Source organism: Seriola dumerili, unplaced genomic scaffold, assembly GCF_002260705.1.
Source record: "Seriola dumerili isolate Sdu_G_001 unplaced genomic scaffold, Sdu_1.0 BDQW01000025.1, whole genome shotgun sequence".
Taxonomy (NCBI): Eukaryota; Metazoa; Chordata; class Actinopteri; order Carangiformes; family Carangidae; genus Seriola; species Seriola dumerili.
In genome coordinates, this window is record NW_019174280.1 from 7880591 (window position 1) to 8022333 (window position 141743).

Genomic DNA, 141743 nt, shown 5'->3' on the forward strand with positions numbered 1-141743 from the left:
GAAAAGGAAGAAAAGTACTTAGTGGCAAAATCAGTTTCATGTAGCTCAGCTCTTATTTTCCAGTAGAAAATCTTGACTCAACATCTGTGTTATGACTGATGCTCACACTAGAGAGACTCAGGATCTAGGCTGTAATTGGCCAAGACTTTGTTTTCCTCCATTAACCCGAGGATATGAAAGGATGACTGGTTGAACTGGTGTTCTTTCAGCCAGCCAAGGCCCCTGTTATTGCACAAGTGCTGGATCTCTGCCATGTTACACAACTCAGAGAATAGGTGAACCCAGAGGAACAGGGTTAACCTGGCTGGAGCCAGTGCAGTCCACTGACTGTGACTCCATGGGAAGAAGTTAAGGATCAGTCTCTTTTATTTACTGTCTCCGGACCACTGGATTTAAGATGGATAAGGTCTTCAGTGATGACATCTTCAGCTAAGACAGTGATGATTTTTTCTTTCCCAAATGATGTTACATGTCCGGATAGCCTGTTGACCCCTTCTGGGAGGGAGTGTGTGCAATTGCAAGGCACTCGGACCCGCCTATGCTGATCCCAGCATGTGTTTCCTGTATGGAAATGCTTAGAGTAGTGCAGTGGGCTTACAGTAAGTGTGTGTGTGTGTGTGTCTGAGCAAGTACAAGCGAGACAGAAAGGAAGGGAGAGACAGAACGAGCGAGGGCATATCCAAGGGGATCAAACCTAAACCACAGGATATTTCTGACCTTGAGGGCGAGCGGGTAGAGCAGGGAGGCGGGAGGGGGGATGAAGGGAAGGAACAAAGAGATGGAGGGAGAAAAAGAGAGGAGGGAGGAAGAGAAAGAGAGGAGCGGAGTCTTTGGAGGGCAGCTGGAAATCCTCCAGAATCCTCTGCTCAAACCAACCATAAAATTCCAACTGAAGCCACAAAACCAGTATGAGGACTGACGAGGTTGCCTTCTGCCCACAGTGGGTGTGTGTGTGTGTGTGTGTGTCTGGGTTTGTGTGTGTCTGTGGTGTGCACACATTTACTTCTGTGTGCGTGCGTGTGTGTGTGTGCCATATGTGATTAAAGGGTCCGAGCAGAGGAGGCCAGGAGGCAGACGAGTGATGCAATCCACGGAAGCGAAGGAGAGGACACGAGGGCGGCAGGAAGGAAGGGAGGGAAGAGAGGAAGGAGGAATTGTTGCTTCTGGGGATCCAGCTCTCCAGGAATGTGCTGATGGTCATGTCCCACGCAGTCGGGGAGAGTGTTGCATTGTGGGAAACTCTGCGGAGGTGACACCACCTGTTTTAGTGTGCTACAGATTGCAAACGGATGTTAAAGTCACACATTATAAAAGGGATAGACTTTGTGAGTCACTATTGTTAATTTTCAAAGGAACAACAATGGTGCAAACTGGTCTCTCTCACTGCAGGCTAGAGGCCCGAATCCACCCTCACACAGCAGCAGAGATCTATTTTGGTGCAAGCTACTCAATGTCCATAAGCACCCACACAAGCTCAGTGGGTAAGGTGATTGGTAAGTCCGGACAAATAGTCTATTTATGAGCATCGCAAGAGTGGGTGGTTGTCCTTGAGCTGGTTTGTCTGCCGTCTGAAGTGCAAAGTGCTGTATACAGTTACAATAGATAGAACATTCACAAGGACGAGTGAAGGTGGAGAGGGGGTGGGGGAGGGAGGGTGAGTGTGAGAGAGCACTGGGAATAGAGATGGTGAGTCAGAGGCCATTTGGAAAGTAATTTCATCTCTGAATGCTGTATATCTTTTCATCAATGAAAGGAAAGTATTTTCCGAACCAGGCAGGCAAAAGAAGAAAAACATCTCTGTTTGGTGAAATGGAGCCTATTCGAGGACAGATACCATTCACAGGTTATTCTTGCACTGTATTTATTTCATGTAGGTGAAGCTGATTGTCACAATACACTGCAGTGGAAGAAGTTCAGAACAAGACTAACAGTCTACAGCCATGCTGCTAACACTCTGTGTACTGTGTTCACCATTTTAGCTTTGCATGTTAGCAAACTAACATTTGCTAATTATCATTAAACATAAAGCAAAACTGAGGCTGTCATTCATTTTGAAAGTACTTGGTCATAAACCAAAGTTTTGCTAATTTTAATTTTGACTAGATGATGGCACAAGATGAAAAGTCTCCCAAGTCATTAGGATTCTGGGCTCTATGAATATCTGCACTAAATTTTATGACAATCCATCCCATAGTTTTTTAATATTTCAGTCTGAACAAAAGTGGTGGACAGACAGAGTGGTGGGACCCCCAGATCCCTGGAGCCACGCCATTAAGATTTTGACCTTTGTTGCCAGCTTATATTTGGTCATGTGTGAGGCCGTGTCCTTTGGTTTAAAAAAAAATGTGTGTTCTCATCAGTCTTAGCCAAGAAGAAGCACATTTCCACTTTATGGCCCGAAGAGTCTTCCGCAATTTTTGTGAATCATTGGTTTCATATGTCCTTATGTTACTTTGCGGTTTTAGGGGTTCCAGCGATATTCTGGATAGGCTGAATGCGGTGTGGCATCCAGCCAGTGAAAAAGGAAGAGAGAAGGGGGGGAAGGGGAAGGGAGTGAGGTTGACGTGTTAGAAGAGACTACCACAGACAGGTCTGGACTGCTGTGTGTATCCTGGCAAAGCAACCTTGGCCTTGACAGGCCTAACCAAACATGTACAATATTTGACTCCTGCCCAATTTCTTCCTTACATAAATATGGGTGGAGTTTCATGTCCATTTACTAAAACAACCACAACCACTCTCCAGATCTGTATAAAATCCATAAAATGTATCCCACTGTAGAAATAGGAACATGCCATTGATTAAAAAAAAAAGTATTGATGTCTGTTGGAATATAAATCTAAGAGGATTAAAAAAAAAAAGTTAATGAAACATGTTTCCTGTTAACCGAGTTCACTGACTGGAGGGGAGGAGAAAGACACCACAGAGTACTGAGTTGGACTGGTTTTTGATTGGTCTGGCATCAGATGTGTGGTTATATGGGCAAGCACAAAGAGAATACTGCGGTTATTCTTGGACCACCAGTGTCCGCACTTCCATGTAATGTTCTGGTGTTTACCATCACTGGTTCAGTTCATCTGCTGGGATTATGAGTCAGCTCTGTTAAAGTGCTGCGAAGAGGTCCTGCAAGGACACTGACTGACTAACTTACCCTCACTGCATCCAAATTAAAGTGTTTGCACGATCCAGTACACAAACCGAGCCAGGTCATAACCATCACCACCAAACTCCTGAATTCTACTGTGTTTGCTCTGTAGCTTCAAATTCAAATCGGCCTTGGCTTTGAGATTTGCTCTTTCTCTCACACAGTGCACATTTTGTAATGTTGTTTGTACACTGTGGAACGTCAGCACTGATATTTTCGGTTCTGTGGAGGAGTCTACCCATAGCAGAGCAAACACGACCCATCATCAGCATAATGTTTTGTTTGCTGAGCCCATCACCTTCCAGCAAGAATTTGCGCCTCATTCTTTCCGCTGACAACGTGATGATGAATCTCTGGGAATTTAATTTGTTATTATACAGCCTGGTGATGCAGCTGGCAATTAAGCATGCCATGGACTGGCAACATCTGAACCCTTGACTATAGCTACATCACATACAGTTTCTGTCTCCCCCGCTCACCTTTAAAAACCACAAAATGCCCTGAAGTAATGTGAAAAGTCAACCAGTATCACTACTCAGAGTAGATTAAAATGGCATGTTTCTGAAATGACTGTTTGACCTTTTGTTGTTTCATTGATATAGAATATGTTCATCCCCTTGATTACACGTCAACCAGTGATGACATGTAGAAAGCTCAAGTCTGCTTCTCTGTCATATCTTCAATCTGACAAAACATCCTGTAAAAACATCACAAACCACAAACACTAAACTGTCTGAGGTTTAATATTTACTAGTGACATTACCCTGTGTCTGAACCAGCTGAACTTTTTAAACATATTATATTATTCTGTGCATGAAAAATGAAAATGTTGACCAACCAATCATAACTGCAATGACTGCCTAATATGAAGCTGTTATTTTATCATTTTACTAGAGGAGTTTCTATGAAGAGCTGACATTTCTGTAACTGGCAGAGTCCTGTGTGAAAAATGAAGTGAAAAATATGTCTGCACTACTGAGCCCAAAGTGAAAAATCTTCCTCTTCCTCTAATCTCAGTCATGTCAGAAGTTGTACTAATGGAAACTAAAAATTAATTTGTATGACTTGTCTCATTAATTTGCGCATAGTAATTTAGTATTGCATGAAACTCTAGGCTGATTTACCATACTTAACACCATATTAATATCTATGCAAATACTTTTGATTCCCATGAGCATACAGTTTCAGATTATTACAATTGCAGAGAATATTGTTAAATTGTCTTTAATATAAAGATGAACTGAATCAAAAAGGTCCAGTTGTAATAAAAGGGTAATCTATAAAACATGGTGGTGAGTGTGTGTGTATGGTAGAAGAGTAATGTAAACCTAAAGACAGGCGAACACAGTGTTCCAGGTCAAGGCTGAAGTCTGTACAGCTTTGGTCCAAAGAGCAGCATGAGTCACCGGAACAGAGGAGATTGCTAGCTTGCAAAATTCATTAAGACAAATGTAAGGTATATGGATTTCCTCTGGAAGAAAAAAAAAATCCCTTGGCAGCTGCAGGCCAACACCCCAGTGAATCCTCAAGTAGCTTTCCATGCACCTTTGGAATGACAGCATGCTTTTTGAAACTCTATGGATGATTTATGCTGGCCTGAATGTAAATGAATAACTTTAAGTCTTTCAGCATGTTGGATTATTTTATATTGGTTTTGGAACCATTCTCATACAACTACAACAGACTATTACTATTATATACAATGGGTAAAAGAACAACTATTTTAAACCAGACAGTTTAACACCCAATGAGTATGGCCAATGAAACTATCTGCTACAATGAGACTAATCAGTATGAAAACTGATAATGAATGCAAATTTGGCTGTTTAAGGTGCAGGTTAAACTGCTTTTTAATCCAAAAACTAGCAGCTATATCATGTAATGTCCCTTTGGTCGTTCTGTACAATTGCGCCCCCGTGCGGGTACAAGACAGTAATGCATTAATATATATACAGCCTGGGCTACTACTGCTCAGGATTACGGTAACATCACCACTTCAATAACGTTACAAGTGCAACGACTGTTAAAATAACCCCGAAATGCACAGTATCCTGGAGATAATTAAGCCCAAGTCAAACAATTGTAAATTGTTTTATAGTACAGAGGGCTAGCTAGCCAAATTAGCTTTAAAGTCTGGAAAGCCTCAAATGTAACGTTTAACAACATCAGAGGCGCTATTTGTCAGGAGATAACGTTATGCGCTTACAGTCAATAAACCCACTATAATGATCCAGGAACAGTAGTTGCACTCGGCTATTCAAACTTTAGACAAGGCCATGAATGAAGAACTGATCCGAAATCAGCCACCTCGGCACCGGATGTCGGTTAAGCGCCGTTTTCGGGAGCGACTCGTCGAGGAAATATCTTCCGCCGTAGAGAACATTTGTGGAGGGCTGCCATTTTAGCGACCTTACGGTAAGAAAACTTGCTTCGTGTTGTTGTGTAGTTAGCTGGTTGCTAAGCGTGCAACTCAGTCACTGTGTGCAGTGCGCTGTAGGTCGATTTTATGTAAAACACATGTCCGTCCAGTTTGTTTTGTGTTGACAGTTCATGTTAGCTAACCTAGCTTGTTTACCATTGTGACTGTGATTCTGCAGTTAGCAGTTACTAATCCTAGCATTGGACTTTACAAAGATAAAAGCACAAAAATATCATATGTAGTCTGTTGCCCTGACAATTAGGCTTTAGATACTGAGGTTTGAGGTATTTCTGACCCACCTTAAGTCAGAGAGGTTGTTTTAACAGACTCACCGAGCATTTAGCTAAATATTAGCTGCTTTTTGCCTTTGAGCAAGTGAATTCACTAGTCTAAAATTAGCCACAGTAATGATGATACATGAGAGGCACGAAGTGGAGCTGCTCTCAAATATAATCTTACTGTAGCTACGTGGACCCCCGAGAATGCACATGCATGTGTATGTTCACAAACTGAATGAAACTCCTCGAGTTTAAGCGTTACTCACCACACTCCGTTTCTGTTTCTGTAGGCAGCACAAATGAATTATGGGTGTCAACGTGGTCCAGCTCACCTCTAAATCTCACCATGAAAACATCCTGGCCTCTCTGCATCAGATGAGGCTGCAAGGACAGTTTAGTGATGTTACAGTCCAGGTAGACTACCAGGGAGACGTGCAGGAGTTTCAGGCCCACCAGGTGGTGCTTGCAGCCTCCAGTGGCTACTTCAAGAAGATCCTTCTCTCTCAGGACGCAGCCCGAGACAAATTATCACTCTCAAATATGCACTCCAACAACTTCTCCAAGTTTTTGGAATTTGTGTACACTGGTAAAGTTGAAGTTGCCAGAGATAAGATTGGTGATGTTCAAGCAGCGGCACAGTTGTTGGACTGTGAGGATCTTGCAGAGGTTTGTGGTGAGGCCATGAGTGCGGGAATTCTACAAAACCCAGCAAAGAAATCGTCTGCATCAAAGGTTGTAGATAAAGATGACTCACAAGGTGACAAGAAAGAAAAAAGGGCCAATGGGAAAAAACAGCCTGAAAGCTTATTTCATAAGCGGCAGCTCTCCCCACGGAGCCCTGTGAAAGAAGTTATATCAAAAAGAGTAAAGATAAAGGACACAATAAAGGATGAAAAAGGAGGACAGGTAAAGCAGAGGTTGGCTGGCCGTAAAGCCCTTCAGAGAAATACTAAAAAAGAGGCTTTTAACAGTGAAAACCAAGTTACCACTGAAGACACAGAGGAGAATGAGGACAGGACTGAAGGTGATGCTCAGCCAGAGAAACAACCAGAGAAAGAAGCTGAGACTTCGGGAATGATAATCTCTGATGTGGATGGCTGGGAATGTGAGGACGATGTGCAGAGTAATGATCCTGAAGACCCTCTGCTGTTATCTGTGGGGGTGGAGGAGGATGAGGAGGAGGAGGAGGAGGAAGAGGGACAGTCCAAGGAGATGTCAAAAAGACCATCCAAAGCCCAGTTCCAGTGTAACAAGTGCCAACGGACCTTCCACTACGAGAGAAGCTACTTGAAGCACATCAGGTAGGACATAATAGTTCTTCTGGGTTTAATTTATTGATTGATACTACAGCTCCCAATAGTGTACAGACTGAATCTTTCAGCCAAGCAACCACCATATGACAGGACTTGTTCCAGGGGAACATTTTCAGTAGTGAGGTTAGCACCCAGCTGTTGGGAAAACTCACAAGCTCATTATCAAACATGATATTTTATTTGTTGATATTATATTGTGCTACCCTGTGTTGTTGACTCAGTGTTGAATGTGTGGACTGTTTTGATGTCACACTGGTGATTACAGTTTTATGGGAAATGTGAGTCATCTAGTGAGCGTTTGGTCTTTCCCCGGAGCTCCCTAGTCACTCTTCCAATGGCTTTAAGTGCTTTATTATGTGCCTGGGAGGAGAACCTCTGTTGACCTCAGCTGTTCCTGTGTAATTGTTTACTTACTTTTTTAATTTCTGTATTAGTGCGCAACACTATGCCGAACACAATTTTTTTTATCCATTGTGAACATGGTGGCACCTACATTAACTGTATCCTTTTCCTGATGTCACGATTTATTTAAATAACAAGACAAGATGGAGAAAGTGATCTGATAGTTGTGTATCTGTGGTAATAATGTGGTTGAATTATCTTGTGCACCAGTTCTCCCAGTGACAACAGCACTGTGCTACCACAGCTCTACCATGTTAACTGGAGTATTTTTTTAAGACTTCCCCTCTACTGTTGCAGCTATGTCTGATGGTCATCAGTGCATTTCATTGATACCTTTTAAACGACATTTGTCCTCTGATATTTCTGTAATCTGTTACTGCTCTCTTGGCCAGCACATACCATGGAATGAAAGCCGATGTTATCTATCGCTGTGAGACCTGCCTGCAGACCTTTGCTAACCGCAGCAACTTGAAAATCCATGAAAAGCATGTCCACAGTAATGAGAGGCTTTTTGCATGTGACTCCTGCACAAAGACCTTCAAACGAAAGAAGGATGTTGTCCGCCATCAAAGACAGGTGAAGATTAATTAAATTCCATACACTTTCTATATTTGATAGTCATATACTGTGTTATTTCCATGATAAAATATATGCATTGTGATATATCTATGCAATAACGATTCACATGTTTTTCCCCTGATTTGAGCATTCCTGTCTTACACCCCTGTTGCTTCTCAGGTACATGAACGTAACAATCTGCGTCATGTCTGCTCTGACTGTGGAAAGACACTCAGCTCCAAAACTGCTCTGTTGTTGCATGGGAGGACACACACAGGCACAAAGCCCTTTGAGTGCACTGACTGTCAGGCCAGGTTTACCCAGAACTCTGCACTCAAGATGCACCGCAGGTACTGAACTCACAGATGAGGACTGAAGCTTAGAATTGGGGTGGGAGTTGTGTAGATGCTTGAGGGGCGAGCGTTTAACCAGAGGGTCACAGCTTCTAATTTTGTTGAGCAAGTAGTTCTCACCTCTCTCTGACAAACTTTAGCATCCTTCAGCTTTACAGTTACAGAATGTATCAGCCTGTCATGTATATACAAATACTACATTGAATCACACAGAAACTCCAGTCAAATTTTTCCTGTTGTCCCTGATGGTCCAATCATCAGTTGTAGACATACATACTTCTAGCTAGGAAAAGCTGGAAACCAGAGAGTTAATCATGGTTGTGAACTTTCATTTATATATACTAATAACATATGTATATGTATGAAATAGTTGAAGGTTAAACTCGTCTGTTTCCCTATGTGTAGGACTCACACGGGAGAGAAGCCATTTGCATGTGATGAGTGTGAGTCCCGGTTCACTCAGAAGCACATGCTGGCCTATCATAAGAGATCACACACGGGTAAGACTGATATAATATCAAGACCACTTGTATTTCTGCATTTCCATCTTTAGTTTTCGAGGAGATTTTGACACAGTGCCCACTAATTTCTGCTTTAGCTAAGAATATATTTTTAAGTAGGCCTTGAAGATTGTAGCCACAAAGCTATCTACACCTACCAGACCACATGTGAAAACATGGTTCTTTTGTGGTTTTTCCTCTTGGTAGGAGAAAAGCCTTTCATGTGTGAGGCATGTGGGAAAAGCTTTGCATCTAAAGAATACCTAAGGCACCATTCGAACATCCACACTGGGTCCAAGCCATACAAGTGTGAACAGTGTGGTCGAGGCTTTGCTCAGAGGAATTCTCTTCACCAGCATTTAAAAATACATACAGGTAATTGTAATAATCATTTAACTTATTTGTTTTTGGTCTTTTGAGGACATAATGCACTTTTACAGCTGAAAATAACAACAAAATTAATTTTGTTCGTTGTTTTTTTCATCGTCACTGTCCTTATGTTTACACTCTGACATTGATGTGACTTTTTAATTTTTCTTGTCTATGCTTGTTCCCTCTTGAATGATTGTTAGGTGAGCGTCCGTACAGCTGTAAAGACTGTGAAAAACAGTTCACCCAGCTCAACGCCCTCCAGAGGCACCAGCGTATTCACACAGGAGAGAAACCCTACATGTGTGGCCTTTGTAACCGCACCTTTACAGACAAGTCCACCCTTCGCAGGCACACTATGGTAAACAGCGCTTATCTCACTGTAGTCGTACTATGTGAAAGTGTATTTTCAAATGTGAGTGTGTGGGTACAGTGTTGATAAAACCGAGTGTCCATATTTAAAAAAGGAAGGATTATTAATGGTATTAAGGCTTTTGCACAATGCATACCAATGCATGCTTATCATCTGATATGTTGTTGCTGTTTAAAGTGCTTTGTCCCATCAGACTGCTATGAAAATAACACGAGTTCTGTTAACATTCAGATTCATGACTCAGATGCTCCCTGGAAGAACTACCTGGTGGTGCTGGAGGGAAATGTGGAGGACAAGAAACCCAGAAGTCCTACTAAGGGAAAGACAGAAAAAGCAGGAGCAGGGGAGAAAAAGAGTTCAGCGAGAAAAAGTGGTGGTACTGCTGGTGCTGCCGGTAAAACCAACAATGACTCCACTGTGGTTTCAGCTGAGCCAGTCACTCTCCCATCTGAGTGGACCAGTCATGGAGCCATTGCTCTGGTCAGTCACGGTGCCCTCGGCGGGATCACTGTCATCCACACTGAAGTGCCACCTGGGACACAGATCCAGCCCATTATGACCACTGACAGCACAGGGGCCAGTGTCATTTCCTTAGATGGTTCCACCATCCCTGTCCCCTTCTCTATACCTGTGTCTATGGCTCATCCTAGCCCCTTGTCCTCTGAAACCTCCTCCACCGTTTTGTCTGTACCTTCAGTTCTCTCAGTTCCTGTTTCTGAAAGCGCATTGGCGTCAGTCTCGGAGATCCAAACTGTTTCAGCGTCATCTGTCCTGGAAGCTGCTGTTTCACAGACCATTTTGGCTCCGGTTTCAGACACTAAGACCACTTCTGAGATGGATATATTACACCCTAATATTCAGACTGTGATTGTCACTGACAAAGCTTGTGGAAAAGAACAAACAGCAGCTGTCCAAAGTGATGGACAGCAAAGGACAGCAGATAACTCTTTAGGTGAACCTAAAGATCAAGAAGCTTTGTAGAAAATGCATCTAAATATTTCCAGCCCCTCACTTAATGATATTTGTTGTATATACTTTGGAATTAGCAATGTCTGAATTTGTGTTCTGACTGCAGTGTTTCATCATAATCATAATCTAAAATCCAGTGTTTCATTAACAGTCACTTGGATGTGATGTTCAGTGTTTATCACACCCTTTGGGAAACTCAAGGTATGCATTAAGAATCACAAGTTTTAGTCACAAGCTTATGAGATATAACTAAGGCGTAATCAAGATTATTATAATTAATGATTGAAATAATATTGTACATGTCTCATAATGTACAGTGTGGAATGCGGCATAAATCATATTGAATACAAATGAAATTAAGTTGATTGTTAGTTCATTACATATAATGGCAAACATCACATCAGGTTCAGTACATTTTAGCCCTCATGTTAATATCAGACACCTGTTCACCATACATCATGTACTGCAGGAGTTACAACCTGGATGATTGTGGAGGATCATGGTCTGGGAACCTTGTCAGAAGTCCTTGGCAGCTGCAGAACAGCACTCCAGTGAATCCTCAAGTAGCTTTCCATACACCTTTTGGAATGACAACACGCTTTTCACAACTCTTTTGATTTATTTTGGTCTGAATGTAAATGAATTATCTTAAATCCTTCAAAATTCTGGCACTTTACTCTCTTTGGAACAGTTTCCATATAACTACAGCTGTGTTTCAAAGTATTTGTTATGTTCAGCAGACACTCCATATTATCCCGGAGGATTTCTGAGTCTGCCTCCACTTACAGAACTTCTGGAAAGAAAATAACCTCTATAAAGTTTTTAAGTTTTAACCCAATTAAATGTAATTAGACTGAAACTAATTGGTATCTTCTTTCCAAATGTAGATTTGTTTTATTTATTGTACCCAATCGAAACAGTATTATTAATGTGGATGCTTGCAAAGAAGGTATACAAATAACATTTTGATCCGTCACTAATGACATGGGCAGGAGAAAGGAAATGCGCACTAAACAAGATGTAGACGTTGTATAAGAACAGGACACAATCATGTCAAACCTAGGTCACATTGTTCTCTGTCACAGGTCATTGATTAAATTGATTTCTGTAATCTATTGCCCCAGCAAACTTCACCCATCAAATCAAACAGCATAAGGTTACAGTCAGACAGGGCAGTAGATTAAAGTAATAGATCAATAAAAGTATACGAGTTTAATTATATATAAATCCAAGCACAGTATTAGCAACATGCATTTTATTTAGTGGGCTTATAAATACAACTCACAAAATACAGACTGTAATACATTTATATTATTGTCTGTTTGTGATTTATACATTATTCTACTGATCCTATTGGGCCTTCTTTAGTATAGGTTTTTGAACTGCTGGTGCAAGAACCTGTACTTTGGTTATAGTATTGAACCAAAGCTATTTTGCAAAATAGTTGTAGCTTACTGAAATGTCATTTCAGTGCTGTATTATCAAGATGACCACATCAGTGTGTAGTGATTGGCACTAATCAGACTAACTACAAAGTGTGCTTTATAGATTTTGTTGGTAAAGAAAATCTTGAGTTGTTGCACGTGTGGACATGACAGGACAGCAGAAGACGATCATTATTAAAGAGGTGAAGGTCTCAGGCCTCAGCTCAAACCACTGTGTAGAAAATGCTTTTCAGTATTACTTTTTCTGTGGGCAAGTCATTTGATATAGTGTCACACCTCATCAAGGTGTCTCACATCTTGTACCTGGTGTCTGATTGTATTAGTCACGTACAATTCCTGAGTGTGTTTTAAGGTCAAAGAGAAACATAGAAACTATTCATTGTCGACCTTGAGAATTTAAATACAGATTGAAGCTTACAGCACACAATTCTAATTCATAATTAAAGACAAGGTCAGGGCAGTGTGGGATATAATACCTTTATTATTGTCCATTCGCACAAGCATACAGATCATATCCAATCCCCATTGTCATTCCATCTGGAAGAAGCTGGATACGCAGGGCGACTGACCCTTTTGTAAAAACTTTGGTCTGGCTCACTAGTGAATGTAACACAACACTAACCTGTACACAATGACATGCTTAGCAACTGGCCAGTTGGAAGGTGCACTGCAGTAGTAAACCTTCACTGTAGTGTAGTTCACAACACAACACGGCACGGAATGAATGACTAATGATGCACATTATCCCAAAATTACTGCCCTGGGAATAAAGGAGAAAGGGTTTCCATGTCAGTTCTTTTCACGCCAAAATACAGCTCACATAGGCAACCTATAAACTGCAGCTTACACATTCAAACATTAAAAGTGTTCTTACGTCAAAAAATCCTAAAGTCATAATAAATAAACTGAAATGTAATAAAATCATGAACATGTATCACAAAAAAATCATCAGGTTGTGATTAGGTACAAATGTTTAACAGTCTACACTTGGTGCATATCACAGCCCTTCATCAAGAAGAGTCTCTCCCCATGAGTGATAAAAAGGAAACCAAAATCTTTTTTATGGTAATGAGTTGTAAGAACAATCATGAAATTGATTTAATCCTTCTCTTCTATTTCAACACAACATAAATTAAGATAATAGTACATTCTTTAAATCCACACACATCATGATAATCTTATGTACAACAAACTGAAACATTTAAATAATTGAAATATATAATAAACTAGATTAAAAAAAAACAAGCTGCATCGGACTAGGAAACAATACTTGTACAAAACATGCAGTGCTTGTCATCAATACTAACATTAGTTTCAATACAATATACCGCTCTGAAATCCCCCAGGACAGATTTCAGCAGAAAAAGGTATGCAGCAATCCTCTAGGAAGAGGTGAGGGCGAGAGGATTTACATTCTGACTAGATTCAGATATGCTTGTAAGGAAAGCAAAGATAGTACTCTGACAGTATAGCAGTGAGCAGTGGAATATTCAAAATCGCCAGACACTCCTCTCCAGATACTATACACAATGAGGCGAGTGTCTGTCTGTTTGTGTGCCTGTGTGTGTGAGAAAGCATGCGTGATGGATTTGTCCCTCCATGCTGCATTTTGTACCCAGTGGTTCTTTCATTTCAGATCCCCTTCATCACCCTGGATGGTCTTTTTGATGCGCAGCAGGAGGGTTGTGTGCCACTGGTCCAAACGTGAGATGGAGTCAAACTCCTTTACCTGAACAGGGCGGAAATGGGACATAGAGATAAGCTTTATTTTTCCCAAATCAGGATTACAATTACAGTGTTCTGCTCAGTTTGCTAAATTTATTATATAACTTAATATACAATTCACTTAGGTTTGAATTCTACCACTGGCATTGCATATGTATGAACTAACACACTGTTACAATTGTGATGAATTTTCTACATTTCAGATGAGGACTCTTCCCTCTCTGACTTTGAGTTAACTTTGAAAAATGTTTTAGGAGCTCAGCTCAGCAACAGTGATTCACCACATCAGTCTGTACAAGTTCCACATAAACACACAGTCCTGGGAGACTGAATTGATTCCTGAGATCCAGCTTTCAACTTTCCTGAACACACAAGGGATCCAACAAAACTACAATAGCTGAAGCAGTGCGAGTTCTGTGCTCACCAAAGGCCTTATTTTAAAACTTGACAACTTTCATAGAGTGTATGAGACTTACTGCCTCTGTGAAAGCCTCGCTGTTCTGTTCCTCGTGTGCCTCAAGAAGTTTCTGTTAAGACAAAAGAAAATGTAGGTTACGCAAAGAAAGTGAACAGATTAATAGGGAAAAGTAAACCATCCTCAGTGTTCTTAGCATCGAGTTACCTTCAACAACTTGCATTCTCTGGAGTCTGAAAAAGCCGGGAACATCTCCTCATATTTTTCAACAGCAATCTGTAGAGACACAGCGTGTTAAAATTCTACCACAACTCCCCTTCCCAAATCCTGAACCACAAAGGTATAAACTTGCCTTAGCATTGAGCTCGTCGACAATGAAATGACACAGGGAGGCTTTGAAGAAATACTCTTTGGCGCTGTATTTCAGCAGTGGGTTGTCCATCGTGTTGGCTCCAACCTAGATGCATTCAAATCATACAAAATGTAGTAGATATGTCAGCATTACAAACTCAGTGGTGATGGAGAAAAGTGCAAGGTAGACACACAAATCCCGAGTAGTACCCACCTGCTCGTAGATCTCGATAGCCTTCTGGTACTGCTCCAACTGAGCACAGTAAGCTCCCACTTTCAGGAGACACTTATTGGCAGAACTAAAGAAAAGTTTCAAAAAGACAAAGGTAACGACATAATCACTCATGTTAATGAGGGCAATTCATGAAGGTATCTCAGTTCCAGGGTTCTGGTTTTGCACTGCCCGCTTGCATACGCCTGTTAATGTCACTGACAGCTGTGCTTTCTCAGCTATGGCAAATCAAAATGTGGCAGAAGGCTTCTGTGAACAACAGCTGTGAGCAGGCTGCTATAGATGCTATCCAGCAAGCAACAAGAACCTTTTAGCTTCTCTTTGACCTATTTACTTGTTAAAATTACTTACATGAAAAAAGTGTATTAGAAATTCTAAACTTAAAATGAAATTGTTATTCTCTACAACATTTCAGTCTTCATGACTTTTATCATGATATAAAATCAGTGTGCTACACCTAAAAATGTACTGCACAGAAATTCTTCATATCACCAATGAACTATTTAGGGTGATAACTACTACAGTAAATAGCTTTATAAGTCAACAGTGTTTGACATCAACAGAACTCCCTCACAGCTTATACTGATACTTAGAGCATCACTGTATGTAGTCTTTAATCTTTACAGTAGGGGTTAGGGTGCACACATAACTTTGAAATTGCTATATGCTTTCACACATGACAGCACCAATTCTTAAATAGAAAAACAGAGATAACATAGGTAATATACTATATACTATCCTGATAAAAGAAACAGTGAGAACAGTACCTGTTTGATTCTTCTCCTTTGTAGTAGTCTGCTGCTTGTTCATAATGTGCAATAGCCTTTACAAAAGAAAAAACAGCAAACACTGTCATCTTAAGTGTTCTCCAAAAAAATATTACTTATAATGGTCATATGAGTAATTATTAGTGGTATTATCTGGCTATGTAACCTCTGACAATGTGATGTTACCTTTTCGATATCCACAAGTTCAGCCTCGAAGATCTCTGCGATACTGATGTGGTGTTTGGCTGCGATGGTGAATCTTCCCTGGGGGAGGAGGAGGAGAAGGAGAGGAGAAATCATTACTAACTGGATCTATCTCAAGTCAATGAAAGTGTTTTGTTATGTTCTCAGTGCAGAGAGGTGAGGTCAAGTGGTGGCCTGTGGCTTCATGTCTGTAAGGTTTTAGCTTCTGAAATTAATCTTCACTAAAAGAAAAAAACATGTAGGCAATTTGCTCAATCAAGGTTGTGTTATACCTGTTAAATAAAAAAAAAGGGGTGCACTATCAGTATGTTGATATCTGCCCAAAAATAAAATGTGGGAGTGGAGGAAAAGCAGAGACATCCTCCTACATCAATGTGTATGAGGATTTTCTGCTATCCAGCTCTGTTAAGTCAAAGGCCAGATTTACTGTTGTGGATGAGAACACAGATGGAGACTTTCTATAGGCATCTTACCATGTCTGTGTATATATCGATGGCAGCATTTAAACACTTGATTGCCTCTTTTGGCAGCATTAAAAGAAGAGGAGGGAACAATTAGACATCAGTTAGAAATGGTTAGTTTTGTTAATACCTTGAACCTTGAACAGCACCTAATTCAAGATTAGTCAACAAGGGTTGTTCCAGCAACAGGGTGAAAGGAGGTAAAAAAAACAAAAAAAAACAACCTACGTATAACACTTGTATGTTGCTTTTAGTCAGGCGTTAGATACAAATGATAAAACAAAACCACAAGCAAGACCCTCCTCTTCTGTCTGCACACCAAACACCTCAGCCGTCTACCCTCCCCCAAAACCAATGGCTACATCTGCGCTTAGAATATTAAATGAGGCCACAGAGAGAACAAAGAGCCCTATAAATCAACTAACAGTAAATGCCGAGCAATTAAAGAGCAATAACTCCTACGTGATCAATTGCTTGAAATATGAACAGCAAAGCAACTAAGGCAGATTGTAAAAGTGAAATCCACCTCACAGTTAAGCCTTGTGGCCAGAGAGTGTTAAACTCTCCTGATTTCCTGTCAACAATCTGAGGATTTAGTGTGGGGATTCAATGTGTTTTAGTCATTTAGAGAAACACTCACTCTACAATGACTCATCTCAGGAGATTTGATTAATTTCCTGTCAGAGTGACAGAATATAGCCTCACTCCCCCCTGCTGGGTGTGGAAATGCTCTAGCTAGTCAACTTCACTACAAAACAGTATTCATGAAAACACTGAATGACAAGTGTTTTAATCAGGCATGGCTAACATATATATTTTCAATACATTACTGCGATAGTTTTCTTGCATCCAACTGTACAGTCGATGTTTCATTAACAGTATGAGGGTCAGAATTAGATTAGAGTTATTATGGGTTAAATAGGGTAAGAGGTGGATTGAAGTCAGTCTGTCATCTCTTACCATTGGGGTCAGACTTCTTGTAAGCATTCCCTGCATCGATGAAACTGGTGGCACAGTCATGTTTGTTCTGCAGCTGCATATGGAGACGTGCAGCCTTGCAAAATGCATTTCCAGCAGCTGCAGATAGAGGAAAAGAGAACAGAAAATTTCATGCATCCCGACTGTATACTTTGCATCACACCCATTTCTAGGTGCTGCACTTTGCAGTTATAGAGCCAAAAGACAGCAATTCTACAGCTTGGCAAGTGTGTTGAAATTGATAAGTTAAATATCTTAAGCAGAAAACAGCCAGTCGCACCACTCCAGTTTTTGACCATCTTGAACATGTTGGCTGCTCTGCAGTACATCTCACATGCCTCTTCCACTTTGTGATGTCCTCTACAAACCAAAGGAAAAAGAAAGCAGTTGTAATCAAACTGAATATAGTACAAATGATTATATAAGCTATGGCATACTAAGGTTAAACAAAAACAAATCAGTCTGGTCTAGATATGGTCAAATAAATGACCCCTAAATGGCATCATAGGATGATGCACTGTACAGAGTGTCAGTCTGCTGCATTTCTCAGGGAGTTGCAATGCTAAGATTGGTGAACTGGCTTAAATAAATCCCTCTACAGAGACACTATAGATCTCCATCCCTTCATGACAAGAAGTGGACCCCTGGGAGCTCCCTGTAGTTGTAATAATATTCTGGCCATTCAATCACGGAAGGATTACATCACTGCTTGGTCAGCCACAGATTTAACAGTATAAGGCTGCCAAGAATTATCACGCACACAAACTGCAGAGTAGTAACATCTGGGGGTCACCTCGGACAGAGTTGCACTGGACAATAACTGCTGACTTTTTGTATTTTGGGCACATGAAAACAAAGCTTTCTTTGCCTTGTCTCTATTATATGGAAAAATATTCAGATATAGGAGAGCATGTATTAATTGGATATACATAACAATTTTAAGGAGCTCCCCAAGGTCACTGGTAGATATAAAGCTCTCAATAGAAATCAGTGTCTGCAATATGTCCAATGACACATTTTTTTCAAGAATGAATGCATAATAAATAATTGGTAAAACTACTAGCCAACTGTTTGTCTATGTCTACAGTAATGTTGTTATTACCAGTCAGATAAGGCAAGTCTTGAATGAGTTGCCTTTTTGATGGTTTTGCCTGTTTTGGCAAATGTGAACTCTCAATCTGCTAAAAACCCCTCAGCATGATTCAGATCGCAGCATTTGCCATTGTGGAGGTTTGCCCTGTCTTTATCCCATCATCAGAAACCTTTGCTCTGGGTGTTTTGAGGATTAACTCTGGTGTTAATGAGTGCACTGATGAAAGTAACAATTAGTAATGAATCGTACTTTAAACACTGCTGTGTGTGTTGAGAGCACATTCACAGTCACTGCCTCAGGATTATGACGTCAGGTCAGATGACAATGTGTTTGGTTCATTCAGAGGAGGGTGTTTTTAGACTAGAATATGTAAATAAATTCTTGGAGCTAAAATGAAATCGAACCATGAAGGGATCAAAAATCAGACAATAAACCCAGAAAATACACCATATATTTATATATAGCCTACTATATGTGATCTGACATAATGCGGAGACTGAGTGAAATTAAAGAAAAGGCTGCAAATACAGTCAAAGTAGATATTTTAACCTTGTAAATTAGCTCAATACAGACTGCTGCGTAGACTCCAGGCCAAGACTGGGTGCAGGAGAGAGTCGTGATCTGCTGGCATGTTTACAATGATAACAGCTAACTTAGCTAACTGATTTGCAGGAATTATTGCAATGAATGTCACGTGTCGTCTCCATCTGGTTCAATATAAAACGAAACTGCAATGTTCTTCTACAATGTGTTGTCAGTTAACATTTGAAAACCTAACTGGATGCATGTCTGTATAGCAATAGGCTACGTGCCAACTTTGCTGCTGTAACTTAACGCTTGCTAGCTGTCTGTTCTTTGGTGCAGTGCTGTCTTACCCTCCAAACATCCCTCCCAAAAAAGAGCCAGAGGACTTGACTTTTTTGTCAGCGTCGGCCATTAGCTGAATCGCTTCCTTCTCTTTCCCAGAGTTGTCCATTTCTTTGCTGTATTTGGAAAAAAACGTTAAGTGAGGCAGAAAATACCAGCAAAGGATTCCGCTGTGTACAGTGAGGATTACAGTCGATGGGTTTATTTAGCGTAGGCGTGCACAGGCTAGTAGCTTAGGCGAGTGCCGTGGCATCGCGGGAGTTGGAGTGCCCTACGTGACAAAAACAGGTGCCCTCAAGTCAAAAGAAACTACAACTCCCGGAGATACATGAATCTATTTTTATATCCTGTGTTACGTAATATTTGATGGCAAATAGCTAAAATATATTTAACGTTCAGTTTATTTTTTCCTTAAATTTGACGCAGTATCAAGTCACATTTTATTTTTTCTTCGCCGTAAAGATGAAATTGGATATATTATCGTCCGAAAAACCTTAAAGTAGCAACACAGTCAGTGTATGCTGCTCCTCTGTACAGCAGAGGGCGCCCAAACATTACAACTGACTCGACATCCTTTTGCTGGAGTCCCTGTGGCCAAACTGTTTCCCTTCATAAATAAGTATTAATTTTGCGAGTTTTTGGGTCAGCACAAGATGTAAATACATTTCCACTTAAAGTTTTCATGTCACACTGTAATTATGCAGACGTTGATGTACGGTTGATTTGTACGGTGGCCCTGAGACATTTGACTTGTTAGTCAAATGTTAGCAGGGGAAGCACAGGTGATAGTAATAAGGTTAATTACAGGCAATTTGTACTTTGTGTGTTTTCATTTTTATTCTACACCACTAGATTTCAGAGGAAAATGTACTTTTCACAACGTTATATCCATTTTACAGTTACATTTTATGTACAAGTCATTATTTTATAAAATATGATGTGTATTGAAGAGTACATTTCTCAGCAGTACATAAAGCAGATAAAATAAGTTCCACCTCAGCTTGTTACAATTGTAAACTTAGAGTGGCAAGAAATAATAAGTGAACCCTTTGGAATTACCTCCATTTATGTATAAATTTGTCCTAAAAATATGTCCAGATCTTCATCCAAGTTGCAATTATGAACCAACTTCATCTATTTTCTAACTAATTACACACAAATCATTGTATTGTTCTTGTCTACGTCGAAAACATCATTCAAACGTTCACCGTGTAGGCTGGAAAAAGAACCCCTTGGGTTAATGGCATCAACAAAAGCTGACTGGAGTCAGGAGTTATCAAACCTGGAGTCCAATCAATTAAACCAGATTGGAGGTGTGGGATAGAGCTACTTTGACTTGTAAAAAACACTCAAACATTTTGAATTTTGAATTCCCAAGAAACTTTTGGTAATTTGAAACATGCTTTGCACAAGAGAGATCTCAGAAGACCTGTGATCAAGAATTGTTGATTTGGATAAAGCTGGAAGGGTTGCAAAGTCATCTCAGAGAGTTTAGATATTCATCAGTACTACTCGACACTACCACTACTCTCTCTAGACATCACCAGACATCCTAAGAATGCTCCAAAATTCCCCCTGATCATTGTGCAGGTCTGACCAGCAGCAGCTGGAAGAGCTTGTTTGAAGTTATTGCTGCCAAAGGTGAATGTTTCATGGGTGTGTTCAATAGAGACACAGAAGATTATAATTGCTTGTGATATTGGCTTAGGGACACTACACTTGTGACTCAGATGAGGATCAGATTACATTTTATTGGTGAGGATGTTGGCTTAGAAACCTGCATCCTCAACCAAAGAGCTCTCCTTGTCATTTAAAAATCTAGTTAGTGGTGAAGGGTGTAAACTCTTTAATCATTTCAGCATTCCTAAACAATAGCCCAGGTAGTTGCATGAAAAGACTGATCATTGGTACATCAGTTGTAAGGTTCACTCTGATAACCACTGCCTGAGACAATCATCCTGAGATAAGAAAGAAACCTTATATCATTAGTCGTGCCAACCATCACTGAGTGTGCTTGCGTTATCTGATCAATCATTAACTATTGTATAGTGCCATGCCAGCAGCGTTCTATGGGTGTAGGCTATGTTGAGTAAAACTAAATGTAAACAAAACTAGAATCACAACACCACAGTTGTTTGCCTCCACCAACCAATCCAGTTGCAGTTTAAATGCACGTTTATAGTTACAGCCAAAAACATGATTTGTGCAGTCAGTGATCTTCGACTTTTGCCCACCAAAATCTAATCAATTCATCTTTGATCCAAGTAAACGTTTGTGCCCAATGTGAAGTAATTCCCTCTGGGCGTTCATGAGATGATGCGTTCACAAGGCCAAAAACATGTTTTGTGAGGTCACAGCGGCCTTTGACCTTTGACAACAAAATCCAAATCAGTTCACCCTTGAATCCGAGTGAACGATGCTGCAAAATTTGAAGAAGTTCCCTCAAGGTGTTACTGAGATATCAGAACTCAAGTGACATGAAAAAGAAAAGAGTCAAAGAGAAAATGAACAAATATAGATATTGATTTTATTTACATTATCATTTACACTCTTCTGCTCTGAAGTGGCAGTTAGTATTACACACTAGATTCTTTTATTCTCTCTGGTACTTCATTCATATACATATACAGACTATGCATGACTCCATCATGAGTTTGAAGAGACTGTGCAATAAGACAGATATACAGACAGTATACTATAAATGGATTTGTTTTGCTCTGTTCAAAATGCAGCATCACCATTCCAACACATTTTTATACTCAAATGATAAAATATATCAAGCATAATTTGTCCCAAAAAATAATCTGCCATGCAATAAGAAGCATTGGGTTGTGAGGTGAATAAGATTTATAGGTAGTATAGAAGTATTTGTTCATTCTGTACAGACATCCGCACTCAAGTCTCTTCTAATAGACGATGAGTGAGGTATTGGTGATTTTGAAACAAAAAAGCAAGAAACATACAATTTCCCCCTTTAAGGCTGTGGTATGTGTACACTGTCATAAACAAAACATTCTGCTTTTCCTCAAATCAAGTTGATAAAAAGAACAAAGGATACAGTACATCCAGTATGCATGCAGTATTTAAATAACAGCAATAGCTATAAATCCCTAAAAGTCAATAAGCAGGTGTTTGAAGGCGTAGAAAGGAGGAGCAAGTACTTTCAATCCATTCAAGAGTAGATTAATCAGCCATGTAGGCTTCTTCTAAGTGCTGTAGTCTATCCACCAAGAGGTGAGCATTCATTAATGGCAACACACACAGTCATCCAAATGCACATCTTCTTGTACTGAGTGTAGTATGCAAACCAGACCCAGCAATGGATGTGCCAGATACACTCCCAAATTATTTCCCATACCTGAAATAGCAATCAGTAGCTACTACTCCTTAACACTTAAGGTAATGGCTACACGCACAGAAAAGACATAAGAGCAGAAACAGAAAAACAGCATAATCCTACATCATCATCAACATTTTGACATACAATTTGCCGACATGTTACACCTTTACACCTGTAAAATATATGCAGAAAATTTTAGCACTTCGACTATCAACAGATGAAACATTTTGGCTAAATAAATATCCACTGTGAAATTCCACTTTTATGAAGACCTTTGTGCATACTGTTTTGATCCCAAAACTGGTCGATGAAAAAAACATGTGCATCACCTTAATGTTTAGGCAAACCATCCACCTATTTTATCAGAAAACATATATAACAAACATTTTGTGAAGATACATGACAGCAGACAAAATCTGTCACTGAGTGGAGTGGAGATAATTTAAGAGGTTTTATTATTGTGAGCAAAATTTTAAAATACATACACAAACCTGATCTTTTATCTTTGAGCAAGTACACCTTGGTCCTCTAAAGTGTGTGTGAGCAGTGAGGTCTATTGAAAGGTAGTTTAGGTGTACTTATGAGGAGCTGAGGCCAGAATCGGACTCAGCACTGCCAGCACGGGCCTTGGAGGCAATGCAGGGAGCCATGGAGCAGGGAATGGAGTAGCAGGAACAGGTGGAGCTCTTTAGGGTCTCCTCTGTAATAACCTCCTGCAGGGAGTGTTGCTCCTCTACTTGGAAGATATTTGGCTGCTCTCCTTGGTCCTCGCAGATGCTAAAGGAAAGGGATCAGACATCCATCAGTTAGATGAGTGGACAGTAGTTGGTGTAAACTGGTGCCTCACAAGTTTCTTTGACTACTGTCCGTCATTCAAAAACCAAAGTGACAGCAGAGTTTTCCTGACCCAAAAACATGTTGCTAACAAAAGTTAAAGAACTATGAAGTCACGCAGATGAGCAGTATGGCTTGGTGACAGGGTTGAAATATATACATCACAACAATAGTGAGAGTATTTTTCCACTATCTACTGCGATAACTGCACAGTGTAATATGTTCCACTGTCACATCAGACAAAACTCTTCATATTTCACTCACTCTGTCACATTAAATTACAGTTTGCTGGGAATGAATCATTTAAGGAACATTTAGTAAAGCAATAACAGGTTAGGATATGATGGTGTGATTATACTATCATGATACAATCCACTTTAAATTGTGGATTGCTTGTAGTGCTTGAATTATCACCAAGCACTACTGAGTAGTCCTGTGGAACAAAGTCTATTGTTATCTTTATTATTAATATTATAAAGTTAGTACTAACAATAAGATCATATAATATAATTGAAGTTTATGGATTCATTTTTATTTTCTAAATTTAAAAATTTCATCTGCTATAAGTGGAAAAAGAATAGTAAAATGTGGCAAGATGCAAAAATACAAAGACTACTAGTCTAGTCCAGTTCTGCTCCCAACTAACTAGTAGAGGGGTAATGTGACCATACAGAAGCTCCACACTTTTTTCATGCACCTATGTTAATGAAAACTGTTTTTTGCATTCACTTTGACTGGGGGGATGATTGCACTGGTTTACATTTTTATGAGAAAGAGCCTTTTCTAATTGTTTTACTCAGTTAAGAGGATTTTGGATGCCACCTGCACATTCAGGGCATCTCACCTTTTACCTGCTTGGCATGCACCACATTTTGTGAAGCAATGCCCAAGGGCATGACTCGCCAAATATGATGATCAGTGGGTTAGCAAGATTACTTTGTTCTGCACGCTAGGTTTTCAGTTATATGTGGGTGGCTCACCTATACAGGCGATTAAAGCAGATTAAATACTAGGCACGGCCAACGTCCTCAGCAGTCAAGTATGGAAAACAAAAACATCATTCTTTCCCCATATGGACAATGACTGACATTGTTCTCATAAGCTTAAACAACAGTATATGATATTATATAAGTGTTACAGAAATTTTGGTCCCCGAGTGAGCCACTCCTCTGAGGCTGTGTGTTCTCCATTATGAGCTCTATCAATAAAATATTTTACAGTAGGTTACTGTTTTTACAGGTGTATTGGTTAAGGTTTGGATGCCGGCCAAACATAACAATAACAGTTGAACTTTTGCACACGTTCAAAGTAACATATGTCTTGGTAGGTGAACTCAGGAATTACCATCTTGTGGCTGTATGCCTCCGTCAACCAGTCAAAGTGCAGTTTATATCGATGTCTGTCCAGACTCATAATATATGTAGTGATGACTTTGAAGGAACTTAAAAGGTATTAAGTGTATTTTTTGATTTGTGATATAGGGATATATCAATAAAGTTGACTTGTCTTTGTTGAAGCTTTGTTGTACTGTATTAGTGTGGAAGTTCATTGACAGAAACACAAAAAAGTGTCAAATTTCAGAACCAATTCTGATTGAGCACAAAGTTGTAGCCAAAACAATAGACAATGCTTCAAATATGGATGTTGCTGCAAAGAAGCTACAAATTTAAAAATATCGATGCTTCACACTCATCTACAACCCGGCAGCACAGAAGATCTATCGAGGTTGGTACCTAAGATTAGTGTCACCAATTCAGTTTTCAACCAAGTATGAAATATGGTCACAATCTCCCCTTCTGTTCCTGAGTTACAGTGTTGAATAATGTCCAGAAATGTTTTTGCAGTACATTATAATGTGAAAGTGAAGTTGACTTTGGATTTTTTGGATATAAAATGTCATCACTTCATCATTTTATCCTATTAGACCTTTGTGTGAAATTTTGTCATAATTGTGTCCAAGTCCTTCAGCTATGGCCAAAAATGTGTTTTGTGAGGGCAGTGTAAGGGGATAAAAAGTCCCATAGTATAAGTTACTCTCTTATAGTGAACCTGCTCAAAGGAGGAAGGTCACAGTCACCCTTGTGAGCCCAGTTATCCAAAGTGGCAAATGTAAGATTTTTGTCAAGCAAGATATTTTGATTGTGTTCAACAAATTTCATAACACAATCTGCTAAGACGGAGCAGTGCAACTCATTTTCAAGGCTACAAGAAGCATCCAGCGCAATCACCCCTTTTGTAAAGAAACCAAATGGCAGTACAAGCAGATCATCCACAAACTTAATAGGTGCAAATAACAGAAAATATACTTGTGAAAAATATGCTGTGATATCTGACAAAGTTACTGAGAGGTGAATCGCTATACATGTGAGGCTTAAATGCAGATCTCTTGGATCAAGGTTATTTGAGACAAATGCAAATACATATTTTTTGGTTCACACACAAGGCCAGTACGTCAAGGAACACTGTCATGCACTAAACAAGCCATTCACTCTTGTTGCCTCTTTTGCTTTCTATATCATGTTGAGTATTGACGGGTGTAAGGAGGCTTCAGAAATGATAAACATGGCAGTTGACCAATCAAACAACTGTGTTTAGTACTATCCAAGTTTTAAGAAAATCCAAAAAGCTAAAACAACAATAATCACTGAAACATCAAGTGCTATACTATTAAAGTGTCGGACATATAGTGCTGTGCAAAAAGTTTTAGGCACTTTTGATGTTTAGATTCTTATCCATCCCACAATCCCATCGGAGAGACGTCTGACTGACAAATTCATCCCGCTGCATGACAACAACCTCAAACATCCAACTCACGTCCTAAAGAACCATCATCAGCAACAAGGAGAAACAAGGAGTCCTGCAACACTGAGCTGATCGCAACATCATGGACTCAGTCTGGTATTACATAAACGGACGAAAACACTGAAACAGCCTAAATCCACAGAACTGTGGCAAGTTCTCCAAGATGCTTGGAACAACGTACATGCCAAGTACCTTGAAAAACTATCCACAAGTGTACTGAGGAGAACTGGTGCTGTTTTAAAGGCAAAGGGTCAAAACAAATATTGATTTGATTTAGGTTATTTCTGTTTACTGCATTTTAAATAGTGTTAATATTAATTTTTAAACTATTCATGGCATTGTTTTTGAAAACATCCTCACTTTACTTTTAGTGCCTAAAGTTTTTGCACAGCACTGTATGAGAAGTCAACCGTCTTGCATCATTGTCAAGGAACACGATTTTGTTCCTTCTGCATTTTATGAGGAATATATGAACTTTCAGGCAGTATTTGAGGGGAGAACCAAAACCAGCCAAGGGTTGTAGAGTGAGTAAATTAACAAAACACAGACAGGAACCAGAGAAACATTACGGGAATCAGAAGAACTTGAGTCAAAATATGGCACCAAGCATTCACAAATTCTGTAAAACAAGAGGCAAAGTTATAACAACAACGTGGAGAGGTCAAATGTTTTGATTTGAGATGTTAAATAAAGTTACATCTGGAATCTTCAGGGAGTATTGAGTTGTAAGATAAGAGTTCAAAGCCTATAGTCTGCTTTCTGCAGGGTTCTGTAAAAGTCTGGGTCAACGTCCAAACATTAATATAGAGTAAAGGTCGTGGTAGGGTGAAACACAGAACTGAAACAGCTGAGCAAACACTCTCTGCTGACCACGCAGCTTTGCTAAGATCAGAGAAATCAGTTTCACTTTGACAGAGACCCAATCTTTATGTAACAGCATTGGCACGTTGTGTACTAATGTCGCACTCACACACAAAATGTTCAATGAATAATCCAACCATTTTCATCAGCAACTGTGGCAGGTGCCAAGTGATTATGGTGTCTGCCAGTGCTTGATTATGTAACCCTGACTCCTGAAACACTGCAGATGGGGGGAAAAAAAAGGCCTTGTAATCATACAGTGGAATAACAAGGAAGAGCACTGTGAATGCAGTAATCAAAATTATGAAACTGAATGTCCTGATCAATAACTCAATTGTGGCTTCAGGCTGAAAACAGACCAATGGCGCAGGGTGTACAGAACAGGATGTTATGTAACAGGGGACGATTGTAGCTCGGAACACAATTATGAGAGCATTTTTCAAAACAGAAATATCAGGAAAGTGCAGTAACTGAATGTTTGATTGTGCAAAGAAAATGTGTTTGTGGATATACAGTACAGAGTTGGTTTTGCTTGGGTCTGTGTGTTTCTAGTTTACCCGACAAGCATTGAGGTCTTGAGGCGCTACGAGGCAGCCACGGATAAGCATGTCACATTTCAACCTACCTATCATAGATGAGCCCATCAATTCCCTGCTCTCTCAGCGTCCTCCGGGTCTCGTGGTCGTTGTTGTCATCTCCCCAGCTGAACACCACCAGGCCTTTAGACTGGGCATCCCCAATGTAGGTGAGGTTCTTAAGCAGCTCCTCCGTGTGAGCGCTGATCCCCTGAAGGAGCAGCCGAGGAAGTCCAGTTAGAAAAAAAAAAAAAAAAAGCCTTGTTTAATCTTGTTAAATTCATCCTAAAATAAAAGTCACTTCTTCTCTTCTCACTCTCACGTTGGCTTAAACATTGGTAAAGTCTTAATGTCTTCATAATACATAAGTAAGACAATTCAGCTACAAATGTGCCTTCAACAAAAAAAAAGTGATGTGAGATTATGTTGCCTAAGCTGTCTGGAGACATTTTTGACCTTAGTAAAACCACTTCGGATGTCTAAGAGACAGCTGACACAGCGCTATGCAAGCTGACTTGTTTGTTATGTAGACTGTGTTTTTGACTGACGTGAGGCTGGTGGGTATGAAATGCTTATATAGACGCTATACAACATCTGGAAAATTCAGTCAATACATTATGAAAAACATTTATCTTTCTGCTACAACTGCTCACCAGAATATTCTCACTCTGGGCGAAACTTATGGCGATCTGTGTGGTCTGGCAGCGGATGTCCATTAGTTCAGGATACTTTTCTGAAATTCCCTGAGTAAGGAAGAGGATGGGGTACTTGTTCTGCTTGTGACGCACCCTGAGAGAAACATGAAAAGATGTCACAATCACCATCTACGTAGGAGAGAACCTATTAATAACTAAAACATGGAGACAAAGCATCTGTTTACTGGTAACTTGGCTTTTCTTCAAAATTGATTTGTAAAGAACAAGAATCTTTTAAACACTGTCACATTCTGAGATGGGTAATAGTTTCAAAAATATAAATTGACAGAAACTGAACTGCTACTACAAAAAGTAATCTTTTGTGTTGTGCTTTTTCTGGTAATGAGTCCAGTTACATTCAGAAGACATTCTGTAAATTGTTTGTCTGAAATATCTTAATGTCTGAGAAAGAAATTGAGCTAGGCATGCTAATCAACATTAGCATACTATTAAATTAACATTTATTTAAAATAAAATGTGTGCAAATCAATAACTTCATTACCATGTAACATTATTGTGTTTCTGAATAGAATGCTATTTCCAGTCTGATCAAATCTGGCCATACTTTATCCTCAGTTGTCAATTGTGCTTACATGGTGCAGATATCTGGGTCGAAGCAGGAGAAGACGATGCGTCTTTTGCCGCCTTTTTGCAGAACACAAGACAGGATGATGTCAAGGAAGGTATTCATGTTGAAGTAGGATGATAAGTTGCCATCCCATGACCCGTCCTGTCAATACAAAGCATTTATCAATTCAGTTTATTATGAAAACACAAGACATGAATTCACAATGAACTCATTCAATCAAAGTAACTGTTGCAATACTCTGTCATTCACCTTCATCTGGCAGATCCACTTGAGCTCAATGTTGAAACCCACATGCTCAGGAATAGCCTGAAAGATCTGTAAGAGATATGAAATATGTTTTTTTTAATGTAGGTAATAACTGATAAGTTATTGACAAATAATTTGTTATTTAACAGACAGCAACAGAACCATTGGCAGAGAGTGCCATTCAATATAGGTGATGGGAGTTCCCTAGTTTTACTGTTCATCTACTTGTGAGGCTAAGGGGAACAGCTTATAATGATTAGACAAGATATTTAATAATGATGATCACCAAGAAGTAATCTACCTGCGAGAGTGATGGGAATGGCTGATGCTCATCAATTTCGTCTTCATCGTCCAGCAAATCTGAATAAAAAACAGAAGAGATGACTGCTCATGATTGTGGCACACACACAACTCCTGGCCTAATTCTACATTCACAGCCACTTTGCTGTGACGTAAGACGAGGGCATACAGGTCTTCAGAACAACAAACACCACCAGTAGGTACATACCTTTGTTATCATTTTCTTTCATTGCAGTAACATGGGCCAGCTGTGCAACAAAACATAACAAAATAAATCATACATGATCTTGTCATTACGTAAAACAAATGGTTACATGATGCCACATGCTCTGACTTGCCCACAGTCCTGTTTTAAATGTCTGTTTCCCTTGTTGTTGTTTTTAGCAGAAGGGAGTGGTAGGAGAGGGAGTGGTGGTTCAGATTTGTTCACTGTTCATTTTGTTTCATGTCAAGGGTTTATTGCAACTTGGGTCTTATTTGCACAGTTTCATTCCAGGTTTTTACCTTCAGAAGCTGCAGCTGATCAAATGTCAAGTCTTTGACTGGCACCTCAATGAGCTCCAGTGAAGTCTTGTCATTTTTCTGTCAAGGAGATAAAAAGAATTACATTCATTGTTTTTTAGTAAAGACATACATTTGTTCATGCTTACCACTTTCTTAAACGTATAGTGATCCAGTGATAATTAGTTAATGGAAAGTAAAAATACCAACAGAGAAAAATAACTTGAAGTCACTTTCATATTTCCATCATCAAGAACAACAGGCCTTAAATTTACCTTCTTGGTGGATATGCAGCATGTCAGATCATGGTATACAATAGGAACAGCATCCTTGGAGAGGTGAACATCAAACTCCACATAAGCTGCACCCTACATGTACACAATTGACATATAATTAAATGTTATTAAATTAATAAAAAAGGCAGAAGTAATGTTGAAGGTAAATAATTGCTCATGAACTAATCACGTGAAAACTTACATGCTTGGCAGCACTTTTGAATGAGGCTACTGTGTTCTCCCTGATTCTGTGGTGCCTGTAAAATACAAATTAGAAGACAATTTTGTTGAAAGGGAACAGAAGCGGAACATGCACCCTATTGGCACACACTGTTGTGCTAATGACCACTCTATCCTAGCCAACTCAAACACTTATTATGACTCACTTGGCTGCATGTGTGCTGCCTGCTCCTCTGTGGCCCACATCCAGAGTGCTCCTTTTCTTCCAGTACTTGGTGAACGAGGAGCTCATGTCACACTGCAGTCCCTGGATGGGCCGAATCACCAGGTAATCCACTGGAACAGGGTGAACAAATGAAAAGAAAAAACAGTTTCAGTTTCGCACCCTCTTTTTTGCATACAGACAAATCATTGTCGGCCAGTGTGGGACTCTTTTGTAAAAAAAAATCTTACCTCTAACTTTCCCAATGGTCTGTCTGAAATTTCGACCCATTATTGGAAGTGTGGCCACTCCGATGTCTTTGCCACTCTCCAAAAAAGAGGAGGAGAGGAGGCAAGCTGTGCCCACATGTCCGGGATGAGCATCTCCCTGGACCACATGCTCACCCAGATCCTCCTGTAAACAAATATATTAGATTTGTACAATTTTGATCACATAAAACCACATAAATCTAATTGTGATGCCTGATTTGTTCTTCCTTTTACACTTGTATTTGTAAGTCAAGAATACAAACTTGTATCTTTTTAACAAATTGGTTTACTGGTGTATCAGAGGCCATGAGTTATTACCTCAAAGAACTCAAAGGTGAGCTCTAGGTTGTCTGGGTCCATGGTGTGGATACTGTACTCAGTCCACTGGGAGGGCTCCAGTGCATTCCCACACTCAGGCTGTGAGTGACGCGATTTATAGCCATTGGCACTGATCATACTGATGTCCAGAGTGGAGGTCATCTTGGGCCAAGACGAAGGACTGATTGCCTCGTCCTCTTCATCTTCCTCCTCCTCAATGCCCTCCAATGTCAGCTTGATCCTGGATAGATAGGTAAAATAAAAAGTGAATCAAAATATTATAGTCATATTGAAAGCCACATGCATTTCTAAAAGAAAATGCATCAAAACATAAATAAGTAGTTAAATCAAATTACATCGTACTTTCAGCTTTTCTTACTATAATTGTTGTATGTATGTATCACTCTTTGGTAACAGGCAGGTCGGGTAATAGTAGCACTGTAATGATCCATCTCAAGTTGCTTTGAAGTAGAACTTTCTCTGGCTGGTGTTGAAATCGACCTTGGTGTCAGCCCTACCTGAACCGAGACTTCTTGAATTTCTTCTTCGTGATGGACACCGGAGACGTCTTAGAATAGTGCAGACGTAGGCGAATCTCTGTCTGGCATGTGAGCCACCCAGAGTCAACACAATTCACCCCATCTATAAAAAAAAAAAGAAAAAAAAGGGAGGACACAGACAGGATGCTTTTGTATTTGATGACAATGTATATATGAATGCCGACCAGAGAACAGGTTGCAGTGACAAAGCAGGGAGGACACAATTGTTTGCTCTGTTGTAATAGACGACCTCAAAACCTCTGCTGTACAAAACAGATGAAGTGACTACAATGTGGTCTGAAGGGATTTCAGTTATCTTGAAGGATTAAGCACATCAGTAAACCATTTAGCGCCACAGTGCTTCTATCTTACTTTTACACAGTGTAGACCTATACAAGGTGAATAACACTGAGAGTTCCCTTGTGACAGTTGTTGTGTTTGTAGTTTGGTGGTGGCTGGTTGCTTTTTCAGTCAAACTTACTGTGAATTCCAAATTGCCCATCATCAATATTCTGGTGTGATGCTGCAATGAAGGAAAAAGGAATTAGAAACAGCATAGAGGAATCTTAACAGTACAAAAATTGAGGTCAGATCAAACCAGTGCATTTCCAGTGTTTTCCCCATTTTGAACACTAGAAACCAGATGCCAAATTTAAGCCTCCAATGGTTTGTTCTGAATTTGATTTGCCTCAAACTCAAGAGTTCACTCATCACTACACTACTCTGAGTATGAGCTTGTCATCGGGGTTAATTTAGCAGGATGTTTATGAAAATCAAACAGAACACTCCAGGATTGAAAACAAAAATTTATTTAAAACAAATTCTCATTTTAGTGAGAGAGGCATTTTATTAATATTTGCTACAAGAAAGAAAGAAAAAGAAACAAGGATCGGGTGACAGGTTGTGGTCAAAAAGGACATGAAGCAGGGTACAGCAATGGCTGCAACTATTCTTCCTATCAAGCTCATTTTGAATGAGCTTTGTCTGTGTTCTGCCAACACAATGGGGTTTTAACTAGAGAGCTCTACTATATCAGGTCATGACATCTACTGTGATGCAGTGTTTCCTCTATGGCTATAGATTATTCCAGCAAGTGTTGTCCCTGTTCTTTGCCAAAACATAAACACACTGCCACAAAAGCAAGCGTATCCAGAGACTACCAGTAAATTACAGACAGTGTTTGTTGAAGAAACGCTGCAGTCAGGTGGCAGTATCTTAATTTAAATATACATTTTGCCCAAAACAAAAAAATCCATAGTCAGATTCAACTATCCCTGAAATAATAACCTTCTTCTTCAGAGAGATGAGCAAGAAGTGACCCTGATGAGCATTTTTATATATAATGCTAGGGCAGGGAATGGGAAGTCTACAGGGGTTTGAGTATGACACACTTTTCCAAACCCAACCACAATGTGCACCGTTTTTCATTGTTCTATACCTGTGGGGCTCATCGTGCGGGGCTGGTGATGGGTCTCCCACATATTGACTATCACTTGACAGGGACCACCTGCACTCTGCAATTCCAATGTTTGGCACAATGTTAGGGTTTTCAAATAGGATACATTGAACTACTTTTCAGTCTGGTCTCAAAGATATCTGTGGACCAGAGAGTGAGAAAGGAATTAGAGCTAGTATAGTCACCAATCCCCAGCTAGGGCAGTCAGCCACCAACGATTGTAGCCTGAAAAGTGAATTAGTTAGTGAAGAAAAAAGAACTTTTCATTAGTTCATCGAACATTTCTTTAGTTACACATCAAGCTGCTCTCTTTATCTGTAATAAAACCATCATTAACTATAGCAATGAAATGTTTGTAGCCTTTTGAGCTCTGCCATTTAATTAAATCATTACAGAGTTGAACGCAATATTCCACTGAGACAAAATAATCCAACACTGCTCAGGTCTGCAATTCTGAAAAACAGGGTCCATGAGTTAAAGAAAGGTTTACATTGCTGTTACAGGCATGGGGAGGAGCTTCATTTTGTCAAATTTCTAAAATGGCATTTCTAACATTTCTAACATTTAACTGTTGTGCAACAATAACATGTTTCAGGTCACAAGGAGGTGAGGCACCTCACAAACAACACTGCACAACGACAAGAGGAAGTCAAGTCACAGCAGGACCATAGTCTCACACAATGTGAGCTCCACCCTTGGGATACAAAATAATAAACACATAAATACTAAGAGAGAGGTAGACAACGGGACACATTTTTCCAGGGAAATGGCTGACTCATTTTCTTTCTCTTTCTTTTCAGGGAAACTTGATCCCTGATATGTTTGTGTACATATATACGGGCCTATCAGCAACTTGGACATGGCTCACATGCTTAGATTAGAGAAGCTAGCTGATAGTTTGCCTGCGGTCGGTAATTCCACAAGACTAACCTAAGGTTGTTTCTAAAGGGCATAAAGACAGATGCAGGGAAAGTGATTTTTCATTGTGTAAGTGATCCTCTGACACACGCTTTCAAAGTCAGTGCAATAACAAAAAAACAAAGATACCCTGTTTCTCCCCTTCCTGTTGATGAGCTGTAAAAGGAAAGGTATCAATTGACAGAAAACAAAAACTTATAATCATCACATCACATCAGAAACATGCAACAATACCTTGACATTTACTTTGAATTTACTTTGGCCTTGAATTCAACAGTTATTATCTTTTTAACAAGTAATATCCAATACCTCTTTCAAAAGGTTATCTTGGCCAACTGTAAAAAAAAAAAAATCTGTGATTTATAAAGCTATACCACTATACAGACAGGAGACTCTGCTCACCTTTGACTCCAGAAAGAAGCCTTTGAAGTAGCGGTACTTGGAAACAATTCCTTTAGGTACAGTGATTGTTGCAATCCAGGTATTTCTGTTAGGGAATCAACAGACACATCAATATTAAGAAGTGCAAAAATGATAAGGAAATCAGACCACTACTTGCATGTAACCTAGTAGAGAAAACAATATACTGTCATATTTTAAAATCATGTTGTTAACAAGTCAGGCATTACATATAAATGTTAACCTACCCATCATTACCACTTGGATGTAATGTCACAGCTTTTTGATGGCTCCAGCAACCCAGGGCTTCACAGCTACCAACGACAGCAATCACCTCACCTAGAAATGTTCAAACTGACCTGTAACCTCATGTAAATTCAGCTAAAAAAATACAAATATGCCTTACATTTATAACCACCTCTACAATGTTCTGATATAAACATGGTTAAGATGTCTTCTTTGACAAGGAAATACTGACATGGACCACAAATCGTCTTCCATGTTACAACCTAGTGTCTAATAAGTGTGTGTGTAAACTTGGTAGAAACAGATTTTCACAATCATAACATGACAGGAACGTAACTCAACTGCTACTGCAACTGCAAACAATGATTTGAGTCGTTGTTATGGCAATACAAAAACACTTTACAACTAGACATCTAAAATAGTTCTAACGAGGGTCGACCCCTTTAACTTGAGCTGTGTCTTCAGTCAAGTTTAGCAGTCATACCTGGGGATGTTTCACTTCTGACAGCCAGAGTCACCTGAGTGGTCTCCATAGTTGATACGGGCATAAAGATTGGAGGCAGAAACAAGCTGAAAGACATTAACGGATTTTAAATAAACTGTTTTATTCAATTACCGGATAATCAGTGACAATTTCAGCGATGTACAGAAGGAAGGTATAGTCCTGTCTGTGCCATGATAAGTTCTACTTAAGTTACACTTCTACTAGCTAACGTTCTGTAAATAGCAACACTTTCAATACTTTCAAAACATCTGGGGCGGAGAAAGGTATAACATAAGCAAGAACTACAAATAAGATAACTACTTTCTTACTTTTGGCAGCTATGTGTCGGCTCTTGGCAGCCTCGAAGATGGAAAATTCACAGTGAAATCATTTGTCTATCCCGATGAGAGTCATCGATCTGAACGAAAGCAAACATGCTCCGCACCGTAAGCCATTGCTGCCCAGCTTGTCAAAAGCGAAGATATTAGCTTGAACTTAACTGAAAAATATCACGAGCACAAAAATAACGCCTGGAGTAACGCAGTAAATACAATACTGCAAAATCCCCAACGAAAAGGATATAATCCGACTACTGTACTCTATCTACCATCGCGGGGACAGATAAGCCAAAACAAAGGCTGAACCTGAAAAGCAAACATTATGCTGCCCGATCGTCAAGCCAACCAATACGAAATAATGTTACGGTATATATATATCCGGTACATTTCAAAGTAAAATGCTCACAGTCCAACAGGCTCCGATATAGTAAATCAGTCAAAGAAAAATCGTTCATATGATTTATACGAATTGCTATAACTTAATGTAAAATTCTAAAAGAGGACTTAAATGTTTCTCCAAAAATATAACTGTAGGGTACACTCCACTCAAAAATTGTCCTACTAAAATGGCTTGCTTGCTTTTAAATGATAAAAGTATTTCCTTAATTATCCAATATAAAGTTGACAGTGGACATTGGGTTGACAGCCCAAAAGATTATCTATGATATCAACAAAGTGATACATTAACTGGTAATAATTTTAGGAATTTGGAGGAATTCACATTCTCTGATTACACGTATTAGACGTGTGGGTTTTAAAGACTTTGTCTCTTTTGAGGCAATACATAGATCAGAGATTGCCTATATCAGAGAGTAATGCTGGGAGATACAACTCACATAAAGCATTAATGAATAAATAGATGTGATTTTTCAGACTTTCAGCTTTTCTTGATCACACATTCCTTAGGTAGGTTAAACTGCACTGGGGGCATGGTGTCAGAAACTTTAAATACCTTTATAACGCTAAAATACAACACTTCCAGGTGTAATTTCAAGTACAGTACTATCGTTACAGACATCTATGACTTTTATTTTGAAGATTTCATTTCCATACTTTGTGTTGTGTTCTATCTTCCGCTAGCTACTTGACGAAGCTGGTTCATTCCGCCCTGCTCTGGATTTCTAGCCTGTCAGCTATGCTGCATTGAAGTACCTTCGGAAACTCCGCCATATACGAGCTGAGCGTACATGTTCAACCCCAAAAAGCGATAAACAAACGGGAGAGTCGTACCCTCTGAAACATCGTACTCATCTTCCAGATGTTAGAGAAACGGATGAAGTTTTGGCGAATTTGTTAGCCACAAACAACGGACGTGATATATTTTCTTTTCCAACTTGTTACTCTACTAAATCATTAATCTTTGCGAATTTCTTGAGTAAAATTGAAGTTATAATTTTAAGTACTTTAGTTACTGGATCAATTTTGTATTATTTACGGACAAATCCGGTCGGAAATTATAAGACAATTACAAGATCATTACGAAATAACAAGTAGACTTTCATCGTGCTACCTTCGGTGTAGAAGTTTACCTGGTATCTACAATGCCGCATCATGGAGTTGTTTATGTTAGCCACCGAAAATACACGGATAAACTTAGCGGTAGAAAACGTTACGTTAAAGAAAATTACATTGCGTGTCAACAAGGTAATAGCAAGTGTGAACATACCGTTCGCAGAAATCGATAAACTGGCACATTTTTGTTGATAATATGACTTGTTTTTGAAGATGTGGCAGGGGGGGGGGGGGGGGGGGGGGGGGGGGGGGGGGGGGGGGGGGGTACACACTGACGTCATGTATACTGCAATCTTAGACTGTTGACCTAAACATATCCATATCCAAAACACACAAAACAGAGTCCTGTCTAGAAAAACTTTTCTACGAAAGCGTTCACTTGCATAACTGAAACGTGATGCCGTGCCTCAGGCGAGTCAAGGGCAAATGATCATTTTTCACTGGCTGCTGGGACAGACAGGGATCAGGTGGCAAGTGGCCTTTTGGCTTAAATATCTTCTCAGGCTCACATGGCCTAAAGGCTTTAAATACCATTAACTCTTTCACTATCACCACCCCTACTCTAAAATCCAACCTAGAGCGCTAAAATTGAACATTCAGGTTTTATCAACAGAAACATAGACAAAGAGCAGTTGATTAATATTATCACTACTGGAACTACTTCATTCAAAGGACATGGTTAATTTATGAACAGCATTGACCCAGGGACCGATGCATGTAATGAACTGTGCATCAGAATGGCTGTCATTTCTTCTACATTCTCCAGCTGTCCACAACTATGGTCACTGAACTGCCCCACTGCAGATGGATATCGAGTACCTTGATCAAAATTACTTAAGCACTGGGTGTTACCATATGCTATTGAGGCATATATCTGGTCAACCAACTGTCTCTCTGTTGTCAGCCATGTTACACTGGACACTGTCAGGCTGTCTATGAGGAGTGACTGGCCCAAACAACATCTGACCTTCAATAATGAACCTGGACCCTCAAACACAAACTGCTACAAACTTGTGAACCTCCAAACTGTCACCTACATAACAGTGTTTAGTGTGTGGAGGCCCTGCAGTTGATGTCACTGTCTGTAAAATCTCCTGTAGTGTCAGCAGATTATAAATTCTTCCTCGGTCCTCTGGCATATCACTGTTTTAATACTGACTGTTGATGTTGCTTGTTTCTTGTGAAAATATCCACAATTAATATCCACAATAAGCTGGAATCTAACAGTGTTTACAACAACAGCTTAAATGATGAGTTTCACATGTCAGAAAGAGAAAGCTGGACAAACAGAAGCAACGACATGTAAATGAATGATTATATTCATCACTCTTAAACTACTGGGGCTGTAGCACCAGTGGGAACAGCTGGAACAGCCTGACAGTCAGATGATGATGGCCCTCTGCCTGAACATCTAAATAATATAAAATGATCAAAATAAGAATTCATCACAGAACCATGACTACCCAAAGAGAATTTAAACTCTGCCAGGGGCTGCAGGGTGCCTCTGCCAACAAAGAACATACAACATACATTAGGCGTTTTCGACCAGTAGTCTGCAGCCCCCTGGTGGTCCATGAAGGCATCGCAGATGGCCCCTGACTGAGCATTCAATATTGCTGTTTCACTCTGGGAATCACTATTTAAATTCACATAAGACTTTTCCATGTATTGATTATTGTTTGTTAATAATCAAATTAATGCAAACATATAAAATTTCGAAAATCCAAGGCGCCTTTCAGGATTAAAATGGTGCCCATCCAGTCTGTCACTGGTAGCCTGTGTTTAATTACTAATGTTGGAATGCATATAATGTGCAGATTTGTACTACTAGCCTACTTGACTTGGCCTTGTGAATGCAATATCTCAGGAACTCCACAAGGCAATCGCTTCAAATGTGGCACAAATGTCTACTTGGACCCAAAAATGAACTGATTGGATTTTTGTGGGTAAAGGTCAAAGTTCAAGGTCATGGTGATCACACCTTCTTATGAATGCAATGTATCAGGAGCGATCAGAGGAGTTTTATTACATCTGGCACAAATATTCATTTGGTCTCAATGATGAACTGATTAGAATTTGGTGGTCAAAGGTCAAAGGTCAAGGTCGCTGTGACCTCACAAAACACGTTTTTGGTGTTAAACACAACTTCATATGCTATTTATACAAATCAGTGGATATTGCCAGGGATGTACATTAGTGTTATAACTCTTAATTAAAAATTATTTTAACATAATTATAAAAGAAGGAAATATTTGATTCAAAACTATATCCATTGATGTGTTTCGGTTTTTATAATGACTCCAGAACAGAGTACGAACATACTTCCATAATAATACACTAAAACCTGAAAGATATTTACACTAAATTCAGGAACTGGAACTTTCAAATCTTGAGTTTTGTTCTTCCATCTGTGAGTTATGTAGCTGCTAGCTAGTAAGTTGTCTAACAATTCTGGGCTCTGTCTGTCTGCGATTACAGGAGTGATATCATGATCATGACCATGTCATGCAATATATACTGTATATGTGCAATCCATAGCAACCAGAGAATCCAGACACCAGCATTGTATTTGTTTATTTATTTTATTCACATTATTCAAAAACTAAGGAAAACATCTTCTGCAATAATTTCACTCTGTATTTGTTCACAAAGCAACAATTCAATGGCTTTTGTCAGCTGGTTTAAAGAGATGGCAGCTAAATGAAAATCTAAAGGCAAAAAACAGTGGAAATATTTGGTTTGCTAACAAAGTTTTTTCAGACACACTTATGTATATTGCACATGGAGTAGTCTATAATTTCCAACCTTCTGAGCTAATTTCTAAACTGCATGCAACCAAAGCCTCCAGCTGCAGGATGTGTCTTTGTCCACCCTTATCTCTCAGTTCTTACCCCAGCAGCCACATCCACATTCATGCCTCCAGTGTCATTTCTCCCCCAAGCCCCTTCTTCTGTCTCCTGTTCAACAGTTCCCAGCACTGCTCCTCTCTCAATTGCTGTTGTGTTTCATTCCTCCCAGACCCAGACTGCATCCTCTGCCCCATCAACCATTCTTGCCCCATACATAAAAACTTTGTAACTCTGTTAGGATAATGTTGTGCACTGTTGTGCCCCCACACTGTTGTGAGGGGGCAGTTCAGAACAGCATTCACAGGACACAGCAGTACAAGGGCAGTATACTGTTCTAATTCAGAGACTTTCCTTCTGTTTCTGATTTCATTAGAATAAATTGAATCTGTGAATCTGTTGATCAAAGTTTGAGTCTGTCAGCAGGATTTACTGACTGGATGTGTCAATAAAGTTTTTTTTTTAAGTTTTAAAGTCAAGGAAGTTGTTCAGAGCTGCAGGAGAAAAAACATAAACCTGATCTGATCATATAACTGAGGCCATTTTCCTCCTGAAACTGTCAGCAGTTTATTATTTACAAGGCAAGACTGTCTGATTTGTGGTTTAAAAGCAGATGGAGAGATTTGATTTCAGCTGGTAATTTGTTGGGTTGGACAGCAGGTGATGCTGCTGCACCAGAGACCAGTAATCACAACACTACCCTCTGTCACTTGCAAACAAAAAAACTTACACCTCTACACACAACGGGACACTGTTGACCTTAAAGACCTCTTAGATAAAAATTGTACAAAACAAGTGTTTTCGTTTCTGACATTTTATCATCTGCATATTGTTGAAGACAAGTAGTTTGAAGAATACTGAGGAGTTGATGGCTTATATGAAAAAAAGTTAAATCTTCAGTTTCACAGTAATAAAATACAAATGAATGTATGAAGAAAATTGACACACAGTACATATGTAAACACGATTATTTCTAGCAATACCTTGTTAAGATGTCACAAAATAATATAACACAAAACATTTTTTAAGTTTAAAAAGAAGTTTTCTTCTCAGAGATGTGTGAAGTCAGCACATAAATATGAACATGTTTATCGCTGACATAAAAAGCTGCAGGATGTGAAGGTTTTGAGTTTCTTCTTATTGAACGGAGGCAGTGAAGTTTCCTGTTCATGTTCCAGTGTCTTTCTCTACCTCAACTGATATAGAAACATTATGAATATATAGAAATAAAGGCAAATTCTTTTAAATTACCCCATGTAACCTTTGTCTTTACACAAACCTAACAGTCCTCATTTTTTCATCACTTGAGCGTAGAGATCTTCTGGGCTGTCAGCAGTGTGTTTGGAGCTGTTTGCTGTCTCGGACACTTTGACCTGTGCATACACCGTATCCTGCTGCTGTCCACTGTCCTGCAGGGAGTCAGAGGACGGTGCAGGTCTCAGCTTGGAGAAGTCGATCTCTCCATAATGGATGTTTTCTTCTTCTGTTTTACTGGCTGACTCTTCAATAACAAGCTCTTCACTTGTTTGACTCTATAAGAAATAAACCAAACAAGAAATGTGAGGTAAACCTTATTACAAAATCACAGACCCATCACAAATGAATTGAGGGGGGATTTGTGGACTAAAACTACATCACAGCACAGAAACTGCTCTGATCAGTTAAATAACACGGACAATGAGAACAGTTGGAAAACATTCAACACATGTAAATCTTTATTGTACAGGGATGTTAAATATTTTCCCACCTGAGTCTGTCGTGTTGACTTTAAACGCCTGGAAGACATAAGAGGCTGTTAGATGAATCATAATGAGTTTTAGGTTAAATATACAATGTGCCAGTAAAGTGTCAAGACTGAAGGGAGAAGAGATATTTTTGGATGTGCAACTAAATTGTAAATGTCAGTCAATCAGTAAGTGTCACTGAGTCAAGTCATCTGCTTTGACTTGTAATACTTACCAAACACAGACTATCAAGCAGATGAGAAAGATGACCCCAATGACTCCTCCAAGAACTGGTTCCCATTGCAGACCTTCTCCTGATAGAAAAACAAGCCATTACTGAAGTTCAACAAATAAAAAAGTAAGGCATATAACAACGGTGAAGAAGGGAATGAGAAAACAGCAGATAAGATTTCCATTAGTGGATTCAGTAAAGTAGCTGTACTGACTGCCTTTACCTTTAATAAGCAGACGGATCTCTAATGAGCTGTGATTACCAACATCATTGGTGGCCACACAGTAATAAACTGCTCCATATGTGGCCCTGAAACTGTAAAAGTGTCCTTCAGATACATTCATGGGTCCATCTGTGCTCTGCTTGAACCAGGTGAAGCGTCTGATGGGAGGCTTGGCTCTGCTGGAGCAGGTCAGGTTCACCCAGCTACCCGCTGGCACCAAACCTGATGGACTGATGGATGCTGAGGTGTCCTTGGGGGCATCTGGGGGAAATGTGACAAAGATGTGAGGGAGAGGAAGAGCATCACACCCTACTACATGAAATCTTTGGGGTGAAAAAGTGACATATCATGAATCCTTGTGTGCTGACAGGTTCCAATAAGAAAACAAACTGGTTGGCTTACATAAAACACTGAGGGTAATTTTATGCTTTGCTGTCTTGAAATGTCTTCCTTCATTCACAGGATAGCTGGCAGAACAGGTGATGTTGTATCCGTCATGTTTTTCTGACAGAGTGATGGTCTGCCTGATTTTAGTTGTTACGGTTCGATCAGTGTTTTCCTCTTTTTTGTTGCGGGGGTCTTGTTGGAGGTCCCAGGTGAGTTTCGGAGGGGAGCGTGGACAGGGAGTTAAAGCTGAGCAGGTTATATTGACAGACTCCCCCTCCCTCAGATCGCCTGTGATTTCAATTTTGGGGCTCAGAGCAGAATCTGTACATACAAGAATACAGTACATGACAGTTTGTGTCAGCGCTCAACATCTGCATATTTGACCCTTTTTATTGTAAAACTTACAAAAATTCAAAATTTCATAGAAGTGGAAAAACTTCATCCTGGACATTAAAACTTCTCAGATTCATGCGGAAGTTTATAAATTTTCATCCGATAATAAATGTGAAGGACTAAAAAAAAAAAAGTCACTGTGTGAGACCTCACTTTTTCAAGTCTGCTGATGATGTGATAAGGAAATATTTCTCTACCCAGAGGTAGCATGGTGTTCCTAATAAAGTGTTCAGTGAGTGTATCTCAACAGTTTCAGTCAGGACATTCAAAATTAGATGTGATGTGATTGCAAATGTTACTATTGTTTGCTGTCTAGGCCAAAGCTTCATCAATGATATTGGAAACAAATTAATAAAAAATGTTCTATTTTAAAACTTACCGTTAACATTTATTTGAAGAGAATGGCAAACAGCTGTTGCCACGAATGACCCTATCTCAATCCTGAAGAAGAATCTGTCTGTGTAAAATGTGGTCAAATTGGAAAATATAGTGGTGCAGTTTTTCTCTCTCAGGTTTCCAGTAATATTCACTGGATAGGTGTGAGCTGCGCTGCTACTGTTGAAGATCACATTTTCTGGAAAAGTGGCAAATCTGGAGTCCCTTTTAATCCACACTCCACCGATAGAGTGTGTGGTTTTCAATTCCTCTTCTGATTTAACTCCAAAGTTACATGGGATTTGCAAACAAGATCCGGTCAGTGCCTCCATCTTCTCTGGCGTAGTAATGAAAAAGACTGGCTCATCACAAGGGGCCAGATCACCTGTAAATTCAGTCTCATGATTAACAACATAGGAAAAATCTGCATGAAGAGAAAGTTCAGTGTTATGTGTCATGCTGGACTCTCTCCTATACTGTTAACACATTCCATATACAATATATTTCTTTTATATTTCTGTTATTTTTTGCTTTGTTTCTGAATGAAGTTGAGATTGTAAACTGTCACCAAGTAACTGAACAAACAACTCACCTGAAATGAAGAGGACACTCAGTAAAACGTTGATGGTCACCGTGTTCACAGACAGAAACTTGTTCTCTCGATTTGCAAACATGATAAAACTGTTACTTTTCATTTTTTAAACCATATCACTTGTTTTAAAAAAGTATTCATAGCCTTTTAAAGCAACTTCCTTATTTCAGATCCACACCAGAAACTTGTCTCATACACGCAGTGGATTACCACATCTGCAGAGCTTAGAAATAAAGGACAGATGTCAGTGCAGAAAACGAAGAATTGCAAAAATGAAAATTTGAATTTAAGAAGCTAAGAAGTATAATTTTTCCTTACCAAACGTGTCCACGGATACAAAATGAGAAAAATCAAGTGTTTTGATTTTAGAGTAAAATGAAGCAATTTGTGAATTTTAGCAGAACTGCACTGACCACATAACCTAGCTGTTTTAAAATTAAAGAAAGAGAACTTGCTGTGGAAGTGAAGTCATTTTACTGTGATGTTGCAAAATCTGCTCAGCATCACATGACCCCATGACCAACATACTGGTGCAATACTGGCCTGCCCTCGCTGCTTATATCCTGCAAGTAGAGACATGAGATACTATATTTTAAAATCTTTAGCAGTAGTTGTCAGATATCTGGAACAATGTCCCAACTAATGTTTCCGGAAATGTCACCACTATGTGAAGCATGTGGCTCAACGGAAGCCACCTTATTACAGTTATACCCCGTGTCCCAGTTTGCAGAACTTTTGGAGATATCCAGATTATTTTCAAAGGTATTGAGGGTGGAGATAAAACCTGACCCAGTGTTAATCACTTTAGGAATATCGGAAAGACTTAGAAGACAGCAAGTAACTCAACCTCTTTTCTTATAGACTTTGCACTGCTAAGAGGCTCATTCTTCTATTTTGGAAGGAGGAAGTTGCTACAGTTAAACTATGGCTAACTGAGTTGACAGGAATTTGAGTCACAAATGAAAGGCTAAAATACCTCAAATCCTGAGCAACACTAGAGGCAATATTATAGATGATAGTCCTGGGTGGGTTGAGGGGGGGGGTTACTCTGTTCTTGTTCTGTTGTTCATTCTGTACAGGTGTTGAGAGGACGAAGTTATTTGTTGATGGCTGATAAACAGTCCTCTTCAAGGACGTTGTATTGACTCAAAGATTCTATCAGCTCATCACAGGCCTGTATCCTTAATCTTATGAAGAACGTGTTCCATAATCCAAAATAATAATGACATATTTGAACAGGTGAAAGTATTCACTTTATACAGCTCACACATGTAATGTTTTGCTGACGTGTGCTGTAAATGTCACATTACATCAACAGCCATCTGCACTGTTACACAGCTGTATGCAGATACATGATAACACAAATGATAGAATAAGTAATAAAATGCTTTTCTCCTCCACACTTTCTGCTGTGTGAAAAGCTTCTTCACCACAAGTCTAAAGTTCAAATCTTAACCCTTCGTTTTTCGTCTCTTTAAAAACATTTTTATTCACTTCAACACATTTCATGTGTATCCACTGGAAACACCAGTATCTACAGCAAAGTAATTACAAGGTCTAAGCATCTTTTTGATATCTTAAAAACAAAGGAAAAATTAGGCACCATGAATCAGTCCAACATGCAATAAATTACTAAAGAAGATGTTTTTATGTTTACATTTTAGGCTGGAGAAAAAACTCTGACACACTAAAAAATACAAACTAACATTATGAAATGAAGCTATAATAGACAACAGAGGATGTGTTGCTCCATTTATAGTGAACATGGCAGCTTCCTCTTCTCCTTGTGTCTCATTGTGACAGACCAGTCACTGTTCACAGTATTCTGCGATGTCCTGTGGAAATGAAACAAGAAGTGAAGTTACTGCAGCTGAAAGTTCAAGTGGCTTTTACAAAAATATCTGCAACACTTAGTTAACTTGTGTTTCACTGGGTACAGGGTGACACCCACCACCAAACCACCAACAACTACTAAAAATAGACACTTAAAGATCAAGTTTGTACTGCTATCTCTGAACCTGAGACCCGTGGTTGACTTGATACAGTCCCGTAACCTTAACCATCACAACTAAATGCCTAACCTAAACCCCTTCTCTAACCTGAACCTAATTGTAACCTGAACCAAGTCCTGAACCTGAACCCTGAAACAGCCCTTCGAAAGTGTCCAAAATGAACCCAAAATGCCCTCACTTTATCTAAAGACAGAGAGTAACATCATTTGCTGTAAAGGAGCAGCACTGACCAGGTGATCCAGGTACATGCGAACAGGGAGGAAACACTGTTGTCGAGGTGTGCAGTTAGTTCAGACTCAGTTCAGTTAGTTCAGGCAGTGTGACTGTTAATATGACATTATTATTATTTTACTGTCAATGTCTCTGAGTCAGTTTTCTCTCTGTGGACTGTGTGTGTGTGTGTGTGTGTGTGTGTGTGTGTGTGTGTGTGTGTGTGTGTGTGTGTGTGTGTGTGTAACTCAGCAATAAGACATGTGACGTGTAACAAAATTAAAGCATTTTCGTTCCTTTTCTTTTGTTTTTATGTAGCTAATGAAAGTAATCACCACATAGTCAAAATTCTCTTTCTTTAGTCTGACATTGTCTCTTGTCCTTCAGCAGGAAGTGGTCTGCAGGAGGTTTTAGAAGAATATAAGACATGGAGCTACAGTACACTGAACTCTACATCACAGAGGCACACTGTGAGGAGATTATTACCCAACATGAGGTGGCACAGCTTGAGACAGCTTCCAAGATGGAGACCCTCCAGGGCACTCTAATGGTGTGCTATGACATCTTTAAAGCCTTACCTGACCAACAAAGACGCATCAGAGTCATTCTGACGAATGGCGTCGGACAAACCTCAGCGCAGAAGTTCACTCTGGATTCAGCAGGGGGCTTGGAAAACCAAGATATCAGTCTGCTGATTCTGCTTTTGTTCAGGGAGCTGGACTTGATCAGAGATGAGCAGTACAGTCATCTCATGCTGCTCCATGTTTTTCCATCCAGCATTACAGAAGGTCACAGCGTGGGCAGCTCGCTTTCGGTAAAGTTTTGTTCATCCTTGACGGCCTGGATGAAAGCAGACATTCACCAGATTTCAACAGCAGGAAGGTTGTGTCTGATGTCAGAAGGCATCAGTCGACGTGCTGTTGACAAAACCTCATCCAGGGGAATCTGCTTCCCTTTGCTCTTGTCTGGATAACTTCCCGACCCGCAGCAGACAATCAGATCCCTCCAACATGTGTTGACAGGGTGACAGAAGTATGAGGCTTCACTGATGCCCAGGAGGAGGAGTACTTCAGGAGTGACAAAGAGCTGTGCAGCAGAATCACCTCACGCATCAAGACATCCAGCAGCCTCCACTTCATGTGTCAAATCCCAGTCTTCTGCTGGATCACATGTTGACTACAGACCAGAGAGGAGAGTTGTCCTAGACCCTGTCTGATGTATACTCACACTTCCTGCTGGTCCAGACAAAGAGGAAGAAGCACAAATATGAGGAAGGACATGTGACGGGTCCACACGGAGCTGACAGACACTGACAGGATAAATTCTTCTGCAGATGGGGAGGCCGGCGTTTGAACCTATGGAGAAGGGAAACATTGTGTTCTACCAAGACGACCTTGAGCAGCATGGTCTTGATGTCACAGAGGCCTCAGTTTACACCGGAGTTTATACAGAGATCTGCTTCATTCATCTGAGCATTCAAGTTTCTGGCTGCTGTCTACATGTTCTACTGTTACAAAAAGAGGAAGACAAAGGCCTTCTCTGGATGTCTTCCTTAGGGGAGCCATGGCCTCTCTCTGGAGCCCAACCACAGGCTCTTAGGAGGCCCGCTGGGCCAGACAGAGAACAGTCAAGAAATCATTCAGAGAGCTATCAGCAACCTGAAAGAGGTGAACAGTGATGATATCTCTCCTGACAGAAGAATCAACATCTTCCACTGTCTGATGGAGAAGATGGACCACTCAGTTCATCAGGAGATCCAAGAATCCCTGAAGTCAGAGAACAGATCAGAGAAGAAACTCGCTGTGATCCACTTCTCAGCTCTGGCCTACATGTTAAAGATGTCAGAGGAGGTTCTGGATGAGTTGAACCTGTACAGGTACAGAACATCAGTGGAGGGACAACACAGGCTGATTCCAGCTGTGAGGAACCGTAGAAAGGCTTGGTGGATTCCGACATGATCAATAACATTATCAATCAGTGTTTGCGTTTGAAATATACACACGATCAACTTATTCTCATTATTCTTAGTTTTACATTGCACATTTTTTTGTGTTTTTCTTTCTTAACCCTCTGGGGTCTGTTTATTCCCTGGGGAATACAATGAGCATGTTTTATTTATAGTAACATAACTTTATTCATATGTATATCATTGTAGCTCATTTATGTCTCTAGACCATAATACATTTTCCAAACGGTGAATTATTAATATCTTCAGTGATTTGAGGACATACAAGCACAAAAATTAGTCGTGATAGAATCACTTTACATATTAAAAGAGGTCATTGTAGTTTTATTTCTTATATTTTTCTGCTGTGTTCGTGTGTGTAAGTAGTGAAACAATAATTTTTATAACCCTGAACTGTACCATAATGATATTTTGAGTGTTACCACTAAACATTTATACATTTTTATAGGCACTTGTGTCATTTTTCAAGTATTTTTAGGTTGTTGTCAGCTTTAGACTAAAAATAACAAAAATGAGAACACAAACTTGAAAAAAGAAAAAAACATCACGATATCACGTGGGTGAGGACAGATTAATGTGATATGTTAGCAGGTTAAAGGTGCTAAACAAACATAATAATGAATGCAAAGAAAGTCAAGGTCAACCTGCACTCCAGAGGGTTAATCTGTTTTTAATATTTATCCATTCAATTTCTGCCGCATATCCAGAGTCAGGTCGTGGTGCAGCAGGTTAAGTAAGGTAGTCTAGACTAGTGTCTAGCTCCAGACATATTTTTGTCCTAAACCCACACAAGAGATCCGAGATTCTCTTTTTTTCTGTCTGATCCCAAATTGAGTCTGGCGCAGTTATTGCAAGCTGTAGCACTGACTTTGTGTAACCCTGCCAAAGAGTTGTTGTTACCATGGTCACAGCTTGTCAGTTTACAGCCAAAACAGCACGTGTGGGCCCCTTGTAAATGTCCGTGAAAAGGCCAACCGTCCGTGAAAAGGAAACCGACCCGAATCTGAACATCATATCTGTACTTTTTGCCTGAACCCAGCCGGACCCGTCAGGCCTGAATTGTGTATAAGGGGGCCAAGACTAAAGCAGGCACTGAAAAACATGGCGGACACTGCAGCAGATCCAGTGAGTGGCTGCGGGTTAAAAGAAAGGTCAGATAAGCAGAGACAGGTAAGTGCAGAACTTGTGGTGTGAACTCGTGATGGTTAAACAGAAGTGAATGGGTTGTTGCTTGCTGAAGAGGTTAGGCTAGGCTTGTTTGGTGCGTTACCCAGATTAGTTGAATATTATTTGGCTTGTATGGTGGCTAAGTTCTACAATATATCTAGGGGTGCGTTGAGGCACATCATCAGTGACTCTCCAGACATAATAAGGTGTTTCAGGTCTTTGATTATCCTTACCTCAGGTGACGCAGCCGGGGTAGGGGTGTCTGATCCAAAGGCTTCCCGAAGCCTTTTCAGTAGCGTCAAGGTGCTTTGCTAGTTAGCGAAGCGTGCTAGGTGGCTTAAAGTGCTGTTTGTTGGTTGGTATGTGTTGCTCCGGCAGACTGCTGTATAAGTAACTACACACGGACCTACACAGCCAAAACCATTGCATCTTGTGGGACAATAGTGTATGAAGGGTTTACTCTGTTACTATATATATATATATATATATATATATATATCTTATATCAGACAATCTATGATATTTTACATTTAGTGTGACTCCAGTACTGCTTGACCTTACACGTTCTGACTCAAGCAGGACATGGGTGGGTGAACTTTTTGGTGCTTGTGCTGCAGACAAGCTAAATAGCCCAGTTATTTTTCACCTGTTTCTTGCACTGTTGCAGTGCAGAGATATCTGAATCTCTATATATATATATATCTTATATCAGACAATCTATGATATTTTACATTTAGTGTGACTCCAGTACTGCTTGACCTTACACGTTCTGACTCAAGCAGGACATGGGTGGGTGAACTTTTTGGTGCTTGTGCTGCAGACAAGCTAAATAGCCCAGTTATTTTTCACCTGTTTCTTGCACTGTTGCAGTGCAGAGATATCTGAATCTCGCAGGAAAAATAAGTATTTTCTTTGCCAAATCATGATACGAGCATATTAATACTTTTAGTGGAAATTTCACTTCTTGGTTTCATTATCAGAGTCCATTTAAACCTCTGTAAACACTAGGGTGAATAAAAAATACATTTTTGTTAATTTAGGGGAAAAAAAAGGGTTTGTGAGATAACTTCACAGCATATTTGTAAATGATACCATGAAAAAAAAAAACTTTTTGAATTTTAGAATTACACTAAAACTCAAGATCAAAGGTTAGTCTATAGCCCCCTCCAGTGTTGAAATGAAAATAATACATTTTGCCTCAGAGAGGCAAGGAGGAAAGCTGTTGCAGCAAATACACCATCAGGACTAAAGCTTCCTTACAAGTTCAACCTCTCATTTCTGACATGCAACTGGCCTATAATCAGGGCTTACAGAATCTCTCTTGTTTTGGATGAAGGTAGACAGTGGAGAGTACTAATGAGTACAACAAGAAAGATGAGAGTTTTCATTATGGGATGAGCTGTTCCTTAAAGTATGCTGTCTTCATTTATTTTCTGGTTTTGTTAATGAACACCTTTGGGAGCCCCCTGTGATGAGGCAGGAGCAGGTCTCAGGATGGGAGAAAATTATCAATATGACCTGGGAAAATGCTTAAAACCTCTGTTCTGGGTGTGTTGAGAATGAAAAGTTTGGAGAGCTAACTTGCTGCCAGAGGGCATGTATGGACCTAGATTTCTCTGATGTCTGTTACAGTTGATCAGTGCAGAGAAGTGGCGTGAGATGGCGAGAAAGAGAGGGAGAGAGAGAGGTGCTGTATGTGAGGACTTGATGTCAGAGTGAAGGAAACAGAGAGAAATCATGATGAGTGAAGAGAGACTGCAGCATTATGAATATTTCAGACTATGTCTCAGCACCCAGCTGTGCTCTCATTGCAGACTACTTTTATCAGTTACAGCCTGCTACGCTCATTCATTTACATGTGTGTTTTCCTGTTTACACGTTCCTGTCATTGTAGTAGATTAATTATGGAGTAAAGTGTTTGAGGCTGGAGCTTTACCAGAATTATAGTTGATTCTACAACGGGTGGCCAAACAAAATGAAAATTGTACCACTGGAATAAATCATAGTTGCACTAAATTATTATCAGTGCTACTGATCCAGTGCCTAAGACCATAATTTAGCTTTTTTATTTTTGCATATTTGATAAAGCACACTGATCTGACTTCAATTGCAAATGGTACGAGAAGTACTTAAGCTAACTATAGGCTGGAAATCTACATCCACATTTTCTCATCACTGACAAAGCACTGGCGAGGGAGGTAATAGCCTTAATGTTAGCACATGGTTGGGTTGGAAGTTAGGCCAGTGACACATCAATCAGTCTTGCATCCAAACAATTAATCAGACTTTAAATATAGTTTCTTAGTTGGCGCTTTTTAAGAATGGTTAACACAGAATTACATTATTACTATCAGGAAAAATGAGGACTATGAAACACTGGACTCACTCAAACACTGCCAGTTTCTCCTCTGTGTGGTAATTCATTTTGTATTTCTGAACACTGAGGTATCATATATTATATTAAAAAAAAAAAAAAAAATATATATACACATACGTATTGTATGTATGTATATATATATATATGTGTGTGTGTGTATATATATAAATATATATATATATATATATATATCTGCCACTGAGCTCAGGAAATGAACAGATTAGATTATATGGCTTAACCTGACTCATACTATAATAATTAATAAGCTAAGTTGGTACTGTGGATTGCATTACACAGCTTCCTGCTGTTACCACAACATTGTACTGAATAGCAACATATCAGTATTCTCAGAATGTACTCTTAAAGTTCAGCGTAGAGTTAAAGTCTGCAGCATCTCTTGTGATGCTTAAATACATTTCTAAGAGCAGCAAAACAGCAGTTAATATTCTAGCTTGCAAGGCAGGGAACAAATGTGAAGGCACTACAGTGCATATCCATTCAGAATGCAGTTTTCAAATAAAAATCTGTCATATGAATCAACAGGGGTACAGTAAATTATAAGTTTGAATATATTTACTTTTGTATGTGTGCCTTCATTGGATATTTTTATTTACCCTGTTTGTGGTTGAATGAATAAATCAACAGGAGTGTGTAGAGCACATTTGCCTGCATTATGGTCCCGTCTACTGGTCATGAATACGCAATATCTCTCCCTCTGTCTCTGTCATTTTTTCTGTTTGTCTCTCACCCTGTTCTCCGTAACTCTATTTGCAATAATATTTGTCAGAAAGATAAACTTGGCAGTTGAAAGCGTTCAACAGCTTACAATAGATCTCATGGAGTGCCTGAAAGCATGGAGGACAGATGACATAATGTAGAGTTCAAAAAGAAAATAAAGGCAGTTTTCGGACAGAATAAAAAAAAAAAGTGTTGCTGGTAATATGAAGCCATCCCTGATGAGCAGGGAAATGCTGAGTTATCATGATCATTTTCTATTGAAATGCAGATTACTGGCACAGCGTTACATAAAACCCTAGTGTGAATTATTGTGCAAAATCCTTTTCCACCACCTTACAGAATTTGATATTCTGTAATATGTTCTCAGTGAGGCACAAAAAAAGACCTCCACAGACAAGGTGAGATTTTTAGAGTGCAACTTACGCTCGGTACCCCGTACTATTGTATCATCCTGAAATAACATTAGAGTGTGCAGCCAGCCGTTGACTAGTGGTCGGAATGGGCTCCGGGGAAAAGTGATGGCTTCACAGATCAAAGCATTATACCACCATATCCCACCTGCCTGTCAAAGGTGGTTAGACAGCGGAAATGAATACAGAGAGAAAGAAATGAAGGCAAAGAGAAAGATTTGGGAGATGTGTTATCTCTTGTTTGCTTTTGCAAAGGGAAACACAGTAACAGCTAGAGGAATGCTGCTGTGGGTTTTCACGCAGCAGTCTGGATGTGTGTGGAGATAGGGCTGTGTGATAATAAATTTACCCACAGGCTAAATTTAATTTCCTTTGAAAGAGGAGAATGAAGAGTGCATTATTCCAGTTCTGTCTCTCGTGTGTGATCGGCCATGAGTTATTGGAAGAGTTCTGAGTAATGGAAGAACACAGTGGCACTTTGATTGTTGTTGATTATTGGTGTTGACAGAATGTGAGAGCCACAGTTCACACTCGGGTATTTTTATTTCTCTTTCAGTGTGGATTCCACATTATATTTAACACTTTGATTGCAGTTTTTCTACCTCTATTGTAGGACAGAAAACATAAATCAACTTACTGTAATTTTAGAGAGACAGAGTTTCGCTATTCAGCTTGTGCTGTTATTCACGACATCTGATAAAAAAAAAAGTGCCCCAATAGAATATTATTTATTTAGAAAAAAAGCCTCCAGCGATGTAGTATAGAGTGTACAATATTTCTGTGTCCCTAGAATTATTAAAAAAAAACAAAAAAAAAACAGCAATGCGACACAAAAAAGTATCAAGTATTTTATTATTTTATTAAACCAACGCTAGTTCAGACCTTTCACAATGGATTCCCTCATTCCCCTGGCTCTGTGACATGTTGCTGTCAGATTTGTGCTGAGATGTGTGGCCCTTCCATGGGCAGAAAGGGATGTAGCGAGCCCAAGAGCGGGATGAGAGGAAAGAGGTTATGCCAAAGGGGGGGTCATATACCTCCTCCGTTTCCAAGGTATTAGAGTCTTCAGGATCCATTTTGTTCCAGGTTAAGAGGCCACGCTCACGTTTAGTCCCTGAAAGGCATCAGAAACAATGTTAGAAGAGTACACCACATTTTCTTTGCAGTAATACAGTTTACATTCGCAGAACAGAACACACAGAAAATCTGTGATTTAAATAATGATTAGATATTAGCAGAGAAACAATACAACAGCAAATAATATGCTTGCCTAGAAGCTACATGGAACTGCAATAAGTCTGCCATGTGCATGCAGTGCAATTTGATTCATTAGCAAACTTTCACTTCAGCTTACCAGGAGCTGTGTTATCAAGAAGGCAGCCAAAGAACCCTCCAATAAACATATGAGTGGTAAGCAATACATGCAACACTTGGTCCACCTCTTTCACACCTGAGTCACACACAGAGGACGAGAGAGAATGTGATCAGTTCAAAACATCTTGAGTTTGATGTGCCTCACTTCCTGCTCTATTCAAGTGAAAAGACTGAATGCTAGTCCAGTTCAGTTTTTTCAAAATGACAGAATAATTTCATGTCAGTTAATAGTAGTCGAGGTGAAATCTGTTAAAAAGTAATGAAATATTCCTGTTGATTATACCTGTGTCTATGAAATTAGGATTCTTCCCGATCCAGTTTGGAATGGCAATTGCAGAAAACATGGAAAAACCAAAAACAAAGATGTTTCTGGAGGAATTCATGTCTGTGGACTGTAAAATGGGATGTGTCAGTAAAACACCACGATAAGCAAAATAGTATTTGAAATAATAGTAAAAAAAAAAAAAAAAAAAAAGTCATGCTGTTGTTTACCTGTAGATTAGCAATTCCAGCAGCGGTTATGACTCCAAACATGACCAGAAACATCCCTCCAATCACAGGGGTGGGGATGGTTGTGAAAATAGCTCCAAATTTACCCAGCATCCCCAAAAAAATCATGAAAACTCCACTTAGGAGAATCACAGTTCGACTACCCACCTGTTGTCACACAAATGCCAAGCTTTAGATCGAGATGATGTAATTAAAAACTATTTTTGATCTTGGTATGTTTGCTTATTCTTAATGGTAAACTTGGAATATTGTTTTATGGACCATACCTTGGTAATGCCAAGGGCTGCCACGTTCTCACTAAATGAGGTTGTGCCATTGCCTGTGCCAAAAGCCCCTGCCAACAAAGAGCCAAGTCCTTCAATGCCAATGCCGCGGCTGATGGCGTGCTTGGGGGGAGGAGGTGCCCCCGACAGCCTGGCACATGCGTGGTAGTCGCCCACAGACTCCGCAATGGAGCATATTATTCCAGCCATAATGCCAATTACACCTGCCAGGCTCACAGTTGGCGTCCCCCACTGACCTGAATGAGGAGTCAAACTGGTGATTATTGAAGAGTCAACAAAAACATCTGTCAGCAGTGATGTTTTTCTTCTTGTGAACTTACCAGGATATGGTAATGTGAACCAGGAAGCATCAGTCACCGCATTCCCCATCACATCAGTGCGGCCCAGGTGGCCATACTGAGCTGGATCGGATGGTAGGACATCAGAGATGGTGAGGAGGTAGCAGATTAACCATGAGACTGCAACGCCCAGCAGAATCTTATCAATATATAAAAGATTAGTCTCAGTTTTTTCAGGTAACTATATAAAATGCAACAAAAATGGTTTAAATAATAATGTTGGCATCAATAAAGTATTGTAGTGTAAACCAGTGCAAGTCATTTGCTTTCACTGCTATCACAGTATATGAGTGTATCACAAGAAGTGATGACTTTCCAAAGGACATACAGGCATTATCTGGAAGATAAGGAACTTTGAGGAATGCAGTCCCTTGATTTTGCTGTATGCAGGAAGAGGGACTGGTATGAGACGAAGGTACTGGGAGAACAGGATGATCAGCATTGTTGTCCTGCAGGTATGAGAAGAACTCTTATTGGCATGATGGTGTGCAAATTAGAGACTGATCTCATACTTGAAACTGGCCAGTGGTGACACTATCTCCATTGCAGGAAGGTCAGGCTTGTCATATCTAAATTTCAAAAGGGCTATAGACTTCAGCATTACCAGGCAGAATTTAATTTGTAACGTAATCTTGGACTGTGACCTCCAAAGAAAGACAGTCAGTGCTAAATCTGCAGCCAAATACTTCCTGTTCACTCAGTAAAAACATTTATTTTCCTACTGGGCAAAGAAGCATTCAACATGACAGCAAGTGGTTACATACATAGCAGCGATCCCCCAGTGGCTGCCAGCCTTGGCTCCAGCTGCATCGTACAGTGACAGGCCTATGAGAGATACTGTGGGGGCAATGGTTAACGGTCCAATGAAGCGCATGAGAAAGCCGATTAGGCCAGAGAAACCGAGCAGGATCTGGAGGAGAGAGGCCACCATGATTGAGCCCTGCAGCTGTGGACAGGAACATAATAACAGAGACCATTAGCATTAGCACACTCTCTCTTTGGCTGAGTGATAGACAACAAAGAAAAATAACAACAAACATGATTGGTTACTTCCTAAAGCAGAAACCATAAGAGTTCACTGAATTAATCATGAGCTCTACAGAAGTCTTTGTGGACTTGATTTTATCTAAAGCTGTGAAGGCAACGTGTTTGTGTTGGCTCACTGCTCTCAGGCGCGTCTGCCACTCTTCTATGTAGACAGGTGAGGAGGTGTTGACAATGCTGGCGTTCTGAGTCCAAGCTGGGCACTTCCATTCTGGCGTGGACAACATGGCCATGGTCGGTGTCACTAAGGCAAATGTACTCCCCTGTAGAATGGGAAGCCTACAGAGTATGACATAAACAGAAATAATTATCTGTCTGTCAAATGAATTCATGAGAAATAAGTCAATCAAAAAAGCATTTAAAGGAATGTTAGTTAACTGTTTGGCTCGTATCTGATGGACATTTTTGTTTTGATTTGCCTTGAATCTGTTTTTGTAATTAGACAAGATTGTGTGTCCAACAACCTGCACAATAATGGGTGTGAGACTTTGTTCTACTAAGAAACAAGGCTAGCAGTCAACATCCACACTAGAAGCTCTGGTAGAAGTGCTTTGAACAAAATGCTGATACTAAAAATGTTGAGTCAGCATGCTAACGTGCTCATAATGACAGTGCTAAGATGCTGATATTTAGCAGATATAAGTTAATCATCTTAGTTTAGCATGCTAACATTTGCTAATTACCACTGTGGCTGGTGGGAATATTAGTTGTTTTGCAGGTACTTGGTTAAAATAAAATATAAAAAAAAGTAGAATTACATTTTAAACAGTATCCAAAGAAAAATATGTTTATTTTACTAAATATTATAAAAGGGTTTTGAAGTTCACCAACTTAACTGCATGATTGAATTTTTAGGTTTAGAGCAATTCCCAAACAAGCTATCAGACACACTGCTCTGTACAACACCTTATGGCTAACATGTTAGCAAACATTTGCTTATTTACACATCTGACAGACAGAGAGCAAGATCAGCGTTAATTTGGACACATGGTTATTTCTGTCAGATGAATGTTCACTCTCTTTTCAGGTCTGTTTTGGTCTCTGCCTCTGAGAAAAAATTTGTGGGTCTCCAGCTGCTAGTTGGCACTGAGCAGGTTGTTTTCCCCAAAAACTGCTGCATACTGCTGCTGTAAAACAGACTGATGAGACTGATGAGACTGAACTATACAGCAAATGTGACATTAAACCAAAATATTGAGCTAAAAGAAACTAAAGAGCCAACTGCGAACTGCAGAGTAACAATTGTCTGTGGGTCTGTCACTGTGAACAAACCCATTAAGATTAAATGCAGTCATTTAATTCATGGTGAATACAAACATAGTGTAAGGTTGTTTCCATAAAATGGTGTAATTAAACTGTAAAAGTAAAAATGTGTTCCAATTTGGATCAAAAGGAATGTATTTATTGTATGTAAGCAGAGTTCATTTCAACAATGTTGATAATATTTCCTTACAGGATGGTGAAATAAACTAGCAGTATTCCTCTGACCTGATACCGAAGGTGACCTGCAACACGGTGGACAAACCGCAGACGAAGAACATGCTGTTAATGAGGCGACTCTGGGTCAGACTGTCATGCTGCAGACACAACCCCTCTGAGAGAATGAGAGGGACGGCGATGATCCCACCAAATGCTGTCAGGTAATGCTGCAGAGGGAAGGAGCAGTAATGAAAATGATGAACTGACGGTACTGATGACACCACTACAAATACTGCCAACACATGTTAAGAATAGCGGTCTAGAGCCTACTACAGTATTGTCTTCCTTCTCTGGACTGACACAAGGCAAAGAAGGGATTGCATCTAGATTTCACTGGCCAATTTCAGCGTGGGTTAAACAATGACAACATCCAGGAAATCCACAAGACATTAGAGAGAGATCATGTCACAAGTTCAAAATGAATCTGAATGCTAAAGTGGTGGGGTTACACCAACCTGAAAGGCCAGGATAATACAAAGGTACCAGGGGGGAACATCAGTCACGGAATAGACTGGTTTATTTCTGTCGTCCTCTGCTACACGGCTGCTCCCACGTGTCTTACCCGCCGTTTCTCCGGGTTGATCATTGACTTGTTCACCCATCTGCCGCGCCATGCAAATCCAGAAACAGACATAAATAAATAGATAACAGCAGCTCTCCCAGAGACATGCCATATATGCCATAATGACTATTTTTTATGACTGGTACACATATGTTTATTACTGAATTATTAGAAACATTTTGGATTGTACTGAAACAGAGACATCTCAGGTAGATAGACAGGTGGATGTTTCTCTAATGGTTGCAAATGTGGAAAGCACTAAAGCAAAAAGTAAAGTGGAAAAGCTTTTACAAATCTGTTCCAAATGTATAAGAATAACATTTTGTGATGTGTGTGCCCTCTGCATGGACTGTGTGAGTTGCTCAAATTTTCCAAACTTTGAACTTAAATTACTCCCAACTTGTCCAAACCCTCCACCACAGTGAAATAGGATTAATCAGAACTTAGTGTAGTGCAACCCTTACTATAGATCAAAATCAAAATGCTTACAGGTGCCTGGTGATTCTGACAGAGTTGAGAAAGACTACTTAAAGATTCCTGCATTCAGTCATTGTAGTTAAATCATTGTACTTACATCAAATGCAAGAGTGTTGAGCTCGCCCCTTTCCTTCCCTGAAGCCATTGTGACTACAGTAGAAAATAAAAACTTGGTGCTGGATTCTTGAGGCTGACTTCTTCTAAAAAGAGATAAATTGAAAAATAGGGTGAAGTCATCCCTACTTGAGTAGCATTTCAGTTTTTGCAGCGGGTATTATGTGTTCACCATAGGACAAAGTTTATCCAACTAATCATTTACAAATCTATGTTAATTATTACTTCGTGTATAGTGTATTTAACAAAGTGGAATTCTTACTCGGGAGGGACGCACAATTTACCCGAGGCACAATCTCATTATATATTTATATTATCTATTTTATGATCACTGACAATTTGTCATAGGGGAACTGATTAATTTAACACACCTAAAGCACAAGAGAGAGATTATATTTCAATGAAACACATAGTCAAGTGAAGTTAAGCATTACTTATACAATAATGGATGAATGGATGGATTGATAAATAAATAGGTGGACGGCTGGATTGATGTTTTTCTTTAATGGGTTGAACAAAAGTGTTATATGCAAGAACAGGCTGCCTACTTCATTCATTCACTCAATTCATGTTGAGGAACAAAACTGAACTTAATTAAGTACTTGGAAAGAACGCTGACAACTTGAGCTTGATGTTTTGTTTCATCATGGTGAGCATTTACCTCAAACTGTCACAATCAGCTGACGGGACTAAATTGGGAAGATAGTCAGATAAAGAGATTTAGGCCTTCAAAGAGAGGATGTTTCCATCACTTAGAGGGGGAAGAGAATCCGCAGAGTCGATATGATCTCTCTGTGCGACGCTGATAAATGTGTCAAGGCAGGTGCAGCGGAGCATCTTGGGAAATTATTGTGTAACAACACGCTCCATGTCTCCAGTTTTATTCACTGAATCCCAACACTGAGAGGACAGCAACACGGTCAGCTGTCCGCGCTCCCCCTCATCACTTGTCTTTGGTGTGGTGCTGGACGTCATGTCATAGCAACCGGGAGTCATTTGCAGCCCAAGGCTAATGTCTGCAAAATCCTTCGAGAGGATGTGCACAATATCTCCTCTATCCTCACTGAGACGAATTAATGACACAAGTAGAGTATCACAGGATAAGACCACATCAAACTGACACATCACTTATCTGCCAGAAAGTAGAGAGGAACTGATTAAAACAGGGCAGGCAGGGACGATCAACAGCAGCACAGCACTTTACACTTTGAGATATTCTTTGTTTTTGTAATAACGTTAACATGTGCTGTTTAAGTGGAGTTGGGCTCAGCACTTAGGGAGTCATTTATTTCCTAAAGGACACCACTTGCAGAACCACAAACTTTGATGTCATTGGCTGCGATCTAGCGCATCATTAACTCCCTGTGACATTTTTTTTCTAGATAATGTCGCTTTATCAGTTTATGACTTATTGACAGACAGCTTAATTTTTCATGTTTTGAGATTGGAGAGGCAATTCAGCCAATTTGTGGGCAGATGTTGCAAAAAGTTTTTACTCAGCTTTCAGCTCATTAAAACATCGAACCGTACTCCTTAATTTGTTATGTTGTGTGTGTTTAGGGGAAGAATCATCTATTAGGTCATTGCTCCAGCTCATGCAAACTGTACATGGGGGAAAAGAAAAATACTGCCACAAGGGACACAGTGCGTATAAAACATACTGTGTCCCTGTTTCTTCCCAGTGATTCTTCCCTCAGGAAATGTCACACATCGACAGCAGCGCTGCACCAAACAAACACACATCATTATGATATTTCATTATTCAAAGTATGACAGCCGTGGTGATGCAGCCATTTCACATTTGTACTTCAGTTGACAGTAGTGTGACTAAGAATCATGTTGCAAATGTGCAAGTAAATTTTACACAATAGCGCAGGCTATGTCTGACACAGTCTGACAGGGAAAGGTAGGCTGCAGAGATGTAAACACAGGGGTTAAAAGCTGCAGAGAACATTCAGTCAGCAGATGTCACAGCACATAAAGTATTTGTTCATGTGACAACAAGCCATTGTCTCTCAGTAGCACCTGAGGGAACAAGTAGTGGAACACTTCAGATCCTCTTGGAAGCTCTTTGTGGCAGCACAAGGCACAGTGGCAGCACCATATACCGTAATCTATTTACCTTTTCGTTCTTGTGTGACATATTTCGCACAGTATATTTCATAACTTGCTGAAAGCATATCAGGATAATATAAACTGCTGACTGTAAAGGAGTAGGTCAAATGTTAAAATGCATATGAGTAAACTTATGGCTCTGAGAAATGCTTATCTACTTAGCAGTTACTCTTATCTTATCATGTTGTTGTCTAATCATAGACATCATGTTATTTTAGATGCATGCGAGCGTATTACATCAAATATGCATGTTTCTTTCCCCAACTCTTTCAGCTGAATAAAATCAGATTAGAGGCTGAATGGCTAATACTCGTGTCCAACAGAAAGCACAGACCTTTTCAAAGCAAACAAGTGCCAGCACCAATCCATTCAAATGTGAGTCAGGGTGAGGAAAAAAAAAAAAAAAAACATCTTTGTTCCCAAACTGGCATTGATCTTGACACCAGTGTGAGCGTCCTTGCAGAGAGGCAGACAGTGCTATTGATTCAAACAAGAAACTTACTCTGTAGATTTACATTACAAAAAGCAAAATACTCCTTTGAATGAAAATGAAAAGTTTTTCGGCCTATTTTTTTATGCTGATACTTGTCCTGATTTTAGTTATTCATTTAAATGTTATTGCTTTCCCTTTTCATACATTTTATATCTCTCCCCTTGTGTCCAAGTGAGAAGCACTTTGTGACTTTGTTAGATATAAATGCAAAAGTATGCAGCACTTTTAAATATGTACAGCCGAGAAGTCACCTTTTTGAGCTTTTGTTTGAGGTCAGTATAAAAAAACAGCTTTACACTTAGTGACAACCTTTAAACCCTTGACCCTGAGGGAGAATTTAGACAAAATAATCAAATTCTCTCCTGCTGCTGTCTCAGTCCTGACTCCATACCACTTGATGTTCTCAACCTTGTGAACAGTGTTTAACATCACTGTCAATTTAACCACAGAGCTGAAGGTCACAGCAGGAAAAAATACTTCAAGGCAGCATCAATAATCTTTAATATCATGTCAATATTAGACTTAGATAATTAAGATATGACATCAGCCTGTCTGTTGTATCCTAGGGGGGCAGTGATAAAGCTATAAATCATTCGTCTTTTGCAACCAATGCATATACATTTTTGCATGTTTTCTTCAAAAAACTACAACAAAAACAACATCACTTATAGTATATTGAAATATCTTTACAATCCTACTCGTCAGCCTAAGAAGATGAAGTTGTTCTTGCAGGTATTTTGTGAGTGAATTGCAGTCCTAATTATGCAACACAAGATATTCCCCGGTGTGGAAACGGAGGGCCAAACAAACTGAGACCACTGAAATGATTACCTGTAAATTGCAGTTCTCCAGCAGACTGTGTCTTGGTTGCATTTACTCCGCAGCAATTAGTGGGGAAAATCAATGACATGGAAAGTCTGTGGTAATTTGTGATTTAAGGGAGCTCTTTAAAAAGAATGTCTCAAACTAAAACAGACACTGCACAAACCAGCCATGAAAATGTGCATTTTGATTTATTGAAAAGCTAACTGGTTTTTAATATAGTTTGATTTTTTAAAAATGTAATTTCTGCTTTTGTTTACCGTGACTATGAAGAACAAACAGACTAAGTAACTGAAGTCTTCTCTCTAGTGAGCTCTTTCATGTGACATATTGAAGTCATATTGTAGTAGTGCTGCTAAGACAGCTGCAGTAAGTCAGCAACAAAAGGATTACTGAAGCATTGAAGAAATGAAGCAAGGGAGGAATGACAGAAAGACTTGAATGTTCCTTTAAATGTGCTTTATAGTAAAAAAAAAAAAAAAAAAAAAAAAAAGGGTTCTCTCAGAGGATACGTCTTTAGCTTTGTGGTTTGAGGAGATTTCTCAAGGCGCAAAGGAGTCTACATGCAATCAGCAATCAATATGCAGACCAGGGAGATCGCACAGACCACACAAGACAGTTCAACAGAAAATGATTTAAGTTTTCTAATTCCCTTTTTCAGCTTGGCCTCACATGTTAATGAACTGTTTGATGGCCCCTGTGGAAAGTTGATATTGATCTCTCTTCTTCATAATTGTGCCTCTGCCCTCTGATTGAGTTGTGTAATAGGGCTAGTTTGCATTAACACATCAAAATCAATACCCATGATGAAAACCCAGGAGAGAAAAAGCATATGCAGCAACACTGGGCCATTAAATTTTCATTCACTGCAGAGGTTCGGTACAAAAGGTCTGTAAACATCCTCAGATGTGCGGCCGCCAATCTTTTGTTATGTTTAGGGTGATTAAATATGAATGATGAGCTGAAACAATGCAAGCAACAATGTTTTAGATAAGAGAAGCTTTGTGTCTAAAAATCATTACTGTGAACATGAGATTTATACTATACTACCAAACTAGTTTTAAATATTTTAGTAGTTATAGAAACATTACTTCTCCCAGATTAAGACAAAGTGACAGAGCCTTATTTAAAAATGATTACCATAGATGCATCATAGTACTACATATTTCCTCAATTAGCTTCCTACTTCTGTGCAAACAATCATGTCCTACATGAACACATCATTTTCTGCCAAACTCTCCCCAAGTTTTAGCTGTTTTTCACATCAGAGATCTCTGTGTTATTGTTTTTGTCCTTACCGTTCTCACTGGTTTAGAGTGGGTGGGGCTCAGTTGAGCAAAAGAGAGGAACAGTGGCAATAAAAATTGTGTGATCCCTTTGGATTGACCTGGTTTTCTGCATCAGTTGGTCATAAAATCTGATCTGAAGTGAAGTAATATCACACAGTTGTAGTCTTTTGTGTCTTTATTGAATACAGCCATTAAACATTCAACGTGCTGGTGGGACCATTGGATTTAATAACAAGTCGAACCTGCCTTGGCACCAATAACCTCAAACAAGCTCTCCTAGTAGCTGCTTATCAGAGCTGCTTCCTATAGAACTGCTTCAGCTCAGTCATATTCTTAGGATGTCTGGTGTGAACGGCTCTCTGAGGTCATTTCATAGCATCTCTACTAGATTAAGGTCTAGAGAAAGAAAAAAGAGAGAAAGCTTCCGCCTCAAGTGGCTCAAAGAGAATGTGCCAGTTCCAACAAGTGCGGAAAATTTGTGACCAGGAAGAGAAGTCTGACTCCAAATAGAAGGAAATGGTGTCACGCTGTCAGGAAAGAGAGATCTAAAAACACAGCCCTACAGAAGGCAAACACTAGAGCCAAACACCTGGACAGACAAACTTTACTATGAAGAAATGCTCCTAAACTATTTAATATACCAGTCCATAGATAATCAGATGTAAATAAAGTTGTCCTCCTATGAGGGGGGTGGAGGTGGATTTAAAGGCTAAACAGCCATCTTCAACCCAAGGGGTCCTATATTGTAACCACTCTAACCACAACACAAATGTAATACAGACCAAGACATTTATGGATTTTACGTCCCAGAAGGCGAGCGCCATTAATCATCTAATTAACTGGAAAACCTTGTCATCTATAAGCTAGAATGTCCCGGCTGAGTTTTCCACATTGGATGAACAAAGAAAAATCTGTTTGCAGGACAGGCCAGGTGCCAGACAAAGGAAACTTGACCAATAGGATGTTTTTTTTGTGTCTACAAATTACAGGCTACTAAACACAGAGGCCTAAATGAGGACCTAGATTTTTACTGCTTGTTTCTGCTTTGGTTCATGTCAGTTTTAAGTAACTCTAACCCACACCTACAATCTTATTTCATTGATTGGACTCAAGGTTTGATCATTCCTGACTCTTAGCTTTTATTGATGCCATTAACCCGAGGGCTTTTTCCAGCCCACACTGTGAATGCTTTAATGACGTGTTCAGTATGGACAAGAACAATACACAGATTTCTCTCTTATTAGGTAAAATAGACTGTCTTTGTTCATAATGAAGATCTAGCCATATTTGAATAGAAATGAATACAAGTGCAGATCATTCCAAAGGGTTCACTTACTCTTTCTTACCACTGTTTTTCCATGGCGCAAATCAAGAGTTCAGATACTTTTGAATCAAAATGTGATGTTCTGACCAAACACCCACAAAGATCTTATGAAGCAGTTTAAATCACTAAGTAACTAGAAATACTTTAGATGTAAAACCCTGTTTTCAGAGGATTTAATAGAGGGCGGAATCGCAAAAAGCAGAAAAACAGGGATTTATTCTTTTTCACTGCGCACCTAATAAGCCTTTATAAGAATAAAATGTGCAACCAGCTTTATCTTCAATATGTAATTTACAGTCATAGAAAGAAAAGAAGAAACTTGCCTGTATGAGTGGACAGTAAATCACCTTTAGCTCAATTTCAAGTTTGAGTTATTTCAATGTATTATACTTGTTTAATATGAGACATTCTCTGCTTGCATTGACAGACCTTTAATGTATGGTTATGGTACTATACTAAAGCGGCTTCATTGTAGCTCGTTGTATACAAAAACAAGTATATTACAACGACAGTGAAGGCTTCTATAAATAACAGCTGAAACACAAGTGAAAATAGTGTCAGTTCTCAGTCATACTTCAAGAGAAGATTTCCCAGAAACCAAAGCGTTCTTAGCCAAAATCATCATTGATGTCACATTGCAGATGTATAATGATGGTTTTGCATGATACGAAGACAACACTTTTCATGAATATCTTAACAAATTAATAAAGTAAATCTTAATAGGCAAATAGATAAATAAATAAAAGAAAACATAGAATTACGACTATGCTGCACAGAGATTGATAAAGGTGTTAAACCACACCCCTTTGAATATTTGTATGTTTCCTTCAGTCAGAGCCACAACCGAGTGATCAGCACTCAAACTCTTCCCTGGGCTTGGGATTGAGATATATTTGATCACTGTGCTGACCAGTGTTGACATTGCATCATCCATAACACTGTGACTTTCATTTGCAATTTTCAGTAAACCACATTAAAAATCAGCTGGTCCTGCAGAATTGGAAGTGCTGCTGGTGTTACATCCTTCAGCAGATGAGCCCCGGGCGTTCTGGCTGGATGTATGGGTTTTGACATCCTCCATGACTCAGACATGGGCTGTCAAAATGTCACGCAAGTGTGGAATTGATTTTATTCCGCATATGAAGGCATCACAGAAGTAGAGGAAATTGAGTAAAATCATCATTTAATCATAATCATGACCCTTAACCAAAACATGCATCTTCTCATCTTTTACTGGAAACATGTCATGTATTTCCACTGCACTATTGCCACACCCATAAGAGGTGTAGTTTTGAAGTAGCTAGGAGTGCAGTAAGTACCGCAACACACTCTCCTCTGCAGCTAGTGCAACCGGCTTAATGGTCATTATTCTTCTGAGAACAATATACTTTTAGAGCTGTCAAAATATTCATAAAGATGGGCCTGCTCTGCCCCATTCATAATTTATTTACATTGACCCTTGCTCAGTTGTACTCATCATCCTTTCCTCCCCAAAGACCTCATTAGGTTCTTCACCTTTCTTCATTTAACTGAAATGAAGCAATTTTACTAAAACAAAGCCAGATGTCATAAAAAGAAATACTCATGGGTGACGGCAGAATAACTCAAGTGTGCAGTTCCTCAAGTATGGACATTCAGTGTTATTTTTCATGGGTCACTTCAGGTTCTGTTTCGGATATTTGATTGTGGAGTCGCATCCTATTTTATTTCAAAACAGAAAGAAGTGATGGGAGCTAAAGGATTCATAAAGGAACTCTTAAGCATTACATATTATGATTAACCTTCACCTGTGTGTCGGGTAATTAGGACAATTCAAATCCTGTATTACACAATAAATAAGAGCTGAATGCTCTTTACAGGCCTTTTCAGTCTTGCACAGGCCTTTTGGGTCCTATTGAGTGCTGTATTGAGAAATCACCCTGCTGCTATAATAGTGATGCTAATAGCATTACAGTTTGGGATACAGAGTCTGGCAACACAGACAGATTATGTAAAAGATACCAATACAATCCCTCTGTCATTCTGTTTGATGAATGAATAAACAGCCAAGCAGCTTTGTAATGACACCTGCATTATACATCTGGAGCCACACTTCATATCATATTCTTTGCAGTATATCCTCCTTTATTTTTCACCATTACTTGAGCTGCGTTATGTCTGAGTCTCCGTCAGTGTTTATTGACTGGCCGACAGCTATGAATAGCAAGAGAAGGAAACTGCCTCAGGGTCCAAGACCTCCAAGTTATGTGTCAGCTACTTTTTGCTAACCACTAACTTCTGCTAACTTTTTCTCAGAGAGTAGCTGTGACATAGAGCAAAGACCCTGGGCTGGATTCAAACCCAAGCCACTGCAGTCAGGACTCAGCCATGACACGTGGTACATGCTCTACCAGGTGAGCTACTGGGCTACTCCCTGCTTTTCATTATTTTAATTGAAAATTTATTTGGGAATATGATGCACTAAAGCATATCATCTGACATGATACTATGGTACTAGACCCAGTGTGTCCTGCTTTATAATCTAATCTTAATGCCCTGCCTGTGTCAACAAAACTAAGAATCTGCTAGCAGATACTTAAGTACAACTGTGTATTGAGCTAAATGCTAATGATCAGAATGCTAACACATTCACCTTGTCAGTGCTAACATGCTGAGCTTTAGCAGGGGTAATGTTAACCATGTTCAACATCTTAATTGGTTAGTTAGCAAAGGGTTAAATGACTTTGTTTCCTGTGAAGTTTTTAAGTCATTAAAGCCTGTGTTAATAATTCTTGGTAAATGTGCTGTCAGTATTATTGTTAAATTAATTTACATCATATTTCAAGTTAGAGATGGACAGATGTTTGCTAATTAATGAGAACTTCTTACATCAGATTGTGCTAAAAGACCAAGAATAAGTGGCTCCTCAAAAGAAAATTACAAAATGTCAGACAATAATGATACATCAACAAGACAGACATTAGCAAAAGTAAGTGCATTTGACCACAGATGACCGTCGAATCACTCCCCTTTTGTTTTTAGAATATCATCAAAGTCTCTCAGTAGTTTTGAGCCAAATATAAAGCTCATCCCCACCACAGATCAAAGCCCCGCCGAGGCTTTCATGCAGCGCACTGTATTGTGCTCATCGTGAGCCTTTTTGTTCATGCATGTAAATGGTCGTGATGAAAGGGGCGGTGGTGTTGCAGACAGAGACTGATCTGAGTCGTGTTTTCAGAGCCTGTCTGCACAAACTGAGCTTCCCCTCTTAAATCCCCCCTTCTCTGCCTGTAAGTTCCCATGTCTTCATGGCTCACTAAAATATTAATGAGGCCTGGAGCAATAACAGTAAAGGCCATAAAAACACATACACAGCATCACATGTGAGTGTGTACACACACACTCTCTCACACACACACACACACACACACACACACACACACACACACACACACACACACACACACACACACACACACACACACACACATTGTTCAGAGCAAGGGACTTGTATAATTTAGTGGTTCAGTGCCTTTGATATCCAGTGGCTGGATAGCTCACAGTGGAGTAGTGAGCCTCAGTCACAGACTTGACTCCCTCCCCCGGGAATGTAGAGGAAACTGCAGAGCAGTGTTACCCTGCTGCTACTGATGTTGCTGTTGCTGCTCACTGTACACAATGCACGTGAAAATGAAAGTTGTCTTACTATCATTCACACAAAAGATTAGGTTCACTGGCTGCTTTGGATCAGTGCGTATTGCTTGGATGTACAATTCTCTGCCTGACATTATTGTTTTATGCTCTAACCAGTAATTATTTCAGTTACCACAGTGGAGGCTGTCTGCAGTAACAAAGATAGATGTTGTAACCAGTCATGTAGGCATGAGAGACACAGAGGAGAGAGCAGAATCATGGAGCAGGATATTCGCATTTTGCTTGCAGCTGTTGCAGTTTCTGGGCTTATAGTTTCCAAGACATGATTGAATTTGAATGCACTTGGCCATATATTAAGGTCAGTGCTTGTTGTGTAAACATCCCATGTAAAAATGCATTTTTAAGCATCCTCAGAGGACCATATGTGTAGATGAGACTGTGAGTTATTTTACATTTATAGTATCCTATTCTCGTAACTCAAACACACTTTCTGACTTGTTTTTCTTGTGTCTGAATGAAAGAGTATATGCACTGGAGAAGAGCAAATTGCTGTACAAGGAGGCAAGAAGAAAAAATCATGCAAAGTGCCAAAAAGAAGATGCCAGTAGATGTCAGTTTGAATGTTCTGAGCCACGCTGAGCTGAGCCTACTACGTTTGAGCTCTGTCGCTGCACATGTCAGCTCATCCCAATCCAGGGTTTGTTATGAAGACAGCAGCAGTTACTCATTCAGATACTGTTCATGCAATGCCAAGTTTCATAGAAATTCTGGAGTCAAAAGAAGTTTGAAGTGAAGATAAGATTACTGCCATCCACATATACAAACAGATACATTTTGAATGTTTCTCTGCCGCTGTGTTTTTGAAGGCATTACCAGACACATAATCCTCCTGATCAGAGCAGCACTGTATCCACAACTAGTAATATCATTCCTTCACTGAATGTACCTTACAGTAACAGCAGAAAGATACTCTTCTAATACATCCATGTCACTTATGTGTTAACCACAACAGATATCAATCCAAGTCTCCATTAATTAGTTTCCTCTAACGCTGCTGAAGCTCACCAGTTCCCATGGGAAACTGTACAGGATGTGCTGAAGGCTGAATGAATTACTGAGGAGTCACTTGGGCTAAATTCTCACTCAGGGTTGGTCAGACTCTTTGGCTGTACATGTCTGTTTTTTTTTTTTTTTTTACTCCACATTTGATCATTTAAAGGTAACATAAAATGGAGGGCAACATTGCAGTTGAAAACAAGGAGGTATTACATAACCACAGGAGACTGTGGTAAGCCTGCTCTGAAACACAAAGAAAAGAAATGAACAACGGGGCACAATATCATGAATATGTCTGCAACTTAATGCAATTCAACAGCAACAACAGACCTGCAGTAAAGAGGGGAAGGAGCAACTTCAAATATAATGGATAACAACAGCAGCAGCACAAACAGAGGCTGAGCTGAATCAGCTTCTGACACACAAAAAAAAATGATCAATTATCCCAAAGTAAGGTTGCAGGGCTCTAGTATCAGGTTGCATAAGAGTGCGGGAAATCTTCGTGATGTTGTGTCCACCCCTGTGCGGGTCTGCCCTCAGGCATCTCGTGACATTTAAAACAAACACGCCTCGTGAGCTCTAATTCCAGCGTCTCTTAAACCCGTTAAAACTATCACCTGAAGGAACCGTGGCACTAACTAGATTACTAATTAGCTTTTCACAAAATGCCGACTTTATGCGTGCATCGAATTTCACTCAGGTCACTCTCCTTTGCAGGTCTAATGAGTCATGACACTAACGGAGCCTAAAGCGTTCCTCCCACGCTCCTCCAGCCCACTCCTCTCCTTATTTGAGGCGCTCCTCCGCTCCAGCCCTCAGAGCAGCAGGCGCCCAGTCAGCGCAGCTCTCTCCTGCCACCGCGAAGGGGACGGGACGGGAGTTGGTGCTTTTCCACACTTTGTTGGGATTTACCCTCATCGAGCCAAGATGAGACTTATTTTTGTTCTCGCTGCGGTTGCGGCTCTGTTGACAGGTAGGTGAAAGAGCGCCGGGTTTTCTTCTCGCAGAGCGCTACGCTGCAAGTTAGTGAGATCAGTTCAGGACCACGGTCAGCGACAGCGACGACGCCTCTACTTTATTGCCTGCAAAACTGTTTCAATTCCACATTGAACTTACATTTTATTTTATTTTTTTCTAATGCAGAAAATCTAGCGTTTCCAGTGGGAAAAGAAGGACAGAGAGAAGACGTGGTATGCTTTTCTAATGCAATTTGATAATTATGATAATAACCAGAACAATCTATGGAACCAAAAAAAAGAAAAGAAAAAAGAATTAAGTCTGGATAAGAGCATAGAACTACATATTTAGTTTATTTGTTTTTTTTGCAGATAACTAGATGTTTGGTTGAAGTCCTGTCCAAAGCTCTCTCCAAACCGGACTCCCAGCTGGATCAGGAATGCAAAGACATTCTCCAAGCAGGTTTGTAGCGCATGGGTTACTGTTATTTTTCATGCTCATTCAGCATAAATCATTAAAACAGTTTCATGTGTATGTAGACTGTATATTTAAGGAGATTGCTGCTGTTTAACTGTTAGGCTGCTGAGACACTGAGGACCTGATAAATTCAAACACATAAATTGTACTGTATATCTTGCTAACCAGCTGGTGACATAAATAGTATAATTAAGAACAGCATGTTCACGGTTTTCACGCCACTTCTCCATTCCAGAAAATATACTCAGCATTCTCTTTATCCTCCACGGTGCAGGCTGTAAATTTAACATAAATGCAAAACTAGTTATGACCAAGTCATAATTAATTTGGTCCAGGTTGAAGTCAAATGGCAAATCCATCATAACTTGTCCCCAAGAGCTATACTATGTGGATCTTTATACCTCTTTTGATCTTCCTTTTGCTCTGTCATAGGGGTTAAACATGCCCCACTGGACAAGAAAAGTGGAGAGGGCATAGCAACTCATGAAGAGATGGTCAAAGGTCATCCTGGAACTACTGAAGCAAAGGCAACAGATGTGAAAGACATTGAGGCTCTCCTGAAATCCGTCGAGGAGAAGAGAGAAAATCCAGAGGACGAGCGCAGCCAAGAATCCTGGAGTCTGGATGACGAGAGGGAGAAGAGACACGAGAACGAAGAGGAAGAAGAGCGAGATAAGAGGAGCAGCTGGAGGCCTGGACGATACCACCAGAAGAAACACAAACGGGGTGAAGAAGAGGACAATGAGCGCAGCCAGGAGAGTTGGGGGTTAGAAGAAAAGAGATCAGAAGAAGAAGAAGAAGAAGGTGAAGATAGAGAGAAGAGGAACTGGAGGCCTGGAAGATACCACCAAAGAAAACACAAGCGAGATGAGGAAGGAGAAGAGAGGGACGAGCCAGAGGAAGAACGTAGCCAAGAGGCCTGGGATGTAGACAAAAGGCATGGGAATGAGGGTGAGGAGAGATACAAGCGCATATGGAAACCCACACATCGCTACCACCACAAGAAAAAGCTCCACAAACGTGGTGATGAGCCATCCGAGGAGGAGGAAGCTGAGGATCGCAGCCAGGAATCTTGGGGTCTTGACGACGAAAGAGACAAGAGGGACTGGAGGCCAGGCAGGTACCACCAGAGGAGACATAAGCGTGATGAAGAGCTCTCAGAAGAAGCCAGGGAAGAGCCCGATGAAGAACGCAGCCAGGAGTCCTGGGACTTTGACAGTGGAAGAGAAAAGAGGGACTGGAGGCCTGGCAGGTACCACCAGAGGAGACATAAGCGTGATGAGGAGCTCTCTGAAGAAGGCAGAGAAGAGCCCGATGAAGAACGCAGCCAGGAGTCCTGGGACTTTGACAGTGGAAGAGAAAAGAGGGACTGGAGGCCTGGCAGGTACCACCAGAGGAGACATAAGCGTGATGAGGAGCTCTCCGAAGAAGGCAGGGAAGAGCCGGATGAAGAACGCAGCCAGGAGTCCTGGGACTTTGACACTGGACGAGAAAAGAGGGACTGGAGACCCGGCAGGTACCACCAGAGGAGACACAAGCGGGATGAGGAGCTCTCAGAAGAAAAGCAAGAAGAGGCAGACGGGGATCGCAGTCAGGAGTACTGGGGCTTTGACAAAAGACACGGAAAAGAAGAGGGAGAAATAGAAAAGCGTATATGGAAACCAACACACCGATACCACCATAAAAAGAAACTACACAAGCGTGGCGGAGGCTCATCAGAAGAAGAGGAAGAACAGAAGGGTGATTCAGAGGAATATGAGGACACTGCAAAGGACAGGGACGAAGCTCTTAGGTACTCCTGTCTTTCATCACATCTAATAACTTCTACTATTAAATTGTACATATGTGTATTTTGCACCCTGGAGCACAAAACACTGCAGAGCACCAGGCAAATCACTGCGGATCAAAACAACATTTTACACAGCAAAATGAATAAATCCCTTAAGCGGGGTCCATGTGCTGACATGAAGAATACATCTAATTGCAACTGTTTTTCAGGTATCTGGCAGAGAAGCGCAATCCCTGGATTTTCAGAGGCTACTACCATCCTGCCTGGTTTAAAAGGGATTCAGATGAACACGCTGCAACCTCAGACAAGGTGGGCATGATGACGTCAATTAATTTATCGTGTATATACGAAAAAAGAAACAATATAAGTGGTAGTTCTTTGCATTGTTGCATTGTCTTACATTGTACAGCTCAGATATGTTTTGGTTTTGCCTTTAATGTGTTCAGATGGATGAAGTGGCCAAGTTGCTGAGCTATAAGATAAACCAGCTGGCCAACCATTCTAATCAAGACGAGGCAAAGAGAAGCACGCACCAGAGAGCACTCACCCCGCAGGAGGTAAAAACTGCACTCACTAACGGCAAAAGAAAATGACCTTTATGACTGACGTGAGGATGTGTTTGCTGTCATGTTCACTAACAAGACTGCTGAACTGAAGTCTAGAAAATACATTGTTTTCTGCAGTACAGACTGTAATTTACTGTGCAACACAGAATCTCATATGTCTGATACTGAGGAATAGCACTATGTAGCAGACAAGATTCAAGCAAAACATCTTAAAAAACGCTTAAGTCAGAGTCTACCCTGAAAGATACTTAAGAATACATTTACATGTTTCATACATATAATATATCGACCACGATTCATAATGTAAAATCATTTACTCTGCAGCCGTTTCCGTAAAAAAATGTCCACCATGCATTCAGCTGACCTAGTAAATCCATGAAGCACATACCTCCACCACACTGTTTCACTGGGGGAGAAAGCAGCCACGCTCATTATGGAAATCTCTAGTCTACATGGAGATGTCAGGATTTAGCCTTCAGAACCACAGAGCATCAGTGAATATGCATCTGTGCAAATGCACATCAAGGACTGTCCCTCATGAGCATGTCCCAAATACATGAAGGAAAAAATCTAACTAGTATATTCATGGACAGTGACTTGTTCTCCAACTCTGGCATACTTACAGTCTACCGTTGCATTGCTCAGATCAGCTCTTCCTTGCAGGACTTGTTTGTCCTCTTTTTTTATTTGCACTTAACAGCATTCATGACTGCTGCAGCAATCAGACTAAGAATCTTATGATTAAAGCCTCCCAGAGCAATCAAAGTCATAATACGGCCATTAAAAAGAGAGCCCATGGATACATCCTTATCTTGTCACATAAAATATTTTGAAGCACAAAAAACAAGTCAGGGAGGAGGAGGGATGGTGATTTATTAGATCTACAGCTTTACAGCTCAAGTGATAATGGAATGTGTGGTGGTAGTTTCAGTTTAATAAAGAACAGGAAACAGATGCAGCGCAGTTCTTGGCAACAGTTATTCGAATTGTGACACATTTCCATGCACTTATAAAAAAAACCAAAAACTGCTAATAGAATTTAACTGTTGATCATAGCAGTTTTCACACTATCGCCCTATGATGAATTAAATGCTCAACATTCATAACAACATAATTCATAGATCAAGTAAATGTATCAAGAGTCAGAATCGTAACATGAAAAATCTAATTGACAACCTTTTTTTTTTGCATGAATTTGTGTTAAATATATTCTGAGCAAGTTGAATTCAGTAGAGCTCTTACCTCCACTAAGGCCAAACAATCCTACACGTCTGTGAGATCTGCACCAATATGTACAAAGTCATAGATATCAACACCTTCAACCCCAGGGTTCTTCCCTGGCCCATGTACCATCCCTCCACTATGTTTGGTGCAAATCGGTTCAGTACTTTTAGCAATTCTGCTGTCAAACCAACAGACACAGGGAAAAACATAACCTTCCTTAGCAGAGGTAATAAGGAGCAAAGTCATGGTTTGTAATTCCCAGAATTTACTCACCAGAAAGACGGACTCTGTTCTGCGGTTTTCAGTTCGTTTCCTACTCCACAAATACTGCTGTAACTAAGCCTCGTCCTCAACATCTCCACCCTTCCTTCAAAGCGGAAGTTTGAGATTTAGAAACTCTGGACTCAGACTTTACACCCAACTTCCAGTATCCAGTTCTCGATGTCAAAAATAGTGGCTGAAGCTCTTGTTTAATGAAGACTCACAAAGCAGAGAATGTCTTTCTGAATTTTATTGTCTCACAGTGGGCACGCAACCACTCAGAGTTTATATTGTAACATATGAAAACTTTGAAGCAAGCCTGGGAAAACAAGGGCAATTTATTTCTATTCCAAACATGGTAAAAGACATAGACTGTTCTGGTGTCACGACAAAAAAATGATAATATGATGTTATTTAGTTGCTGATGTATGAATGCTGTATATTTTGCAGGAGAAGGAGCTGGAAAACCTTGCGGCGATGGACATGGAGTTGCAGAAAATCGCTGCCAAGTTGCATGACAAAAGTGCATAAGCTATGACAGCATTTCAAGACTATCTATCAGCCATCAGTGGATTAAAGCTGCTGTCTTACCTCTCTCATGTCTGCCAATTTAGTGTGCTTTCAGTGTTACAAAAAAACAAAAAATAAGACATAAAAAAACCCTGAAGCCTTGCCAAAAACAAATATCAACTTGTTTATCATTGTATCGGTGATATTTTGATGTTACCAAATTAATCAGCATGGGAATGGTTTTAATGTTTATACATATAAAGAGAAAATACTGAAATAATATCTGAGACAGATTATTAAAATAAATGTGTTCTTGAGTTTGTTCAGTCTGCACTCAATAAAAGGAGTTATTCTGGGACCAAACAAATATCTCTTAAATTATTTCTTGATGGGGAAAAAAACTGTGTTCACACATCAGCCTCTTTAGTACTGCTTTTTAATTCTGTGCAGATACAGAAGTAGCCCACAGTGAAACTTCACAAGCAAATGAATCATATGACAAATGGCACTTTCTGCAGGGATAACAAGATAAAAAAAAAAAAGAAAAAAAAAGTTAGAAGCTGGAGAGCATTAACTGGGGAAAAAAAACTGTTTTTACACCTGGTCTCGAGGCATGAAACACAAACCTGTCACTTACTCTCAACATACAAAAGATTATTTCAGCAATTCCTTACACACATACACTGAGCTCCAAGAGCCTAAACTGGCTTACAGTTTACTCCTCAGCATTACACCTTCGGCTGCACTGATCTGAATACATAAGACGGGAGAGAGTGGTCTGATGAATGCAAACCAGACACTCTGTCACCCTTATTCCAGATGTGTCAAATCTGTTCAGCACAAAGGGAGGTCAATGCTGGAGGAAAATCCCTACAGGCCATTAGAAATGTGCCCTTAAAAGATGTGATGCTTGAGTATTTGTTTATCCCTCAGTGTCTGTCAGTTTCAGTCTCTTTGGTGCTGGTTCCTCCACTCGCTGGGAGCCTGCAGGTTTGGGGCGGTCCATGGCAACCGTTGTACCTGAGAGGAGGTAGCCGCCACCCCCACTCATAAGTAGCACAGGATGCGTCCTGTTAGGCAACACCTAGGGACACAACATAGGAGACATTAATTCCACAGGAAGGGCTGCGGGGAAATAACATGTTGGTCCTGAGGGTGAAGAACTCTTTGATTATGCAAAATTATTTGTTTTGTTTTCATCTAGTTGCTGTTTCTTATAAGATTCTGAAGAAGGACCAAAAGAAAATGCTGGAGAGTCTGTAATAATGGATTAGGAACAGTGTGTACAAGTCTCTTCTGTCAAATGCAGAATATCTGAGATGTGGCCTGAGGTGTAACACCATTGAGTTAATACAGAGAGGACTGCAACAATGATTTTTTTATTCTAGAAGAAGATGATAAGCTTACTTTACACTAAAACAAGTAGTGAATCGGCAAAAATGAATTAGAAACAATTCTGGTAGTCTTCACTTATTCAAATAATTTATTAAACAAAAAGCCAAACATTAGCTGGTTTCAACTGATCAAATGTGACAGTTTGCTGCTTTTGTATATTCTGCCATTGCAAAGTGAATATTGGTTAGACACAACAATCAATTTGATAATGTCACCATAGACTGCAGGAAACTGTCATAAGCATTTTCCATTATTTTCTGACATTTCATCAACAAAACAATACATAAAAAGTCAACACATTAATTGCTAAAGAATAATTATTGTCATTTATACCTCTAGACTTAATTTGAATTTTTTTTTTTTTTTTTAAAGTAAAAGGATTAGTCCTATTCACTATTTAGCATTAGACCAGCATTAATTGATATTTTGTCCATTTGAGGACAAGAGAAAAGGCCTAGTGTCTGTAGTACCTGTTCAGTATTTAGTATATGTAGTATCTGTTTGGAACCATCTTGTAAGTCCAATATTCACTCTCTTTTCTGCTCTATGTTACACTCCACTGAGGGAGTCTGGCAGCTAAGCAGCCAAATGTTATGCTATGTTTATCAGCAAGTTGCTAGATTTGTCTGGCTGCTGTTTGTTGTTGGGGAAGTAGTGTAAAGTGGGTTTTTTGGAGATTTTTTTTTAGCTGTGAACTGCTTCCTGATACATCTGAAAAAAAAGTGCTCATTAGAATGGCGCGACTGAGACTAAACAGTTTCACAAGTTTTTGACTAAAACCAAAGCAATGAGCTGAAAGACGCTAAAACAGTCCATCAGACTGAGGAGAATCACTGAGTTAACCCTTTACAACACACAGTCACACAGCTGATTCATTTGTTAATATAAGAATATTGATTAGAACAGCTTTAAATACAACAAAACGAGACAAAAAAGTACAAAGAGTTTACCTGATAATGTCTAAGCCAGGTGTCTGTGAGTCTGAGGTTGACTGTGCCACCATGTTCCCTGAGCTTTGTGTAGCACTCGATAAGAGGCTGCAGAGATGGAGGGGGAAGAGATGGAAAAAAAAAAAAGCAGCATTAAGGAGGAGGACTGCAGAGCCAACATGCCAACACGCGCACACACACAGTATGATCTTTTTAGCAACATAAGCACAACAGAGGTAATAAGCGCAGGAACGTGATAGGCATTGTAACTCCTTGGCAGTGACAGGGAAGTCTGCTGCAGTAATGAAATAAGGACATTTCCCGCTGCAACTCTAAGCAATAAAAACCTGTGTGCAGAGGCTGCTAATGAGAGATCCTTCTAAGATAGAGAATTATCTTCACTCAGTAAGGCATATCAACAGTGTTGTGTAGTTCTACATGCCACCGGTCGTGATGATCTTACCTCTTTGTACTGAGAGTAGACTACAAACGGCCTGGAGGGGGAGAGGAATTTGAGCAGGCCCATTAGGACGGGACATGGGTGGAAACGACTGGCTATAACCAACCTGCAATTAGAAACAAACAAGATGATCAAGCAAACCTGTCTGATATGAAATACGCTGTCAACAGCACACTCTGTTATTGGAAATGTGTAGGTAGGCAATATCGTAATTTAGCATCAGTGCTGCGTATGACTTATTACCGGAAAACTTAGGGATTTAGTGCCTTCCTATTGTCGACGTTCATTTCATCTCCTATAAAGCTGAATGAGAGTCAGTAAAAGAGGCTGATTTAGGACAGTCTGGAAAATGTGTTTATGATATAGCTGCTATGATGTAGAGGAGAGGTAAATAAATAGGCGAACCAGATCAATACTTGTTCATCTGACTCGGATGTCAGCGCCACAACACTTCATCAATCAATCATGAAATGGCTATAAAGCAAGTTCTTCACTTTATATGACAGGAAACTGCGACGCAATCACCTCATTCACCTTGTGAGGGTACCGTGTGTTAATCACTGTGAATGAGCTCAGAGCAAGGCAAATGATTTATCATGACTTTTATGGACATACTTAACATTACTTTAATTAGTATGAATCCATTTTTCATCCCTGTAGATCTATTTTAATTACTGTTGTTGACTACGTGGAGCAATCCAGAACTGGTAAAACAGAAGTGAAAGAGAAAGTAGCTGATGCTGAGAAAAGCAGAACAGTGCAGGGAAACAGGCAAAAAAAACAAAAAAACAACTATAACAAAACAAAAACTCTTGACACAAACCCGTCTGCATTTCTGCTTTCCAGCAGGGCAGCAGCAGCTGCTAGCTTCTTCCGTTTCTCCTCCAGCTTCACCTTTTTTTCCTGAGCCTACAAAAACCAAAAAAAAAAAAAGCATAAAGTCAGGGCACTATCTCTTCCAGATCTTGCCTTCAAACAAGAAGTATAACTTTGTGTCGTTGTAATACCCTGATTGTCCGAAAAAAAAGTGTAAGAAACATTAATTGCTGGTCTGCCACTCAACATTGATTTTATACACGTAGTGACTAGTTCCTACTGATTCCAATTATAAAAGGAAACGAGAAGATTTTTGAAAGTGGGGTTAGTAAATATTGGACATACTTTGGCTTCCTTGCGTTTCTCCTTCTCTTTTTTCTCCTGCTCCTGGCCAGCGTCATCACCAGCGTTGGTTTCCATGCTCCGCTCCTCTGGACTGCCCTGCTGTTCTGCCTTAGGCTGGTTTTGCTCCTCCTCTGTAGCCTTGTTAGACTGCTTTTCATCTGGAATTTTGGAAGAGGTTATCACATCAGTAAAGTGCCACAGAATAGATACATATACACATGATAGTTACCGTTTCATTTTGTGAATTAGCTGATTAATCTAGTCTATGTTTTTGTTAATATCAATACATAAATAAAATGGCTATCGGAGGAACACATGCAAATCTTAGCATCTGTTCAGTTGTAACAGGGAAATGTTTCTTTGGCATTTCATCACTACCTCGTCGGTACTCCCTTTCATGTAAAAACAAGCTTCTAAACATCTTGGAGAGATTTTTTTTCATTTAAAAAAAAAAAAAAAAAAGGCAGGTTGTACCAGCATTTGGGTCTTTGGCCGTGGTGTCCAGAGTGCCTGCCAGCAGAGGGTTGACATGGCAGATGGGAAACTCATGCAGCATATCGTGAAAATGTGCAGGGAAGCCAAAGCTCTCCACACCCGCCCGTACAGGCCCGCCTCCTGGGTACATTTGGATCACTGAGCCATAGCCTGAATGAGGAGGAAAGAGAGGGTAATTATGCAGAGGACAAAGACAAGACTTTGGTAGCACGATTATGTAGATTCTTTGGATAAAAATAACTAAAATCCTTTAGCCAAATAGATATAAACAACAGAAAAGTTAATAGGACTAACGTACCTCCCATTCTTTCCATGACAGCTCCCAGCACGAGACCAGCGCAGGTGTCAAACACCAAAACTTTGCTGCCAGCGTGGATGTTTGCCAGAGTCAACATCTGGGCAAGTGTGTCATACCGCAGGTGGCTGCATTAAACAGAGACATCCACATCATACATTTGTCTCTCTCTGCACATTAAAAGACAACTTTCACACATTCTGTTAATCCATGTGCTGACTCACCAGATCTTCCCTGGTTCCCGGCCATGGTACATCATCGCCAGGATGCGACACGACGGTTTTAGAATCGTCACAGTATTTTCATACCTGAGAAAGCACGAGATGGGAACAACTGATAACACTAATTACAGCACTCTACGTTATCTTTAGTCTGTAACACATTGTGGTTGTATAATTAGAAGTGACTCACTTCTTCTTTTTCTTCTTGATGTACTTTGCCTGGGCATACTCAGTCTTATCTCTGAATGTGGTGCTGTTCTCTATAAGCTGCTGAATGATTTCCTGTGTAGCACAAACACATATCGTCTCTAGACTCTCCTCTGTTATACATCATCATTTTATCCATTCATTTAAAAGATAAGGTTCCTACGACAAGACAAAAACCAATAATGTGTTGGGGTCATCTCTAAATACTTTTTGATTTATTGTGGCATTCCTGCGAGATGTAAACCTTTAACAATAGATTATACATGTCTAAAATTTACCTGAAACAGAAAAGGTCCAGGTTTTAGCAAACGTTGCTCAACCAGGACTAAACAGAGCGTTCGTTAGGGGACTATTTTCAGCTGCAGATTGTATAGATTTTTTTTTTTGTTATATCAGACAACACTTGTCTTGTGGGATCTATTCATTGTTGGTTTTGGTCTTTTCATGGAATCTGACAATAATAAAACAACAGGGGATACTGCCAGCATTTTTGTTTCATGAACAGACACAATACCTGGCAGTACTTTGATACTCTCCATTTATGTATGTAGTTTCAAGATTACTGATGTACCTGATCCTTCAGACCTTGCTCTTTGAACGTCTCAATGTCATCCCTTGTCAGTTTCTGTGATTTTCCATCATCTACAATGTTTCTGTTGTCTGTGCCTGCCTCCTTTGCATCTGGGAAGAACACACAAGATATTATTCAAAGTGAAAATGAAAGTAACCTGTTAACAGTAACAGGTTGGCAGTGGTCTTTCAACTCCTTCATATACAGTCTGGAAATGACATGTTCATCAGAAATGAAAATGCCATTGGATGCATCAAATAAGTCAGCTGTATGACCCAAACATGAACGTGGATGCTGTGTGATTTAAGCAGCAGGTTACACACCGTTAGAGCTCGCTGTGTCCTTGGGCTTCTTAGGCTGCAGGGTCCCTCCGGACATTATCTCAAATGTGGTGCTGTACAGATGATCAACTGCATTATCCAGGAAGAACCACTGTTTCTCGAAAATCACCTTCCTGTGAGTAAATCAGACAGAAAAAAAACAATCAGAGCAATGGCCTCAATGCTGCATCCCATGTTCAAACATGTGGCAATATCTGCTGTTAGCTTTTATAGGAAGTTCACTACTATTTGTACATCATGTTATGTCTGTGCCTGGGGTCTTAGTGATGTAATATCAACACTTAAATTCAAAATACAGTTAATTATCTATCACTAGTGAGATGTCAGTTTTGGTTTAGCTAGGACCCAGTTTTTGCCAAATTGTAATAAATGTTTGGCCCGTTAAAATGCGTATATTTGACAGTTTCTTACTTACTTCCTCGGTTGTATTTGCATAGCTTTATAGATATCTCCTCGTTTCAACACAACGTAGTCACCCTCTTTAATTTTGTACTGAGAATCCTCGTCTCCGTTGTCCGCCATGATAAGGCAGATAAACCAGCTCACTAATAAGCAGCGAGGAAAATGTCGCCTTCAGCTAATGATACAGAGTCACCGTCGACAAGGCACGGTTCAAAAAAGGCACTACACTACCCTGAAATAAAAGCAAATTACGACAGATTACTATTTCCACGTGTTAGCTTTCATTTCCCTAGCTTCTCAGTACAGCTAATCGATTGCAGAATGTAGACAACGCTGTGCTTCAACGTAGTCGTCTGTGATTAGCCGGATATGCGTCGCTGAGCTCGGCAGCCAATAGGAGTGAAGTGCGATGACTCTGGGTGAAAGTGTCGATCTCAGAAAGGGGGGGGGGGTTAGCCATGGTTCACCGTGGCGTGTCATATGATTGTTTATAAGACTAATATGGTAAACATGTCACTGTACATATATATACAAACGGAAGGAGGTGTATGGCTGAGGCTTCCTTTTTTTTTTATTATTTTATTTTATAAAGTGTCTTTGTCCAGACCCAGTGAGAACTTGTGGTGTATTCCCATTCCCATTACAATATATTACAAGATATACCAAGTTTTTAGGCTTTTATGAATTGTGACAAAATATTGCCATGTATTGTATTTACCATTTACCACAAATATGTGAATAGCTGGAAAATGGATGATATGTGTTAATTATGGACAGGCTTGTTTTTCAAGTTGAGAATAATTACTTTTTGATTGTATTATAAATTCCTGCGCTACACTACACTGAATTCAAGCTGGAATGTAACAACAATACACTTACTACACAATCTGTCAACATAAGAGCTGCTGCTGGATTGCATTTCAGCAAAGTAATCAATTTTCCGCACCCAAAAATCCCACCCTGGGTAGGTGCATTTCATTTCCCACCACAGGGCCACAATCTGCTATTTTATAACTGCTTTTAAACGGTGTGCCAACTCCACCTGCCCACCACTAGTGTACAGCAGTGTAGCAGCGAGGTGGTTGAAAAAGCAAAAGAGAGCATCCTACACAGCACATGAAATAACTGATGATTTGGTCAAACTAAATAAACTAAATAAATAAATGATGTAATCTGGTGGACATCTTAAGTCACTAGAAAGTCTCAAGTAATTTTCAAAGGACCCAGTGACAGGAAGTCATAGTGACTGAAGTCAAAACCTATAAATTCTAGTTCAAGTATTAAACATAGGATTACTTTAATATTAAGTTGCTGCATTAAGTCAAAATAGTGATTGTGGGTAGAAATGTGTCAAACATATTGACTGAGGTTTAGTATAGGTCAATTTATAAATACATTTTAATATTTAATGTAATTTCAGGTTGTGTTCCCAGTATGGAACTGATGGCATGCCAATACATTAAAAATACCTAGGTCCAGCCACCTAGGGGGATTAAGAACAAATTGTGGCCATTAAAGAGTTTGTACATTAGAAATTAAGAACAAGTGGGTGCCAACTCAAAAGGAACATCCTGCTTCCTGTTGATACAGACTCCTATGGTTTTCATTGAACTGTTACACTTAAGCTGTGCAGTTAGGCAAACAAACACACACACCATTCATAATAGAATTTTATTACATGTCAGATCACTTTGATTTCATTTGAATTACACAATGGTCAATTATGACTGGATATAAAGGACATTATTGCCCACGTTCTACCTGACTTAGATGTTACCACTAAGGGGGACAAAAAGTCTCATTGACTAAGAATGCCTCAAAGTATCTTCTGAATCTTTCAGCGTTTCTGAAAGCAGATTGTAAGTCACATTGTTTATGAAATCCTTCAGGAATCCATGACATCCTCAGAATTTCTGAGAAATTTGAAGGTCCTATTTTCAGGCTGTGCGACAGCAGTTAACAGTCAGGGTATAGCGGAATATGCATCCCATACAGTAGCTATGACAAAAAAACTATAGCATTTCCTTGTCACATAAACATAAAAATCCAAATCTATGCCTACCATGAATTCTGTTTTCTTCAACCACAGAATATTTTTTTAGTTTAACCTTCAATGCAAAAACTCAATTCAGTTTGTGTTTCAGCAATTGAAAAAATGTAAAACAGACTGTGAAATATAAAAACCCTTTAATATTTTTTTTTACAAACATTGTGTCTGTTTGAAATAAAAGTTTTGAGTGAAAGATAAATCTTCACTACATATTTACATCAACACCATTATTTTTCTAGTGCAGGGTACATTGCTATAACTGTCTACAGGAGGATAGATAATCACAAAAATTATGCTTTGCTGTGAGTGACAATGCATCACTTCTCTGTCTGTGATACAGTATTACATTTCCTCTGGCAGTGATTTGCTCAGTGTTTAGAATTACCACTGCAGCCTTGAACTTTCACATTGTAACATATACGTAAATAAACAACAGATGTACAGATCTCATTCCTGGCCTCCAGTAAGTTTATGGAACAGTTCTTCATCCAGCGTCTCGTTCTGGTCTTTAGCTCGTGTGGACAGGAAGATGTAACCGCCAATGAACTCATGGACCACCTTGCAGTCACAGCTCAAACAGCAGAAGGCTATTGTCACATTCTGGTCGAATTCTATGGTTACCTGGAATTGCATAAGGTACATTAAAGATTCATGTCCATGAAGTAATGCTGTCTGTATGCAATACCCCCTCAAAACTGCCTCCTTGAATGAAGAGACAGGTTTAATCATAATATATGGCACAACGATCCCCCACCTGTCTTATCTCCCAGTTGACATTCCACTGCTTCATGTTGGCGAACCTCCATGTGGTAACAGGAAGTCCAGTGGACATGTCAATGCGAATCAGACGGTTGTACGAGATCCCCAGAATCTCATCCTTCTTACCGCCTTTGAATCTGAAACATATGAAGAGATAACCTATCAAACCCATCAAATTATCATTCATAACTGTTTCACATATATATGTACTATATATATATATGTGTGTATATATTTATGTGCACTGTACCTGACAATGTAGTAGTTTATACCAAACTCTGGAAGTGACTGCCAGGCCTGGATAAAGCGCATCTTGGCCTCCATTAGGGACAGCCGTGCTATGTTCTGATGGGCCTCCAGGATACGTGCTGTCAGCTTGAAACAATCATGAGAGGCAGATTTAGCAAATATTTAATTATAACAGTGATGCAACACTGATGGCTGCTGGCAAAGTCAAGTAACTTGCATGACGTAGCCTTTCAACAAACTTGTTTGGTCTTGTGCTTCTTGGCGTAGCGTGGGGAAACAAAACATTCAGCATTCATCTCCATGGTGTTGAGGTCGGGAGCTGCCTGCCCAGGAGGGGGCGCCAGGCTCTTCATTTGCAAAAAGGACTGGATGTTCCTCACTTCTGACTTGTAGGAGCTGTAGGCCATTGTCTTGCCCTTGGAGGCGAGGATGCATGCGGCTTTCCACTTGGCGTACTGTGTTTCCTGCAGCAGAGGGAAAATAACAGTACAACAGTTACAAAATGAGTCCAACATCTGTGCATGAATAAACACTCTGGGGAGATTTTAAAAAGAGGCAGAAATGCCAGTTATCACAGAAAAAATGCTCATAAGCATGTGGATGAGGAGATGGACCTTACATTGTCACATCGGATGTACACCTCGTTCATCCCATCAGCAACTGGGAGCAGGAGCTTGATGCCAAACTTCTTGTCTGTGACATTGACGTCAGGAACTACCTCACAACCTGTCAAATCAGGAGGAATATGTCGTACTGACTTTAGCTACAGTAGCAGAGCACCAAGATACAATAGAACTGTTAATACAATAATAAAACTGCAGTTACTGTGGTGCATCATGGGAGAATGCTGCAGACTTTTAGACATTGGTTTGGACTATAATAATCAACATTTACTGTTTTCTCCACTGACCAATACCAGGTCAAAATAATTTCTAGTTTTCTAGATTTTATAGACCATTGTCCATGGAAATGCTTAAAGTGAGGGTTATTTATCCTCAACAATACAAAACACATTAAGCAGTGTTTCCATACTACTGTCTTTTTTTTTCACTGACCTCTGAGGTGAAACTGCTCTATGGGTTCTCCAATGGCAGCCTCCTTGTTCTTGTAGTAGGAAATGGTGGTGTCCTTGAATACAAACCAGTACTCTTTGTACGGCCGCAGCGTCAGTCTTTTGGGCCTGATTTAAGACAGAAAAAACAGAAAAACTTTTTTCCCTGCAATGACATTATCTGAGATAAAGAATGAAGACATGGAAGAGAATAAATGTTCTAGAGGGTTTATGAAATTCATTAAAAAAAAGAACAAAAAAAATATCCTTTTAACCAATTATACTACCATAGATGGCCAAGATGCCATCATAAGATGAAAGGAAAAATCAGAAACATAAATACACATAATAAATTTCTGTAGAGAATATTTTAGCCCATCCAATAAATTGTCTCATGACTTCTTATCGTGTAAGTCACTAAATTAGACTGATTTAAGGGTAAAGGACAGGTGAAGGTACAAAGGACAGACAAAATTAGCAGCAGAGACAGTGTTTACCAATGGCATCTTCATAGGATGCGGCATAATGTGTATAAAGGTGAGTTTACCTAAATAGCCTGAGGGAATCTGCCAGCTCTGGAATGTCTGTAATGTCTTCCTGGGGGGCGGGATAAACAACAGTCAATTTTCCCATGTCTTCTAGTTACATCACCATGTTAAGACATGCAATCATTGGAGGCCTACCTATCAACCTCAGCTTAAAAACAGGTGTTCTGCTGTAACAGGCCAGAAAACCTGAAAATTACAGTTAATATTCACTCCAGTGTAGTACCGCCTAAAAAAGATGTTTACCAGAATTCTGTCCGTGTTTCCGCCTTCAAGTGTCACCTCCAAGTTGGACAGGGCAGCCTCGACTTCATCTATTTCTGGTTCATTGGAGTGGTCCAGTGGTTCACTTGACATGGTAAGTTTACAAATGTGATACTGAAAAAAAAAGAAAAAGTCTTAACTCCTGATGAGAGAAGCCACAACTTATTTTCCTAATTATAATGATTAAATATTTCGTTTTTTTTAAGTACCAAGCACAAGTCTTTACGAAGTTCTCTGACATGACTTAAGAGGTTATACAAGGCTGGCATGAGTCAGAGGGAGGTTTGAGCACAGCCCTGTGTGCCAGCCGCTGCATCAATGTGTAGGTGAGTGCAACACTGATCTCCTTTTGAATCACTGTGATTCCTGAATCACTGTCCCAACACTTGCAAAGTAACAGCTGAACGGATCAGAGAGGGCTGAAATGTAGACACAGAGAATGTCACAGCTAAATCTTCAAAGTTATCACGGCAATCATTAGTCTCTTAGAGCAAATTTGTCTGATGGGGAGCTATAATTCTAACCACACTACTTTTCCTGCTACTCAGCCTCTCTTCCTATACCTCTCTCTTTGTCTCTTCCTCCCTCTCCAGTGGGAGCTCCTCGCATGGATTTAGATGCCAGACCCACTCTCCCAGAGAGATGATATTCTGAGCAGCAAGACATATACTGTATATACTTAAAACCAGTTTAGTACACATTACTGTGCTCCTGGAAAATTGTGTCTCGTGGTTACAAGCCACTATAAATCAGGATTATTGTCATTTTTTCTTATAATTTTACTGCAGGTACCATCAGCAAATGTAATTCTAAGACACAAAAATTCATGCAATTGTTAAAGATATAGCTTTCATCACAAATAATAGCTATGAATGTGTGATATATATATCTGTCGCCAGTTTTATAGTGTTGAAGATCCAGATTTAAGCTCTTTTCATGTGATAACCACCTACATCTATAATGGTGACTGTTAAATTCCTATTGGATAAAAACAGTGGCTTAGTGGTTAGCTCTGACACTGCAAAGCAAGGAGTGGTTAGTAAAGGGAACTAGCTTTTGAAACACCCTGCCTTCTGTCCAGTGCTGGGAAAGGCTAAGCCCATTGCTGTACTCTAAATAAAAATAAGAGAATGTGGAAAATGACATTATTATTAATCATAGTGTATGTTTTCTAACCTAAAAATTGCAATACAACATATACATTGCCAAAAGAAGAAGTTTAAATTCCCTTTAAATATGGCTCCTATATGCTTGAAATAGAGTGTCAATTACTACATTTACCTATTAATATATACATTTACCTATATATATATATATATATATATATCACAACCATAATGGGATAATGTTCACCTGTAGTGAGGCAAACATCAGCATTTCCTCCTCAGTGCAATCTATCTCCTCCAGCAGGATGGACCAGCGAGCCTGTTCATACAACTGGGTTATCCTGACAGCATCGTACTAAAACACAAAAACATGGGCACACACACACACATTGCAGTTTAGATCAAGAACGTCACAAAGTCTGCTCTGCTGTTATCCCCCCCCCCCCCAAAGGATAAACTTAGTGTCTCTTACTTTGGGATTGAGGTCAAAGAAGACATTGTACTTAAAGCGAAGCAATAGCTTGTCTTCGTCTTGAATATCTTGCTCCATGAGGGAACGAGATGAGTCCAACCACCTGCCAATCACAGAAATAACCAACAGTATGAGCTGTGCATAAAAATATCCTCCAAATTATGTAACAACACAAGTTTTGAAACAACAATTTCACTAAAATGTTCTGGTTTCTACCCTGCATTGTTGACGGCTTTGTCCACAAGCGAGAGCGGCTGGTACATCTTGGCCAATTCAGCGGGCGGCAAGTTTGGCTGAGAGTCAGCAAGAGGGTTTTCTCCAAACCAAAGGCTGGTGGCAGACACTGGCATCCCGTTTTCTGGGTCATAGGTTGCTGTCATGGTCTTACTGTACATGGGGCCTTTGGGGAAAATGAAGGATTAATAATTACAGCTGGGTTTACCAAATGATTCAGAATAACTTCATATTCATAGTGAATTTTAAAACATTGCTTGAAGTCTGACAGAGAGGTTGAGAAAAACAAAATTAAGCATGATGAAACTTAAAAGGTAGCAAGTGTGTTGACATTAGACTAAAGGCGTTAATCAGAGTGACTTTAAGCTTGGCGTAGAATCTGAACTGGATATCCTGAGGAACATGGCAGCACACTGAGCAACTCTCTCAGATCTCAATGATGAAAACTGTGTACTGGCAGATCTCAGCAGCAGTATAAATGAATGCTGCTCATTTCTTCTCCTCCTCCGGCCAAATTAACTCATAGGAATAAAGATGCTATCCCTTGTATGGCTGGATAATAATCTTAAATTAGTATTTCATAAAATCCGACTGACTAAATTTAGTCTAACTGCCCAAATCCCATGTAATTAAACTGGGAATAACTATAACAAACAATGATGTTTAGCTAGAGGTTAAACCATTAAGTTATCCCATAGCCCAGTCTAGCAGAGCAGAATCTTTAATGAGCCAACATGAGGAAGAATTTAAAACAATTTATCATCATCACCTAAATTTTAAGTCATATTGTTAAGCCAAAGGTTTTTCTGTCATGCCCCCCCTTTAGAAGCTGAACAAAATGAATAAACCTTGTTAATATGAATCTTGACAGCGACAATAGCATCAAAGACCACTCTTGTTTCCCTAATCTTTCCAAAATTAATCAGATTCATAGATTCGTTTCACAGCAGACATTTTGATTTGTCACAACAGGAAAAGCACAGGTGGAACTAATCATATTAACGATTGCTCCATTCCAGTAATTAATGCAATGCAGCAGCAAATAATGCTATTAGTTACACCTGTATTTTACAGGTCAAAATGTTTCCTTTAAAGACATCTATTCAACTTAAGTTTCACTACAAATATCCCCCACTTGCCCCCCCCCTGCACTGGAAATGTAATGTAATCGACAAATTCGTCATGTCAATCAAAACTTTAACCTGTAATTAGACAGTTCAACCTTTCATTGGTAAAGTGAGGCACCAGAGCAGGCGCTACAACAAGTATTGCACACAACTAGTTTAAATTAATGTGGAAAAGTCATGATCACAATTACAATTAACTTTGCAGCCATAGAGTATGACAAAATATCAAATAGAAAAATAATAAAACATACACAATAACATAAATAATAATAATGGTGTGCATATCCATTTCTGACATCAATTTCTAATCATGATGTGTTCCATCCAGTGCATGTTTTTCTTTTCATTATGTGAATATTAATCTCTTCAGAAATGCTGCAGATTTCTTTTGCAAGATTAGGTGGTTCTCTGCTGTGAAACTTTTTTAAGCCTTGTTATGAAACAGCCCTGTGATTCACAGTACCTGTGCCTCCTGGTCCCCCACTAAGTAAATCGATGTCCCAGATGTCATCCTGTGGCGAGTTCTTGTCTTTCTTCTTTTTCTTCTTGGATGGATCATCTGGCGGCTTCAGCAGGGAGAGTTCCTCTGATCTCCTGATGTCTGAAATGGAGCGAAAACGAGAAAGTGTAAGGGATCAGTAAGAATATGGAAGGAAGGTGAGTCTTAATTTTACATCAGACAAGAATGTTTCTGTCCATGACACATTAAATCGAACAAAAGCAGCAAGGAAAGAAGGGTACTCTAATCAGAAAAGACAGAGAAACTCACTGAGTAGTCGACAGATCTCTGTCACTGCCTTGAAGACCACATTGGAGAAGCTGACAGTCATTTTGATGGTTTTCATATTGGGGAGCTGCAGCAACAGGGGTTTGTGCTGTGGTGTGTAGCGCAGGACAGCATCAGCCTGTGTTGAAAAATCATTTTAAATCATATGAGCTGCACATGCAGAATCAATATTCATGATTTATACGCTCTCCTTCCTTATTGATTGACTGATTTGGAGATCTTGTAACCTTGGCTTGTGGCAGTTCCGGATAATTTATTATGAAATCTGGTGTATGTCATTTGACATTGGCCTTGCCGGAGGTCTGCGTTCTCTAAGTGCCCTTCTAGAGTTGAACTACAGTTCTACGGTTCTTTGGCCAAGAACTAAACTTGGCTGTACAATATAGGTTTGAATTATAGACCTAACAAATGTTCCAGAGCTGGACTGAGGAGGTTAATAAAATTCAGCTTTTTAGTAGTCTGTTAGTATGAACAATTTTATATCAGAGGCTTCCATGGGTGGCTATATAAAACCACTGATGGCTCTTCCTGCCTTAAGGAGCTGTGAACACAGATAAGTGAATTATTACGGTTTTTGAATAGAATATTCTATTGTGCCATGGGCAGTCAAATAGTTTTTGAACTTTGTAGAAATACATTTCTCGGGAAAATCTGAATAGTTTAAAAAAAAAAAAAAATTAAAATAGTGAAATATCACCTTGGCATCTAGTTATTACCTGAACTCCATACTTGTCCAAGGTCCAGTGTGTCTTCAGCAGCCAGCATTTCCTCTGTTCCCACCATAAGGCATGGTCTGACCAGTCCTGAGGAGCCCCTGCAGAAAGACAGATTCAGTAAAGCGTATTGCTGCTTTATTACTACCATATTAATGTCATATTTCAAACTTAATGGCTACTTCACACTGAGAGTTATTGCATACATTTATATGTCAAGTTTTAAGGGTCTTGAGTTGGAGAACTGGTTTTTGTAGCTAAAATATTTCAAGAAAAACTATTGCTGCAACCAATACAAACACTTATGTGGACCCACTGTCGTGTAGGTGGCGGTGTGATTAAAGTGAGGTTTTATGAGTCTACCTGACATCATGTTGTGGTGCTGGGCTGAAGTCTGTCTGTTGATGACAAGCTACTTAGTCATCTACTATGTCTCATGCTCTTAAAACCACCTTACTAAAGTTGCCTTCACATTATATTGGCTCCTCCACATTAATGGAGAATTGTAAAGAGATATCAAATCAGATCCTGGCTGAACTTTGGCACCTAGGCCTACATAAGCCAATGTACTGTTGCAAAACAATGACACTGTGGTGTTGAAAAATGCCAGGCAAACAAAGGCGTGGCTTGACTAACAGACCAGTTGTAGCAGCAGGAGAGGAAGAGGGGGGGTTGAAGCCCAGTGCTTAAAGGTAGGATGGAGTTAAGCTTTTTACCAGGTAATCAAAACAACATTGTCTGTTTTAAATCCAAGCTATTAGAAGACGATGAGAAATTAATTCCTAAGAAGAAATGGAAATGTGCCTATTCTCATGTCTCTCTCCTCTGTAGTTACATATACATACAGTACAGTCAGCCACATTAGATGCTACACGTTGTAAACGCAATATGACCCAGCAGATGTAGAATGCACTATGAGTTTTTCACACACTTACTGATCTTCTCCACCAATTTAAGCATGAGGCCTCCAATGTGCAAGTCTCCCTTCACCCTCAGCTTAAATTTCATGGACTCATCTCCATCTTTTTGATCCACCTGCACAGACAGCTCCCATGATGTTTCTCCATACTCTGCTGCTGTGATCATCGCCCTGTTCTGAAAAGACAAAGATGAGTGTGGTGAGGTGACAGTGCATAAATTACAGACAGGATGTTCCTGTTTACATATCAACATCACAGGCCCACACCACAAGGAATATTGGAAGGAAAAACCTACCGCTATCTCTAATTAGACACATAGTGGGGGAATTCCACTACAATATGTTGATTCTTTTCTCGCTCTCTTTTGTTTGGGAGATTAGGAAACATCTGGGATGAAAACATGAGTCAGTGGATTAAGTGTTTCTCAACATCCTGTAGGAACGTCTAAATTAACTCGGCCAGCAGTTAACAAACACAGATCTCTCATTTTTTCTGTTCTAAGTGGTCACCAGTGAAATAGATTTTCACCCGCTACTCATGCAGAATCTCTGCAACGATACTGCAGCCCCTGAAGTACTCCTCTCAGCCAACACATTTATGAATAAGATATCAGCGAACACACAGAGTGGCAGATGTACTGGCTAGTGCCAGAAGGAAAAAGAGATGAGACTGCAGAACACACAGTACACATGACAGACACAGTGCAGCAGTACAGCTTTGCACATACAGGCACAGATATGATGGATGATTGTTGGATTTTAATTATGAGAAAGAGGAAACGGATGAAAGACATGAGGCAGGTAAGAAAGGGGAGAAGACTGGAGGAGGAGTAGGGAGGGTACTGCTGTGGAATGTGTGACGAGCAGGGACATGAATCTGGTGCAGGAGAGACCATGCAAAACAACAATCTTCCCATACTGCACCAATGTCCCTCCATTTCACATCTGAACAATGAACAAAGAGTTCAAAATTTGTGAACAAAGACATGTACACACATACACACACTTGTCTAGCCTGGGGCTATCGACAGAAATACCTGTTTCATTTGTCCTGGGTAGCCCACTCTGTGTGTATACTGTGTAAAACTGTGTCGCTGGGAGGCTAGGTTTAATGAACACACTCTGCTCTCTTTGTGCTGCTCCCTCCCTAAGCAGCTGCAGGGTACAGTTAAAAGTTTGAGCTTGCATGTCTGCTGAAGGAGTACTTGTTGAGATGTGTTGGAGCGGGAGGGCTTGACTCTTAAAATATTACACTATTCTGCAAAACAGACCCAAATGTGTTGGAAGGTAAAATCATGTCATTTGTGGCTCATCAAAATGCAAATAACATAACATAACAACATGCAAATACATTTTACAAATACTCAGTGTTTTAAAGAGGGCTCATATTCTGTGTTACTCTATTATTTCTAGTTTGCAGGTAAGCATTTTAGTGTCTCATTTCCAACCTAAACCACATAGAAAGAGCGGATTTAATATTGGAACAACTAGAGGAATTCAGCACTGGAAAAAAACATCAACCCCTTTTTTCAATACAACTGAACACATTCAACAAGAACAGACGGTATTCAGAAGCAGCATGCATCATTTCTTATTGTTAAATATAATTCATAGTGGGGCAAATGGTCTGGAATAAATAAATAAATAGAAAACATGAATCATGACATTGACTGTGGCAACGACTACCAAGTATGAGGCATTTCTTTTGCGCCAGCAATGATACTGTTAGTACTTAGTACTTTGTAAACCAAGCCTTAGTATTTACAATGATAGTATAATGAAGTTGACCATTAACCATTAACCTCCGACTATGTAGGCCTATCACTGACACATGTCATAGTCCCAACTGGGCCCAGTCATATGATGTGATTTTTTTTCGGGAGGGACATGAGAGTCCTCTTTTAATCAAACCCATAGGGATAATGGCCAATAAAACTAACGGTAACGGGGAAGTTAAGAATCTGAAACCGCCCTTACCTCGAGTCAAAGTTTTCTGCCGGTCAGCTTTTCCTAGAAATTTCTTGTGAAGTGGAATGACCCGGGAATGAGCCTTCCTTTGAGAGCAAAAGCCACGCCCCGTCCCAGACAGGTAGACTGGGAGAGGGGGAAACGTTAGAGGAAGTGATCTAGTTGGGTACTTAAGGTGAGTTTGTTCACAGCACAGCACGGTTGCCACACAATTTCTTATGTTTGGGGTGTAGTTTGTTTCACCAAATTCTGTGGGGCTACAAAGTTGTTACCGCTTAAATTATTTAGTAATGACTATGACTAGCTAGCTATATGACACAGAGCTTGTCCGTGGCTAGTAGCCTCATGAGTACCCCAAAATTAGCTAACGTAAACACAGCTAATATACCTTAGTAATGTTTTAAACATGTTATGTTTGTGTTTCGGGGGGTTTTATATGTAGCAAACATGATAAAATAACCAAATTCTTAAATAGAGGGACAAAAAAAAAAAAAAATCGCAGTTAACAACAGTTAGCCTAAATTAGCATCACAGTATTTCTTTACACCTACAGTAGCTTGTGTTTGATAGACGCAGGTAGACACAAGTATCATTAGCCCAGCAAAATGAGGTAAAGATATATTTAATTTGGTTAGGTCTTTCACTGACTTACCACTGAGTAATAAACTGAGAGCAGACTGGATTTATTTGTGAATGTATAAGCAAGCATACAGCATTAAAACTGTTAGGTAAATTAAAGTAACATACATTCAAGGGGAGCGCTACCTAGTTTGACCCATACTACGGAATGAAGTGCTGTTGCTGGAATACACCTTTAAGAAAGTAACAAACTACTGATACTATCTGATTATATATGCAGCAAACAAATATGCCACATAAAAGAAAGGTTGCTCTCAAACTCGACATAAAAAGTTATGGTACAGTCTTTGAGAAAGTTTTTTTTAAGTTTAAAATTGTCATATGATGTTGAGCTGTTTACACAGACTGTAAGCAAAGATTAAACCTGAAGGGACAGAGTGGATACTTTCAAATTATGTACAGTTAATGTGAAAATATCATATCAGGGGTGTTGCTCCAGTTTAAGCGGATTTAAAGAGCCAGACCCACAGCATGATGAATAATGTTTTACCTCAGATGAATCAGCCCACCTTCCTTAATGCCCACATCCTGCCCAATGAGTTAATCAAGATGAATCACCACAGTGTGTCTTTTCCACATAATGATATTGCTAGCTTATGAAAGAACAATAACACATCAATAAAACTGATGGCTAGCATTTTTTCCATTTGGGCAGATGGTGTTCTACTGATAAACAGCCAGCCACACTCAGTTAGGGCCAGTTTTGTAGCGTGTAGTATGTAGGTGTGTTTCTTCAGCTGTTAGTGTGTGATGTGGACTTTTCTGTCAGTGACTTGGTCATGAGGTTAGCCCATGTGTGAAGCCTGCCACCCACTGGTGTCTGTTGGTAAGATCATACAATATCTTTGCCTGGTCCTTGAGCAAAATGCATGCTTCGACCAGATACAGACATTAGCGTCATGTATCAAATCCTTGAGCACAGACAAATTGGAGATTGAGTTATGGTTTAAGAATGTCTGTACTTTGTAATCTTTAAATTACAAAATAAAGTAATCATTTCCTGCACAGTCAGGACTAAGTTTATAGAAAAAGCAACATTTCAGTCATAGGCTCTTCTCAGTGATCTGGTGCCTAAATTACAAAAACTATTTTCTTTTGCATGACTTAATTTTCCTATGCACCTGTCTATGAGGTGTACATTAGACAATGCTCAGTTTAACATCCAGATTATGTAACGAGAAAAAAGACTAAACAATTTTTAAAAGACAATTTGTTCTGCATTAAACTCATGATATTAGGGCTGGTACTACTTTCTCATTGATTACAGTTATTTAAGTCTTAGGGGACAAAGGCATTTTTTGTTGATTAATTTAGTTTTTCGTTAATCATTTTAATGGTCTTTTGAAGGACAATAAGCTCTTATTTATTGGTCATACTGTAACTGGAAAATGATTATCATATCTCTAGAATCACAGTTATATTCACACTATCCTTTAATTATATTTAATGGCTTCTTATGCATGAACTCATCTATAGGGAGACAATAAACAACTTGATATTATTCAGTTACATCAAATAATTGGTAAGTAGAGGAGGTCCTATAGATAATAGTGGCCTGAGATTTTCTTTCATCCCAGACAGCCCTACACAACATATTAACAGAGTTCACTTGCTGCCACATAGTGGCGCCATGAAACCATGCCAGAGTTGCAGGAGCAAAAGAGCTAAAAGACTTTGTGATCCAGTTTTGAGAGACAAATTCCAGTCTGTTCTAACATTAAGACCATCTATCATCCCCTTCATCTCACAGTATTTTTTATCTCTGGAAGACAGCTGGGTATTCTAGGATCTGAATACTGCCAGTTGCTTTTTGCATCACAATATTAAATATCCATTTCATATTGTATACCTCATATCATTGTATAAAAAAGCCATTTAAATGAACATTGTTTTACAAATTTATTATGTTTGAGTAACTCTCAATTAGTTTAGTAACAGTAGCTGACCTGGCTTTCTCACTTACAATACTACAAACCATCTTAGTAGACATAAGGAATGGTGTCTCCTTTTTTGATGGAATGATGTTATACTTTATTGATTAAGTGATTTAACTAATGAACTTGTCTCTTTATTTGAAGGGAGGACAGATGTCAGAGTCAGCTGCAGAAGAACACCCCCAGAATTGGTAAGTATTCAAGGACACTTCAGCATGGTAGATGCTTGCCAGCATAAGGTCTTAAAGCTGGACGCTCTAGTTGAAGGACAGTTTCTTTGACCACTTGACCATTTTGACCACACCCAACAGATTAAGTGTAGCAAACATGCCTGTGAGTCTGTCCAAACTCTCTGCTCCAGCTGAGTGTTTAGTGTTGGCACACGTGGTCGTCTTGAGTCCTTGTGTAAGAGAGGAAATGTAAGTTCCATGACAAAAACAAACAAATAAACCCTGAGCCTCATAAACTGTGTCACTGGTGGACAGACACATGGAAAATAACATCATTTGGACCTGTCAGGCCTGGATGGAGTACAGACAAAGTAACACCATGTCCATGTCATCATGACACCTGTGGTTCTAATGGCAACACAGTGCACTCAGTGCAAGCTAAACTAAAGGACAAATATCAGCTTTACTACAGTGCCTGGGAGAATGATAAAATGCCGTCTTTAGAGTGATGAGGAGAGAGAGAAGGAGAAATTTTGGACTGTGGTTTTAGACACAATAAATTACATCTACTGCCTGAAGCTGGTCTGAACCTACTTGGAAGCGGGTGGGAAATAACATCTGTAGAAGCCTTTGCCGGCTTTCTGTATTTATGGAAAGAGAAACCTCCCGGTGACCTGGGAACACGCTTACCCAATTAGCAGCCTCGCCGACGGATCAAATGGAAGTGAAAACATTCACTGCCGTGACGGAGACGCATCACAATGCCCCATTCATGCTGCCGAGCCCCATGCTTTTGGGTAGAGGTGGGGTGGGGTGGGGGGTTTGTTCTCCTAGGGATGTAGTGGGGAGGTAGGATAGACGAGAGGGAGTAATGAATGCAACAAGAAACTAACTTACCTCACCACCTTCTTTGACGTGTCGATGGAGACCTCATACATGGTTCAGAGGTAAACACTGTTCAAAGGTGTTGTTTTCATAAGGTTACCAACCACTGCTCACCTTGGTGTTCCGCATCCACTTCACCTCAGCCCGTATATCCCCTTGGACGTTCCCACCTCTACAACCCAACACAACCACGGCTCTTATCCTGTGGGACTAGGGCTGAGGGGGTCAGGAGGCCTGAGAACCAGCACTGCAAGGGAGTCTCTTGACAGCACCCGGCTCTGGGGAATAAAGGCTACACTGCCTCGTGGCCTGCAAAGTGTTACAGCTTTGATTAATTTTCTCTCTTCGAGGCTGTCAAAATCATGTCTTTGTTCTGTTTCTTACTTACCTTTTTAATGTGAATTGGGTTATTCTTAAGCCACTGACCTCTGTAGCTGTCATGAAATTCCATACCAGTACCCGTTTAAATAAAAAAAATAAAACCCAAGAAAGGACAACCTGCACCTGGCAGGTTATTTGTTTTACAAATGTCACTATAATGTAAAATTCTGTCTTGATGAGAGTCAAGCAGACCCAGGTGTGATGGTCCAGAGAGGATCTATGTCTTAGAGCAGAATGATTGACTCAATATAGACTCTTTGTTGATAAAAGTGTCTGTATTTGCCTAAATATTACAGACCTCTCCTCAGTTAGACTGCGCAATCCTTGCACTGCAATGAAAGCTCGGTATAAAGGCTCTTTTATATCTAAAATTAATTGTTTATTTATATGGGTGGAGCCATAGGTGCTTCAGTAAATGGTGTCTTACGTCGCTGCTTGTGGATATTTCCATTGAAGCTTATAAAAATGTTACCAAGCCGCAGCCAGTGCTATAAAAATTCTAAATACAAAAAAAGTTTTTAAAGTGAAAAAGAAGCAAAAACTTGCAAAAAGTTCATGCATTTTCAATTACATTTGAACTTTCCATATGACGCTGCCAAGACTGATATCCTTTTTTTCTGTTCACTTCTCCTTGCATGGAAACATCTGATAGAAATAAAACTTTTCATGGTGTCAGGTCAGATAGCCATAAATACAGGTTGTCAGCGCAGTGTGACCCTCACATCTAGAGGAGAGGCTGCTCTGAGCTGTGGTTTGGAACAGGATATCACATGTTTGAATATTGCACTTCTTTCTGAAAAGTGGCTACTGTAAAACAACTTCCATTACAGAGTATCGCTTTACCTGTCACCGGCAGTATTTCATCCCTCTGCTGCCCAGAAGTATAAAAGATATAGAGGAACACAGCCATATGGATGGTTTGTGATCATTCATCTCAGGAAGATACTCTGCTAGTCCAAAATTGAAAGAAGGAAAGGCAGATAGATGGCCTTTTTCAGATATTTAGACTGAAGAGTACACCGTCCTTCTTGTTGGCAGAATTTGTGATGAAATGCTGTCGGTCACATCCAGCTGTCTCAATACTTCTTTGTCAGTTTCAGCAGGTACACACATAAGTTTGAAGTTTGAAGTTTTTGTGTGACTATCAGATGTGTTGAATAAAGCCATATGTAACGCTGTAACTTTTATTAGGTTTGTCAGAGCACACAGAGACACCGTGGGAACACTGCCCATATTCTGTTAAAGATAAAATAACACCTTTTCTTGCAGGTCCTGTATGCAGAGGATGTCGGATGATTTGGCCACATGTGCACGGAAGCGTTTAGATTCCATCCAGCCACGTCCTAGCAACATGGAAGAAACAACCCTTGACACTGGCCTTGAAGTTGCCGTGACTGATCTCACAGGTACAGCGTAAGAGGAAGCGGGGCGTTGTGTTCCTTTCCTCCCCACATCAATTTGCCAACTGGTGGTGAATGGGTGCCATTTTGAAACATGCAAATGTGGGTAGCCTCTGCCTGTATCAGCTGATGCAGGTCAGTGTTGTTTTTGGCTGGGCCTTAAAGGCCTGAGGGGAGAAAGACGTACTGAGAGTTAGAAAAGGTCGCATAAACTCTAGCGGGATTACTTTACCAACACTTTCCATGGCTGAGATCCTGTGAATGGATCCATTGTGGGGTGGGTCTCTGCTCGCGGAAAGCAAACCCTGTCAGGATCCAGTTCATTAGCACCTAGTTTACTGTTTGAAGTTATTTATCCGGTGTCTAAAGGGGAACCCCGTTCAGACACATGTAAATGTGTGTGTGTGTGTGTGTGTATGTGTGTGTGTGTTTGTGTGTGCATGCGTGTGTATCTGTGTATCCATGCGCAGGCATGTTATGTGTAGTACAAACGTACAGTACTCACAGGATCTACAGGGGGTTTCCAGAGCAAATTACTAAAGAGCAAATAAAACTTTCCATGGTGCAATAAAATGTATGGAGAACAAACAGTAGGGACATTGGTGCAGCTTGAAGGTAGGTAACAACCTTGAGAATTTGTTGAGAAAATATATACACAAGGGTTTGATATATACACACACACACATATATATATACTGTATATGTGTGTGTGTGTGTGTGTGTCCTGACATCCATTAACCTTGACTGTGTAAATAAAAAATAGTATCACAAGGATAGAAATGTTAAACAAAGTACATTTATATTACATCGTTATATTTTCTAGGAGGCACTCTTCCTGAAAAATGAAATATGAGGCTATATTACATAATTTTAGCCATTCAATATGAAATGGAATTGGTGTTAGTAAACAGTGCATGAAATACTGTTTACTTGTGGAATAACACTGAAGCTGCAGTAGTCCGTCCTCCTCTGAGTTATCCTACTGTGTTTCAAACTATCGGGAGTATGCCTGTGTATTTTCTCTTCTCTTTTCTTTTGTGATCTGTTTGTTCTTTGGAAGGCATCCTTTTGCCTCTGGTCAGACAAAAGTGCCGCGTTGAGCAAAACCTCCACTCCACTTTTATGGTCTGTGTGGGCCGTCCTATTTGTACATGCTTAGAGCAAATTAGACCAGCAGCTGCGCATGGCCGTCCCATTCCATGTTGGCTTTTCATGATAAAAATATGCTTTGGTAAACCTCGCAGCTTGGACCCAGAAATACGCGGTTCGTTTCTTCTGGCACTGACACCTCTCCATATTTACAATCAGCGCTTCCCTTTTCCGGCATAAAAAGAGAAAGACATAGACAGAGTGAAAGAATAGAGGGGTGGAAGTAAATGAGGAGGGGAGGGCGGGGGTGCAAGAGGGACCACCTATGCAGATGTTTTCCACATGTAGAAGGAAAACAAGCTGTAGTAAAATGAGCATGAGGAGGGGGAAGAGAGAAGGCTGCACCTGTTGTGGGGTGATGATCTGGCCACGGGTGACATCAGTCCTCGTAATGTGACATGCTGCTTGAGGCATTAACCAACTGTAGGCCAGGGAAGGTTCTTTGTATGTATTTCAGAATATGTCCTAAGTTTACTTTGATGTAGTTCGAAATTTAAACAAAAAAAAAAATTGTACAAAAAAAACTAAGTTTGTGAATAAGTTTTTTTAAGAATTTATTTTTGATATGATTAGACTCTCTTAAGTGTTTCTTAATGCATTAAAGGAAAACAAGCATTAAAAAAATATTTAAAAACCTAATTACTAAAGCACAGTTTTACTTTTGTGATGGTATTTATTGAAATATACTAGCTGAACTAGTGTAGAGGCTTTTTCAGAAATCTTTCTTCGCTACATCTGAAGCTAAATTGAAACAGACCATCTTTAGTACCTGACATGACATGTTGTGAAATGAGGTGTACTTTACTTTTTAATATTTAAATCAATATCACACACCTGCCTGATTTCCATTGATAAGTCAAGTCTCCCTTTATGTCTTGGGACAGTTGGGAAAGGTGGTAGGTAAATAAAATTTCTGACAGTGTGACAGGAATAAGGAATAGTCCCCGCTAGGAATTGAGTTCTTAGGCTAATCATCCATGATTACAGCCTTGGAAGCCAAAACACACTCCATGTGAAAGAGGTTGTTTTCATGTGCATGCTGCAGCAGCACGGCTGGCTGACAGAGTTACCTATTCTCCTGAGGGTTCTCACTCTCCTTCTGCCTCTGTTGGACTGGCCTGCAGCAGGTCTTGTAGCCCCCAGGGACTGTCCTGGGAGACCTGGACAACATTGGCAGCAGGCGGCTTAGCGGTGTCATTTTGCCACGGTAAGCTATGGACAAAAGCATCTCTTGTTGTCGCAAGCTGTTTGTGGTGCTGCTTTCCCAGCTCTGTTGAAAGGAAAGGACAGCCAGTGACCAATGCCAAACAAACCTGCTCCAGCTCACCTGTGCAGTGAATGTGGAACCGAGTGACCCAGATCTGGATGGAAACCATTGCAAATATTTCCCAGCAAGTCTGTGGAAGAAGCATTTAGCAGGGCCTCTCAGCAGGGAATTTAACTAACTGTAAATGACTCTTACTCCCTTCAGTTTGTGTCATCTGTTCCTAAGAAGTAGTAAACAGTCGGTTTACCATCAAACCATGCTGCACGTAGCCCATTGCGATGCAAGGTGTGGACTGAAGTGCAGTAAGTCCTTAATGCCAAGGATGATAATGTGTTTATCTCTTCACTTGCTGAAGAATTTATTGCACAACAGAGCAAGTAATGAGAATGTCAGTATGATTAGAAGCAGAGTTGTTGTTGATGAACAGGGAATCTGTTTATTCCCTTGTCTGTGCAGTGCTGCTGGCAAGGCAAACTGCTTTTGCCCAAACTCCAGCTCAGTTTAGAAGCGTAAGCCATGCTGCAAATATTTGGCTTGGCCACAGAAATTGAATTATATTGGCACAGAAAGCCTAGAAATAAAAAACAGCAACCTTGGGAACAATTATGCAAAGTGAAACGCGGTTAAACCAAGTGCTACTGGTTTTCTTTTCCATCCAAGAGGGGAAAAAAGGAAAAAGATGCTTTAGTAAAGTTTATCTCCCTTAATAAATATGTTGAAGCATTTATCTTTGCCACAGCACTTGTAGCTATAGCTCATTTTTGTAGTGTTGTATAGCTTCTTGGTTTTACACATGGCCTTAAAAGTGAACACATCTTCTGGGGAGTTCATTCTTTTGAACCCAAAGCTGTGGTTACTTGATGGTCCATTTCAACCACAGATAAAACCCCATAACAAATAGCATTTAATAAATATTTCCTGTGTTTTCTGAGAACACTTTACAGTCTGACAACACAATAAATATCATTTGAGATAAACAGCAATCTACAATGAAATAAATAGAAAATAATTATTGCATCTGATAAAGCATTCATTTCTTTTCTCCTCTCAAAGTTATTGCAGAACAATAAACAGATGCCAGCAAGAGGCGTATGTGGAATTGGCTGATAAAACTAATCATAGTGCTCTACTGTATATTAGTAGGTGGAATCACTCATTACTGCTGTGCATTACCACAGTGTTGGGTGTGGCCATTCTGACGTGGCTGTGTAATGCTGTACACTGACAGTCTTTTGTTGACAGTGTTCAAGTTTGATTAATCTATCACCACCTGTGAGGCCAACTGGCAAACAACAAACATTTCTGCAACCTCTGGACAGGATCCACAGACTGAGTTAGCAAAATAATCTGCAATAAAAATGCTGGCGAGTAGCTGAATATTGAGAAGAATATAATATGCATTATGTTACAATCTTACGTTGGGTAAAGTCACTGACTTTGTCACTTACAATACTGTGTAACTGATGGATAGCATGACTTATTATAGAAAGATTTTAAAATATTGCATTGATGTAAGAAGTTAAATAAAATAACATTTAAACATTTCAATTGATAATAATTCTAAACACTGCTAATTCATTGAGTATTTAATTTGGATCACATTATGAATCCTTGAGCTCCACTCCCCACTAACCACAAAAAATAGGGTTATTGGTTTTTATGATGGCATTGACTATGTCTTCTCTCATTAGCCATTGAAGCCCCACCTGCAGAACACAGGAAACAGAAACACGAATGCGGCTAGCCAGCTAGCTAGCTAACCATCATGCAAACTATTAAGCCAGCTTTGTTTGCTCACAGCTGAGGCTCAAAAGAAAGACAGGACCAGTGCAGAAAAGGGCCAGCTTTGACAATTTTCACACAAAGGGAGCACTGTTGGCTAACAGTGAGTGGCCTGTTGCACTGTTCCTGGGGCCCATTTCATGGAACAGTTAGCAAGGCCAAAGGCAACCCATGGACTGGAGTGATAGTTAAGGCCTTCGGGGCCAAACCTGGGTCTGGCCCTGTCGCTCCTCTCTGTCCCCCACCCAGTTAAGAGGCTTTTACAAAGTCAACTGGGGACGCTGGGTGCTGCAGGTGTCCTCTCATAAAGACCCACATCACACGGGCTGGTGGACTGACTGACGAAGCTGGCATGTTTGGGTTAGTTTTTTTTTTCCTCCAATAATGAAGCGCTGTATAGTCAATATAAGAATAGTTGAATTATTAGTTGTGATTTTTGTATTTTCATATTTTCACTATATGTAAATAAGCAGTCAGTACTTGAACTGTTTATGACTTTAATAAGAATGTGGTTGGCTTTGTTGGTCTTGACTGTCAACGAAGGTGTGGTTGACTCATTCAGGCTGAAGCAAAACAGTCCAGGCAATTATTGATGGAGAGATTAACATTAAAAAATAACCCAGACCTCAACTTGAGCTGCTGGTACAATCCATCACCCTGGACTGGGCTAAGGCCAGATCATTAATTTCTTTGTACCTAACAGCCACAGTGTCAGTGTTTGAGAGGATGCTTCCTCCAGCTGCAACTGCAGTTGCAGCAGCTATCAAAAGGAATAGTTTCTGCCTTCGTTTGATTTAGTCTTAATGGGATGGAGAGCCCAGAAATACGTCTTGCGTGGTGAGAAGGGGAAAGAGGAAGAAAGCATGCGAGTAAAGACGAGAGAGATTAATATCCAGGCTTCTCTCCTCCTGACCACGGAGTGGGCATAAAGAGCCCGGCGCCTCATTGATGTCAACCCTAGCTGTGCCTGTCCTGTAGTTTTGAGTTTGGTTTGGACAGAACAGGCGGCCTGGCCTACAGGGGTTGGGAGGACAGGGCCCAGGGTTTCCCACATCACTCAAGGGCCTCTGATAGGCGGTCACACAGGCCGGTAATGACAGGGGGAGAGATTTAGTATTAAAGTCTCCTCTGCTGCCTCCTCTGCTCCTGTCTGACGTCAGGCTGTTAAATACGGGGATGAGAGCATGGCATGGCCTATGGGGAAGGGAGTTAGACCTGTCTTAAGTATACAGCTTTGTGTGAGAGAAGCCTGGCTGGGTTCCCTTGGAGTGTTGCTAAGGACACAAGCTGTACACAGCAAGGGGGAATTTGGAATTACAGTCAATCATTAAAGGGATTTACATCTGCCATAAATAAGAATTCAGGCAAGGTAAATGGTGATAAGATTGAAGGAGGAGGGACTTCCATATACTAACATAATGACTCATTCTAAGTGGTTTGTAATTCACTGGGTGGACTCTGGGTTAGCAATACAATAATCCAGGCCAAGACTACCAGTTAAATTATTCTTCATAGTCTTTAGTTATTCGGAAGTCCTGGCTTGCCATCCTTTCAGTTTTTAACCACTATCCCACATACAATACTGAGGGTTTTTCCCTGGTTATTTTTAGAGCATTATAACATTTGAGTTCATGACTAATGAACTTGGAAAGTCAACTAGATGGCTGGAGGCTGGTTTGAAAATGTCATATACTCAGAAGACATCATTGTCTTTGCCAGTTTGTAACTCCACCATAGAACCCAAAGCAGCTAACCAACATTAAAGCAGCCGATTACTGCACCTGCATCCACAGATCATCACACCATTGTGGCATTTAAAGAAAAGGCCTCAGTCAAACACGTCCCCTGACCTTGTCCAGCTAACATAAACTAATTAGGCTGGCTCTGAAAGGAATGGCCCGCCATTGGATTAATCAGCCTCCACAGATCTGGACCATGCAATTCTGCTCCAGCCAGCTCTCCCCACTAGAACCTCATTATCTCACGTTTTCAAAGGAGCGCCATGGCAAATAGCAGAAGGGGCTGAAGGGATGGAGAAATGAAGGAGGTGGTGGTGCAGGAAGGGGCTTCCCCAATTCCTCTCTTCTCACATTGGACTCAGAAAGGAAATGTCAAGCGTGAAGCTCTGAGAGTGGTCAGTACTGCTCAGTCCAGCAGGCAGCACAGAGGGGGCCTTTGTCCACCATCACTTAGCGCCAATTACAGCCCGTCAAAATAGTTTTTCTGCTGTGGGGCGACGTGTTAATGGGCCCGACGTTGGGTGTGAGGAGCGACCTTGTCCACACACACCAACCAGGGGTCAGGGGTTAATAGGGCCTCTCTGATGTGGCGGATGAGATTTCGGCAACCTTTAGCTGGCAAGGGAATGCCAGGACAAAGCCTGTAGAATGTGATACAATTAGGTGGACAGCTAGCCATCCTGAAATGAGTTGCTCCATAGAAGTGGGATGGCTGCATTAGCTAGGAGCAGATGGGCAGCCGGACGCTAGCCAAACAGGTGCCATGGAAGGTCAAAACCCCTCACAAATGCGAGAGAGGACCCAGGTGAGGACACAAACACCAGCCAAACTCATGGCTTTATTTGGAGTGAGCAGCAATTAAAAATCCTGTTGAACAAATGACTGCTGTTCTGGACACAAAGAAGGTCCTTTTGTACTTGTGAAAAGGTCAGAGACCATCCAGTATTCTGTAGCATTTCTCATCCCAATCCTGAACCCTTGGAGCTGAAGCCAGGCTCACAGGACTGGGCCAGCAAGCCTGTAGACCGCCCTCAGCCAAACTTGGAAGCTGTCTACTCCCCCATATGAGAAAGTGAACTTGGCACGATTGGCGTCTGACCTATACTGTGTTTCCTGAGTTTAAGTAATCAGTGATTATCTGATGCAAGATGAAAAAAGTCCTGGCAAAATGAAAGTTCATAACACTGAATTGTGCTACGTGTGCCTGGTCTGGGCATGTGAGCACAAAGCCAGGCCTCCGTTTACACCATAAGTGTGGGAACAGAACCAATGCCAAACTACCCATGGGCCCTTAGAAGGCCTACAACACTCTGCCAGGGAGAGCTGGAGATTTTTGAAAAAATACCCTACACCACACTGAGCAAATCCAACCACATGCAAGCCTGTGGGAACTAGCGGATGACATCTATCCGCATATAAATACTCTCAAAATACTTTCTGGACTTTTTGGTCTAAAGATCGTTCCCCCCACCCATTCCTCTTGGAAATGGTAGTGGTGATCTGGACCCAGCTTCATCTACTTAATGTTGAAATAAAGGAGGTGATTGAACTCAGCCTCCAAATTGGATTTGTTTAATCTGCATCAAGTTTGAACATCCTGTGTAAACACAAGCGTGTGCAGATGCCGGAAACACCACGGCTGGAAATGTAAATGCCCATGGTTGACTTTGGCAGAGAATCAGAAGAGCAGAAGGGGGAATGAGGCCTGAACAGAGGATGGAGAACTTCCATTGTTACTAAAGGGTCAAAGGCTACCTATCCAATGGACAAATGAATACATTGAATTGGTATGGTTGATTATTGGTATGGTTACAAGAATTTAAACATTTCTGTAATTTTGATAATTTACAGATAAGCATTACCCGCGAAGTACAGATCGTCTTGAATTAGATTATGATTGTCATTACATAAAATACATCCAGAATGCTAGGAAGTGTAAGGCTTACTAGACTCACAACGTCTGGGAACAGTAACTGCAAGCTTTGCTCATAACCTTTACACCAAATTCTACTTTGGCAAATGATGTGGAAGCAAAATTGAATAAACACAAACATCATTAAGAGTTCATGTGTTCCAGTTAAACAACCCTTTTGTTAGATTCTCATTTCCTTAATGGCTTTGCAGCCGCATTTCACCCCTGTGTTAAGTCACAAATCATTGGCAACCAACATGATATCTTTTGCCTTGTTTCCCCCAGAGATAAGTGAGAATATGACTTTTCCCTGATAGGATTTATTTGCCTTACAGCAAAGGCTGCACCCCTTCAAGCCCAACTCATTAGGGAGTGAGTTGGTCTTGAAGGGGGGGAGGAGAAGTGAAGGTCACTATAGGTTAATTCCAATCGCAGTGCCTCCTTGAAACAGCATGACAGCATGTCTCCTCTGCTCACAGATTGGATGAGTTCTCGGCTATCAGACTGGCCTGATGACAGCATGTGGAAGATTAAGTCTTTTGCTCACACAGACACATTTTCGTTCTCCTCTTCCTGTATTGTGTTCATTATTTAAGGGATTTGCACTGTGAGTGTACATTTGTTTATTGTTTAAGTTAAGTTTATTCTTCAAGATAGTAATCGTTGTTACTGCTAAAGGATTTGCGGTATTACGTCTGCCAGAACAGAGGCAATTCCAATAAACAAGTTCTAAACCTAATTTGGATGTTTTGACAGTTTCACTGTTTTATGTGATTTGTTATGTTGGATGTCTGGCCGGGTTGATATGTGATTGCGCTGCCCTTGTTCTTGCGGTAGTCTTTTATTGTTTTCATCAGCATAAGCTGCCGCTTTATGACTATTTTTCAAAGTACTACACCTTGATCTTGAAGGAAGCAAAGAGAGCAAAGGGAATGAATGAAAGAAAAGCAGAAGAGATGAGGGAGACAAAGGAGTGACCACAAAGTGGTGAAGACATAACAGCAAATAAAGAAAGAAAGTATGTGAAAAAGACAGAAAGAATGCAAGCCAGAATAAAAAATAAGAATGAAAGGAAGAAAAAAGAAAACAAAGACAGGTGAGAAAGAGTGAGATGTGGGCCATTCATAAGCAGACTTCTCCAAGGGATCTTGGGCCAGCACACCTGCTACTATTCACTTCAGAGGAAATAGACACTCTATGGAAGAGAGGCTCTTGGCCTCGGGACAAAACCGCTGCAGCGCCAAATTAGAAACAGGAAGGACTGTGGGTAAGGCTCAGATTAAAAACGCACTCCCCACATGGACTCAATATACTGCAGCCCTGATCCCACTCTGGAAACCCAAAACCCAACAGCACTATTTTATGTCCCAGTCAACAGAACGCCCGCTGCTTGCACAGTGACAGTACAGAGATTCAGTCCAATGTCAACCCCTGAATGTTGGTAAATTGTGGCTCTCTAAATGCTGCCCATTCTAATGAGGAAAGGACGTTTCTGAGTATACTTAATCAATTTCCACAGTCACAACTGTGGATATTTAATAACAGTGCATCATAACTGAACTTTTACCAAGACTGCATTGTCCTAAACAGGCAGTGGGTACAGTTTAGATGAGTCCAGTCATGAGGAAATTATGTGGATGTCAAAGAAAACCAGATTGGGCATGAAACTTCCTGCGCTGGCTTCTTTCTGGTCTGTACCATCTATCAGCATCAGAGCCAGATGGATGTGACGCACACACCAAAAAGGAGGACACAGCGCTGAGTTTCCCACAGACGACCATTAGAGCAGCTAATGTTGTCAACAGGCAGCTAGCAAGAACTAATGATCCATAACACACTCTATAAAGGAGTGAAACTAGCAAAAGGTCTGTGAATGTACCAGAAAAGGAAATGAATATTGATATATGACTGCTGCCTTCCTCTTGCGACCCTTGACCTCTAACGGGTTTCTCCTCTGCTGACAGGACCTGTAAGGCATTTCCTGCCCATTCACGTACATACTCGTTCAATCTGAGGGAGAAAAGAGAAAAAAAAGGTTGGTTTGGTTAAAAAAACATCACTTCTTACGGCCCAGGATAAGGGAAAAAAATATGCACTCATTCTCATACAATATTTCCATTTACTCATGGGCCTGTCCAAGTAGTGTGTTCCCCTCAATCTATCATTTTCACTGCGGTCACCGATGGTAGAAAGGCCTACTATAATTATTCCTACAGATATTGAGGACATCTAGAGGTTGTTTCTCCTCACTGGAAAACAGAACTACTCCTTTCTCATAAAGGTCAAGTTTTCATTACGTGAAGCTCAGTAAGGATTCACAGAAGGATTCTTAAAAGTAATTGAATGCACAGACACAAGGAGGCAACAAAAGGACATATTTTTGTCTTAGAGAAGAAGGAAGCAAAGGAGAAAAAATCACAATGATCCAGTTTTTGGAATGAATCCATGTTCCATCTACCACTGTCCTCTTTCTCCCCTGTCTGTTTGATGTGCCTTTCTACTCTGCGCAGCCTTTGCCTCACAGAAGAGGTCATCACTAAAGCTATGAAGGGCCACATTCACTGCAGGTCCGCTGACTGATGTCTGAGCCAGGCATGCTGATGGATGTACACACATAAACACACATGCATGCATACGCGCATTATGCCAGATGGGGAGTGTGCTCAGTAGTGCGACTCCAAAAGGAAAACCTGCCATGACATCACCCAGGGGACTGCAGGTGCAGGGCCGGGACAGGAAGTGAGTCACAGGAAGCCTGGTGAGGCAGACTTTGCCATGCTACTGACAGGCTGTGGGAGAGCGGGGTGAAGGAGTATGAGTTACACCTCGTAGCAGAGCTGGCTGGGGCCCTCAGGTTGTGGACCTCTTCTTTACATAAACAGGCTTCTGTCATCTCCCTCTGCAATCAGGTTGATGAAGCCTCCTTTGAAAATGAATACTGCACATGGAAAATTATTTTCCCACATACCACCACACAAATAGTGTTACAAAAGCAATAGATGATATCATATAATAATATTGAAGGTTTTTTGTCATTTCTGCTCTATTTGGTGTACAGAGCTGAAATTTGTGCATACTGCAACTGATCCGTAGGTTTTATCTGAGAATGTATATTTTTTATACATTTTGTATACTTTATATAATTCATACACAGCACATTATATTAAACAGCAATATGACTACAACAACACACACAATGGCTAGATATCGTATGTATACAGGTTGGACAATGTTCAAATAGCCTTGGATTTCAACATTTTCCAACCTGAATTTCTCCAGCACAGAGATGTGTGACAGATGTACTGTATAGATGGATGGATGGATAGATGGATGGAGGAGATGGTGTGTGTGTCCTTGACAATGGCAGTCCAGTGGTTTATACAAAGCTTATTACGCTAATGAGAAAAGTGTGGGGAATGGATTTGTCCCATACCACCCAGAGAAGGAGAGCCTGTTTCTTCTGGTGCACTGCATCTGGAAGCAGCCTCCTGGTAATCTGCTCTAAGTACAAAAGGTTCAGCACCAGCTTGTTCTCATAGACCACCAAGTGAGGCCCCCAACTCCATAACAGGTCTCCTTTCATATCTGGGGATCAACTGATGCTTGGTTGACTGGGTTCCAGGCCTGGAGCACCTCAAGGTGCCATATCGACACTTTGCAACTTGTGTCAATGAAATCAGTGTTAGAAGTCTGTAATCCTGAACCCTGGAGACGAGTACGATGATCATAGAGTCAGACTTACATTACCTTTCTTATCGCCATTGCTGCCAGGCAGACAGAGGGGGAGAGAGGAGACTTTGTGGTATCACCCAGACAGTGTTGGAGATAGGTTGTTGCCATCTACTGGCTAAAAGTTCATACTAGCATAAACTTTGTTTTACTTTGTACTAACGTTACAAAAAACGTGAATGTTCAAAAGTAAGAAGTGAAATATTTAGTTAAGTAAATAATATAGACAGTTATAATCAATTTTAAGTCAAATATGCATTTTTTTCTATCATAGGTGATAAAGAAGAGTGATCAAGATCTAGGCCATTCACTACATGTATTGTAGATATATATTTAGATATAGAAAAAGTAGAGATATTGTTATGTGTGTAAATGTCTGAGAGAGAGAGGGGTGAGTGTGTTCTGTTTTATATTGTAGCTACTTGACATTATTCACTGTATTATGAGCTTTTGCCAGGTCTGAATGAGAACGCTGATTTGAAGTTGTATGCTTGGTAATGCACGAGATTTACTGTGTCGGAGATTGACATTTATTTAACAGGCATGCTGGGGGATGTCATGTAGCTCCCTTTGATTGATCTCTTTACTTCCTGCTACAAAGATGGAACGTAACCACACAGCCCCTTTCAAGCTCAGGGTGTAGGAGACGCCCTTCGGCAAGGTTCCAGGATCAGTCCGGTTCACCCCTCCCCCCAAACCTAACTGTAACCATCAGAGGAGTAAACATGACACTGACCTTAGATCAGTGTCTAGAGGCAAATTCATCCTCTAGCCTGTTTTAGAAGCCCATATGTGGTCCACATGGAACTCCTTCCTGTATCCTCTGTGGAAATGTGTTAGTCCATGAAGTGCGAGGTACACATCCTGAAGGCCATTCCAATTTGATCACAGAATCACAGTTAAAAAATAAAAGGAAAAAGAAAATTAATTGTCTTAGCAAAAACTTTACCTAACTCCTCCAGTATTGTCTCTCTTTCTATTTCATATTATTTTATAATTAATCAAAACAGTGAGTGAGAACAGGATCAGGAGAGAACTGCACACTGTCCAGATATCACGAGAAATGTGTGAGTCCTTCTATGAGACATGAGCAGCTCTGATGTTACGAGGTCGTTTCCCCTGCTGCTGCCCCCCACCGTCCATCGATAAAAAGTGTTTGGCTTAAGTTCTTGCCCATCCTCTAAGGTTTCATTGCCTTGTTCAAGAGAGTATAATAATGGCAGACAACCTTTTAACTCTGTTCTATAGCTTAACAGCAAGACTACTCTGCTGTGAATACAAGGCTATATAATGGTCTCTTCCATTGAGCCTCAGCCAGAGGTAATGATTTCAGCATGTCACTCCAAGCCAACTCCACTGTGATTGCACGGATGATTAGTTCTTACAGTAATGGTAGTAACAGAACATATTTCAGGAGCAAGTTAGTGATAGTTTTTAGCAATGTTGCTGTCATTTCCTACATGCCTTTTATAATATGAATGTATCTTCATTCAAGAAGTCAAAACTAGTGCATTTGTGCACATGTGCTCACAGGTATGCTTGAATTCATATGTGCTTTTACTTGCAGACATACGCATGTGGAAGAATGTAAAGCTAACATTGTATACATGTAAAATACTATTATCTTTACAGTCATTCTGGAAAAGTAATTTCCATATTTGCTCTGCTCCTGAATCTGTGGACGCCCGTCTGTTTGATGTGTTCAGAGCTGCAGCACAGATGCCACAGTCTTAGCTATGCTGGACGTCATCTCACTGGCTGTTCTCGGAATACAGAAAAAACACCATGTGCACCACCTCTAAAATTAGCGTGTGCAGCACATGAAGGAGAAAAGATCCGAAGTTAGAAAAGACTCTAAAGTGGCTGCTGTCTCTCTTCACTTCTCTACATTTTCGTGTCTCACCTTGGCACACAGCCAGTTGAGATCTCCCATAGCGACTGAGTCCTCTGTTTCATCAAAGATACACGGCATGCCACATACTTTCCAATTCTGGGCCAGCCAGAAATCTGGAAATCTGATTTTATAACCCTTATGATTTGGGTTGTTTCGAGCTGCAGATAGTTTTGGTGTGGTTTACTGCGCACCAAACAAAATGAATGCGACTTGCCACGCTAGTAGGTCCCAGCTTCCAGTGTTATGCTCATCAGTTGTGCGGCTGCTCTGTTGTGTGTTTGTGCGTAAACAAAGACAGCAAAGGACACCTTTAACTGATTTACCAGATGTTCATGGAGAAGGAAGGGGGAAATCTGTTTTCAGAGAGTGACTTTGCAGAGGTCTGTGTAGCAGGTGAAGAGAATCTTGCCAAGAACACATATCTCACAGTTGTGCTTTTATAACTAAATCATGGAGTATACAGTCATACACACAGACTAAATTTTTAGCTCATCATCAATTCTTTCATGCTATGAAATAAGTTGTGTTACAATCCAAGTTGTGCACATGTAGGTTAAACATAACGGATTCTGAAACGCAAACGCATGTTCTCAGTCCCAACCAGTGGCTGACCACACTTGAAGCTACTAGTCTGTGATGACGTGATGAGCCTGGAAGTCAGTCAGTAATGGTGTAGATAATAGGTCCTTATTACTTTGACCCCTGACCCCTGTTCTTAGTGAGAAGTTTAGGAGTGCTCCCAGAGGAGCTGTCTGATAATAACGTGGCTCTAAAATAAGAAGCCCCAGAAGTCGGAGGAACTGTGGCCAACTCACAGTACAAATGGAACCCAGTTCAGCTGGGATGGGGTACAGGAGGGGAGTTTCAGGAGTGCTACCCATGTGTCACCCTCACTGGAAGCAGTATTTCCACCCAACTCAATGAAAGGTTTATGGACTGGAACTATAAAGGCAAACCACTAAATCTCACACTTTTTTAACACAAAATTTTCCCCCATTCCACTCCTGACGTTACTCCTGAAACTTTTGGCAGACTTTTTGGAGTTAAGTTTTTTTATTGTTGATTTTTATCAAATGTTCATTAAGTGTGCCAGTGAAGTGACTTCCTCCTGAAGTTCATTAAAATGGTGCTGCTACTGACAGAGGTATGTGCAGCCCATGTGCGGGGCTGTGGTATGGTGTGATCCACAGAGGAGAAATGGACACCAGATGGGACCAAGGGGGGTGGAGATGCAAGGTAGAATAAAATAACACATGCAGAAGATTGAAACTGAACTGTGGTGGGAGAGGAGGAGGTGCATATGCGTGTGTGTATGTCTGTGTGTGTGTGTGTGTATGTTTGTGTGTGTGTGCACGTGTGTGCACGTGTGTGTGCACGCGCGTGTGCATTTTGGAAGGGTATAAAATAATTGGATCGTTGCATCATCTAGAATAAACGGGTGCTGTACACCCTTGGAGGATAAGAATGGGTAAACAGACATGATCTGAGGCCCATGAAAAAAATGTGACATTTCAGTGTTTTTACTGCCTGTGAATAAAGTCTCATGGCTCCTTCTAAATGTTTTGATTTACATTTCCTATATAAGTAACAAGCGTATCTTTGTTCAATGCACATTTGTTTTTGAAGAGAAAAAGCCCACCAGGAAACCCTTGAATAGATGATTGAAAAAACAAGCACGTTGGTTTTCCATGCAAGCGTATGCATGTGTCTGAGATTGAAAACCAACATTCCATGGTCCCAATGTGCGCTCATATAAAAAACATTCTATTTAGAGCATTTTGAGCTGCCTTGTGATCCCTCCAAGTCCTTTCTAATGCAAACACAGCAGAAAATGCAGTCAGTCAAACTCCGCAGAACTCTGCCTCTCTGTTTCTCTTCTCCCTCTCATTATCTGATCTGCTATTGTGGCTACACTATAAATTTTCATCTGTGTCTTTCTGGAGCAGTTTTAGCCTATTCAGTTTAGTCTACGTATTACATTGTTTCCACCGAAAACATCAGAGAATAAAGATATTGACTCAGGTGTTCATACTTCAAGCTGTCTCACTATAACATATGATATGTTTTGTTTTGCCAGCCAGCCATACCCACTGTCTTAGTGAATAAAACATGACTCTTTAGCTGCTTTTGGTGTCGGTGTATGGTAGTGTTTCTGTTGCAGTTCATTGTCTGCTGCTGCTGTTGCTGCTGCTGCTGTTGCTGCTGCTGCTGCTGCTGCTGAGTCGTTTTGTGAAGCATTCCTTGATTTTTTTTTCCTTCAGTGCCGAAACACATCAGAGCCTTATGAATCAGAGATGACAAAGGAAGGCAGCCAAACTCTGAAGTGGGGCAGAATCTGTCTGAGCATGTGCAGTATGTGGACAGGTGCAGGTGTGTGTTTGTTTGCGTTTAATAATTAAAGTGCCAGTAGGCTCTGTTCTTGCTGAGAGTCTGTTGTCTGTCTGCCATACTTTGCAATCTTTCACTCCCAAATCTCACGATAAATAAACCTTGTGCCCTGTCAGACCTTCCTTTGAGGTGCTGCATATTCACTTTTTTTCATCTGTTATATTGGTTAGGAACAGAAAAAACAAACTAGCTTTTAGAAGTGCCTTCCCATGGATCTTTGCAGTGACATGTAATGCATGAAAACATGCTCTGATGTTTTCCTAATCCTCCCATGGGAGTCTATCACATTTGTGGGGTTGTAACTTGTCACTCCCATCCCATGACCCTACACCCTACTACAGTTCATTACACCAGTGGCACCCTGACCTGGCCCTGTCACTTTCCTCTCTACACTTGTATTGTTGTTGGTTTCCAATTACATTTACCAAAAGAGTCCAATGCTTGGTTTGCAATCAGTGTAGTGTGGGTTTCTTGTCGTGTGTGATATTTTTGCAGCTAATTTCTGTCAGAATTTGAAACTTTGTTATTCATGTCAGGCACGCATGTTGGCCCTTGACACAGATACATCAACAGTGGCTGGTTCACTGTAGCTGATCTGCAGTTTGAAAACTGGAGTGACCATGTTTTTTCACGATAAATACACATTATTTATTTACAAATAAAGTGGTTATAATAGAAATAAATACAAAATAAAAATCTGAGCATTATACTTCATGTGGTATTGCACCCATTTCGAAATGTACATCAGAAATACATTTTCAAAACCAGTAAAGGAATATTCCTCTGATTAAAATATTTATTTTTCCCAACTTTACGTAGACATAAATATATTCATATATAGTTTTTCTTCTTCCACAATAGCTCTGTTTGTCTTTTCTTTCATATAAATAAACGTCTTCATTGGGAAACCGGGTGTCCATAATAACCTCTGATGCCTCTTTCAGTCTTTCTTGCCCACTCTCTCTTTCTATCCATACCACTGTCAGTTGCTCACCGGCAGCCACATCCCTCCACCACCATGTCCTGGTAGTTTTTCAGGATGACCTTCTCATATTCATCCAAGTAGAGCAGGGAGATGGGGCTGAGGTCAGTGGGCACACAACAGGCTCTGGGGATGTTTGAGTTGACTGAGTTGACCAGCGTCTGCACAATGGCATGATTGGTAGAATTGAGGTGGTCTGCAAGGGGGAACGGACATTCCCCATGGCAATAAAAGGCGTGGTAACCAGGGGGTGCCACTATCCACTCGTTCCACCCCACATCACTGAAGTCCACATACAGGGCATGCCTCTTGCAGCTTGCCTTGTGCTGTTGCTTTCTGCGTTGTTTGCGGAGTGCTGCCTGACGTTTTTCTCGTGTGTGGAGTACTGAGTCCCCGCGGCCGTCGTGGCCATACGTCACCAACAAGGGCCGGGCCTGAGGCCATGAGTCCTGATCCTGGTGCAGGGACCGGCTCACCCTGACATGCCTACTACGTTTCTGGGCATGCTCCCCATCAATCTCCCCTTCCTCTGGGTGAAGTACCTCCACCATGAAGCCATGGTTGTGGCCTTTGCCGGAGGTCCACTGAGATACAGCTGGGCTGACGTCAAAGCTTTCCCAGCGGCTTAAAGAGTCCTGCACTAGCCGAGTGTCCAGCAGACGTGCCAGAGGTTCCCCGCCATGAGTGGCCGGAACTCCGAATATCTCATAAATGTTGATACGATGGAAACCCCCAGCAGGACCACTATCACTAGTGCTGCTGTTTCTGGAGCTGTTGTTAGGGGTTGCAGCTCCCATGACCTGATCCCTGTAGATACGTAGCTCTGCAGAGGTGATGAGCTCCTCATCAGGGATAGAAGTGAGGTTGAAATAGAACTGCTGGGTCGTTTTGCCTTTCAGGCTGGCCAGGGCCTCCATAGACTCTACAAAAGACAGAGGAGAGACAAACATAGTGTAAGATGAGAGGGGTATGAAATGCATGCCAGAGATGAAACAGAATTTATGCATGGTACAAGAATGAGAAACAACATCTATGATTAGAGCCTAGTTGGCTTCATGGATCCACTTTGAGCAGGGAAAGATTGGAAAGTATGAAAGGATGGTTTCTCACATGGTTTCTTTTGCTCCCTCTCACACACACACACATACACACACACACACACACACACACACACACACACACACACACACACACACACACACACATACACCCACACACAACTTGCAGCCTTCGTTCTATGTAGCCAGCCAAGCTGCCACGTGGTTATAGTGAGTGGGTGTGGGCCATTATCATACAGGCATAACACATACATCAACACTTTGCATGTATGACTCAGTGTAATAGCAGGCAAATTCTCATCGCAATGTTATAACGTCTTTAGTGTCATGCTCATGAATTTACCTAGTTAAATGTCAGAAGATGAAAGCAGCACGCTTCCATCTATTGATAAGATCAAACAAGCTCGTAAGCCTGACTTAAAATGTCACATTAGCCCGATGTAAATCAGCTGCTGTATACGATTCCCACTATCAGTGCACATGGAAAAAAAAAAAAAAGGTATATCATATATTGAAGTAAGATCAAAGATCAATATGGAAAAGAGTAATATGGAAATCAGTTTACAATTGATTAGATAAACAATAGCATAAATGCCAACTGTTGCATTAACCTTTACAGAACTGACCAGCTCAGAAATGTCACTGGTAAATATTGTACTGTTAAAAAGCTGATACCAGGAGAAGACAGGATACTGTTAATATGAAGGTTCTGGATAAAATGTTTAGACCGTACAGAGGAAGGTGCGTATACAATGTTTTATATAAACAGCTTAAACAATTGAAACTATTTTATTTTAAAACTATTAAGTCATCAAGAGTATATGTAGGCTATATATACTGTATAAGTATACATACTTGAGTTCATTCATTGGTATTCCCCTCTATAGTGCAAAGCAAGTAAAGGCTGTAATCTTCTTTAATGCAGCCCCACTTTGAACTGTTACTTTATGAAGATCATAGATGATGTATAGACACACTTTTTAAAATCTTTTTGGTGTGGTAAAATAAACACAAACTTTGAACTCAGTGCTTTTTCAAAGGAGGCATTTAGGAAATTCCAGCATCTCATCCTAAACCTCCCTCCAGAGGCACAAAGACCTCAATTAGGCCTATCACTCCTCATTTGGTGTGGGAAAGCCCCCTGTCTCTCGTTCCCTCTCGTCTGTCCCCAATCCCCCTCTTTCTTTCCTTCCTCAGCTCCCAAATCCCCTTCTCCCTCTGTTCTCTTAGTCCCAAATCCTCTTTTCATTCTGTCTCCTTCTCTGTCACTCTTTCTCTGTTTCTTTCTACAACAGCGTTCTCACTCTCTCCCTATCTCTCTCCTTGGAAGAGCGGCTGCGTGAACAAGTTGAGGCTTGTCAAAAACGTGTGAACCACAGATATGAGTGTATCAACATTCCTAATTTCTCTTAGCGCTGCATGCCAAAACAAAAGATAAAGGCTAATGTTGGGTCATTCATCACGGACCTGTCTCTGGCAGCCACTTCCTGTGTAATAGTGGAAATGTTCTATTTGGCATGGAAAATAGTCATTTCTGAAAACTGATAGCAGTGAAACTAATTATCCGAGTGAAATTAATATCAGCAGGCATATGTGATGAATGATTAGGGCTGTTGGCTTTGATGTGCTGCACTTACATCTGTAGATACATGCTTATTATATGGAGCAGACATCAATTGCATGTCTGTTGACGTGGGAAGACTAACAACCTCTGCAGCTCTGTTAGCATAGGATGAAAGAGCCAGGGAGCGCATGTAAACACAGTCAGAACACATTTGTAATAGCCAGTGGTGTAAAGGTGTGTGCTGGCCGGGTGCAGAGGTTTCCAGTAGTGGGCAGGGAGCAGTCACTCAGCCTCACTGGCCCGGGCCAGGCTTGTTTGTAGTGTGTCAGTGTAGCCACTGGGTGTCATTGCACTAGGCCTCTGGAGAGCACCCAAGCAACCACTCAGCCACCCCTCTGACTCACCCCTGATGGAAACTTCCCCACTCAAACACTTAGGACTCTGTATAAGAACTTTGTGTAGAGCTCCTATGGACTCAGTAACTTGTATGTTGTAAAAACTGGAACATAGGCCATAGGAAATTGAATGGTTGATACAGTTGGTATATGTTTGACAGTAAAAGTTCCATCTTTTTTTTTATTATACATAAATTATTTTAATATCATGAACAGCTGCGCCTCTCTGCTGTTTGGCAGTTAAACTTAATAATTAAATAAAGTGCTAGCTATGTTTAATTTTCACCTGTTAGATTATTTAAAACAGTTTAGAATAACCCACCTCATCAATAACATTGTATAAACACATACTGTATGACTGGTGAATTAATGCACTTTCCCCAGCCCTATAATCCTCTGGTGTGTGGCCGTTAGTCATCTGAGCAGCATATGTTGCCTTGGAACTAAAATTTGCAATTGAACTGAAACACTGAATTCAACAATCAGTGGGTATCCAGCATATAAACTAAGTGAGCAATTATGGTGTTATTGGAACGTGCGTAATGGCGCACAGCGCGGAGAGAGGGGTGATTTGGAAAGAGTAAGACGCGCAACCCCTCCTCCCCCCTTCACCAAGGACTAATTTCAGTCCTGTTAAAAATGACTCAGAATTCAGTCTGACACGATGACTTTGTCATAATGCGTGTTAGTATAATGTCATGTCGTGTGTTATTGAAGTAACGGGGTGATGACTATCACCTGCGCAAAGGCACACCGCCCTTTATCCTGCTCCTGTGGTGCGTGTCTGGAAAAACTGTTTTCAGAGCCCACGCAAACACCATCAATTATTAAGAAACAAATTACCCCAGGGATACCACCGCCCCTTGATGTCTCTGAAGCCTGTGACAGCTCCGCCAGGGCAATGTTTGGTTAAAGGTTGCATCACAACATATACTAGAGTTAATTTAATCGTGCATGAGATGCTTGTTTGTAAATCGTGTCAGTGATTTTCAAGCTATCCCAAAGTTATTTAAGAGTTACAAATAACTTGGACGCGTGTCACCTGTAAATGACTAACCCTCCATAAAACAGTGAAGACTCTGAAGTTCAGTCTTGAGGCACTGAGTCATGTTTAAATATAGGTTTGGGTTGTCTGAGAGAGCCGATGAGCTCTCCGGCTGACAGGTAAAGGTATGTCACTAATACATACCTTCATGGTGAAAGCTTCTAATCGTGTTGGCCTTGCTGGCGGCTCTATCTGCGTGTTTCCCCATGCTCTTGGGTCGTTTAGTGCTGTGGTCTCCGTTTGCTGAGTGCATGCGGTAAAGGTCCACCATGTACTGCGGCACCACGGCTTGCTTGCTCGGGGTCGGTCTGCGCCTCAGTCCAAACATATTGAGAAGCCGAAGCTCAAACTCGTTGAGGAAGCTCTCCGACTGCTCCGGCGTCTGCTTCCCAGATTCGCTGTATTTCCTCCGGCCGACCTCGGGGATAAGTCCCGTAGCACCTTCCAGCAACACCTGAGCGAGCAGCAGTACCATGAGAGAGCGGACCACGGCGACCATGATCAGTCAGTCCCTGTGGAGAAAGTTGGTTTCTGTCAATACACTGGCGCTGAGGTATTGACATGAGGTAGACACAGCAGGGGCTTCACTGCAGCATTCCCCAAACTGTGTGTGATCCCTCCATACAGTAGGAATGATTGAAGGAGAGCAGGTTAAAAAGGGAAGACACCTCTTCACTTTGAAGTACAACAAAAAAGGGGCTGTGAATAGCAAGCCCGCCGGCAATATAGCGCGTCTAACTGAAACAGAGGATTGATCTTAACATGAACAGAAACGCGAAAATTTCAAGGTGAGGAAGTTGTGAAAGAGACGAACAAAAAAGGGGGAATGACACGAGAAAGACAAATCAAAGAAAGTTGCGGGGGAGACTGCAGACAAAAAGTCTCCAGTTAGAAAAGATAAGAAATCATGTTTAGTGAAATGATATGAAGGGAAAGAAGAATCAAGTCTGCATAACCCGAAAGATCACAGAAGAAACATGAAAGAATGTAGTGAGGAAAAAGTTAGAATACACAGCAGCAGGAGAGGCAGTCAGACGGTGCTACAAGCCTCTATTTGCAGAGGCTTTGACGGTCATGTATAATCATAAGGGATAGAGTTACTTCAAGAGGCTCGCAGGTGTTAGATCTGACGTGCGTACCAGGGCCAGATGTAGCCCGGGACAGGAACATCAAAAGCATCAAAAACATCAGTATCATTTGAGAAGCACAACCTCCCAACGAAACAACTTTTTTTTTTTTTTTTTAACTGTATTTTCCTTTTCACTGTGTTTTCCCCGACGTTCAAAATGGGAACGCTTTAACTTTTACGCACACACCCTATAAGCCAATATAGTGAGTAACAGACGATTTGCAGCTGCAATGTAAAAGTTTCCTCGTGAAGGAAGTTATTTCATACCTGCTGACATTATTAAGATTTCGTTTTCTAGGGAATATTGGAACAGTTTAACAAAAACCAATCAGCCTTGTTTTACCTGACGAGGAAGCGCTGTGTCCGGTCGTCGTTCCACCTTTGGGCTCCGATAAATTCCACATTAATTCGTGTTTAATCCACGCTGCTTCTCCTTGGGGGACCAAAGACAGCCCATGCCCTTCGCCGATCGCCTCTCGCACATATTCTCACCAGCTGCAGTTCGGGTTAGGTCTTGGTCAGTACGGAAAGAAAAAAAAAAAAAATATGTTAAGTCTATGAGGAAGCGGGCTCGCGTAGGCAGGACCGATCTAAGTATAAAGCATCTTGGTTGAACATCTTCAAACAAGAACAACTCGCTGAGACAAAAGTTGAGCCGTGCTGGCTTTTTGGAGAGATAAGCGCACTCAAGTGTCGCTCCTTTGGACCTTGTTGCTGCGAGTCGGGGAGCGCGTCACCTCTCCTCTTTGCGCCACAGCGTAGTGGTTCAATTGATTGGTGCCTTCTCTTCCCCAGCGACTCTTTTTGTCGTACAGTGATGTCACCAAGGGGCTGTCAATCATTTGTCCACTATAAAGCACCTCCTGCGGACCACTAACCCGGAGGCTCAGGACTTTTTCATGTCTAACGATGTCAAATAAGCACACATTAGAGCCATGGAACCCCATTTTGATAAGATTTGCCTAAAGGAAAAGTTTGTTTTGTTTTGTAACTTGTGACTTTTGTACAGTCTTTATGAATGAATTATTTCTATTTCACATTTCAGTGAAATTTAATTATTCCATAAAATGCTGAGGACCCCTTTGCCCCCCTGCTCTATGATCCTTGTCTCCCCCTGAACTTTTAAGACATCAGCATATATATTTGAGAAAAATCTCTATCCTTATTACAAGCAACTCTTTTTCTCTTGCATCTTTACATATCCTGGAAAGTCACACCATAAAAATAGTTGTTAAGTCAACAGTTAAAACCATACTGTTGCTTTTAGTTGTGTGTTTTTGGGGGATTTTCCATACATAGGAATAGCAATCGCCTATTTGCTTAATGCTTTTAAATAACATCAAAATGGCTTGTTACCCTCCCAGGGATGTGTAATATTCCTGTGAATTTGACCACACAGAGCAAAAAAACCCAAACCCATGTGTTTTTTATAAATAGATAATTGACCGAGAGGTGTTAATAGCAGGATCAAACATGTTAAGCTTTTGGAATAAGGATAATAGATAATGGCATCACAACGTGTTGATTTTGTGGTTTTAAAGGATTAGAGCCTGCGGAGGGACTATCACATCCTCCTGCTGAACTTCAGTGTGTGTGTGTGTGTGTGTGTGTGTGTGTGTGTGTGTGTGTGTGTGTGTGTGTGGGTGGGTGCTTGCTCATGTGTGTCTGACATCAGAGCTGCTTTATCCATGCTTCCCACCGGCTGGATTCATCTTTTCATTACATTACAATTCACAGCAGTTCATCAATATATCAGTGGCAGATTTTGGCAGCAAATATGGGTGTCTCATATCTACAATATGGTGTGAGAGCAAAGTGAGGTAGTCTCAAGAGAAACCCCATCAATTTCCCAGGAAGGCTGTATTTTTTTCGCTTACTTTTGGTAAAACTCCACACTTTAAAACTCTCTGGGCTCAAAGACGCTGCTTGGTCTGGTGTATATCTCATCTTTTTTTTTAACATATGTAAAATATTTTTCACTCATGTTGAAAGATTCATCTATAGGCTTGATACCTGAGTACCTGCTTCATTTGTACAGTGCAAGCTCTCAGTGGCAGAGAGGGATGAGAGAAACTTTTGCTGTGTTGTTTTTAGCCTGTGGGGTGTAGTCAACAGCATTAATGTTTGGGTCATCTCCATAAGAAAAGCCCCCACTGATTCCCTCTAGTGACTTCCATTAAGTGATGATGGTGGGGCAGGCGGCTGTGTTTTGGGCAAAGCACCGGGCCTGTTTTCTTCGCAGAGATGGCAATAGATTAAATCCCCAAGAGATCACAAGATATCTTTGTCTCCTTTCAGGACAATAACATTTTATGAGGGATAATCCCAGATCATCCACTTAGCAATTAAAATACAGAGAGGCCAGTAGGTGCATGCCATTACCTGACTGGCAGTGTGCACTGTTTCTTGGCCTTCCCTTAGCTGGATCCAAGCACTTTTGATTTTATACTGTTTTAGTGAATCGCTTATGTTTATTTTGCTTTCCAGATTGTTTTTGCTTTTTCATTTAATTACCAGAATCAATTAGAGGTGACGTATACTGTCACATACTTTCTTTCAACCTTTTCTAATTGAGTTATTCCACTCCACTCCACTTCATTCATTCATTAATTTATTAATCCCTTCATTCATAAAGTCAGGGTGTGGGAGAACATGTTAATTCATTCATACTGCTTAGATTTGCTCCATTGTCGTGTTAATCTGTTGGCAGTGATAGTTGGGTCTCTGCTGTTGCCAAAACACCACTTGGTGAACCCAGTGCTCTAAACTCAAACCCAGGTAAAAGCTGCTCGGCATTTAGATGCTGTAGATTGGCGGATAAGGCCTCACACACTAAGCTGTGAGTATCTTTAATTACCCGAGTGAGAGGATTAGAAAGAGGGGGCTTTATGTGACGCTGTCTCTGTCTTTTTCTTTCCGTATATGTAAGTGTGTGTTTGGTTTGAATGAGTGGGCATGTGAAAGTGTGTGTTGTGTGTTATGAGTGCATGTACACGCACACTGTGTGTGTGTGTGTGTGTGTGTGTGTGTGTGTGTGTATGTGTGTGTGTGTGTGTCTTGGCACAGCTTGTGTTAGACCAGCACTGAGGAATGTGTCTAGCCAAGGCTGTTGAGGCAGTTGATCAGTGATGGCCAGAGTGGTTTGAGAAGATCATGGGGCTTTGATACTGTATATATCATTGTTTTGAGCCAGATACATCACGCTTATCTAATCGCTGCCGCTGATCCAATTACATGCTGATTGAAAGGACAACATCTCAGAGCGAAACCCTGGCAGCCAAAGAGGGCAGGTACAGATATGCTATCTGAAACACAAATGAACGACCTACTGAGGAGGGCTCTGAGAGGTTAAACTGTGACTCAGCCAGACAGTGTCAACCCAGCACGACCACCACCATCACTAGTGTCATTATTTCCTTCCAGAACACATTTGTTTGTTCGTGATAGCAGTAAATAGTCTCTGAAAGTCGCAGCAAAAAACTTCAAGGTCAAGACAGAGGCGCTCACACATTTGACTGTACTATAACACTGAGGAACCATTAGGACGGTGGTTTACAATCTTTGTTTCCGGCTATATTTCTTGATGCTCTACTGTGTTGCCCCTCAGCTTATAGGAAGAGGAAACATTATTCAAGTGAAAATACAGTTTTGTCAAGACAAGTGCATACACTGTGCAGACTTTCCCACACTTATGTTTAACATCCATTCCATAGTATTTCTGTAATGTGGTGGAAATCTGAAAATGAACGGCTGACAAAATGAGCAAGTTGTCATATGTATCAGGATAGATGAGGGGAACAGGAGATGGGGGGAAGGCCGGGGTAATATGGCGGTGGTGGCCTCAGCTGTGGGTCAGCCGTCTGATGAGCCTGGATTTGGGCTGCAGGTTCATCATGTTGTTGTGGTGGGTTACGGCGTCTTCTTGGCGGAGCACAGTCGAGGTCGGAATCCTGCATTTTGACACACTGAGACACAGATGAGGTTTTATCTGCCCCTGCCTGTGTTTTTCTGTCCCTCCTTTGTGCTTCTTCCATCCATAAACTAAATGATTTCCAGTCTACTATGAATTTTCTCTTGCCTTTTTTATTCTCAGTCTCTTTTTCCTTCTGCAGTCTGTCCCTCAGCCGATTTAGCTGTCTAATACTGAAACTTCCTGTGCTCGGAAAACCACATTCAGTAACCCACATTTTTATTTGTTTCAGAGATGAATCACCATAATTCACTCTCATGTAATTTATATTTGGAGCGGAGAGATCCACATCATCATGTTAACTTCTGTTTGATATTTACTGTTGATAATACCTATTTTGGTAGATTAAAAATTTAGTAGGAGATTTAAATTATGTCTTCAACCAATCTCCAAAGTACACCCGTTAAAAATATCAAAAAACTAATCAATGTTAGTGTGCCCAAAATAATATGACCAATTTCACTATGTTGTCTTATTACTTTTTTTTTCTTTAAATACTCAAGATGATCAAAAACAGAGTGATTAGAGCAGAGGAATCGTCTACTTTTCGTACGTGCGTTTTTCTGAGTCTTACTTCACACATTAGAGTACTGTGCATCATCAGTGCACCTCCAGGTTTCTACTTAAGCTTGGTTAAAAACTGGGACTAGTAGACCAAAATCTCTCTCTTATTTCAGCCTTGATATTTTTGACATCTCTAGTAACCTGATATTTTTCTCTTTTTTTTTCTTTTTCTTTTTTAATTTAGAAATCAATTTTCACATTCTCACCAGTTATGATCTTTGATGGCAGCGCTGAGTGAGTCCGGCCTCGGGTCTTAGGTCCTCCGTCTCACCCGTCTTTGTGGGGAGGTTGAGGCTGAAGATTTGGCTTCAGGATCGCGAGTCCCCTTTGACTCCGAGTCCAGACACCCCCAAGTCGTGCGATCCCACTTCTGACACCAAGTTTGTGATGGAAATCTGAAAATGAACAGTTGACAAAATGATCAAGTTGTCTTTGTATATTTCATATAAGAGCTTTGCAAAGGATCAGTGTACAGTCACACAGAGTGCGACTGCAGACTGATATCGAACAAAGAGTGTAGAAAGAAAGAAGGAGGCAGGGTCAGGATGTGTGTGTGTGAACAATTCTGGGTGCCATCCTGACTGTCTAACTACCAAGAAGAAGCAGGTGTGTGTGTTCAAGGACAAACTACACCTTAGTTTGTAGCGGACAGTACCAGATAAGGAGCATACATGTGGGAACAGATTCACATTAAGGGATGTAAAAAGCCAGGTCACACAAAGTTCAAACCGGGTTATACAAAGTGCACAATATGATTTTTCATGTAACATACAGTATAACATACCAGTTCTAGTATAATTTTTATGGACACTGTTTCAATTAAGTTTTTAACAATACACAGGAACGTGGAGAATGAATAAGGAATATTTACTAAAAAAAAGTAACGTTTAACTTTTTGGGCTGCTGCAGAGAAGCAGGTAATCAATGTTGGTGAGAATACTCAGCCGACACGAGCTAAATATTTTGTGAACCCTTGGTGATCCATTCAAAGTCTCCCCCAAGTCTCCCATCTCCCAGGTGGGTTGAAAAACAATGCATTAGAGCATCTGTACATCCTCATAACAACTATTTAGCCATAGACTGTAGTTATCAGCTTAAATCAGAGTTCTTCAAAATCATTTTGTTCCAGCGGTAAGGACTAATACGACCAGTTTCTGAGCCAACCCCTGAGGCCTCAACGTCTATGATGAGGAACAACAAAACTTAAATTTCTCATACCACTGATCACTGTGATGAATCCCATTGTCCCATCTCTAGTTAATGTCCCTTTTTCTTTTTGTCATGTTCTGACCCTTGTCATCATAGTTTATTGCCCCTCTTTGATAAGTTGACAAGACAATATGGGGCTAGAATTTAGGTTAGTGGAGCACAAACACCAGACAAGGTTTTGTATTATGAAACACGCAGACCCTCGCCTGCATATTATATATTTTTCTAATCATCTGAAAGTCAGATTTCTTCATTGGTATGTTCCATTCATCCTTCACCTTTACAGAAATCATCTTCGGTAACCAAAAGAACAATATACAGTGAACCACTATCATGTACTTTTGCTTGAGCTAATAGATGTATTTTTTTTTCTTGTATGGAAACCCCCCTAAGGGAGAACAATGTGCAATACATAACACTTATAACAAAAGTATAATGAATCTATTCAAGGGGGAATGTTTGAGGTTATTTTTTTGAGGGAGATGAGGATAGAATGTGTTTTGTTGTTTTAATATGTACATCCTGAGGAGGACAAGAAGACATGGTTTATTGTCCTCTTCTCACCAGGGTTCTGTACATGCTCATTTCTTTGCATGCCACAGTATGTGCGCCGTGTGTGTGTGTGTGTGTGTGTGTGTGTGTGTGTGTGTGTGTGTGTGTGTGTGTGTGTGTGTGTGTGTGTGTGTGTGTGTGTGTAACCGTGTGCACATGTTAATGCTGGATGTGGATGGTGCGGCCTGCTCTTGTCATCACGTACATTCCAGGAGTCAGGGGGCAGACGAAGCCCTGAGATGACACTGCAGATCCAACTATTAGCCTTTCACCCGCTGTTAACAGCAACTTGGCTAGACACCGGGCCTGCATTCCTCTGTCTTCAGCCAGCTGTAGTCTTAACACACAGAAACATGCCTACAAGGAGATAATCTTCAGAGATGTTGCTGGAAAACCAGGGAACAATTTGTTGCTGTGACTCACCTCTAATTCTACGCTCATGCAAAGTTGTCTTTTTAATTAGGAAACCAATAAAATCTTCATCAATCCACATGTGTTTGACAGCAGAAGCACGACTGCTTGGTTGGTTGGTCCTGAAATGGAAACCCACCAAGGTCAGAGACGGCCAGCTAGAAAGCCAGAGTCAATATTTATGGATACTGAACATGTGGCACACTTCTCTACCCACTAATTTGAGCAACAAGTCCACCTCCAGATTATATGGGCTCTCAGAGATCACAAGAGAGGGTCCAAACCTTGCATGCACGTTTCAGATATTGAGAAGCACGTTGAGGTTGGTCGCTGGTTGCACATAATTTGGCAAATTGGCACAGTGTTTATTTGTTTGTGTTTTAATTTCCTGTGTAAATAGGGAACAAGGGAGCTTTGATCAGGTAGTGAGGGTTGCTCTTTTATCCAGATATGTGGTTTGCAGGCCAAGAATGCCTGCTACAGTTGGTATGGATATCATTGTACTCATCATATTGTGAAAGGCTTTTGTTAAAACCTAAAAAGAAGAGTTTTTGGGTGTTAAGTCCTCTATCACCTCTCTCACATCAGAAAATTGCACACATTGAGTTTTGTTTATGGGGCAAATTTCTTTTGAAGCCAAAGTGAAAACAGTTTGATGCCTGGTGCTGTGAATACATAACAGTAATAACACCGCACAGCTATAAAATCAGTTTACTAGTAAGAAACATTTAGCTCCGTACAGACCTTACACTTTAACAACTTACAATAGGAATCATATAAACACATGCTCCATTTGGCGAACTAGTTGGGATGAGAAGCATCTACTTCCATTTTAGAGAGAGAGAGAGACATAAATACAGGGATCTGCCCTTTGAATGCAGCTCCACTCATAAAGACACCACGCGTCACTCAATTATACGTCTGCTTGATTAGAAGGTTGGGCTACGTAAACAGCCAGCGTCAAGATTTACATTTTACTGCTTAAGCACAAGCAGCTGTTTACAGGCCAGGGGAGGAAGGAAAACACTTAACAAGTTTCTATACATGAGAGAGAATCTGGAGCTGACACATCTCCAGTGAAGATGGTTTCAATTAATAGTTGTTTATGTAGATCTAATGCGATACGTGGTCGGAACAGTTGATTGCTTTTTGTACCGTCAGTGCTACTGATTCTGAGTTTTAAACATGTTAATATGTGTATGCAGCTAAGTTAAACTGCAGTGTGAAATGAGGCTTGCTTCCGTGCGATTGCAGATCCTTTAAAGGTTCAGGAAACCAAAAAGACAAATAGAAACATCCTGATAGAAGTGTTGTGACCTTCACAGGCAAACACAAGCTGACAGCATTTTCAATCACTCGCTGGATAAGATGAAAGAGCAACACTGCTCATATATTTCATCTGCAGTCTCAAGCCATAAGCAATAACATGCACTACAGCTTCAAATGTTCCTCACTTTCACCAAAACCACGTCAACCATTTCACAAGATGAGATTAGGCCATTGCATGACGTAAGGAGTCGCCTGTGTGGCCTTTATTGTTTGTGAGATACTGAGAAGGTTAGACAAAGCTGAGCATCATATATCAAACAGAGCAAGGCCAGTACATCACCATTGCCAAGGGTAAAGATTCACAAAGACATAAACACCAAAAACTATGAAGAGAGTTTTTTTTTGTATGTAGATAATATTAGAAAAGTGAAAGAAGTCGTTAGTACTAAAAAAGCAAAAACCATCCCAAATACATCCAATTTTGAGAAAAAGAATTCAATGTTCTGATTATATCCAGTTTCTGTCAATGTTTCTCTAATAGCCAATAAGAATTGCGAAAGTTGTGTTCCCATTTCACTGCCCAGTTACAGTCAACTGATATTAACATTTGCTGTTGTAATCACTAGTTTTATATAAACAATGGATCAAATGACTATGTGTAAGGTGAAAGGTGTTGCTCATAATGATGAACTGACACAGACTCTGCAGTTCCCTCGCCCCCCCAGTTTAACTTCTTTTATGGCCCATAACTTCACTGCTTTGATCAATAACTGTATATAAAGATGGACGATTTGTCTCCTCTTCCTCCCGCTGTACAAAAATGAGGACAAAATATCCTGGATACGAGCGCTGACATCTTACGTGGGTGATGTCATTTAGAGCCAAAGTCTATGCAGTAGTGATCAGGGAGTGGAGCCGCAGTATCAAAGTCACGCCCATACACCCACTCAACCCAAATATGAATTTATCACAGCTTTCAATCATGATGTTACACACCCCCTTATATAGAATCAAATAACTAATCAAAAACAAACGTAGCGGAAGAATGAACATTTGAACATACATACGTGTGATAAGAACTACCTAAAATGACAGAGACCATCTTTGGGGAAAATTTGTTTGGCGTGTAGTTTGATTTTTTATTTTGCGAACATGGAGGGGACGGGGTTTATGACGTATACTGCAGCCAGCCACCTGGGGACAATCGAGATGTTTTGGCTTCACTTTTGGGAAGCGGTTTTATATACAGTCATTGGTATTGATTCACTTTCACAGCTCTCATCAGTGTCTGTTTCAGCCAGAACAAACAAGCCTTTTCAGCGGAAAAGCTCTGAATAATTTACTATACGTTACCCGCCTAGCACTAAACAGCTACTAGCTCGTAAACATAGACAAGCGTTTCGCTGCTAAATAGTAGGATTAGGATTTGCCAGTTAGCTAGAAACATGACTCCAAATGAATGCTAATGTTGTTCTGAAACAAGTTCGCCATGTGAACTTAAAAGGTGTTTATATATCAACGTTGAGTTTACAGCTTGTTTCTGCTGCCTCCATATGGTCAAACAAAAAAATGATTTCAGGTTTAAGGGAGAAACTGGTTGTTCACAGCTATGCTACACTGGTGGTGAACCTCATTAGAGCAGAAGATTACATTTTATCACATGCTGCCAGTGCTGCTGCTAAAACTTTTATCTCACCCTTTATATCGTCTTCAATACTGTGTTTCCTTTTAAAGCTGAATTGGTCACTTCTGAGACAGAAACTTTAATTCATGACAAGATGTGGTTGGCAGAAAAATGTACCTATCGATACGGTTATTAATTTTGTTTCTTCCCCTTGATTTTACCACCTACACAGTTATAAGAACCGCTGTGTATTGTGGCTGTGGCGAAAAAAACAACAACATCTGTATACAAATATAAACAGCTGTAGCAAAATGCATACACTTGCTTTCACATGGTTGAAGTTAGTCCGGAACAAACCCATTTCATTGTCACATTTCATTATCATGTTGTCGTGCTGAGTCTGATCCCAGCCATACAGCCTGGAGGGAGCAGAACAGCAGGGTTGTCTGACAGGGGGAGAGAGGAGGCTAGTAGGCTATAGGGAGGACCTGATTGTACTTTGGCATCCACAGAATGACATTATAGCTGTGTGGTTTCATGATAATAATAATCTTCAGAGCAGCTGTATAAACATTTAACTGACATCCACTCCCTGGGCATGCAGTATGTATCTTTAACTTCTACTAGGGCCAGTCTGATGCAACTATTCATATCTCCGCCCATCTCTCTCTCTCTCTCTCTCTCTCTCTCTCTCTCTCTCTCTCTCTCTCTCTGTCTGCTTGAGATACATGATCCATGTTAGTATTTGCTGTAAATGTCAATGGAAAATGAATGTTCACATCACATTATGCTTTCAACGTTCGAAAGAAAGGCACATCATGTTACAAGGACAAGCTTAGCGGGATGATTTACTGTGTGGACTTGCTCAGAGCTGCGACAGTTGTCCTGTTTCATTTGCTTTGAAAAACTGGGAAACAGTTTTCAAAAAAATAGGGACTCAACAGAGGCAAATAAATTTAGACAAACCCTTGCTCGGGCCCCTCACAATGTAGCCTATTTCCTGGTAACATTTGTCTTAATTCGTGGCAGTTTGTGTAAATATTTATGTCACTAAACTAACTGTTCTGTATACAGTAAGCCCCCCAATCTTCCCTGGAATGTGATTTAATTGGCGGTTTCCTCTGTTTATCCTGTTTCATACAGTTATGGGTGAGCTTATTGTAATGAATAATCAGGTAGATAAAATGTGGCCTTAAATTAAATGTCCTCCTTAAAGGAAATCAAATGAAGGTTAATACCCGTTTTGAGCCCCCTGTCTGTAATTCATGCTCTCTCATCACATGCCAGATTACCATTATGTGTCATTTGTAATACAATAAACAGACTCCAGATGGCTTGGATTCTCTTGAATATACACAGAGCAACAGAAGCTATGGGGAGAGCTGCTGTATTCTGGTGTGGAGTCACTTTGGCTCAGATGGCCAGGCCAGCTCTCTTCCAGAGGCTGGTGTATTATATCCTGAACAATTTGCTCACTCAATCTCATACATGGACAAACGTTTTAGAACAAAGACTTTTTTCATTTTTTTTAACTGAATTTTAAGCAGTTCAAGTCCTTAAATGGTACACAGGTAAGCGAACTGCCCAAGATAAAATGTTTAGGTCACCAAAAACTTTAATAGAAAACATGCCCTTTTCTGGGGATTAAGAAATTGGTTAACTTACAGCTTTCCTGCAGCAATGAAAGTAAATGAAGCTTTTAAATTTAATGCAAACCATTTCTACAGGTGCCCCAACTTTTGTCGATGATTAACAAACCCTCTGTCTGTACAAAGACACTGTTCGAACAAACTGTTTTGCTACAACCTCTGATGCATTATTAGGACCATACTGTACTGCAGGAAGTAGTACTTTATATTGCTATCAGAATGGTGGAAAAAAGGAAGACTGACTGGTTGGTCAGGGGTTCATCCTACAGCAAAAATAATTAGAGAAAAGAATTAGACAGTGGTTTCACATAATGGAAGAGCAGCACGGTCTCCAGTCTCCCCATGGAGCTGGTTTGGTGTGAATTGGAAGAAGGTGAAAACAGAGCAACCTGCGAGTGCAACACATTTGTTGGAACTTTGCAGCACGAACTTTCTAAACAATATTTAATCCATTATAGAAAGAATGAGTGCGTAGAAGAGTGTGTATGGCTGCTCGAAGAGTCAAAAGAAACACAGAGACATTGAATTATATAAATTTAAATAACAGGTGGGAAAATGTAGGTGTTCAAAAACTTTTGATCAGTAGGAAAATGTTACACAGGGAAATGAGCACGGTTAAAAAAAGGCTCAGGGTGTGTTTTGTCAGTTACAATAGAGTAGATGACTAAGTTTATTGATGACTACCATATTGGGAGCACTGTTCCTCCTTGATGTTTAAATGTGTCAGGCTGGCAGTGTAGTGAGCTATATCAGAGTAGTCCCCTTGTTCCTCACACAACTTTGACATTGTGCTGTGGAGCAGGCAATGTAAACGGAAAGGCAAGAAATTAGAGTTTCTGATCTCTGCACGCTGTGGTTTTTATATCTGTATCATGGAGTTTTGCCACAGCACCACAAACGGACGTGTGTGAAGGTTGGTTCTTTTCCAAAGCACAATAAGAACATATGCATGACATGTGAGATGTTAGCTGCTGACATACCTAAACACCTCTGTTACGATGGCTATCTCACCTCTGACAGTGATTTATCTCTTATTATTTGGCCTCTTGGTGTTTGGGGCAAAGGACAAGAAAAAGACATTTGGTTTATGCATGGATCACTGAGGAACATTGGGCCTCTTGTCAGTATGTCGAATTTTACCCCAGAATGAAACATTCTATTTTCCTAACCTGGTTAAGTAATCACATTACCTAAGACTCCATAAAGTGGAACAAACAGTAGCATATAACCCGACTTCTTTTTATGTGCCTTGAGTGACAGATTGGCTTTCATCAAAGAGGCAAGGAAAGAAGTTATATAGTCATTTTGCTATGCTAAGAATACTAAATCGATCCTCATATGTAGAACATCTGGCGAAAAGCAATTTCCACCCAAGTGTTTTAGTATTTCCTCCTAATTAATTTCACATGTACATGACAAGAGTGAGCGGCCTCCCAGAACCATGGCACAAAAGCCAGCTTTGTTTCACCATTAGAAAAGTCATCTGTGGTTCCTGGTTGAAAACTTGCTGGTGCTTTGACGCTTGGAATCAATGCTGAAAGCGGCATTTTGTGGAGAAAAGTAGCATCTCGCGCTTCAGTGGCAAAGGTAGCTTAGGATTTACGTTTACATTCAGTCAATTGGTGACTTGTGGAACAAGCAGAGCATGTTGAGCAGAGTTGCATGAAACAGGCGAAGGTGAGAGAGAGCAGGCACAGAGCCTGCATAGGAATGAGTAAAAAGTGAGTTCTAAGCCTCCAATACAAACCATAATGACGGAGTGTATGTTAAAAATGCAGAGTATTAGAGGCAGTTCTTGGATCTGTGCTTGAAATGCTTGAAATTGTCTGTCCTGACTCATAGCACCTCAAAGTAACTATAAAGTGAAAGCAGTGGACAGGGGAATCCCTGTTAAAATGCAAACCTCACTTATCAGTTGACCTTCCTTATACGCGACAGCTTGACATAGAGAACTGGCAAACATAACAGCATGTCATCATGATGATCTTGAAGTAAATTAACCATTAATATCATGCCCTGCAGTATATTACAATTGTCTGAGAGAGAGGCGTCTCAGCTGTTGAAAGGTGATTGTGAGTCTGCTGTGAGACACAACACTTCTTGTTATTACTTGTCCAGGTGACAAGTCAAAAGAGCTCCTAGAACATTGGCGTCGACAGATGAAAAGTTGGCTTGATCAGATTAATCATTAAAGTGAGAGATATGAGCATACCGTGGCATTGTTTTTACACAATCTTGATGCCGCTCAGACCAAGACCTCTGTTTGGATAGGGCGTCTGGGACCACCTGGATGAATGTAACTTTTGTTTGCCAAAACCACATATTTCTCACCTGAAGGTCTCTTCTTTACAACGGGTTTCCCCCCCAGAGAGTCTGTGAGTCTGCTTTTCATCTCCACACGCTCTTCATCTTGAGAGGAGATGTGATGCATGGCCACAGAAGAAACAACTGTCCGGAGTTAGCTAGTGGAAGTCTTGTCTGTACATAGACAAACAACAATGGGTGGTATTTGCCCACACAGATGCAGAGGTGAGATACAAGCAGGTGTTTACAGGAATGTTTGAAGTTGAAGGGAGATGGTGTGTTCTGATTAGAGCCCTGAGGAAGACGGACACTGTAGGTGTTTCTGCTGACATAGAATGAAAAGTCCTTATCCCTTCTTATCTTTTCATTTCTTCTTTCCATCTGCTATGTGTTTGTATAGCTAAACTTGACTTTCAACTCAATTTGGCACTGGGGAAGCATGACATATTGCCATTCCAAACATATTCTTGCTTTGCCTTTTTATACTACCAGTGACAGCAAAATAGCCGCTGTTTGGCTCCTGGGAAAGAATCCATCACACTAACCTCCAGATCAGTAGCTGTGTTTCTGTTTGTAGAATAAAGAGTTCAAGGATTTCTATTGTTCCTGAGTTTGCTGTTGCCTCCTCTGTTGTGAAGTTCAGCTGCTGCACCCAGTGCTGCACTGGCCGCAGCGAAGAAGTCCTCCTTTCTATTGCAGCTTCAAAGCATTTTTCCCTGGGCGGCAGAGTTACAGGCTCTTTGTGGCATGGGTTATTTGTCAGAGGGTTTGGAGAGTGACTTGTTTCACTATGTTCTCTGAAAAAGGCCCGTGCGTGAGTGCTTGAGCAGTCTAAAGTTACATCCATGATCCCCAGTATTACAACCCGATGACTGACAGGAAAAATGGGGTGAGCTCTTTGCGGGGCTCTAACAAAAACACCAATAAGAAGGAGAGGGAAACAACAGATTAGACTACTGATCTCAATCTGCTCTCCTTTGGTTATTGGGAAATAATAGCTCTGAAAAGGAAGTCATTTAAAAGGGCCTTTAATCAATTCTCCTTTGACGAGCAAGCGGCATGAAAGGCTGTAGTGAGAGGGAGAGCGTGCTCCTATAGCTCTGAACAGTTTGGTGTGGGGGAAGTACGGGAGAGATGGGCTCTAATTTGTGTTCTCATGGTGTCCAGGCATCTCCAAAGCACTTGATCACCACCACAGCAGGCCTTGATGCCATGTGTGAGTGTAAATGGTTCCAAGGCTCCCTGGTGGTAAAATCACATTGCCAAAATGACCACCAACCCTAAATGAAACACTACCCCCTTTTTAAAAGGTCCCATTCAAAACCCAGTGGTTTTTTTAAAAGGCGCATAAGGTAGCAATTTCCCTCAAATATGGCGTAGCCCAATAACTGTTGAAGTAACTGACACCATGTCAGGGCGAATGAAAGAATTTTTTACAATATGTATGAAGCATTAGCCGAATCCAAGACAGCAAAAATGGTTTTAAGGGACGTTATAACTGTATGCAAATGTGTGCAACCTTGGGAGTTATTGTACTACATTCTTGCCATCACTGTAATTCTTTGCCTTTTTTGTTGTATCATTACAGCCAGAGTAGAAAGGTCTGTGTACTGAGTGAGTACTTTGTTCATTCTAAGGCATGCAGAAAAATCTGTTTTAAGTTCAAGAGAGGAGGAACCCTTTAATTTAAACCCTAAAAATGAAGTCATTCATTCCCTGCTAAACTGCACTGTGACCCATAAGGTTAGGTAAACAAGTGTCCCTTGCATTACTGTCAAAAAGACCCAGCCCCTCACTCTGCCGTGATGTAAACTCCTGCTATCCTGTTACAGTTGCATGAGGGGAAACTGGAGGGATGGCAGAAAGGAAGGGAAGAAATGTATTCACGTGTGCTTTTCTGATGACAGAGGGAGGGAAAGTCAGTACCTGAGGCTGTTCTCAGGAAGGTGTCCTACAAGGAAAAACGCTGTCTTGTTCCAAAGCAGAAAACTGAGGAAAGGAAGACAGGCCACAATGCGCTGAGCCCAGCAGGCCTGCTCAGATCTATTACCAGCTCTAGCTCCAGCACGGGCTGGAATGTGAGGAATCCTACTGGGCTGGGGTTCTAGTGCAGGGGTCCAAACCTCACATTGCTGCTCACACTCATTTTTCTTTCTCTTTTTGTATTGTATTTGGATAGGTGATTGTAATGTAGCAGGAATGTAGAGTAAGAGTTCTAGGGATAACTGCTAACAAAGCTGAGACTTTACTCATAAAGTGTTGAAGAGATCTGTTCTGATCCATCCCGAAAAGGTTGGAAAATATAAATTCCTAAGATTTAAAACCAAAGGTTTGAAATAAATGACAGTAAATCAAACAAAGCATCTGTTTTTTTAAAAAGATGGCGGGACAACAGCAGCAGCTTTGGCATGAATAAGAATTATACCTTGGATATCGCTAATGTGACACTAATTGCTTCTTAGTCTGTCAGAGGACAAGAGAGAGAAGAGACAGACAGACAGAGGATGAGAAAAAAGAGGGAGAGAGAGTACCGGGTGTTGACTGAGGGCAGTAATGATTGCCAATGGAATGCCTACACCCATAATCCTCTCTGTCACTGCTGACAGATCCTCTTGACCTCTGAACTCCTGATGTAAGGAAGGAAAAGAAAGGAAGTCACAACTTAATAAAATTACCTAGTGGTTAGCACTTGTTTCAGTGTGGCAGTTGTCTTTGGGTGGTAGACTGTTTCACATAAGTATTAGTCTTTGTGACAACCTCTCAATATTCCAAGATAAAGTTTAACCTCCTGCTGTTTCGGATGTGCCCTTTGATTGTTGCTCTGCGCATGTGTGCACTCCAACATATGAGGTCAAAGGGCAAGGACTTTGTAACAATAGCAGTGAGTGTGAACACTGAGATACACAGAGGTAATATTTCACATAGTCAAGCAACATAAAAAACAAAAAATTTCAGATGGCCATCCTTGCTCTGACATGGGCACTATAATGCTTTCCGGTGGTTTGCTCGGCTAATCACTCACACATTACACAAGTATCTGCAGACCTGACAGTGAGTGTGTGCGTGTGTGTGTGTGTGTGTGTGTGTGTGTGTGTGTGTGTGTGTGTGTTGGAGGCACACTGCGATCTATATTTCAGCGGGCGGGCTAGGTCTGAAGACATGGGCCAAAGCTGTCAAAAGTTTGTCATCGATTCTCTCTGCCTTGTCATCAGTCTTATCTGATGGCACTGTGTTTCTCGCTCCATGTTCTCCTCCCTCACGGCTAATGGAAACACAGACTCCCTGTGCTCAGGACATTCAAGGGAGGGCCTCCAGAGGGCCTCTGAAACAATTTGTGGGTGTCTGTATAGTAGCTGTATTTTTATAAAATCTTTTCCCTGTGTTCTGCACACCAACTGGAAGTAATGTAAATATGTTATGATGATATTTAGCACTTTAAAGTAGTGTAGTTTTGCATCTTAATCATTTCAAAAGGTACTTTGAACACAAAGATTTGCGCTGTCAGTATAATTTCAGTCAATCAAGTGATTGCAGCATTGATACATGTAACTATTTATATGTACAATACTAAGATAGTAGCTTTACATTCTCAAGATACGGTATGTTACAGTCAGTAGCATTAAACCTTCCACCACTGGAAATGGGGTGTAACTGATCTTTCTCAACATCCTATTAACGCTGTTACCAGTAAACTACCACTCATAAAGCAGCAATTTACATCTTTGCAATGTGTGTATATATTTGTTTAGACAGTGGTGTTTTTATCATCATATAGGACTGTAGGATGATACTACTGCGCACGTTCCTATGTGTAAGCGTGTCATCATCATGTTTCTGGCCCTACTCTCCTTCCTCCTCCTGAGTCTGCTGCACTGACAATTCGTTTGACAAACATGCAATCACCGTAGTTACAGACAGCCCCTTTAGTTAGGGTAGCGCGCAGTGTGAATTATGGTTGAGATGGAATTATGGGTAAGCTCTGAAGTGCCTCTCGTCCAGGGAAAGAAGAAGAAGAAGAGGAGGAGGAGGAGGAGGAGGAGGAGGAGGAGGAGGAGGAGGGACCTTTACAGGCTTGTGCCACAGAGGAGTGCTGACAGAGACCTGGCTCGGCAAACTGCAGCAGAACCAGAACAACAAGAGGCTAACCCAAACACGGACCAGCAGAACCGGAGAAACCCAGTCTGGGCAGGGTCAGACGGTGCATCTCACCGCGGAACAGTGAGGGAGGTTGACGGCGCGTAACCTCTCACCAGTCGATCCGCCATTTGCTCCAGCCAGCTCTGCGAACACACGCTTGGAAAACAGCATTGCAGGCATTCCTGCCTAATTGTACATTTGTCCTCTTTCAAAGGGAAGAAGTGTTAGGCCAGATACAAAGAATCTTGGGATAGGGCGATAGGGCCAGCATCCGTCCCTAGCCTCCTGAGGGCTATTTAAAGGTACAGTAGGCTGTATTTTCCGCCGCACAGTGAGGCACCCACCCTTCCGCCTGGCTCCATATTGGAACCAGATGCTGCTGGATGCGAGGCCCCACTAATTTAAGTGGACAGGGCAGATGGAAGCGACTCGCCCTGCATGCATACCACCCCCTGTTGGCTTTCATGTGATGAAAAATCTCTGCAGTATGCCGGGGGAGGTCCACTCAGTAATATGCACATGTACCATACACACACACATTAATACAGCATGAACACACATTGACATACACGCATGGTCTTGTACTTTCTGTAACTGCTGTACACAACCACAGAGACATAGCAACAGAACGCACACACACACATACGCAAACACACACGCATACAAGCATTCTGGAGGATACATTGGACTTTTTCAGTTAGAGAAGAAGGGATCATACACCATGACATAGCAGTATAATCCTGACAATAATCCTGACGAGACTTAACAGTACTCCTTCCAAATGTATTGACAAAAACATGGTGTGCCGTGTAATTGAAAGCACAGAAAAGATATTTCTCTTGACTTGAAAAAAAATGTTAAGGCAATCTAAAAAAAAAAAAAAAATCTGCACACTGAGAGAAAAGTTTTGACAGTCTCAGAAAATATGTGATATTGTTGGCAAGCATGCTACTAGTTGTTTGGCAGCTTTCTTCTTAAAATTTATATTAAATTCCATTCAAAATCTGAATCGGCCCAGAAAATTTTGTGCTAGCCTCAATAGAAAAACACCACCCACTAGCTTACTTATAAAATTTCTCTGTCTTGTTTATATTCCAAACATTCAGCAAGTGCTAAGGTCTTTTCTCTCAACCATGTATTATGCTGAATAGCTCCACTAGTTAGAGGAGAAGGACTGAAGCCCTGTCTGCAAACGCTCATCACCTGGTAGGAAGACACTGATGCGGGGCTAAGCCTGCAACCCAATCCCGCCATAAATTACAACAGCGCCTAGCAACCATAAGAACTATTGTATTGTCCCTCAGTGTGTAAGTGTGTGCGTCTGCGTTTGTGTGTGTGCAAATGCACATGTGGTATGAGTGTATGCGTATACGTACGTCTATGTCTGCATACGAAATAGCCCTCCATAGTGTGTCCTTTGTCTGGTGAGGTGACAGGTAATTGAGTCAAAGAGCATGGAGGAATTATGGCTGGGAAGCAATTTGAAACGTTGCAAGGCTTTAGAGCCAAACCCTCACTGGTGGTTAATTGCTGTGTGACACAGCCGCATGCAGTCCCTTTTCTGGGTCTAACTTAGCCTGAAATGAAAATATAATGCCCATATCTTTGAATACAGTTTTTCAGTTTAACAAAGAAAATCAAATATCTTTTTTTTTTTATAATATAAGCATTTCTCAAAGTTCTCATAAAAAAGCCGAAGGTTTGAAGATTTTTTTGATTCCTTCTCCTCTTTACTCTGATGATCTCAAAATAACCACTGAGATACATTAAGGTGACCAATCATCAGATTGTCTTTGAACTGACAGTCACTTACACACACCCGTTGTCTCATCCCGTGGGATCATCTGGTGAATGTACACTGTGAAGAGAAAACTTGCAGATTGGACAGGAAATTTCCTCTTTGATAGCGTATGTTTGTTTAGCTGGACTTGGTTGACCTGTGTTGACCTATCTCCTCCAGCTCAGCAGTCCGCAGCCAGAGCCCTGCCTTGCACCCACAGCCATCCACCAACAAAACAGAATTTACTACGCTGCTTTACAACGCACAAATGAAAACATTATCCAAACTGTTGCTTTTCTATGGTACTGACAGGGAATGTGTGAATATCAAATAGATTTTCAATGGAGCTTTTGTGATTGCTGGTAAAATCTATGTTGATTGCAAAAATTGCTCACTCTGGTCTCAGGAAATGCATTAATATTGATTATATAGCATTGTTGACCAACTAATGTGCTCTTAAATGTGCTGTTGAGTACTTTTAAACCAGCATTATACTTGAAGTTAGTCTCCTGGCACTTAACCTTTTTCCAGGCTAATGTGACTATTTTATTTCAAAGGTAGAGGCAAGGTTCATCAGATTTGGAAATACATCAGATCAAGATTGTATACTGTGTTAAAACTGCCATAGCTGCATGCCCTGTTGGTGCTGGTGATCCTGGTTTTGG

At 40.5% G+C, this 141743-nt stretch overlaps 9 protein-coding genes across 15 annotated transcripts; 2 read left to right on the plus strand and 7 right to left on the minus strand.

Moving 5' to 3' along the window:
* The first annotated feature begins 5489 nt into the window (after positions 1–5489).
* On the plus strand, positions 5490–12022 carry gzf1 (GDNF inducible zinc finger protein 1). Of its 2 annotated transcripts, XM_022766932.1 has the most exons (8): positions 5490–5560; positions 6133–7143; positions 7950–8133; positions 8296–8465; positions 8874–8968; positions 9176–9343; positions 9541–9698; positions 9942–12022. In XM_022766932.1, the coding sequence occupies exons 2-8, from the start codon at positions 6149–6151 to the stop codon at positions 10689–10691; spliced, it is 2520 nt and encodes an 839-aa protein (XP_022622653.1). In that variant the 5' UTR covers positions 5490–5560; positions 6133–6148; the 3' UTR covers positions 10692–12022. The 2 variants fall into 2 exon arrangements, with proteins under 2 accessions (XP_022622653.1, XP_022622662.1); XM_022766941.1 differs by lacking the exon at positions 5490–5560 and having other exon boundaries at positions 6105–7143.
* Positions 12023–12587: 565 nt separating this feature from the next.
* On the minus strand, positions 12588–19425 carry LOC111237739 (beta-soluble NSF attachment protein-like). Of its 2 annotated transcripts, XM_022766953.1 has the most exons (11): positions 19226–19425; positions 17538–17617; positions 17240–17356; positions 16292–16338; positions 15801–15878; positions 15615–15670; positions 14830–14914; positions 14617–14721; positions 14472–14540; positions 14326–14376; positions 12588–13853 (listed from the first exon to the last, which is right to left on the minus strand). In XM_022766953.1, the coding sequence occupies exons 1-11, from the start codon at positions 19324–19326 to the stop codon at positions 13752–13754; spliced, it is 891 nt and encodes a 296-aa protein (XP_022622674.1). In that variant the 5' UTR covers positions 19327–19425; the 3' UTR covers positions 12588–13751. The 2 variants fall into 2 exon arrangements, with proteins under 2 accessions (XP_022622674.1, XP_022622681.1); XM_022766960.1 differs by lacking the exons at positions 16292–16338; positions 17538–17617; positions 19226–19425 and having other exon boundaries at positions 17240–17347.
* A 2321-nt stretch (positions 19426–21746) lies between these two features.
* Positions 21747–35917, minus strand: gpcpd1 (glycerophosphocholine phosphodiesterase 1). Of its 2 annotated transcripts, XM_022769374.1 has the most exons (19): positions 35576–35917; positions 35247–35332; positions 34765–34855; positions 34520–34604; positions 33182–33257; positions 32225–32266; positions 31723–31846; positions 31205–31445; positions 30869–31031; positions 30622–30751; positions 30438–30492; positions 30236–30328; positions 29964–30041; positions 29668–29707; positions 29461–29519; positions 29163–29228; positions 28918–29054; positions 28283–28418; positions 27676–27840 (listed from the first exon to the last, which is right to left on the minus strand). In XM_022769374.1, exons 2-19 carry the CDS (start codon positions 35308–35310, stop codon positions 27676–27678), a joined length of 1845 nt encoding a protein of 614 aa, XP_022625095.1. In that variant the 5' UTR covers positions 35311–35332; positions 35576–35917. The 2 variants fall into 2 exon arrangements, with proteins under 2 accessions (XP_022625104.1, XP_022625095.1); XM_022769383.1 differs by lacking the exons at positions 31723–31846; positions 32225–32266; positions 33182–33257; ... (2 more) ...; positions 35247–35332; positions 35576–35917 and adding exons at positions 21747–23334; positions 31584–31693 and having other exon boundaries at positions 27680–27840.
* Positions 35918–39670: 3753 nt separating this feature from the next.
* Positions 39671–44302, minus strand: LOC111216467 (Schwann cell myelin protein-like). Of its 2 annotated transcripts, XM_022738007.1 has the most exons (8): positions 44187–44302; positions 43869–44091; positions 43281–43661; positions 42524–42829; positions 42122–42382; positions 41902–41980; positions 41690–41717; positions 39671–41474 (listed from the first exon to the last, which is right to left on the minus strand). In XM_022738007.1, the coding sequence occupies exons 2-8, from the start codon at positions 43969–43971 to the stop codon at positions 41232–41234; spliced, it is 1401 nt and encodes a 466-aa protein (XP_022593728.1). In that variant the 5' UTR covers positions 43972–44091; positions 44187–44302; the 3' UTR covers positions 39671–41231. The 2 variants fall into 2 exon arrangements, with proteins under 2 accessions (XP_022593728.1, XP_022593727.1); XM_022738006.1 differs by having other exon boundaries at positions 43869–44302.
* Positions 44303–53583: 9281 nt separating this feature from the next.
* On the minus strand, positions 53584–75018 carry LOC111236833 (solute carrier family 23 member 1-like). 2 transcript variants are annotated; one of them, XM_022765700.1, is made up of 13 exons: positions 74949–75018; positions 58914–59016; positions 58233–58379; positions 57787–57944; positions 56418–56577; positions 56019–56200; positions 55583–55703; positions 55237–55393; positions 54899–55152; positions 54615–54779; positions 54406–54514; positions 54103–54198; positions 53584–53862 (listed from the first exon to the last, which is right to left on the minus strand). In XM_022765700.1, the coding sequence occupies exons 2-13, from the start codon at positions 58959–58961 to the stop codon at positions 53609–53611; spliced, it is 1851 nt and encodes a 616-aa protein (XP_022621421.1). In that variant the 5' UTR covers positions 58962–59016; positions 74949–75018; the 3' UTR covers positions 53584–53608. The 2 variants fall into 2 exon arrangements, with proteins under 2 accessions (XP_022621421.1, XP_022621430.1); XM_022765709.1 differs by lacking the exon at positions 74949–75018 and having other exon boundaries at positions 58914–59086.
* chgb (chromogranin B) lies at positions 70392–75988 on the plus strand. Its single transcript, XM_022765334.1, has 7 exons — positions 70392–70635; positions 70806–70852; positions 70991–71081; positions 71529–72888; positions 73095–73194; positions 73332–73442; positions 75387–75988. Exons 1-7 carry the CDS (start codon positions 70392–70394, stop codon positions 75465–75467), a joined length of 2034 nt encoding a protein of 677 aa, XP_022621055.1. The 3' UTR covers positions 75468–75988.
* trmt6 (tRNA methyltransferase 6) lies at positions 75866–82257 on the minus strand. Its single transcript, XM_022765718.1, has 12 exons — positions 81937–82257; positions 81504–81634; positions 81181–81290; positions 80593–80684; positions 80406–80489; positions 80185–80309; positions 79866–80036; positions 79392–79549; positions 79054–79139; positions 78234–78336; positions 77792–77878; positions 75866–76530 (listed from the first exon to the last, which is right to left on the minus strand). Exons 1-12 carry the CDS (start codon positions 82041–82043, stop codon positions 76369–76371), a joined length of 1416 nt encoding a protein of 471 aa, XP_022621439.1. The 5' UTR covers positions 82044–82257; the 3' UTR covers positions 75866–76368.
* A 1603-nt stretch (positions 82258–83860) lies between these two features.
* Positions 83861–94248, minus strand: fermt1 (fermitin family member 1). Its single transcript, XM_022769418.1, has 16 exons — positions 94177–94248; positions 92216–92375; positions 91284–91381; positions 90550–90685; positions 90244–90381; positions 88636–88819; positions 88420–88522; positions 88195–88302; positions 86824–86955; positions 86580–86629; positions 86037–86161; positions 85601–85707; positions 85221–85445; positions 84983–85107; positions 84728–84869; positions 83861–84594 (listed from the first exon to the last, which is right to left on the minus strand). Exons 2-16 carry the CDS (start codon positions 92364–92366, stop codon positions 84421–84423), a joined length of 1998 nt encoding a protein of 665 aa, XP_022625139.1. The 5' UTR covers positions 92367–92375; positions 94177–94248; the 3' UTR covers positions 83861–84420.
* Positions 94249–116140: 21892 nt separating this feature from the next.
* On the minus strand, positions 116141–122336 carry bmp2 (bone morphogenetic protein 2). Of its 2 annotated transcripts, none has more exons than XM_022768435.1 (3): positions 121953–122336; positions 120625–120992; positions 116141–117340 (listed from the first exon to the last, which is right to left on the minus strand). In XM_022768435.1, the coding sequence occupies exons 2-3, from the start codon at positions 120977–120979 to the stop codon at positions 116427–116429; spliced, it is 1269 nt and encodes a 422-aa protein (XP_022624156.1). In that variant the 5' UTR covers positions 120980–120992; positions 121953–122336; the 3' UTR covers positions 116141–116426. The 2 variants fall into 2 exon arrangements, with proteins under 2 accessions (XP_022624156.1, XP_022624164.1); XM_022768443.1 differs by lacking the exon at positions 121953–122336 and adding an exon at positions 121620–121646.
* Between the last annotated feature and the right edge of the window lie 19407 nt (positions 122337–141743).

What these genes read in the sequence shown, in the direction of transcription:
- gzf1 (XM_022766932.1), top strand. Translation starts at nt 6,149, where the DNA reads ATGGGTGTCAACGTGGTCCAGCTCACCTCTAAATCTCACCATGAAAAC. An exon ending in TTGTCCGCCATCAAAGACAG is followed by an intron (nt 8,134 to 8,295) that starts GTGAAGATTAAT and finishes GTTGCTTCTCAG; the next exon opens with GTACATGAACGTAACAATCT. An exon ending in TCATAAGAGATCACACACGG is followed by an intron (nt 8,969 to 9,175) that starts GTAAGACTGATA and finishes TCCTCTTGGTAG; the next exon opens with GAGAAAAGCCTTTCATGTGT.
- LOC111237739 (XM_022766953.1), bottom strand. Translation starts at nt 19,326, where the DNA reads ATGGACAACTCTGGGAAAGAGAAGGAAGCGATTCAGCTAATGGCCGAC. An exon ending in GATGGTCAAAAACTGGAGTG is followed by an intron (nt 17,357 to 17,537) that starts GTGCGACTGGCT and finishes CTCTATCTGCAG; the next exon opens with CTGCTGGAAATGCATTTTGC. An exon ending in CAAGAAGTCTGACCCCAATG is followed by an intron (nt 16,339 to 17,239) that starts GTAAGAGATGAC and finishes TGCTGCCAAAAG; the next exon opens with AGGCAATCAAGTGTTTAAAT.
- gpcpd1 (XM_022769374.1), bottom strand. Translation starts at nt 35,310, where the DNA reads ATGCCCGTATCAACTATGGAGACCACTCAGGTGACTCTGGCTGTCAGA. An exon ending in TTCAAGAAGTCTCGGTTCAG is followed by an intron (nt 31,446 to 31,722) that starts GTAGGGCTGACA and finishes CTATCTATCCAG; the next exon opens with GATCAAGCTGACATTGGAGG. An exon ending in TCACCTTTGAGTTCTTTGAG is followed by an intron (nt 31,032 to 31,204) that starts GTAATAACTCAT and finishes ATTTGTTTACAG; the next exon opens with GAGGATCTGGGTGAGCATGT.
- LOC111216467 (XM_022738007.1), bottom strand. Translation starts at nt 43,971, where the DNA reads ATGAAAAGTAACAGTTTTATCATGTTTGCAAATCGAGAGAACAAGTTT. An exon ending in GAGTGTCCTCTTCATTTCAG is followed by an intron (nt 43,662 to 43,868) that starts GTGAGTTGTTTG and finishes CTGAATTTACAG; the next exon opens with GTGATCTGGCCCCTTGTGAT. An exon ending in AATTACCCTCAGTGTTTTAT is followed by an intron (nt 42,383 to 42,523) that starts GTAAGCCAACCA and finishes CATTTCCCCCAG; the next exon opens with ATGCCCCCAAGGACACCTCA.
- LOC111236833 (XM_022765700.1), bottom strand. Translation starts at nt 58,961, where the DNA reads ATGGCTTCAGGGAAGGAAAGGGGCGAGCTCAACACTCTTGCATTTGAT. An exon ending in GTATTATCCTGGCCTTTCAG is followed by an intron (nt 57,945 to 58,232) that starts GTTGGTGTAACC and finishes TTCCCTCTGCAG; the next exon opens with CATTACCTGACAGCATTTGG. An exon ending in TCTTGATAACACAGCTCCTG is followed by an intron (nt 53,863 to 54,102) that starts GTAAGCTGAAGT and finishes GATGCCTTTCAG; the next exon opens with GGACTAAACGTGAGCGTGGC.
- chgb (XM_022765334.1), top strand. Translation starts at nt 70,392, where the DNA reads ATGACACTAACGGAGCCTAAAGCGTTCCTCCCACGCTCCTCCAGCCCA. An exon ending in AAGGACAGAGAGAAGACGTG is followed by an intron (nt 70,853 to 70,990) that starts GTATGCTTTTCT and finishes TTTTTTTTGCAG; the next exon opens with ATAACTAGATGTTTGGTTGA. An exon ending in GACAGGGACGAAGCTCTTAG is followed by an intron (nt 72,889 to 73,094) that starts GTACTCCTGTCT and finishes ACTGTTTTTCAG; the next exon opens with GTATCTGGCAGAGAAGCGCA.
- trmt6 (XM_022765718.1), bottom strand. Translation starts at nt 82,043, where the DNA reads ATGGCGGACAACGGAGACGAGGATTCTCAGTACAAAATTAAAGAGGGT. An exon ending in ATGCAAATACAACCGAGGAA is followed by an intron (nt 81,635 to 81,936) that starts GTAAGTAAGAAA and finishes ATTTACTCACAG; the next exon opens with GAAGGTGATTTTCGAGAAAC. An exon ending in AGAAACGCAAGGAAGCCAAA is followed by an intron (nt 79,140 to 79,391) that starts GTATGTCCAATA and finishes TGGTTTTTGTAG; the next exon opens with GCTCAGGAAAAAAAGGTGAA.
- fermt1 (XM_022769418.1), bottom strand. Translation starts at nt 92,366, where the DNA reads ATGATCACAGCAGCAGAGTATGGAGAAACATCATGGGAGCTGTCTGTG. An exon ending in TGATGTTTGCCTCACTACAG is followed by an intron (nt 86,956 to 88,194) that starts GTGAACATTATC and finishes TTTTTTTTTCAG; the next exon opens with TATCACATTTGTAAACTTAC. An exon ending in TCAACTGGGAGATAAGACAG is followed by an intron (nt 84,595 to 84,727) that starts GTGGGGGATCGT and finishes ATGCAATTCCAG; the next exon opens with GTAACCATAGAATTCGACCA.
- bmp2 (XM_022768435.1), bottom strand. Translation starts at nt 120,979, where the DNA reads ATGGTCGCCGTGGTCCGCTCTCTCATGGTACTGCTGCTCGCTCAGGTG. An exon ending in TAGAAGCTTTCACCATGAAG is followed by an intron (nt 117,341 to 120,624) that starts GTATGTATTAGT and finishes TGTCTTTTGTAG; the next exon opens with AGTCTATGGAGGCCCTGGCC.